The sequence below is a fragment of the Miscanthus floridulus genome, chromosome 5, assembly GCF_019320115.1.
Source record: "Miscanthus floridulus cultivar M001 chromosome 5, ASM1932011v1, whole genome shotgun sequence".
NCBI lineage: Eukaryota > Viridiplantae > Streptophyta > Magnoliopsida > Poales > Poaceae > Miscanthus > Miscanthus floridulus.
Window position 1 is genome coordinate 148,937,903 of NC_089584.1, and position 112,987 is coordinate 149,050,889.

Sequence of the window (112,987 nt, forward strand, 5' to 3'; positions counted from 1 at the left end):
CGCGGCCGCCGGCGGCGCGCCCAGATGCGGGCGGGCGCGGGCGACGATGGTGCGCGTGAGGCAGCGGCGCAGCCTGCTTTGGGCGTGCACGGGGGCAGGGTGGGCGTGATGGAGGCGCGGCCGGAAACACGGGAGCGAGCGGGATCTCGCGAAGGGGAGCACACGCGCGGGGGAGGGGGAGCGAGCGAGTTTGGTGTCGCAGGCGTGGGCACAAGAACCAAAACAAATATCCCGTCAAAACACTGGCAAACAATGTTTGCGATTACTGACTTTGGTTGGCTTTGCTCCTGCAATGGAATGGGATAGAGAAGCTTCTCTGGCCTTTGTAGCCTCCGTGACGCCGGAGCTCGCCATGACGGGGAGGACGACGCTGCAGGAAGCGCACGCGGCACTGCAGGGGCACGTAGACGAGGAGCGACGGGATGAGCCACCGCGCGTACGCGCCGGCCTTCGCGGCGATGCCTGGGTCCTGGCCGAGGAAGAACAGGATGATCTCGCCGGCGCACGCCCAGCCGAGCGCGATGGGGACGTAGGCGAGCCCCATCACGGGCATGGCGTGCTGCTTGTAGACGCCCGAGCAGGTGGTAGTGCCGCGCCCCGAACGCCTGGCCGCACGGCTTGTCCAGCGACGCCATGCCGGTCCGCCGCGGCGAGGCCCTGCTGCCGCCCGTCTGGCGTCCGCCGCCGCCGGGACAGGGTGGCACAACAGCGGCTCCTGGGCCTCCGCGTGTGGCTTGCCGGCCTTCGTCGACATGGATCGATCCTCCCCCATCCCCGTCGGGAGACGAGGACCAGATCGGGGAGTTGAATAGGTTGGGATCTGATTACATCGTATTCCGTTACGGAGTGACTTCAAACAAACACGATTTAATGCGAATACGTTACAAATTACAAAATGCTGAACCAAACACGTCCCAGCTTTACAGAAGAATAGTACAAACTACACAGCTTAACAGGAGCTTAACAGCCGCAGTACTTCTAGGGTGCATTTCTTACTTCTAACTGCAGTACTTCTAGGGTGCATTTCTTACTTCTAACTGTTTCATGTATAGAAAGCATCTACCCAACCACTAGGAAAAAAAAATATAAGGTACATGAGAGCTATTCAGCTTGTTCGTTTGGCTGTGATTTGTCGTAAACGATCATAAATTTTCAGCCGAAACAGTATTTTTCTCTCACACAAACCAGCCAACAGTACTTCTTCACGAACCAGCAACGATACGAACCAGTCAACCGAATAGGCTGATTACATGCCAACAGCGGGCAATTTTGAAAGTTGTCGGGCAGTTTCCGCCTTATCTTGTTCGGCAGCTCCTCCGGTCCGCCATATACATGAACGAAATATAGTCATTGCATATGAACAAATAGAGAAAGTTTGGGGTTCCCTTTTTGGAAAAATTAGGTGGTTGAATTACATTACTTTGTACTCCACCAAATAGTGCCAGAAACTTGTTCCGTTCCACTATTTTATCCGTTTGATGCCCTATATTTCTCCCACCACCTGTTATCTAGTTTCTTTTTCTTTTCTCACACAAGGACCACAAGCATATCGAACAGAAAAATAAAGGGGTACACGGAGCACGCCACGCCTCGCACACAGGCGCACGAGGCCGGATCTCCACGCGTATCATGGGCTCCGCCGCACCGGGACGCCTCATACGCACGAGGGCGGCAAGGGCGGGGAGCGCGAGGTCCGGCGTCCGGGACATCGGCCACCCCTGCCAGGGACCCTCGGGGCACCCTCCTCCGCCTATCCCCCACCCTGTTTTCCCTCTCCCTGCGCTGGCTCGAGCAGCTCAAAGCTCTTCCACGGCGGACGGCAGCACAGAACACGAACAACTCCTCTGTCTCGATTTCGGTGCTTTTACGTTTTTACCATTATAAAAATTGGCACTCATTCCAATATCATTCTTAAAATAACACTTACAATTTTACTAGATAAGAGAAGTTTAAGTTTTAGATTCATCACATTTGCACACGTGGCATGCCACGCCAGCTTGACACGCTGTCGCCTAATCAGCCTGAACATCGTTGCTACCCCTGCCTTGCTCCTCTCTCTCCATCCGGACAGCTGGGTCCCACAGCACCTGTCACTCCTAGGTGGACCCACTCCTCAGCTTCGTCTTCCAGCCCTCCCGCACTCCTCCGAGCTGCACCGTAGCATTGCCCAGTATAATAAACAGGTACAGTACTCCTCCGAGCTGCCCAATCGCGGCGCGGGTAGGTAGGAACGGCAGGCAGGCAGGCAGATTGTTAGCTGAAGCACGCCATGCAAGTGGCATCTGTATATATATAGATGAACCACTCCCTCGATAACCGTACGCTCAACGCTCAGTCCAACTCCAAGCGCGCCTCCCGTGACGGTCGACGGAGGCCGGGGAGGAAGCCAGGGAGTTCAAGGACATGGTGGTGGAGCTGATGCAGCTCGCCGGGGTCTTCAACGTCGGCGACTTCGTGCCGGCGCTGGCGTGGCTCGACCCGCAGGGCGTGGTCGGCAAGATGAAGCGGCTGCACCGCAGGTACGACGACATGATGAACGGGATCATCAGGGAGCGACCTCGTCCCTACCTCCCTGACTCACTCACTGGTTTGTTGGTTATCTAGCAACGGGTAGCATTGGAGAACGACGTCGGTGAAGTAAGGACCAGGACCAGGGGCTGGGCCTTGGGAGGCGACAACAACGCCGGACCGGAAAGACAGAGCACCATTGGCGTGCGGCGATCCAGGGAACGACAAAACCCACGGGGTCTTAGCATCTTACTACTTGACGATGTTAGGTTTTTGTGCATCATTTTTTCCATTGTTACAGGCTATCAAACAAACATCAAAGATGCACTAGATCTTCTACATCCCAACTTTCTAAAAGTCATCCAGATCAGCACCATTCAAATATCACCCCATCAACTTTACTTGCTAGCCATGTAAGATGGAGAAAAGTTGAGCACATATAGTCAGCCACAAGTCACAAAGTTCACTGCAGCATATTCTACTTTGAGATTTGCAGGGCCACAGGCAAAAGAAATAAAGAATCCATGGTTTGGCCGTAGGGTGATAATGACCGGATGGTTTGAGAGAAGGCAGGCAGCTCAGCAATCAGCATGGCACCCACATCAGAGTGTGTGACATGAGGAAGCTGGTTACTCTTCCACCAAGGCTCACTGTAGCGACATGGAACAAACCAGAATTGTTGTGTGACATGAGGCAGCTCAGAATTGTTGTGTTGTGCTGTGACAGTATACTATAGTGGAGTGACTATATTAGTTAGACGTTATAGTTACTTAGTTTCATGTGGTGTGGTGAAGGAATCGGGAAAACAACGGTTACATACTAAACATATTACATTACATCTATACAAGGTGTTCTTTTGGGGCAAATACTAGCATCCACGAAGTGTGCTGATGACCACCATTTACATGTCCATCCTAATCTCATATGGAGTGGTGAATTGGTGATTAATTATTCAACCCTATTTCCTGCATCAGTCTATGACTCCTGCTGCCCTCTGTGGGGCAGGAGACCGTACCGGCACGATTTCAGCATGATTGGGTCAGCAATTCTTTTCCCTTTTAATTTTGTTCTTTAGCTGGTAGGATTTATAAAAAAGCACCACTAAAATGTGAGTTAGTATATTCTTTGCTTGCAATGTGAAAGTAAGTTCTAGCAATAAATAAAAGATCTTCTGTCCAATGTCAAATCAATATATACAGCACCTGCTAAAGTCATGATCAAGATCCATCACCATCGTATATGTACGTGATCACCATCGAGCACACTTTCTGCATGCATGGGCAGATTGTGTCCAGTAGGTTAATGAGGGGGAGTGGTTATGTTATGTGAATAAGAAGTAGCATACTGTAAAATACTAATATATATATACTACAGCACAAGCAGTCTACTGCTGAACTCTGTTACTTTTCCTCTCTGTTGCAAAACAGCTCGATTATCAGCCTACCCAGCCTGTTCGCTTGCTCGTAAACGATCGTAAATTTCCAACCAAAAATAGTATTTTTCTCTCACACCAAACTAGTCAGCAGTAAATAATCCACGATCGTTCACGGTCTCCCGAAGAGTCCTACGAAGACAGGTGTGGGGTGAAGCATTTCCGTAGATCACATGATTGTGGCTCAGACAACGAAATACTTGAACAATCAGAATAGGATCTAGCATTGCATATCAATTATAGCCGGATTCTTGGATTGTTTTTGTACAGTATCCATGATAGATTATTTCGTACGACATGGAAAGTAACCCCAGTGCTCATATGCTACCAGTACCAGTAGCCTAGTAGTACGACTACCACTAGTAGTATGGTGCAATTTATGTAGCACTTCCTCCTACATGCATAGGAAACGCAATAAAATATGCACTGGTCACTTCAGTGTCCGAAGCTTCTAAATATACTCAACTCTAAAATTTAAACTTTTCTAAAATCGGGTGTATAATATCAGAGTGTCAGAGAAGAACGAATATCTCATCCAAAATTTGTGGCAGCCCATGTATAACTAGTATACTTCTTTGGGTCTTGTTTAGTTAGCGAATTTTTTTGGAGATGGTTAGCACTTTCGTTGTTATTTGACAATTAGTGTTCAATCATAGTCTAATTAGGCTTAAAAGATTTGTCTCGTGAATTTTGTCTAAACTGTGTAATTAGTTTTATTTTTTATTTATATTTAATGCTTCATGCATGTGTCCAAAGATTTGATGTGATGGAGAATCTTCCAAAATTTACAAAATTTTGGGAACTAAACACTACCTTGGTTTGGATAAAGGCCTTTGTTTATTTTCCTGCTCCGTTGCATCGTACATGCATATATAAATCTTTCATCTAGTTACTCCACTGAAGCTACCACTGCATATACTCGGATGCATGTGCGATTACTGATCAGTCTGCAGCTTGTTCGGCAGGCCGTAAACGATCGTGGATTATTTACTGCTGGTTGATTTGGTGTGAGAGAAAAATATTATTTCAACTTATAATTCATGATCGTATACGACCAAACGAACATGCTGCTGATCAGCACTTCTAATGCAACTCCAGCCAAATCTCGACAAAAAAAAATGTTGCCCGCCTCATAGAGGCCGGCACAAATTATTGTATGGATCATGGGATATCATACTACCAGCACACTTATTAACCTCTACGCAAGGACAGCTTACTTTTTTATCCTACCACTCAAGTCCCATGCTTGGTACAACTTGGACATGACACGGGCGCTAGAAATTTTACCACCTCGGAACATGTTCTTTACCAAGGCTTATCCTTCTATTTGCCGAGGCAGTCAAACTTCAACGCAGCAGGGTAAGATATCGCACTCGAGGGTTATATCATTCGTCACCTGATCTAAAGCCCATGCTGTCTTCAGTTTTTTTTTTAACTGCATTTCACACACCAGTGAAGAGATGATCGTACATCTCTTTCACGTACTCCAATTTGCAGTGAAGTGCAGTTGCGGTTGGTCAAGTCTTGCCTCGAGGCTCGAGTAAAAGCTTCCAGCCAGCCGGCTCTCCTCGTGCAGGCCACGTACTGATTGATGGATGCCCATATCCTTTCGCTCGCTTTGCCCCTGCGCTTTCGCCATGGATTTCACCGAGGCTTTACTGCTTTTCTTGCCTTGCTGATCTTGTTCCTACCACTCCTCTTTATTTTTCCTTGGTGTTTTATCTTTTCAGACCGTAAAGTTGTGGGCAAAGGTTGCTGCATGGTGCATATATGTGGCCCTGGCAGCTAGCTCATTTCTGACATGTGCATATCAAAGCATATTTGAGCTAGCGAGACATGATTCAGTTCGGATACCGAATGAAAAGCATAGCTCCCATGCGGTGCAGTGCAACGATGGCCAGAGTCACCACACTAAAAAGCACGCACCAACGCAGTCGCGCGGTTATTTTTTGCAGCACTGCACTGAAAGACAGCTTGTAAGGCCTGGTTCGGCTGACCTTGAATCCGGCTCCGCTTCTTTTTTTCATTCGAAATAGTATTTTTTTCTCATAAAATTTTAGCATAAACAGTGTCTTCAGCCGTGAACAGTGCAATACACTAGACAGTAATGCCTAAAACCGTTAAAAACTAGCAGCCTGTTCGTTTCAGCTGAATTGACTTATAAACTGGTGGCTGAAGTACTACTGGTTTATTTGGTGTAAGAGAAAATACTATTGACTGGTTGATAAACCGCCAGATATAGGCAGTTACATCCTGCTGAACAGGGCGTACATATGTTAATCGGATCACACACCTTTGAGGAAGTGGTCAAGATTTGCACCGGAGCCGATGCACAAGGACACGGCCAAATCACTCACCCCATGAACTTAACACCAAGATTTCCTCAAGCAAACATGGAGAGCCTTGTCCTTGTTAGAAAGCAGTTATCAGAGTGAACAATGTTCACTGAACATCCAGGTGGATATTGATGTGTTTTACAGCTTTCTTTTTCTTGTGCCCCTTGGCCCATGCATGTGTCATGTGTGGCCAACTATCAGGTCAATTCACTATGCATACGTTGCGGCCCTGCGACCAGCCTGTTCGGTTGGCTGATTCGTATCGTTGCTGGTTCGTTTATGTGAGAGAGAAGTATTGCTGGCTGGTTCATGTAAATAGTGTCCATGTGAGGGGGCTGGCCAGCCAGCCCAGCCAGCCCGCCCCAGCCGAACAAGCGGGACATGTCCTGAAGCCAATATTAGCACAGGAACCCTAAAGAAATTGAGCGCAGCCATACCGCTTCGTCTCTTCTGATCTGCATATTAGATAATATGCTGCTTCCCTAGGCGTGAACGTAGCAGGAGACAGGCGTCGAAAGGCACCCTACTGTGTCACTATAGCACTGCAGGGGCAGACGTCGAAAGGCTCACCTGCCGCTCTGTAGCCGCAGCAGGAACATGCGTTAAAGTCAGTCCTGCTGTCACATATAGTCAGTAGGATTAGATTTGTAGAGTTGTATATATAGTTTCCCACTGCAACTCAGTAAAGAGAGCGAGTTCAGTTTGCTATCTCATCTGTAGAGTTTCGGTCAACGCTGGTGCTTGTGCTGTGTGTACTCTGTTCTCCCTCCCGTCTTCTACCTCTATTCCATAGTGTGTGGTCGGCAGACCCAGTGCGTGGTCGGCCGAGCTAGTGTGTGCTCGGCAGCAATGCTAGTTAGTGGTCGGCTATCTCCTCACCGGAGATCTAGTGGGCTAATAAGTGGTATCAAAGTCGTACAAGCGCCGTCGTCGAACTAACTGCTGGCGATGACAGACGGTTTGGAGTTAGACACCAGCAGCGGTGCTGCTGAGGCGACCCAGTCACGATAGGAGGTCGTTGTACGTACGGTGCGGGAGGTCAGCGGCACCAATTGTCCGATGCTAAATCGCACCAACTATGATGAGTGGTCGGTGGCCATGAAGGTCAACTTAGAGCCCGACGGCTCTGGAATGTTGTTGACAAGGGCACCGAAAACAAAGAAGACGACATGTCAGCGTTGAAGGCTATCCTCGCTGTTGTACCACCGGAGTACAGGGAGCCGTTGGGGGCGAAAAGCTCTGCTAAGGAGGCATGGGAGGCCATTGCGTCGATGCGCGTTGGGTCTGACCACGCAAAGAGGACGACGGCCTAGCTGCTAAAGCTGGAGTACGCCCTCTTCAAGTTCAAGGATGGTGAACGATGGAGGACCTCTCCCTCCGCCTGCAGACGCTCATCAGCAAGCTGAAGAGCCACAGCGTCACCATCAACGAAGAAGAGGCGGTCTCCAAGTACCTCCACTCTATACCGGCGAAGTACATCTAGATCGCTCTCTCTATAGAGACGATGCTGGACCTATCCACACTCACCATTGAGGATGTGACTGGTCGGTTACGGGCGGTGGATGAGCGCCTAGAGCAAGCGGCAGCAACGAAGGACAGCAGCAAGCTCCTATTGACAGAGGAGGAGTGGGCTGCCCGAAGGAACTCCGGGAAAGCCTCCTCCAGCCGCGGTGGCGATGGCAAGCGCTGCAGCATGGCTTCTTCAGAGAAGAAGAAGAAGGTCGACCCCAACGCCTGTCGGCGCTATGGGAAGACAGGCCATTGGGCACGGGAGTGCCCAAACCACAAGCAGAAGAAGAAGGCTGAGGCTCATCTGGCGTAGGCCAATGATGAGGATGGAGCCACTATCCTGATGGCAACGTTCTGTGCACTGCACAACGTTGAGGCCGAGGAGAAGGAAGAGGTGATGGCAGTGGAAGGGTCTAGCAAGGCTCTAAAGGTTGTCCACCTTGACGAACCACGCACCTAAGCCCACCTCGGACGTGTGGGCGGTGGATAGGAGCAGCGGTGATACCTAGACTCTGGCGCCACCAACCACGTGACGGGCTCTAAGGAAGCCTTCTCTGAGCTCGACGACGATGTGACCGGCACAATGAAGTTTGGTGATGGCTCAAGGGTGGCGATCCGAGGGCGCGACACCATCGTCTTTAGGTGCCAGAATGGGGAGCACCTCGCGCCTAACGGATGTATATTATATCTCGCAGTTGTGTTCAAGCATCATCAGCATTGGCTAGCTGGATAAGCATGGTAGCGAGATCCTAATCAAGGACGGTGTCCTCAGGATTAGGGATCGAGAACATCGCCTTCTTGCCAGGGTGAAAAAGTTCTAGAACCGGCTGTACCTTCTTAACTTGAAGGTGGAGCGGCCAGTGTGCTTGGTGGCATGGCACACCAAGGAGCCGTGGATGTGGCATGCTCGGTTCGACCATTTTAGCTTCGACGTGCTCGGTTGACTGGAGAAGATGGTCCAAGGGGTGCCTCACATCAAGCACACAGACAAGCTGTGTGACAGCTGCCTGGCCGAGAAGTAGAGGAGGCTGTCATTCCCAAAGGCGGCCAAGTATCGCGCGGTGGAAGTTCTTGAGCTCATCCACGGCAACCTCTGTGGGCCAATCACGCCAGGCACAAACGGTGGTCGGCAGTACTTCCTCCTTCTCCTAGATGATTGCAGTCGCTACATGTGGCTGCAACTCCTAATGAGCAAGGACGAAGTGGCGGCGGCGATCAAGAAGTTCAAGATACGCGCGGAGGCAGAGAGCGGCAAGAAGCTGCGCGTGCTGAGGACTGATCGCGGTGGCGAATTCACTTCGGTGGAGTTCGCTGAGTACTGCGTGGAGCAGGGTGTGGTACGCCACCACACCGCGGCGTACTCACCACAGCAGAATGGCGTGGTGGAGTGGAGGAACTAGACGGTGGTCAACATGGCTCAGTCCATGATGAAGGCCAAGGGCATACCAGCAAGGTTCTGGGGTGAGGCGGTGACCACGACTGTGTTCATCCTCAACCGCACGCCCACCAAGGTCCTGAAGGGCAAGACGTCGTTCGAAGCTTGGTATAGGCGCAAGCTGAGCGTGTCCTTCCTCGGGACATTCGGCTGCATCGGCCACGTTAGGAAGATGAAGCCGGTCCTCACTAAGCTGGAGGACAGGAGCACACCGATGGTGTTCCTGGGCTACGCGGAGGGTACCAAGGCATACTGGCTCTACAACCCACACGGAGGCAAAGTCCTTGTCTCGCGCGACGTCGTGTTCGACAAGAAGGCGCCTTGGGACTGAAACAGTCCGAGCACGAGGGAAGTTGGCGGCTCCAGCAGCACCTTCGTCGTTGAGCACTTGGTCATCCACGGTGGTGGAGACGCTGGGGAAGAGGTGCCGAACACTCTGAGAGGAGTGCCGAGTACTCCAGCGATAGAGCCGAGCACTCCGGGAGGGATGTCGAGCACTCTAGGAGTGGAGCCAGGAGGTCCTGCAGTGGTGGAAACCACTCCAGGACGGATGCCGAGCACTCCTGTAGTGGAGCCAAGAGATCTTACAGTGGTGCTGACCACTCCAAGACTGAGGCTGAGCACTCCTACAGTGGTGCCGAGTGAAAGCATCTAGGCCCCTAGTTAGATTTCGGTGATTAATGTCAATACAAAATTACTATAACTAACGTGTGTTTTGCAGAGGCAATTAAGTTAGGTCATGGTAATGGAGATCGATTGGGCAATCGAGGTTGTCATGCCCCTACGATGGAAATCGTTTCGGTTTTCAAAGGATGGACGACAAGGTTAAGGATAACTAGTTCTAAGTGTCGATTGGAGTTGGAGAGACACTTAGAGTAGTTTAGGACTTTGTTTTTCCTTTGGCCGTACTATGAAGGGGGGTATGAACGGGTAGCTTGACCTAGTTGAGTCTAGTGAGTTAGGTGTGGTGCACACTTGTTAAAACTAGCTCTAGGTAGCTCCTATGAATGCCTAAGATCTTTTGGAGCAAACTTCATTCACATATGTTCGGAAGTTGGAAGTGAATGGAGGGTCAAACACTGACCGGACGCTGGCTCCGGTGCGACCGAACGCTGGCCGCAGGGTCCGGTCAGTTCATTTGACCAAGGGGATCAAGTCTGGTGTGACCAGACGCTGGGAGGTCATGTAACCGGACACTGAGGGCCAGCGTCCGGTCGACTCCAGTAAGGGTCCAGACTTGGGAAAGAGTGACCGGACGAGTCCGGTCAGTGTGACCGGACCCTGAGTATCCAGCGTCCGGTCGTTTATAATAAGCATCCAAGAGCGACCGGACGCGTCCGGTCGGTACTGACCGGACCCTGACAGCGTCCGGTCATCACTTGAAAACTGTTCGCGGGTTGAACTGACCGGAGCGTCCGGTCATAGCGATCGGAGCGTCCGGTCATCCCGCAGAAGCTCATAACGGTTCGTTTTTCAGGCTGGCTTATAAATAGAAGCTCCACTCATGAGTGGAGCATCTTTTGCTCATTCCAATAGCTGAGAAACATGTTTGTGAGTGCCAAGAAGAGCAAGGTCCTAGTGAGGTGTTTGTGATTTGAGAATCCAAGAGAGTAGCCTCACTAGCAAATCAAGAGTAGCAAAGTGTGCATCCATCTTCTCATTAGGCTTCGCGTGGTCAAGTGAGAGTTCGTACTTGTTACTCTTGGTGATCGCCATCACCTAGACGGCTTGGTGGTGATTGGGAGTTTGGTGTTCACCCGACGGAGCTTGTGGGTGACCCAACTCAAGTTGTGAGCGGCTTTGGGTGATTCGCCGGGACGGAGTGTCGAAGAATCAACCCGTAGAGAGCACTTGATCCTTGCGCGGATCAAGGGGGAGCTACACCCTTGCGTGGGTGCTCCAACGAGGACTAGTGGGGAGTGGCGACTCTCCGATACCTCGGCAAAACATCGCCGCGTTCTTTTCTCTCTCTACTTACTTTAAGCACTTACTTTGAGTATTTACTTTGAGCAATTCAATACTTATTTTACATCCATAGAATTGCTTGCTAGAGTAAGTTTGGAACATAGGTTGCGAGGTTGTTGTGCATTAGTTTGATATAAACACTTTTCTAGGCACAAGGGGTTAATTGGGCTATCCGTAGGATTTGATTATTGCAAGAGAATTTAGAATTAGCCCAATTCACCCCCCCCCCTCTTGGGCATCTTGATCCTTTCAATTGGTATCAGAGCCTCGTGCTCACGTTTTTTAAGCTTAATCGCTTAGAGCAAGATGTCTCACGGGGATGGATCTCCTCCTATCTTTGAGGGAGATGATTTTCCATATTGGAAAATCCACATGGAGGCATACTTAGAAGCTCTAGATGTTGGAATTCTAAGAGCCGCCTCTCAAGGGTTCCCAGCACCTAGGAATGCCGCACAACTTCAAGGTGATGAAGTGAATTATGAAAAATGGAATGCAAAGGCTCGCAACACCATCTTTAGAGGCCTTTGCAAAGATGTGTTCAATCGTGTAAGGAACCACAAAGACGCCCATGCACTATGGTCGGACGTTTGTGCGCTCCATGAGGAAACCAAGAGTGAGCGTGAGGAACGCTATCATCTTGTGATTAAAAAGCTAAATTCTTTTGAGATGTTTCCCAAAGAAAGTGCTAATAAGATGTATTCTCGATTAAATGTTCTTGTAGAGGAAGTCAATGGGCTTGGACTCACTCAAATGTCACCATCCGATGTTGTGAGAAAAATCTTGAGTGTCCTCCCCATTGACAAATATGGGCACATTGTGACCGTGCTACATCAAGGTGATCTTTCTGCCGCTACACCGACACAAATCTTGGGAAAGATCAATACTCATGAGATGTATATGCACATCACACCACAAGATGGCTCATCCTCTACAAAGAAGAAAGAGAAGGACTTAGCATTCAAAGCTAGCCAAGACAAGGGCAAAGCAAGACTTGAGTATGAGAGCTCAAGTGATGAAGATGATGAAGAAAGCCTTGCCCTCATGGTGAAGAAGACCACCAAGATGCTAAAAAGGCTAAACAAGAGTGACATTAAGTTTGATGGCAAGAAGAAGAAGTTCTTCACTAGCTCAAGAAGAAAGCCAATCTCCGAGATGGATTGCTACAATTGTGACGAACTTGGCCACCTAGCTCATCAATGCATAAAGCCCAAGAAAGACAAGTTCAAGAACAAGGGCAAGAAAGATGAGTCAAGCGATGAAGATGAAAAGAAAAAGAACAAGCCATACAAGAAGAGAGATGGCAAAAAGAGGGACTTCTACAAGAAGAAGAGTGGCAAGGCCTACATTATCGGTGATTGGCTTACGGCAATTGATTCATCAAGTGGATCATCCGATGATGATAGTGACGATGAAAAGGTGGCCGCCATTGCTATTGATCTTGCATCTTCACCACCACCATCGTCATCATCCTCTACACACCTATGCCTTATGGCCAAAGGTGAACGCAAGGTAACTAAGAGTGATGATAGTAGTGATGATGAACATGCTAGTGATGATGATAGTGATAGCGATGATGATGACTCACCTACTTATGATGATCTTGTCAAAATACTAAGAAAATATACTAAGATCATTAGAAAGAGTAGAGCTACAAATGAAAAACTTGATGCTAAAAATAATTCACTCTTAGCTAAGTGTGATACATTAGAAAAGGCTAATGATGAGCTCAAAGAAACAAATGATTCTATATCATCCAAACTCAAGGAGCTCAAATCTTCTAAGAAAGAGCTTAAAGATAAAAATGATAAACTTGAGTGGGTGCACAATGAGCTTATCACTAGTCACAATAAGCTAAAAGATGAATATGCAACTCTAAAGATCAATTATGATACCCTTATTATTGCACAAGAATTCTTACCAAATGAGCCACATGATGCTACTAACCATGTTGTTAAGATTGATATAGCTACCTCATGTGATGATTTAATTGATGAAAGCATTGAGCATGGATCTAGTAGCAAGGGCAAGCAAGTGGTTGAGTGCAATGACTATGATGAGTATGTCAAGCTTAAGAGTGAAAATGAGAAGCTCATGAAAGATCTTGAAGAGATGAAAAGTTACAACACCATTATGCTAGAAACTCTTGATCATGACAAAGAGGTGATCCTTGAGAATGAGAAGCTAAAAGAAGAAATCAAGAAACTCAAGGAGGAGAAGAACAATGATATTCTCAAGGAAGAGAACAAGAAGCTTAAGATGGAGAAAGAGCATCTCAAGGTGGAATTGAGCAAGTTTGCTAGAGGCAAGCATCTCCAAAGTGAGCTACTCATGAATACCGTCATGAAGATGGATAGAAGTGGCATTGGATATATGGCAAGTGTAGAGAAGAAGAAGGCTCAAGCTCAACACCAACAATCAAAGCCAAAGCCAAAGCTAAAGAGATGTTTTGAGTATGGACAAGAAGGCCACTTTGCTCATGAGTGTCAAACTCCACCACCACAACCCTTGCCCAAGCATGCTAGACCCTTTGCTTTCAATGCTCACTACATGCTTAGAAAAGATTTGAGTGGAAAGATAAAAGTCATGTTCTTAGGTCCCCCCAACAAGAGTAGGCCTAAGAAAATTTGGGTGGCTAAGTCACTTGTTGAGAAGGTGAAGGGCCCTCAACAAGCTTAGATCCCTAAAGCTTGAATCTCTTGTGTGTAGGTGAACTACAAGACCGGTGGAAGTCATTGGGTTATTGATAGTGGTTGCACTCAACATATGACCGGTGATCCTCGTATGTTCACCTCACTAGATGAAGAGGTAGATGGACAAGAGAAAATAACATTTGGAGATAATTCAAAGGGCAAGGTTAAAGGATTGGGCAAAGTGGTAATATCAAATGATCATTCCATCTCCAATGTGCTCTATGTTGCTTCATTGAGCTTCAACTTGCTATCCATTGGGCAATTGTGTGATCTTGGCTTTCAATGCCTATTCACCGAGAAGGAGGTTGTTGTATCCAAGTTAGATGACAATCAAGTGATATTTAATGGATTTAGATACAACAACTTATATCTAGTTGACTTCACCTCCGAAGATGCAAACTTGAAGACTTGCCTATTCACCAAAACAACACTTGGGTGGCTATGGCATAGAAGACTTGCTCATGTTGGGATGAGCTCACTCAAGAAGCTTATGAAGAATGATTTGGTGAGAGGGTTGAAGGATGTGAAGTTTGAGAAGGACAAGCTTTGTAGTACATGTCAAGCCGGTAAGCAAGTTGCAAACACTCATCCAACCAAAGCTTTCATGTCAACCACAAGAGTGCTAGAACTCCTACACATGGATTTATTTAGACCAACAACATATAAGAGTTTGGGAGGAAATCTCTATTGTCTTGTGATTGTGGATGACTATTCAAGATATACATGGGTGTTCTTCCTTCATGACAAATCCGAAGTTGTATCTTGTTTCAAGAAGTTTGCCAAGAGAGCTCAAAATGAATTTGAAGTGAAGCTCAAGAAGATAAGAAGTGACAATGGCAAAGAGTTTGATAACACAAACATAGAAGCTTATTGTGATGAAGTTGGAATCAAACATGAAGTCTCCGCAACCTATACTCCTCAACAAAATGGTGTAGTTGAGAGGAAGAATCGAACTTTGATCACTCTTGCAAGGACAATGCTAGATGAGTACAACACCCCCAAAGCTCTATGGGCGGAAGCAATCAACACCGCATGTTATGCATCCAACCGCCTATTTCTTCAAAAGTTCCTTGTCAAGACACCATATGAGTTGCTCAATGGGAAGAAGCCGGACGTCTCCTTCTTTAGGGTGTTTGGTTGTAAGTGCTACATCTACAAGAAGCGGCAACACCTAGGGAAGTTTCAAAGGCGTTGTGATATAGGTTTTCTTGTTGGTTACTCATTGAAGTCCAAAGCATATAGAGTATTTAATCATGCCACTGGCTTGGTTAAAGAAACATATGATGTGGAATTTGATGAATCTAACGGCTCCCAAGGAGCACATGAGAATCTTGATAATATAGGTGATGAACCATTGAGGGAGGCTATGAAGAATATTCCGGTGGGAGACATCAAGCCAAAAGATGATGAAGATGATGTATAAGTCATTAACCAACCCTCTTCATCAAATGTACCACAAGATGGTGAAAAAGTTGGGAGAGTAGAAAATGAAGATACTCATATCTCCCATAAGCAAATGGTGGTACAAGCACAAGATGTTGATGCTCCACAACCTCCTCCTCAAGTGGTCAATAGAAGAAATACACCTCTCCTACAAGATCATCCATAAGATCTCATCATAGGGAGTCCAACAAAGGGGGTGATGACTCGATCTCAAAAACTTACCTCATTTATTGCTCATCACTCTTTTATCTCTTGCTATGAGCCTACCAAGGTAGAAGAAGCTCTAAAAGATCCGGATTGGATCAATGCCATGCATGAAGAGTTGAACAACTTCACTCGCAATGAAGTTTAGAATCTTGAAGAGCGACCAAAAGGTGTAAGAGTAGTTGGAACAAAGTGGGTGTTCCACAACAAGCAAGATGATCAAGGTGTTATTGTGAGGAACAAGGCAAGACTAGTGGCAAAGGGGTTCTCTCAAGTTGAAGGTTTAGATTTTGGAGAAACCTTTGCACCGGTTGCAAGATTAGAAGCCATCCGTATCCTTCTTGCATATGCATCACATCATGAAATGAAACTATATTAAATGGATATGAAAAGTGCATTCTTAAATGGCTTTATTAATGAACTAGTCTATGTTGATCAACCTCCCAGATTTGAAGACCCTAGATATCCTAATCATGTTTATAGGTTGTCCAAGGCACTATATGGGCTTAAGCAAGCCCCAAGAGCTTGGTATGAGCGCCTTCGGGATTTCCTTATTGAGAAGGGCTTTACCATTGGGAAGGTCGACACCATACTATTCACCAAGAAGCTTGATGGGCATATCTTCATTTGTCAAGTATATGTTGATGATATCATCTTTGGATCATCAAATGAAGACTCATACAAAGAATTTGGTGAATTGATGTCTAAGGAGTTCGAGATGTCAATGATTAGTGAGCTTACATTCTTTCTTGGTTTTCAAGTCAAGCAAATGAAAGAAGACATCTTCATCTCTCAAGAGAAATACACAAAAGATCTTCTCAAGAGATTCAAGATGGATGAATGTAAGCCAATCATGACCCCAATGCCTACCAATGGACATCTCGACCTAGATGAGGGAGGTAACTCGGTTGATCAAACTCTCTACCGTTCTATGATTGGTAGCTTGTTATATTTAACCGCATCTAGGCCCGACATCATGTTTAGTGTGTGTATGTGTGCTAGGTTTCAAGCTAGTCCTAAGGAAACACATTTAATTGCCGTAAAAAGAATCCTTAGGTATCTTAAGCACACGCCAAGCATTGGCCTTTGGTATCCCAAAGGAGCTTTATTTGAATTAATTGACTATTTCGATTCGGATTACGCCGGATGCAAAGTTGATAGAAAGAGCACATTCGGAGGGTGCCATTTGCTTGGTAGATCACTTGTATCTTGGTCCTCCAAGAAACAAAATAGTATGGCTTTGTCCACCGCCGAAGCGGAATACATTGCCGTGGGTGCTTGTTGTGCACAAATATTATACATGAAACAGACTTTACTAGACCATGGAGTAGTTCTAGAGAAAGTACCTCTTTTGTGCGACAATGAAAGTGCGGTAAAACTTACAAATAATCTGGTTCAACACTCTCGCACCAAGCATATAGATATCCGCCATCACTTTCTAAGAGATCATGTAGCTAAAAATGATATATCACTAGAAGGTGTAAGATCCGAAGATTAATTAGCGGATATCTTCACTAAACCGCTAGATGAGGCTACATTTTGTAGATTGCAGAACGAGCTCAATGTACTTGATTTTAGTAACTTCACTAAAAATTGAGCTTGTGTTGTCCCTTGCATTCATTGTAATATACAACATGTTTAATTTGTGGCAATGCATATAGGGCTTGTCTAACATGGTTAAGATAACCGCCGAAAAGCGTGTGAAAAAGCTTAACCTTGGATCAAACTTGACAAGCAACTAGATTTACTTACAAGTATTACATATGCATGAATGTTGTTTTGTCGTTTTGTTCCATTTGCCCTCTTGTTGCCTATTTTCTTAAAAAGAATTATAACCTAAGGCAAAATATTTTGAAAAATATGAGGGTTTGAGAGAGGTCACTCACATCAGTCCCAATTAGTGTTTATTTGGATCTTATTCAAGTTGGGACTTGATTGGGAACAGGCAGCGCGAAGGAAGGTTGAAGGTTTGCTGGAAAAGGTGCACCGGACGCTGCTGTCCAGCGTCCAGTCAGTTCACAGGAGGTGAACTGCTACTGAAGGAGTGACCGGATGCTACGTCTGTGCGTCCGATCAGGAAGGGTTCAGCGTCCGGTCGATCGAAGGATGATCAAGTTGTACTGACCGAACCCTGCCTGCGTCCGGTCATGGACCACCGGACGCGTCCGATCCCGATTCCAGAGGATTTGGACCTCTCTGGAATCGACCGGACGCTGGGTGGTAGCGTCCGGTCACTACCACCGGAGCGTCCGGTCAGTGGATCTCGCGCGTCTTAAGGACTCATTTCCCCGTTTCCTTTTCTGTCATGATTTGGGGGATTACTTAACCTGCCCGCAACCTCTGTCTCCCGTCGTGCCCTAGCCCGAGCCGCCGCACTGTCGCGCCGCCGCCTCCTCGCGCCCAACCTCACGCATGCGCCGCCGTCTCGTAAGCCATCGCGCTCGGCTCCCTCGCCTGCCGCGCCTCTGCAGCGCCGCCGTGCTCCAGCCAAGCCCGCAGCCGAGCTACGCGCCGCCGTCCCACGCGCCACCGCGCCTGCTCAGCACCACGCCGGCCTCTTCGCGCCCAAGCTCGCCGCTCCGCCGTTGCCAAGGCTGCCGGTCTTCGCCAAGTGCTCTTGCCCTATCCTCCCATTGATTGGTAAGGCAAGTTTTGTGTTTCAATCTTGATCTCCAATTGTGACCTAGATCAAATTCTAAATACACTAATTCCCCATTGCATTCAGGGTGTTTGACCTAACCCTAGCCGATTCCGAGATCCCCCACGTGACATCTTATCTATTCTCGGATCGCTGATCGTCAGGTAGACAGCCACTCGATTCAAGTTCGCATCTAAAATTGCTTTCTCTATTAGGATTTCGTATCTATTAGATATATGGTATTTATTTATATATCCATCTATTCTATCGTGCAGCGAGTCGGTTCCGTTGTGTTTCGTCTGGCAGTTGGCAGTCAACTCGGAGCCAAGCTCGCGAGTAAGGATCGAGGCCAAGCCTCGAAAGCGGCACTTTGACAGTTGATCTTCATCAGCGATAGTTCACCATCTTGTCAGTTCAGATGGCTCGCACCAAGAATGTTGGTGGTGGCCCAGGTGATGATGATCGGAGGCCCCCGCCTCACCAGCCAGCCGGATCTAAGGGCAAGTCAACCAAGCAGTTGACATCCAAGAAGCGCAAGTACCCCGATGCAGAGACAGCGAGAGCAGCAGCTGTTGTAGAGGCCACAGAGCGTGCCAAGAGAGGTGGTACCCGTAGCGGAGTTGTCATTGTAGATCAGCCAGTTTCACCCGCAGTCAGAGCTGTAATTGAGGAGGTTGAGCGTCGTCACGGTAGTCCAGCTGGGACTACCACGTTTGCAGGACGACGGGTCACCATTAAGGAGGGTCCATCAGCACAGCAGCAGCCCCCACCAGCAGAGACTCAGGAGAGTCAGGAGACCGAGCCGGCACCTCAGCTACGCCGCTCGAGTCATACCAGTGCTGCAGTTCCACCGAGGCCAGTTACACAGCGCAAGGGTTCTCGCCCTCCGCCCAGACCACAGGGTCCACCTCCAGTGGCTCACCTCGACTTGAGGGCCGCTATAGCCAGGCAGGTTCAGCAGCTGCGGTTTATTGAGTTTGAGGTCTGGTTTCCTCCAAGGAGGGATGAGAGAGCAGCTGAGGGATTCTACACGCCACTACAAGAGGATTTCTACAATGCATATCTCAATAGTGGGGCAGTGTTCAGATCTCAGAGGGTCTGTTAGATAGAGTCTATTGTGGCAGCAGCCGGAGAGAGCATTCGGCCATACTTGTCATATTTGCCAGGACTGTCAGATCTGATTGGACGGACGGGGATATATGTACCTTCTTGGGTCCGTCAGTTTTATGCCTCACTCTTCATCGATCCACATCACAGATTCATTCACTTTGCTTTCAGAGGCAAAGACTATAGAGTGACGAGTAGCAGGGCTAGAGAGATACTGAGGCTACAGGAGCAGCCTATAAAGATGCATGAGGTCTGTTATGGACAGCAGGGACCTCCCAGGCGTCCCTATGGAGGGTTGGTGCCCCCTACAGATTTAGTGCGCCATTGCTTCAAGGAGCCCTTTGGTGAGGGGTCGAGCAGGAACCCCAGTGACTTGACTCCTACAGCGAGAGTACTAGAGGCCATTATCAGGAGGACACTGCTTCCCAGGTTGGGATACAGGGAGGGCCTGACTCGCTTACAGCTCTGGCTTCTCAATGCCATTATGCAGAGGATAGTATTTGACATCTAGGACCTCCTTCTTTTAGAGATGGAGGATACCATAGCTGAGGGATTCAAGGGTCACAGGCAGCTTCCCTATGCTCACTGGATCACGTTCCTCATCCACAGAATAGTGCTTGATAAGCCCCCTGGTATGATGGATGAGTATACAGGTGCCACCACAGAGTTCCCAGCTTACAACCTGTCACAGAGGATCAGACACGCCACTCCTCAGGCACCTAGTCAGCCTAGCCGTCGCCCCGACGTGCTAGAGTCTGCAGCTCAGCAGGATGAGATCATCAGAGGGATTGCAGCCACTGAGGAGGAGGAGCTAGAGGCACAGCAGGAGGTGAGTGAGTACAGTGACAGCTCTAACGACGACTACCAGCCTATACCTCAGATGCCTCCACGCAGACACGATGCAGAGGCAGGTAGCTCCAGTTCTGCTCCACCTGCTCCACAGACAGACCCCGCTCTCATTGCTATTCTTGAGCGAATGCAGCAGGATCAGACACGACAGGCACAGGAGACAGCTGCCAACTTCGCACAGTTTCAGGCTCGTCAGGACGAGTTTCAGCGGCAGCAGCAGCTTCTTCAGCACCAGCAGTTACTTATGCAGCAGCAGCTCATGGGATTCATGCAGCATGTAGTGACAGCCATTGGGATCCCACTGCCACAGACTTCGCCCCAGCTTGCACAGCCGCCTACCACTTTGACGACTCCAGTAGTACAGCCCGTCGGGCTTCAGAGTCAGGGACAGCCTCCAGCTCAGTTTCCTTCACCTCCTGTACAGGTGTCCCAGTGGTTAGCCTCACCTGGTGTAGCCCCACAGTTCACTTCTTATCACATGGGTTTCTCACCAGAGCAGACTTCCTCACTATTCGTGCCTGAGTCGTCAGTCTCCAGGAGTCTTGGAGCATCATTTAGCGAGTTGACCGACATGCCTACTCCGCCTCACATGCACACTGCCGGTCCGTCTACAGCAGCTCTAGCTATCATGACTACTCAGAGGCTCCCCTCGTCTATCACCTCGTCAGATCCTACGACAGACATACTTGTAGCTTCACAGGTAGCACCAGCCCCAGCTCAGACCTAGACCGCTTCAGCGACACTTCCTGCTTCAGAGGGTCAGTCAGTTCAGAGCTCAGGGTCAGATGATGATGGCGCCCAGTTCCATCTTGCTCCACGTACTTCAGCACCCGACTCGTCCGCTGCAGCCCCGCCGTCCGACCCTTAGGTTTTGGTGTTTGACGCCAAAGGGGGAGAGGGTTTGAGTATGTAGACTTAGGGGGAGCGAGTTTTTGGGGGAGCTAGTTATCTAGTATTAGCTTATTATATACATTTGAAGTCTTTATTTGTGTGATACACTATTACTTATGCATTCGTGTGTTTACTTTCATGCATACTATTATATATATATATGTGATAGTGCTATCTACGTGATTGTGATATTTGACATGTGTGACTTCTACGTTGCTTTATCTATATGTCATATCACTTGTGTAATGCTCATTTGTTTTTGCTTCCGCGTTTATACTTCGAAGCAAATGAGCTTTGTTATTTGTACTCATGCTTAATTCATATCCTTTGAGTACATTGTGTTGGCTTGGGTCATATAAGCTTGACTAACTCTTCTGTTCTTATTGACAAAAGCTTATATGAACCAAGCCCGTCAAAAACCTCACTCCATAACATACTCGAGGTGGTATTGTCATCAATCACCAAAAAGGGGGAGATTGAAAGCATCTAGGCCCCTAGTTGGATTTCGGTGATTAATGTCAATACAAGATTACTATGACTAACGTGTGTTTTGCAGAGGCAATTAAGTTAGGTCATGGTAATGGAGATCGATTGGGCAATCGAGGTTGTCATGCCCCTACGATGGAAATCGTTTCGGTTTTCAAAGGATGGACGACAAGGTTAAGGATAACTAGTTCTAAGTGTCGATTGGAGTTGGAGAGACACTTAGAGTAGTTTAGGACTTTGTTTTTCCTTTGGCCGTACTATGAAGGGGGGTATAAACGGGTAGCTTGACCTAGTTGAGTCTAGTGAGTTAGGTGTGGTGCACACTTGTTAAAACTAGCTCTAGGTAGCTCCTATGAATGCCTAAGATCTTTTGGAGTAAACTTCATTCACATATGTTCGGAAGTTGGAAGTGAATGGAGGGTCAAACACTGACCGGACGCTGGCTCCGGTGCGACCGGACGCTGGCCGCAGGGTCCGATCAGTTCATTTGACCAAGGGGATCAAGTCTGGTGTGACCGGACGCTGGGAGGTCATGTAATCGGACGCTGAGGGTCAGCGTCCGGTCGACTCTAGTAAGGGTCCAGACTTGGGAAAGAGTGACCGGACGCGTCCGGTCAGTGTGACCGGACCCTGAGTATCCAGCGTCCGATCGTTTACAGTAAGCATCCAAGAGCGATCGGACACGTCCGGTCGGTACTGACCGGACCCTAACAGCGTCCGGTCATCACTTGAAAATTGTTCGCGGGTTGAACTGACCGGAGCGTCCGGTCATAGCGATCGGAGCGTCTGGTCGTCCCGCAGAAGCTCATAACGGTTCGTTTTTCAGGCTGGCTTATAAATAGAAACTCCACTCGTGAGTGGAGCATCTTTTGCTCATTCCAACAGCTGAGAAACACGTTTGTGAGTGCCAAGAAGAGCAAGGTCCTAGTGAGGTGTTTGTGATTTGAGAATCCAAGAGAGTAGCCTCACTAGCAAATCAAGAGTAGTAAAGTGTGCATCCATCTTCTCATTAGGCTTCGCATGGTCAAGTGAGAGTTCGTACTTGTTACTCTTGGTGATCGCCATCACCTAGACGGCTTGGTGGTGATTGGGAGTTTGGTGTTCACCCGACGGAGCTTGTGGGTGACCCAACTCAAGTTGTGAGCGGCTTTGGGTGATTCGCCGCGATGGAGTGTCGAAGAATCAACCCGTAGAGAGCACTTAATCCTTGCGCGGATCAAGGGGGAGCTACACCCTTGTGCGGGTGCTCCAACGAGGACTAGTGGAGAGTGGCGACTCTCCGATACCTCGGCAAAACATCGCTGCGTTCTTTTCTCTCTCTACTTACTTTGAGCACTTACTTTGAGTATTTACTTTGAGCAATTCAATACTTGTTTTACATCCATAGAATTGCTTGCTAGAGTAAGTTTGGAACATAGGTTGCGAGGTTGTTGTGCATTAGTTTGATATAAACACTTTTCTAGGCACAAGGGGTTAATTGGGCTATCCGTGGGATTTGATTATTGCAAGAGAATTTAGAATTAGCCCAATTCACCCCCCCCTCTTGGGCATCTTGATCCTTTCACCGAGCACTGCAGGAGTTGTGATGAGATGTCTAAGAGAAGTTTCGAGCACTGCATTCGGGGTGCCAAGCACTCCAGGTGTTGTGCCGAGCACTGCGGCGGAACAGGGAACTCCATCAACGCTGATCGAGTTCGCCTCATCTCTAAGTGACATCACTAAGTTCGTGGATGCCTTCTACGACGGTGAGGAGGTGTGGTTCCGCAGGCTGGACGACCTCGTCGATAGCACAGGACCCTCTGGCCTGGTTGGTCGGCTGCTCAATGACCCTGAGCTGCTGCTCATCAGTGTAGAGGAACCACCCACGTTAGCGCTGGCCAATCGCGATGCAAATTGGCGATGGGCGATGCTGGAGGAGATGAAGTCGATCGAGAAAAATAAGACTTGGGAGCTCATCGATCCACCTCTAGGATGTCGTCCGATCGGTTTGAAGTGGGTGTACAAGGTCAAATAGGACGAGTATGGCGCCATTATCAAGCACAAGGCACGCCTCGTCGCCTGAGGCTTTGTCCAGCGCGAGGGCATCGACTTCGAGGAAGTCTTTACGCCGGTAGCGCGCATGGAGTCTGTCCGACTGCTATTGGCTTTGGCAGTAGCAAAGGACTGGCGCGTCCATCATCTGGACGTAAAATCGGCCTTCCTCAACGGTGAGCTAGCGAAGACGGTCTTCGTCAGGCAACCTCCGGGTTTCACCGTCAAGGGAGCGGAGCACAGGATGCTTCGACTGCGCAAGGCACTCTACAGGCTGCGGTAGGCCCCGAGAGCGTGGAACGCCAAGCTTGACGCTATGCTGGGCGAGCTTGGGTTCACACAATGCGTAACCGAGCACGCGTTCTATATGCGGCGACAGGGGAAGAAGGAGGAGCTTATCGTCGGCGTGTATATGGACAACTTGATCGTCATCGACGCGCATGCGGAGTACATCAACAGCTTCAAGTGCGAGATGGTAGCTCATTTTTGAATGAGCGATCTCGGTGCGCTCTCCTACTACCTTGGCATCGAGGTGAGACAGAGGAAGGAGGCACTCACACTCGGGCAGAGCGCGTACGCCTCCAAGCTGTTGGAGCGGAGCGGCATGGCTGAGTGCAAGCCATGCGTGACTCCGATGGAGGAGCGGCTGAAGCTGACGAAGGCCAGTACTGTGGCGAAGGTCGATGCAACACTCTACCGGAGTATCGTCGACGGTCTGCGCTACCTAGTCCACACCAGGCTGGACATCGTGTTCGTCGTGTGCTACGTCAGTCGCTTCATGGAGGATTCTCGAGAGGATCACTGGGCTACAGTGAAATGGCTACTGCGCTACGTCAAGAGGACGGTGGATCATGGGATCGTTTTCCCCAAGACCGACGGAAGTAGGCTGCAGCTCACTGTGTTCAGCGATGCAGACATGGCGGGGGACATCGACGGATGGTGGAGCACTTCTGGTGTGCTCGTCTTCCTCGTGTCTGCTCCAATTTCATGGCTGTTCCTGAAACAGGATGTGGTGGTGCTATCTACGTGCGAGGCAGAGTACGTAGCGGCGGCCACAGCGACGTGCCAAGTTGTATGGCTGCACCGGCTGCTGGGCGAGCTGACCGGTGTGGAAGCTCACCCACCAGCACTGATGGTGGACAACCAGCCCGTCATCGTCCTCGCAAAGAATCTGGTTCTGCACGACCAGAGCAAGCACATCGACGTGAAGTTCTACTTCCTCAGGGACTGTGTCGATGGATGACAGATCGTCATCGAGTTTGTCGAAACTGGTTGGCAGCTCGCGGACGTCCTCACCAAGCCACTCGGCCGTCTTTGACTCACGGAGCTGAAGAAGATGATCGGCATGGAGGAGGTTATGGGATAGCAACAGGATTATGAGAAGAATTATTAAATAATCTGCTACTTCCCTAGTTGTGTATATTGCATCTGACTCTGTGCTAGTGCTAGTATTATCAGTGCTCGCCAACTTTTCTATCTTGGAAAGCATCTCTGCCAGTTTTTTTTGTATATTGCATTGCTCTCTGGATGGGACTTGTCTCCGGCAACGAAAGAGTGAACCCCAGACCTAAGTTCAATCCAACTAAGACCAGGCTCTTTCTTCACGCCTCTCTCTTTCATCAGGTCTCGAGTTTTTGAAGCTAAGGACAGCTCACCAGCATCTAAATACATGTTGTAAAGAATTACATATGATGCTGAGGAAGTGGGTCCCAGATCCATTATCTGATCCGCCACAAGTTGGCCTCTCTCCATGTCTCCATGGATACGACATGAGGCCAGCAAAGACCGCCAAACCACAGCGTCATCATGGAAAGCTGAATCCCTTATAAATGCCTCGGCATCAGCTAGCCTCCCAGCTCGTCCAAGAAGATCAACAACACAAGTACAATGCTTTATGGTTGGGCTCAATCCATGTTCATTATTCATAATTTCATAATACCTGCATAAGATCATCAAATGAGGACGTATGAGGCATGTATTGTATAGCAAAGAAAGTTGCACTGGAAATTGATTGAATGTTCTGACCTGGAAGAAATGGCAAAGGCTTACCTGAGTCCCTCATCAACCAATCCTCCATGACTACATGCAGTAAGGACGCTGAGAAAAGTAATATCATTAGGTGCCACCTTTGCGTCCACCATTTCATTGAAAATGCGTAAAGCATCCCTTGCACAACCATGCTGTGCATGGCTTGATATCACTGCAGACCAGGAGACAACATCACGTGATTCCATTTCCTGAAACCTCTGAGTCGCAGCATCAACATCCCCTGACCTAGCACACATATGTATGAAGGAATTCCCCATGGCAGTGAACCGGTTAAAACCATATTTTATGGCAAGACACTGGATCTGCTCACCGGTCCTTGCAACAGCTAAACTGGCACATGCATTCATCACGCTCGACATCATGAAAAGATCGCCTGTTCGGTTGGCTGGTTTGTATCGTTGCTGGTTCGTGAAGAAGTACTGCTGGCTGGTTTGTGTGAGAGAAAAATACCGTTCCGGCTGGAAATTTACGATCATTTACGACAAGCCACAGTCAAACGAACAGGCTGGAACTGTAGAAGAACCAAACGAACAGGCTGGAACCTTCTCAAAAAGCCATAACGTATTGACTCTTGGAACAATCTCAGTGCCTTCTCAAAAAGCTCATTCTGAACACACCCAGAAATCATTGACGTCCAGGTGACAATGTCTTGCTTAGGCAGAGATCTGAAACACCTGTATCCATCTTCCATGCAACCAGAATCAGAGTACAAGTCAATGGGTGTGCTCCCAGTATAGTCATCGTCTTGGAAACTGTGTTTGAGTACTTGACCATGTATCTGTTTCCCAAATCCAAATTCACCAGCCAAGTTACACGCACGTAGAATACTTGAGAATGTGAACTCAGAAGGTTGCATCCCTCGGCTCTGCAGCTCTGAATACAGACTTAAAGCTTCTCTAGTGACTTCCTTACCAACAGAGGCTTCATCACGACAGAATCCTGCAATCATCGCATTGAAAACAATCACATTTGGGTCTGGCACCGACTTGAAAAGCGCAACAGCATTTGTCAAGGCGCCTCTCTTAGCGTACACGTCGATCATTGTGCTCGCAAGAAACAGGTCGGCGTCCAGTCCAGCCTTCACCACGCATCCATGAACTGCCTCTGCAATGTGCCCTCCGACATCACCGCCAGAAGCACAGCACTTGTTGATGCTCCCAAGCGCGAACGAGTTCCACCCCACGCCATGCCGGCACATCAGAGAGAACACCTTCAGTATCTCCTCACGTGCGCCGGCGCGGACGTACCCGGACAGCAGCGAGTTCCACGACACGTCGTCATGCTCATCGGCGGCATCAAACACGCGCCTGGCCTCGCCCATCTCGCCGCACCCGGCGTACATGCTGGCGAGCGAGTTGGACAGGAACACCCCGTTGCCGAGACCGTCCAGGACGGCCATCGCGTGCACGGCCTTCCCGGTCCTCACGTCGAGCGCCCGCGAGCACGCGGCGAGCGCGGCGGCGTACGTGAACCGGTCGACCCTGAACCCCGCGGCGGCCCGCGCCCGCGCGAACGTCGCCAGGGAGCGGCCCGGGAGGCCCGCACGGGTGTAGGCGGCGATGAGGAGGTTGTAGGAGACGGCGTTGCGGCGGGGCATTTCGTCAGGCGGGCGGCGTGGAGGGGCGCCCCGAGGCGGCAGTAGGCAGCGAGAAGGAAGTTGCGGAGGAAGAGAGAGGCGGTCGGGTGGGCGCGCGCGATGTGGGCGTGCACGGCTGCGACGTGCGGCAGCGCCGCGCAGGAGCGGAGCAGGTCGAGGTAGAAGGCCTCCATGATTGGAAGCCACAGCGGCGAGTAAACCGATCGTAATCTACATCAGCAAGGACACAAAGAACCAGATGTCCCGGCCGCCGCCGCCGCCCCTCGGCCCCTCCCAGCCTCCCGCGCGGGCCAGCCCCCGGCCCCGGCCTCGGTGTCGCACAAACAACCAGATGTCCAGAGTGCGGAGCCACCGACAGGCCGTGAGAGCGACCGAGCGCCTCGGCCCGCCGGCCGCCGGGGATTGCTCAAGAACGGAGGGAAGCGAACGGCGGCGGCGGCGGCATGTCGGCAGGGGAGAGGCGGGAGACGCTTGAACTGGCATTTGGGTGAGATGGGTACCCGTTGGATCAAAAACTTGCGGTTATGATCGAGTCAGTAGGGAAACTTTCCCTCCGTACATCATCTGAGTGCCCTGTCGGCGCACCAGATGCCTACTGGACTATCGACTTTCCATGGGCCGACTGGCCTCTCGGCCCTCCACCTAATGACCAGGCTGCTCTATGTCGAATTTTTGTACAACAGCTTCTATATTTACAATTAATCATTAAAAAAAATAATATTTAAAAAAACAGCTATAGGAACGGTTGATTGGCCCTGGCCATACAGAGAGACACCTGACCCCTCTCAGAATAGACAATCCGTCAGTTCCTCATGTCCCTCACCATGTGTATATAAACAGCAGAGATCAATGAGAAGTTTCTAGTTCTTACATTCTATTCTTCCATTTAATAGTCTTAACACGTTACTGTTAATGCTGCCACTCACTCGGAAGGGAGAAAACTTACATTTCTTCCGTTTACATTATTCAGGCCCCTTTAGGAACGCAGGATTTTCAAAACACTGGATTAGAGTTGCGTGTCACTTGCAATTCTACATAAATTGAAAACACATGAAATTCTCTAATGGAGCATTTTGATACAACACAAGAGAAACACTGGAATTAGAAGAGAGACACAAAGAAAAGTTTTGAAGTTAGACCGTTCTTCCAAAATTCCTATAGACCGAGCCATTCTATAGGAATTTTGTAGGATTTTAGGGGGGCCAATCCTTTGTTCCAAAGGTCAATATAGAAAATTTTCCTATAGGTCTAGAATTCTACAAAATTCCTCCATGAATCCTTTGTTCCAAAAGGGCCAAGTTTTAACACAAAACACACTCGTGTCCGCCCCAAAATAAACAAAGCACCTCGAAATCGTATGCGATACGCTACTATCTGTGAGACTGTTGTGTCTGGGCAACAGGCAGAGTGGGGAATGGCGAAATGACCCTTCCCTTTTTTCAGATTAAAAAACGAACTGGATATTGTTTACTTTACTGCACGGGTAAGCTGTGCGTGCGCCTGCGTCTCAACTACAGCGCTATAGTCGTATGTCACACTTTCACAAGTGTGACGTGCATATACAAATTACACGCATCAATTGGTTGATCAATGCAATCATACAATGGCAATGTTGAGAAACTCTTTCCAACAAAATAGATGAAAACTTTCGACACATTAAACGAAAGATCCAATAAACACTACAGACACCAATTAGCACAATGGTTTACCACATAAATTTTTAGATCCAGACTCCTGTGCGGAAACAAGTTCAGAACTTCAAAATACTTCAGTACAATCAAGTACATAAGCCAACATAGCAGATAACTTTGTCTCGGGTACAAATCACAAGCCAGAGTCCACCGGGCATGTTAAGTAGATCCATTAGAAGCATTGCCGTAGGGTTATCTTCTCCTCGAACCAACACTTGAGCTCACAGCAAGTCACAATCACAGGCAGACGATACACATAGAGTCAAGGGATAAAAGGCTTTACCTGCCGGATACACAATGCCACGGGTTCCTTCTACCTGCCACGTCTAGGGGAAGGTGAACTGCTGCTTCGGCTGTCACTAGATATGCTTCTTCCTCTAGGAGGCCTGCAAGCAGAGATATTTTCAGTTATGGAATACTCTTGGCATATGCAAAAACACCAGAAAAACTAACATTACAAAACAAATAGATATGTTACCTTCTAGGGCTGCGGCTCCTTGATACCCTTCTTGGACCCTATACAAGAAACACATTTAAGCACTTAGTCAATGTTACAATGCATGACCAGCAACAGAGGAAAAAAAAACAGCACAATGCATGACCAGCAACAGAGGCAAAAAAACAGCATTACTTTGTGTTTGATACTACAAATACCATATCAGTTGTAGCACTCACCTTTCTTGGCGGTGGAGTAGGTGATCGAGAATATGATGAGTCTGACCTACCACGCCTCAACGGAGGCCCTCGTCCCCTGCATTATACAAGACAATCAGAATTGTCAGGGTGCAAAAGAGGAACAGCATCAGCTAGTAGATTTCGGAAGATCCACTACCTTCTTGGAGAAATTGATCTGGAGCGGGAGCGAAAGGGTCGGCGAGGAGGAGAGCGACTATAGCGACGTGGAGGTGGTGGCCTTCTTGGTGGGCTCCTCAACCGCCTTGGAGGTGGCGAGCTAGAGGGGGGGAAAGAAGGAATGAGCACAGCAGTTAAGCAAGCAGAATAAGGTGGAGGACTAAAAAAATCGACAGAACTTTAATACGAACCCAAGACATGAAAAATAAAAGGGGCAAAACAAGTGTCCAAATACTAGAAGTGTAATGAGTACAGAGCTTAGAAACCAATCACAGGATCATGCCTAGAACAGCAATTAATTATAAACATGGGATACATATATCTAATCCACTTGTATTATCTAAAAAAGGTACATCTCATCCACAGCTATGAAATATAAAATAGAGAATACTTGATACATTTAGCAGGGATAGGCACATAGTCCACAGCTATGAAATATAAAATGGAGAATACTACATAGTTTTAGCACATCAGGGAAGTGCACCTTTGTATTAAAGGGCATTGCACAAAACTGGTAAATAGAGAAGCTCAAAGAAACTCACCGCCGCCTAAGAGGCCCAGGGGAGCGCCTGCGTGGTGATGGGCTGCCACGTCCCCTCCTAGGTGAAGGACTGTGGTTGAGAAAATAGCATTAGCAATTCCAGTGATCCATTCACAGATCTTATAGAATTATAGAAGTTATTTAAGCACTGATTACCGCATCGGTGACCTATGCCTCCTAGGTGGTGGAGAAGGAGAACGCCTTCTAACTGGAGATAGTGGTCTCCTGCGAGGAGGTGTGTCACCACGCCTGACAGGAGAAGGATCTGGTCGGCGACGAATAGGCGGAGAATCAGGACGACGCCTAGGTGATGGGTCAGGTGGACGCCTGGGTGATTCAGCCCTTCGATTTGGAGATCGTTTCCGTGGAGGCGAAGCTGGCTTCCTTTGTGGAGATGCTGCAGACAAGTATGTAAACAATTAAGTCATCATGAGCTGAACATGCACCTTCAGGGGGGGAGTTCCTTGATACGAGCAGAAGTAACAAGCAAAGAATAAGGAATAGTGATTATATAGTTCCAAAGCTTCAGAAGCTTACATTCCCTAGGACGCTGCTGGGCATCCTTTTCAGCACTGCTAACACCTTTTTCAATCTGGGGAGCATCTCTTTTTGGAGGAGGGGGCGGAGCTTTCATAGGTGATGCAGCCCTTTGGCGTGGTTGAAGAGTGAATCTCAACTTAACAACATTTCCATCAATTTGACCCTGGACAGATTTTTAGAAGAACTTGTTGGTCATTTGCTTTTCAACAAAAAAAGACAGAATAAGCATAGGGTAGAATGCATACACCATCCATGTAAAGAAGAGCCTTCTCAGCATCAGCTCTCTTCTTGAATTCAATATATCCATAGCCACGAGGAAGGTTAACCTAAGAAAACAAATAGTAGGTGTTAAGGAGAGCACAAGGCACAGATCCCAGAATAATAAGAGAATAAGAGAGCAACACATTCACTTACCATTCGGTCCATTGATAGCTCCACATTCACAACTTCGCCGAAGTTTCCTGAAAATACAGATAATTAGTCGAATATAGTGTTTGGATTCATTTGGCAACATGACGACTTTTCAAAAGCACTTGTTTATTTCTAATTTATAAGAGTTTGTTAAATGCACATTATGTCAGGAACAACAGTAAAATCCTACTAGAATCAGCAAGCCTTTTTGACCGATTACTATAGAAGCAGGATCATCCCCACTGCATGAGCCTACCAGTGGGAAGATCAGTGTGTTTAACCAACCTAACATGTGTACATCAAGGAACACATGATTGTTGGAGATAGATACAAATATATATATTGGCTCCAACCATAATGTAGACTGTAGAAATTTGAATACTAAAAATGCATATTATCAGCATTTTCCCTAAACGCTAAGAGGTCACTCAAGTGACAATCACACAAGGCATATTCACGTTAATGCAAATATAATTTCACTATCTTGGGTCTCTTCACTGTGACTACAATCATTACAATAGACTTCCGAGTTCTAACAGAATAAAGTGCATGAAAATATAAACACAAGCTCACCAAATATCTCTTTCAAGTGAGCCTCACTAACATTCCTTGATAAGTGATCAATGCAGAGAACAGCCGACTCGGCAGGAGGTGACGCTTTCCTGAAACCAATAACCATTTCTTCAATAATTTAGGGCTCAAGAGTTACATGTAGAGGTAGATATGAAAACAGGGAACACAAAACCATGCAAAGTTCCTGGGGAAACAGATGAAATCTACAGATTTAACAGTAAAAGCCCAACAGCATGTTATGCACATGATAGAAACTTGAGGCTTTTCCCTTTGTACCATTAAAAAAGATGGCCCTTTCCTACAGGCCACTAAAAAGTTCGGACTTACCTGGGTGCCATGACACTTTATTTCTTTGCCCCCCAAGCCATTCCGTCCATTTTCGCTGGTAACAGTGTGTAACTGGGAGGAGAAAAGACCGAAGTGCCCTCAGTCTAGGAGGATGAGTAAAATTACCGTTTGCCCTGTGTGCCACTCCCTGACCAGCCCTTTTTTTCCGGCCCGGGGGCTACCTGCTGGCCATCCATCATCCGCGGAGCCGATTCCGTGGCGTCCAGCCGAGCAGGGCGATGCGACTACGCGAGAAAACAGTGAGTGGCCCCTCTCATCATTCACGCGACGACCAAACATGAATACGAATGACCAGACCAACAGCAACAGGAGTGCACACTACTTCACTCAAAACTCTACACGTACTCCTCCGCCGTGCCCTTTCTTTGCCTTTCCTGATATCCGGCGCAGCATCTCGTTCGAACGCTAGCTTCAGCAGAAAGGACTTGCTCAGAAAAAGAATGCTTGCTACGACGTATGCCAAGATTCCAAGCATAAAAAGCGCAGGATTCCTCCTGAACTTGCTACACGTCGCTCATTTGCGGGGTATAGGTTTACTGCAATGCTACTACTCCTACTCCTCCAGCGGTAGTCGTTGGGCAAGCATTGGTTTTTGGCTGCGATGATGGCACGCAACGCGTTAATTTGGTGCAGTAATTAGGATTAATCGATTACCCTACCGTTCAGTTTTGTCCCATCCAATAAGTTCCAGATCCAAAAGGAAAGCTTCCCGACCTGAGCAGCCTCATCTCAAGTCGATGTAACAAGCAACGGCAACATGTAATTCTAGTATAGTACTATGTTTTAGTATATTATATCTTTAAACAGTTATAGATAAAAAACTTAAATTATGAAATATATTTTTATAATAGATTAATTTGGAGTTATAAATATGAATATGATTCACTAAAATTTTGATTTATTTGGCACGCTACCCAGAAGGAGTACCATCACCACACCACCAGCGACGCGAAACGAAAAGCTGTGATTTGGACTCACGCCGCCGAGCAAGCAGCGGTGCCCGACCTGTCGTGCGTGTCCATAAGCGAAACAGCGGTGCTATATGTGTAGGCATGCCGTACGCACAGCACTGGCAGACTATCTAGTGACTCCTACTGTACCTCACGCGTGAACGCCTGGCTGATGGATCGATCATGCAACAGTCAACAACAGCAAAAAATGCAACGTTTTTCTGGACGGAGGGAGTAGACAGCCAGCCTGTGTGTTGCGTTGCATTGCATTGTGTGGCCCTTCCAAGTCCCGACATCAGTACTTGCAACTCTGACACGACGCAGCAGGAGCCACTTGTGACATAGTACGGCCTGCAGCTGCCGCGTGACCCAGCACGAATTCGAGATGGCAGTGAGGAGCATGGAGCGAGAGCGCTGCAATTTGAGACTGACTCTGCCGGACATGGGATCAGTGGTTGTATAGATCGCAGCCATTCAGCCTCGCTGGCCACTTTGCGATCTGCGCCTCCACTTCCTGTGTGCCGCCGGGTCCGTGACTCACCGAACGGAACCTGCCAACCAATCAAACACACAGGAACACTGGAACAGGATGGCAGAGCTGCCTGCAAGGACAAAAAACAGTGGCATTCCGTTCCATTCCCGTGGCTGCACCTGCACGTCCAACAAGTGCCCGACCTGTCTGTCAGTCAACCCGTGGCGGATCACACTTCTCTCTGCCTCCACTTCCTGTACGTGCCAAAAGCCACGGCACCAGCCGACCGTTGCACCCAAAAATTCGGCAGTTCGGACGATGATGAAGCGTCCGATCACTCCGGCCACCAATCCACCAGAGTCCAGACCAGCACCAGGCAAACTAGCTGCCTGATTCGCTCCGCGGATGATGGATGGCCAGCAGGTAGCCCCCGGGCCGGAACAAAAAGGGCTGGTCAGGGAGTGGCACATGGCAAACGGCAATTTTACTCATCCTCCTAGACTGAGGGCACTTCGGTCTTTTCTCCTCCCAGTTACACACCGTTGCCAGCGAAAATGGACGGAATGGCTCGAGGGGCAAAAAAATAAAGTGTCATGGCATCTAGGTAAGTCCGAACTTTTTAGTGGCCTGTAGGAAAGGGCCATCTTTTTTAATGGTACACAGGAAAAAGCCTCTAGAAACTTCCCCAGAAAAATATAGGGCAAAAGAAGTCGATGGAGTTATGAACAGTAAGCAGCAACATCACAGCCACAAAGAAATTTATCAGATGCTGCTATGACATTTTCTTAGTAACATGTGGAGCTGTAGCATCCAATATAATAAGAATTGAAGATCCTTTGTATCATTAGCCCATATACAGCATCCTATTTGACAAACTACAATTACTTCATATATATACAAGACCAAAAATGATAGTCAAGTAACAAGTGAAACAGCACGCTATAAATATATATAATTATCAATAAACATAGCCAGAGAATTAAAGTAACATATGCAGTTTATATGCAAACTTGTATATACCTAGGGGGTGAAGCCTTTTTAGGTGGTGGTGATGGCGAACGGACTTTCTTTGAGGGTGAGCCCTTTTTGGGGGGCAGCGAAGGTGATCGGCCTTTTCGTGCTCCAGGCGAACTGGGCAGACAACAGTATCCAGAAGTAGCACCCAAGATAAAGAGAACCAGCATAAGAAACATTACAGTTCATGAGAAAAATACCAAACAACCATGTTCAAGCAGAATGCACGTCGTGTAACTACATGACTTCATATATGAGAAGACTTTAAATTAAATTGCCATGAGCCCATGACAGCAATAAAAACATGTTAACAGGGCGAAGCAAAAGCATGAGGCATGATGGATTCATCAATCAATAAAATGATGTCAAGAAATTGATTTGGGTACCAAATGCTGGTCAGTGCAGGCAGCTGCTATTACAGAAAATGCAAAAAGCACAGCTAAATAATAAGCCTACAGCAGGGAGTTGGAACCAATCAAAGGTGTCCATCTGAATTCTGAATGCAGGGTCACACAATTAACTTATGTTTCCAGTCTATCACGAGCATGATTGAAAAACCGAATTCAGCATTAGAAAACTGTTACCAAACTCTGGTTCTGTTCAATGCTGAATGACAGCATCCATACGTTGAGTGCCACAAGGACAAACTGTAATTGTATTCAACAGAAGTAGTCTGAACACGCAAGCCACGCCTGAAGTGTAAAATTATCTGAATCAAGCAGCCTCGTACTAAATACTCTAGTCCTCAAGGTTTATGATGAAGTTACTGAAGGCACTAGGGTTTAACGAAGCGACTCTCAAATAAGTATAAACGTTGAAACGGGGGATAACTCGCTACCCGGACGAACAAACAGCACACACACCCAAAAACAAACTCCGAACAAATGCAACAAAACCTAATAAATTAGCCTAGAAAACAGTGGATCTATAGGGTGTAGGGTCGAGCCTCACCTGCGCTTAGCCGGAGGAGGGGAGCGGCTCCGGGACTGGGAGGACGACGACGAGACGGAGCGGGAGCGCGACCGGGAACGGGACGAGACGGAGCCGGAGGAGACGGAGTGGGACGGCGAGCGGGAGGAAGAGCCCGAGGAGGAGCGAGACGCGGAGCGGCCGCGCCGAGGTTTCGCCATCGTCCCCGGCGGCGGCAGTGGCGGCGGCCGGGCGAGCGTCGGCGACCCTGCGGTGCTGGGCTAGGGTTTTGAGCGGGTTGGGAGAAGGAACAGATTGGGAGTCTATGGTTCCATCCCAGACTCCAGTTCAACCCACCCGTGTCGGGGTGAAAAGATCCCCTGCTGCTGTCCATGTCCACTCCTGTTTTTCGGCCCAACGGGCCCAATAGACGCCTCCGCAAAGATCTAAGCCCTGTTTCGCATAGCAGAATCCGTGGGAATTGATTCTATTGTTGAAAATGATTTTTTTATATTAGAATATAAACTATTTAACCCCTCAAAAAATAGAATAAACTATTTTCATAAAGTAATTATATGCATGGAGTGAGTAAGGAGAAGCCATTTTTTAGCTCCTATAGTCTGTTGATTCATTTCGGAAAATCACTTTACAAAATCAACGTAGAATCATTTGTTAGAAAAAAAAAATATTTAGCAGAACTCCTGGATCCAACTTCGAGCATCTATATCCCTTCATAAATGTTAGGAATAGAGATTTTGATGAAAAACTACCCTCCAACAGCTTCTTCTATTCTGGATTTTTCACTAGTAAAAAATAGAAGACAAGAATGACTCTATAGAGTGCGCATGAGATATAGAAAAACTATTGGAGAGTGAAAAAATATAGAAAACGAATTTTATGAAAATAGCTCTCTACATAATAATTTAGAGAGCGAGATTTAGAAAGGCTCTCGGAGATACTCTTACAAACTGATTTTGGAGCTCCGTCAAAACCTCAAAGAAGCCCTACCATGCGTTAGAGCAGGGGTATATGTTTAGACTGTGCTATAAAAATACCAACATTATAATTGTTTGGGGGCTTAAATAACCGTTTAGGAAAAAAAATTAAGGAGGGACGTATAAGCGAGTGGATGGGGGGGGGGGGGGGGGGGGGGGGATAATTAATCAAAGTGAGATCTATAACCAGATCATATTTATAGGTGTAGAAAAAAGAGATTCCATAACTGTACAAAAAAAAATATTCCACCAATTTGGAGGTCAGGATCAGGATGAATCCTCGGAGGCAAAGAGCACACGAGTTTGCGGCGGCATACGGCAGTTTACCGAGTGGAATTGAACAGGGCACCACCGTACATGTGGCAACAGGTTACAGCTTACTCTATTCAGAAGTGTCAGGTTACATGCGGCATTCAGAAGTACATCTGGGGTACGTACCTCTGAATGCTTGTCAGGCCAAACAGATTTATAGATCCATCAGATAACATAGGGAGATTGCAATTCAATGGACTACGATTGGACGTAATGCTTCTAGGGTCCTGTTCGCTTCTCTTATAATTCGTACTTTTCAGCTTATTTTTTCAGTTGGAACAGTATTTTTCTCTCGTAATAAATTAGTCAACGGTACTTAGTACTTTCAGCCATGGCTTACACTTGCAATGCCACTCCATTCACAGCTGTACCTTCTAGATTTTCCATGACCCTCCAGTCAGCTCTACATCGCGGGTCAAATTTCTGATTGGCATTTTAGGTCCATACCTTTTCAGAGCATCAGGACGACACCAGAATGGCAATGGCACAAACCAACTGTCATCGATAATATGGCCACAATACAACGTCATCCACAAATTTATACAAAACATTGAACTTATAATAACTGATGCACCAAATTACCGATTAATCATGACACTGTGATCTCCGTCTATAGTCCAGTCAAGCTTATTAGATGCATAATCATCATGGCCAGCTTCATCAACAGTCCTATTAAACATGCCAAAGAATATAGTAAATTGCTTATTATGCTTTGCTGACCCTGCTTCAATAAATAGTTCGATTGCTCGCACAACTCCTGTAAGTTATTGAAACCTGAATACACCGCATGACAAGCACCTGAATACCCAAACATACCTTTTTTTTTCTCAAAATGACCCAGGACGTGGAGAATCTCTTCCCATGTTAGGTACCAGGTTCCTCCTGCATGCTTGTCGTAGAAGTTCATGCCAACAAATTTCCCGTCAAAATCAAGAAGGGGCCCTCCAATGCCAGCCTAGACAGGTGACACAGAGAAGTTGTCATCAGTAATGTCAAAGAGATATGGTCATTATACAACCATGATCTTCAACTGTGTAATAATATACGAGAAGATAGCACACATACTTTACTGATTCTACACTTAGAAAAACGGAGATATCCACAATCATGTTCGCACACCATGCTAGCTTTGTGTCCTCTCGAAGCCATTAATTCGCCGGATTTGAAGATACGACCTACAGCTAGTACTTCACGATTGTCACACCGCCGATGTTGAATTTTTATTGGATGGCTAGGACTGTAATCGTTGACCCTAACTAGAGCAATATTGTAATGTAAATTATAATGTTGTAATATTCCGGCTGCTCGTTCTTTGCTTGGAAGGAACACTTCAATCTGCAAACGACACAATTAAGACTCCATAGATTCATAAAATGAACATGGATCACGTGATAGCTAGAAGCACAAACCCTCAAGTTTTTAAAAATCTCATCTGCACGACGGGAATGTCTAATCAAGCTCGCTGACGTTAGAATAGTGGTACCTCCATTCCATTCAATAAAGCAACCTGTGCATGCAAAAAACCTTTTTTCTCCTGAATACCGTAATTGATCATTGGTTAGTTGTGAACCTGTGGTTAGATACAGATATGAAATAGTAAACAGCACAATACTGCAAAATCACCATTGAATGAAGCAAGTGCAACGATATTTTCATCTATGTTGGTGGCAACTGTTTCCTTTAGTTCGCTCCAGACACCTTTATCACCTTTATCATGTGTGTCACCGAAAGGCTCTTCAAAACTACTAACCAAAATGCAATCTGGTTGAAAATACAATGTACAATACTTGTAAGTGGAACATCAAAAAAGGAAAAAAAAATACAATGCATGAGAAATCAATATTTATAGGCTTTTTTTTAAAACAAATATTTATAGGCATTGACTCACCAGTTAACATTGTTTCTGGACGTTCAGGATAACCCAAGGATTCTAGATCCCCAAAACGATCCCCATTAAACCCATCTCCATGTACTGGTGCAACAATATCAATAGGTCAAGTGTCTAGCACTAATGTAAGTTAATATTAGATACAATAAGTAACATTAACGTAAAATTGTGTGCAGAGGATCAGCGCACACGATGAACATATGATGACAACTTGAGCTGAGCCATACTAAGTGATTCTGCTTGAACATACCCATGAACAAAGTAAAATAAGGACCATCAGATAGGGCTGCAAGAAACATGAGCAGAGTAAAATAAGGACCATCAGACCTGAAATTGGTAACCCGGTTTTCTCTCCTTCATTGCAAATTGGTTTGTCCTTTGTTGACCTTCTTGTAGGATAAGATCTTTTATTCTTCTTTGAGCTTCTCGTGTGATTATCAATTGTTCTGTTCTTTGTTGAGCTTCTTGTGAGATAAGGTGTATTCTTCTTCGAGCTTCTTGTGAGATCACCAACTCTTTCATTCCTCTTCGAGCTTCTTGTGAGACCATCACCACCCCTATTACTTTTTACCATCTTCCATTCCAAGCACTGAAGCAGAAGTTAACAAAAAATAAGTGCAAAGTGTGAGTCAAAACAGTAAAATGAATAAATGATGCAGTAAAAGTAACCCAGATCTACTAATCCGAAGGTCGCACATACTGATTTTAAGTCAAGGCCAATGGCTCGTGACCAAACATAAGTTTTTGTGTAATACAATTCACTCGATGAGTTTGTTGGATAGCGCTCCAAACAATTACAAAAGCCCCATAGTGTCATAGGCGATCATTTCAATACCTTTTCCAGATCAGGCATACACAAACACAATTCACCAACTTTGATAATTTTGATAGGGGTCTCCAAAACTAGGTAGCTCCATATGCTCATTTCTTAGCTCAACTATGTCGTGGGAGACTAATCTAAAATACAATCCCGTGGTTGGAAGGATGGGCGGGTGATGCGACGGCGAGCTCAACGCGTCCGGATCTGGAGCTTCGGTACCTGGACCCGGCACTCTCTCGGAGGGCTGACGAGGGCGGTGGCTGGCCAAGGCGGAGGCGGCGGCGACAGCAAAGGGTGTCGGCACCAGAGCTCTACTGCCGGTTCTGACGCCGCTGGGCAGGGGGCGGCGTCCACGGGGGTGGGGCGCGTGTCTAGTGGTGGCTGACGTCGGATCGCAGCATCGGCAGCACGTGCCAAGAGCCGGCGACAGCGGCCGCCTGAGGCGTTGGTCGTGCGGCGGTGTTTTCGCGAGCAGCGGAGTAAGTCCGGCTCCGCGTTGCCCGGCCGGAGGGGTTACTGTGGAGTGGCAGGACAACGGTGAAGGCAGTGACGGATGGCGAGGGGCCTTGCTTCTTGGCCCGACGTTCGTGCTTGAGGACTCCTTGGGCGAAAGCCTTGCAACGGCGACACCTGTGGGTGCCGCTTTCCCTGTTGGGGGCGTCGTGTATCCCCTCTAGCACTATCATCCAAGGGTGAAAGCCCGGTCTACTTTGGACGTGCGACGGTGGCGCCATTAGCGTCGCTACCTTCCTGAAGGCGTCGCGGTTGGATTTCGTCGTGGCCTCGATGTCTCCTCGGTGATTGTTCTTCGCTTCTTGGCGCCTCGATGACGCGTGGAGGTGGGTCTTAGCTGCGAGAAGTCGAAGCTGTTGCGTTAGGGGACGTGGCTCGGCAACGATGACACGCGGCGAGCACCCTCCTTCATCGTTGGCTGGGGTCTGCTAGGGGTCGGCAAGCGCTGGAGGCGAGGCGGGTGGCCGTGATTGGAAGTCGGAGTTGCTCTTTGCGGGGTGCTAGAGCTTGGCAACGATGACCGGTCGCGGCCGCTTGCTTCGGGCTCGTTGGTGGGTGGCTTGTGTGTGGACTGCCATGAGAAGTCGGAGCTGCTGACATCTTCAGACATGCTCGGCAACGATAACCCATGGTAGTGTGCCGTGTTAGTGCTCAGCTGCGTCGTGTGGGTTGATTAGCCTTCGGGTGCCCTTTTGACACCCTGTTGGCTAGCCCTCTTGTACATAAATTCTTTCTGTCTTAATTGAGCGGCAGAGCTCCTGCCTTTGTTTAAAAAAAAAATCTAAAATACAATCATACTTTTTCATAAATGTGTAGTCTTCCATAACTAAAAAGAACAAATCACAGAAAACTTTTTACGACTGAAGAAATTTGTATGCTGCCTGAAGCCATCAATGTCCCTTGTAAATTCTATCATCCACAACAATTCTAGATTCCTTTACTCCATCAGATCATTCGTAATGAGTCATCTCACATTCCAGAGTGTAAGACAGCATACATATAAAACCATTCCAGGAGCAGCCCGCCAGCATTTAACAAGAAATAGGTACAGGTACCAGGTTATGCTTCATATACAATTACCCAAGGCAATGCAAACATTTATAAAAAGTTTTCTATGAACAATGAATGACTGCCTGCACCCAAAACGAATCAGGCGCGCGACGGCCGGACAGCGCGCCGCGCTCCCACAGCCACAATGCACGCGGAAGGCATTGCCTCCGCCCCCTACACCCCCGCACTCCACTAACTGACGCGGCTGCTCGCCCCCGACCTCCCCGCTGGACGTCCTCCGCCACGCCCGGCCATCCCTCTACATCCCAGAACCACTTCTTGTCCAACCCGGGCACTCCCAACGTCCTTCTGAAACACCCAGGCTGTGAGCCACAGCTCACCTCCAATCACACGGATAAGGTGGAGAGGGGGAGGAGAAGAAGGAGGGCGTGACCCCTCGTCGCCGGCCGTCGGCTTTACCTCCTCGTTTTCCTCGAAAGAGAAAATTGAAAATCAAAAGAGAAATAGAGAGTGGGGGATGCCCTGTTTTCCTTAGCCCAGAGCCCAACCTTGTATAATATCTTTTAGGATACTAATTGACTGTTATGGGGCTTGTGCGTATCCACTCTTTCCGATACTAATGGGCTTTACGGCAATTTTTATTTACGTATCGAGGTGAAAATTGGATTATCCGAAAATCGTTGAGAAGAGTCACCTTCACACACACCCACATGTACAAAAAGTAACATTCTAGTTAGTAAAAAAAAAGTAACATAAAATAACTAAATTCCATTCTAAAAAGTAACATTCTAGTTAGTAAAATAACATTCCCAAAAAAAGTCAATAAAATAACTAAATTCCATTCTAGTTAGTAAAAAAAAAAATTAATTTTCACCTCGGTTCACTTCAAAACACGTGAATTAAGTTGGCCAAACAAGCTCTTTGATCGGACATAAAGATAAATTATGTGAACTCAAGCTGGGGAAGGAGAGATGCGACAATTTTTAGTATGCCAACTTTGGAACACAGATTCTCAGACACACAGGAATAAGGGGAAAAAAGAGGATTAGAGTTGCACGAAACTTGCAACGTTGGCCTCTGTGCCTATGTGGTGCTCCTTCTTGACTCGTAGGTAGGGATGAAAACGGGATCAACTGTCCGAATCGGATATTGATAGTCCGTATTTGAATTCGGACATTTAATATCCGACCGTATATAAATCCAAATAGATATATGAGATAAATATCAATATCCGAATGATCCGTATCCGAAAGATCCAAGAAAAATATAGGACGGAATAAGGGATATGGGATAATACAAGGGCAACGTATCTAGTGCAAACCAACCTCTCCGTGCAAACCGTGCAAACCAACTGCAGGGGAGAGGTGGGAGGGGGGATTTGCAAAAGTGTGATTAGGAGCGGGCGTAATTACACTTTTGCAAATCCCCCCTCCCACCTCTCCCTCGCAGTTGGTTTGCACGGAGAGGTTGGTTTGCACTAGATATGTTCCCTAATACAAGATCACAGGCATATGTCTATATCCAATTCGGTTTCATCCCTACTCATAGGCAATCGGTACTTGCTCCTCCGGTAGCTAAAACATCTTATAATTTGTATTGGAGGGAGTAGTTATGTAGCATTTCCGTTTTTACTTCCATGAACATTTGATAGCATTTTTCTCCTGTTACAACTTACAACGCACGGACACGTTTACTAGTACATGAAAAAAAAAATGCAATATGATCTTGGGAGATGTATTTTATTTAAACTCCGAAGCCATACTGCTAATTTCAACAAGGTGCCGACACATCACAAACTCATATTGAATTGAGCCATCAAACAAGAGGATACTGAAACTGACAGTACATGCGAATTTGCTTAGGGTACGCTTCCAATTTCATTAGTTAATCTGTCTACTACTAAAAAAACGTTTATGTTTTGTCAAAAAAGAACATTTACGATGCCACAAGTACAAAATTATATACAGCACAAAATGTTTCATTGGAGTGTTCCTTCGGCTTCTTGTAAGTTGTTACTTGTGTTGTGTGAGCTAACATCTCTCAAAAATCTTGTAAAGTTTCTCCAGAGAAGCAATCTGCACACACAGTTCAGAAAAATAAATAGAAAGATGTTAGCAACCATTGTTATTATCATCGACAGAGGCGAGTCATACAAGTAACATTATTTCAAAGCTTGGCTACATGATGACATGAGAAAGGAAGACAATCTACTCAAAACAATGCAACCCACCGGTGGCCTGGTGATGATACTATGATTTGTCTAAGATAATTTGCAGCTTTTTACTGGCAATTTAAAGAAAATGCAAGACCACTTGTACACGTACTACCTTGTTAAAAGATTATGCCAAGGACATTGCAACGATTAGAAGATGGGATGGTGGTTGTTTCAGTTTCAGAAGTATGCATCAGTCTGGAGGCACATTTGACGGTACCAATAGTACAAGTACATGCATTTCTAAATAGGACTCCGTATTGGCAATTTGTTGAACAATTCAATGCCAACCTGGTGAGAAATATAAGAACATGTATGTAAAGCATGCCAATGAATTAGGTGCAGCAACTAAACCATCCATAGATCAAAGTACAATGTCAGGGGTTTGGGCGTTTGGCCATATCTAATATCTAATGGTTTCTATACACACTCAAAGGTGTACATGTCAAAGCTTTGAAACAAGGGAACAAACCTGAACAAAGGTTCCATCTGTTGCCATTGACTTTGGGGGCTTGAGGAAAAGTCGCATGGATGGAAACAAGACATGCTGAATGGTCCACTCGCGTTGGGACCATGCTGTCTCTGCTTCCGCAAGTAGTTCGTGATCAATGTCATCTTCATCTGTGGCACAATTCACCTTTTAGTGCCAATAGCAAATAATGATGATGAAAATACATGTATTCAGCGCTAGAATTGAGCCTACGAAATATGTAGCCCTAGCATCATATATCATAATTATTAGTGTTTTCTTTATTTTTTCATCTCATGTTATAGGAGTGGTTTCAGGGTTGTCAACTGGGATAGAATCCAGCTTCAGTAATATTGATGATGTCTACTAAGGTGTACACCTTGCAACTCTTGATAATGTCCTAGCACTAGTAGCACCTCACTGAGCAATGGCTGCAAAGTACGTATACCAATCCGCTCACCTGTACTATCAAAATGTTCGCCACTCGCCATGCAATCTTTATTTTTCTTGTACAACTGAATGCCACTCCCTGATGGATTTGGAAGGATGGGCGGATGGAGTGCGTAGAAGTTCCCAACAGCAGCAGCTGCCGTTCTGAAGCACTCTTTCTCATCATCCCAGGTAACCTATTTTAAGATTGAAATTGCTAAAAAAATCAGGGTTGCCAGAACTAGGAGGACTGCATCATCCAAAAAAATGCCATGAGGCAACATATATCAGGGCTCAGACTAAGAAACAAGTTAAATAAGAAGTTATGTTCAGATACTTATATGAAAAGCTAATTAAATTTCAAACACTGAAACAGTTCTGCTAATGAATTACTTGCCATCTCGATAGGGAGTGTATAGTCTAGCACTATAGTTTCACGCTCCAATTTTAAATTAGCACACATAATGAACTTGATGACTTAATAAGAGAAAACCTACATCATTCCCCATAGTCAACACAAATTCTGGGAGACGATCCATATCAGGGGTGTACTGATCAAGTACAACTGGAAGCCTGGTCAAGTTCCCATCTTGATCAACATGAATAGAGAAGTACTCATTAATCATCTCAGAGTTTTCTTTCAGTATCTTTGAGTTTACCTGCAACAATTAGATAATGTTCGTTTAAAGGGCTATGTAACAAGAAGTTGGTGGACTCAAACTGAAATAAACAAACTTATCAATATTATACATCACCTTAGGAACCTATCACATTAACCAAGATTTTGGGCAATTCAGAAAACAACTTACCTCTGCAATCTCCAGTTTCTCCTCATCATTTTCATCACCAATTAATTCATCGTCTTTCAGTGCCATCAGCAACAGCTCCTGAAGAGGAGCTGGTTCACTAAGCTGTATAGCATTGAAGTTTCCAAAACGGCGCAGAGCTTGCTGGTACATGAGTTCTTTACTGCACCGTAAATTGAATAATTAACATACCACATGAAATTAAATACTAAAATGTCCCTGGAAATAAATAATATCAATGCAATATGTCGAATTGGCAGCAGTAGTTGCAATGCAGGTGGTAGCAGGGTGATGGTCTGGCATGGCATCATGAGTCCTGAACAACTTTATGTGGGCATGCATGCATCTTATCTGTATGGTTAGACCATTACAGTGGAATTGGGTTTCTAGTGCCATCTGCGAATCATGTAAGAATTTTTTGTTTTTGCTCAGATAAGGCACTGGTCACATGTGGAAAGGACGAGAGATAATTCACTGCGTTGGAGTTACCTAACATTTACAACATTGACAAGGTATAAGTGAGTATTGCACTGTATCAAAGCTAAAACTTCATCAGCCAGGCCAACATATGTGCAATTCTTAATAACCTCTAAAAGACCTGCAGCAGTAGATAAAACATCAGGCTAAAAGAATAGAGGCACTCCTTTCAGTCATCAAAGGATAAGATGAACTCACCAGGATGGCAGTGAGAATCTATTTCCATAAGAAGCTCATGACGGCTAGATAGATCACCAGCATCCTTTGGATTCCTCCTTGATCTTACAACATTTCTTGTAGAATCATGTAAACATTGAGAAATAAAATCAGCCTCAGCAAAAATAAATGATAGCAATCACAGTTTTCACTTCTTAAAATAGATTGTTTGAATTAGCAACCAGCATAGAAAAAGGAAAGGACAGCACTCCCAATAAAACGAGATCCAGCATGCAAGCAAAAAAAACATAACAAGGATAGGATATCAACTTTGTAAACAAAAAATAAAGGGTGCATGTGAGGGGGTGAAGTGGTTCAATGACACAAATACAAGATCAAATCAAATGATGAGGAAAATCTGAAAGGAACGCTCAGTGGTTGCTAGCTTGATAATTAAGAGCCTACCTTACAGAAACAAGGTCAGATTTCTTTTCAAGATTTGAAGATTGCCCATGCCAGTAAGTGTGCAACCTTCCAGATGGATTGCGTGGATCAGTTCTGACCATTTGGCTCACAGGAGTCTTTTGAGATTTCATTCCTACAGTACAAATGGTTACAATGAGATGATTCGCTGGGCGGGATTCAGACACTACTGATCAGGTAGCAAATAGTAATAAGCAATTAACTCATACGCCAAGGCAGCATAGGGCACTACTGGAAAACATTTAAGCTTAAAAAGTTATGATCCATTATATGTGTTGATTGACATTGTACATACCAGAGGCCATTTTGACATCAGTACCCTTGTCCTTCTGTGTGCAAACTTGAGTAAATGCTGAGGAGTTTACTGCCTGCAACTTACATGGAACAACATCATCAATGGTACAGAATTCACATCAAAGTTCAATTACATGTGCACTAAAGGATGGGCAGTGCGCTGAAGCCAATGCGAATGGAAAAGATAAGATGTCACTATCTTTTCTTTTTTTATTTTTTTGAGAAATCATGTATGCCGATAAGGAGAGCAGGCATCTAGGCCAGTCCGCAGCCCACTTAGCTGCGTCGGCATGGAACGGACGCCTATAGTGGAGCAGTAGCGTTTATTTTAGCGTTGCCAATGTGGATTTGTGGATTATTTAAGCTAACTGGCTCTGATTGTAAAAACCGGCGATTAATTGCCATCGCTCCTAGTGAATGTGTTACCGCGCCTTTCATCGGTTCCGGTCCGTACTCCAACCTTCAATTAGAAGCTAGGGCATTGTGAGAACGTTCCATGGACCTTCATGGTCTAGCTGTTCATGTCCCTGTACCTTCGATGTGACAAGATATCCTGCAAGGATACAAATCATCAGGAAGAATGAGGAAAGGGTCAACTACTGCATCGATTTCCAAATAAGTGTTATTCTTACTTTTTGATAAGTCAAACATTTCTAACTTTAACCAACTATGTATAAGACAAACACCATGTTCGTTTGTTGGTTTCAGCCAACCAGCCAATAGTGTTTTTCTCTCACAACAAATCAGCACCGGCCAATCCAAACCAACCCAGAAACCAACCAGCGAACACGCCGAAAGAAAATATTAATATTTATGGTGCATAATTAGTGTCATTAGTTGAATATTTTCATCTCACAACAAATCAGCATAAGTTAAATTTCAACATAAGCGATTGCTAATATTTTTTACAAACCTAGTCAAAGTGAGAAAATTTGATCAGCACGAATACCGTAATGACATATTGACATTTATTTTAGGACAAAGAAAATATGAAATAACAGTGATCAAGTTGCAGGTACTTATAGACTTCGTAGCAGATTAGATCGCCGAAAGAGAACCAGGCTTGGCTGCCCAGGCTCCAATCCTAGCCAAGCTTCAACTAAGAAACCAAACACATCCTATGTGTCATGCAGCCCACCGGGAATAAAATTAAGATTGCAGAGAGATTGAAATTCTCATGAAATAACAAGCTCACATAATACGAATCCATACTCTTTGGGTCTTCCTGAAATCAGAGCACTCGGAGCTCAGAGGTTCATCATCAAATCGGATACCCAGATGAACACAGGGCCTGTAGAAAAAGAATATATGGCAAGGGAGCCAGAACTCGCAACAAGGCATACTTACTTGTACACAGGATACGAACAAACAATATAATTTTTGATCCATCTCATATATATACAAATAATTTGATCTATCTAATGCTGATGGCTATGCGCCACGTTACAAAGAAATGTTACAACAAATTTTCTCGCTCCATTCAGAACAGAGAACTCATTTATGCTATTACATTTAAAAAAAAAATAACACAAAGCATACAACATCAGACAAATGCACAAATTCTATGGAAATCTTAGATTCTTCATCTGTATCCTCAACGTTAGCTACACAGTTTTCTTTTGTTCCAGGTTCTAAAATTCTTCATCATCAAGTGACTCATCATCTGGCATCATAGCTGTCAACAGTGAGTATTTCACCCGCAATGATATCTTACCCCTCTCAAGGTTCAGCTTTGCGCCTGAAACCACCCAATAGCCCGGTGAGTCCTGCGGCCCGCGCATCATCTCTGTTGGATCAACAAACTTGAGCAGCTTTGGGGTCTGCACTGGAACAGGTGGGCCACCAGGGTACACTGCCGAGTTTATGTTCACATCGGCTGGCCGCGGTGGGGGCTTCTGAGCTACTGAGGAGAAATGTGTGCTGATGAGTGTTGAGATAAGGCCTGATTTCTGAGCTAGGTTGGGAGAATTCTCCCATTCCGAGTTCCTTACAACGGCATTGCAGGCTTTGGAGAAATGCAGGCGAAGGAACAGAATTTTCTTGAGGCCATGGTTAACCACATCTAATTGTGCCCCTGTGACAATGGACAAATCATCTGACTCGACTGGTGCTGTGCAGACATGACAGAAACGCTTCCACGGTCCAATTGGTTCGTAGTATTTGCGGTCATATTCTGGAATTTGGTGATTGTAAGGGTCATCTTCAAGCTGAATAATTTGAGGAAGAGAGCATAGATGTTGGAGATGTATAGCTAATTTGTTGCTCTTCCTTCCTTCAAGGAACAACCGGAGTCCTGTAACTGGTCTTTTACCCACACCAACCTGCAGCGAATTTGATATTGGGTTCAAAATATGAATGGGGGAAACACATGAATCAAAAATCAAACCATCATCTTAGTGAAAAAAAAACAACTAAAATAATACTATAGTTTTTTTTTTCAAAAAAAAGGTACAGAAAATGAAACAGAGAAAGAAAACTGTCGATTATGACAATAGCAGAAGCTGTCCATACCATGTTAGTGCAAATATAAAGCTTTGGACCGATTATATTTACTGGCAACGATGTACTGCTTTGTCTTTTCCTCTGAGGGCCCAGAGCGAGACATCATAGGACGTTTCAAGTATAAGAATCTGTTATTATAAATAATGAAAAACATGCTTGACCATCGCCAAATCATATGCCATAAAAAACACATATGACATATCAAATAAAGTTCTCAGGTCAATGCTTGTGTTTATAGGCAGGGTCACCCAGTGAAGAGTCATGTTTCCAAGAAAGATTTTATGAACATGGTGCCCAAGTATGTAATCAAAAGTTGTCAAACAGATATATGGCAACCGGTAAGTAAAGTATAGTAGCGGAATAAAGGTTATGACCCAGAACTACCATGTAATATCAATGTTCACAATACACATACAATCCAAGGGTAAGTAACTAAGTATCACGTATTTGTATGGGACTAAGTAATATAAGCAGGTTTGCAGATACACAGTGCTAAATAGCCAATTAATTACCTGAGTTTGGAATATCCTTGTGGTATTAGAATTCCTCAGCTTTTCCTCAATGGTATTTTTTATAGTTTCAATAATACGCTCTTGATTCAAGAGGCTAACCTGAAAGTCAAAGTATTCACAAAAGTGTCCAATCATTTGTTCTATAATTGGAAAAAATAAAAGAAAGAAAAATGCTTGAACATCAGAAGCAGAACAGCATACCTCTTTTTTGGTTGGGTGTATATTGACATCCACATGTTCTGACGGAAGATTGATGGACATGTATATGAAGGGTTTGGATGCTTGAGGCAACGTTGCAGAGTACACAAATTCAATTGCCCTTTTTAAAGCGGTACAGTCTACAAGCCTATCTGAAGAGTAAATATGAAGATACATAAATGATAAAGCAGAGAAATAATGCATATAGTAGAAAACAAAAAGGAGCGGCTAACTTGACTAATTCTGACCAGAATGGCAATGGTGGATTATCTACATGATCATTCATTTGTAGAGAAAAAGTTTCCAAATCTAAATAAACCAGCAGATGTTATTTACACAGGAATGGAGAAATATTGGCTCCCTAAAAAAGTCACTAGTACTATTCTCATATGTTTCTACCATTTATGAAAAGGATCATCATGATCTTCTTTGCCACATAATTTGCATTTGATATATAACCATCCATCTTGAAGACTGCATCTCCAGCATCCTCATCTGAAACTTCTATTTCAATCAGATCACGAACAACAGAAGCCCCATAAACATTCCTTATAGCATCCAGTCTAGAAGATGTGCTCGAACTATGAACATCTGCTCTATTGGCTCCATGCTGTGACATAAGAAACAAATGATACCCTATTAAATCTGATGAGTGATGATATAAAGGGTGCCTTATTAAATCAGACGATGATATAATGGTGGAAAAGGGCAGGGATATTTACCTTTCTGCAGGAAAAGTTCACATTGATGTGATGGACTGCAAAACGACTAATGAAATCTACAATCTTGGGGTAGTCGTCATTGGAGTTCTGCAATGTTTTTCTACGAGCTACCATATTGTAAAATAAATTTTCAACCTGCAGAGAATTATGTTGTTGTAAACCTTACAGAAATATCCAATATCCAACAGTATTAAGCAGACAAGGAAGTAGGTACTTCATGTAAACTGACCATGACTTGAGTTCCTTTAACTGCAGCACAGGGTTTTGGCTCATTCTCCATTACTCCATCTTTATAACAAACACTGACGGGAAAATATGACATAACTTATATCAGCAGCAAATATAGAATATAGCAGAATCATAAAATTTTGAACTGTTCATGAACTAACCGATAGCCGTGAAGTTGGCCCTCTGTTATTGTTGTCACAGTAACATGGCCGACATAAGTCATACTGGCCAGGGCCTCCCCTCTAAAGCCCATAGATTTTATGGTCTGCAAATCCTCATACGCAGATAACTTTGAGGTAGTATGCCTTTCGCACAATATTGGCAAATCCTCAAACTGTGAAATGAAAACAAATTAGTTACATAGGTGCTTTTTCAGTGGGACACTTAGGGTGAGACTGCGAAATATGAACAGAACATGCATTGAATGCAGTTATCCTATAATTGAGAGGAGGCCCCTCAAAATACAAAGAACCTCGGAAGTCTTAACAGATCACTTAGTGAATGTGCTTATCCTATGATAGGGAGCAGGCCCCTCGAAATGCAACAAACCTCTTGTGGTCACACTCACACATCACATATAGCCATATAGGACTAGGAGTAGCATCCAAAATCGTACCTGTAATTTATTAGCATTCACATTCCTGGACTGCTTAATAGGGAAAACTATATCCTGATAGTTTTGTTCTCGTAATATTGTTTGCAATGTGTAACATTTCAAACATATCAAAGCACAGAACCAAATGTCCCTAATGGTTCGTTCATCATCCACATGCTTGGCAATTCGTTGAATCCACCAATCGCAGAACCGCTCCAAAACGAACTCGGTCCTCCAACTACTCGACACTAGAAAAGTGGGGTCCCTATCAAAAAAAAAAAAAAGTGGGGTCGATTTCAGGGGTTTAGGGTTTAGCGAGCATACCCGGATGCCGTGGCCGTCGTCGGAAACCTGTATGAGCTTGAGCCCTCCGTCCTTTACGGTGACGGAGACCGTGGACGCGCCGGCGTCGAGGCTGTTCTCGACGAGCTCCTTGACCGCCGACGACGGGCGCTGGATCACCTCCCCCGCCGCGATGCGGTTCACCACCGATTCCTCCAGCCGCCGGATGCGGGGCGGGTCCGCGCCGCTGCCTCCGCCGACGCGCGGCGACGGGTGTGATCGACGTCCATGGCCGCCGCGGAGGCGCGGAGGCAGAGAAATTGGAAGCTGCTGCCCTGAGGCGAGGTGGGTTTGGGCTTTGGAGTTGGAGTTCGCGCCTTGCGCGTGATATCCTCCCTGTATGCGGTTTGGAACAATTTCCTTTCGCAAATTAAAAGCAAGCAAAGAAAAGTTTGGTTTACGGCAGTTTTGAGACAAAAGGTTATATTACATTTACATTAGTTTCAAATTTCAAAATTATAGGATGTATGTAAAACGAGTAATGCTACGGCTACAAATAGAACTCTAAGCTCGGCTTACATACTGACATGGACGGCCACACGTGGTAATTCGAAGCAAGCAGGCAATTAAAAGGCTTCATTCATGTGGTGTTGGTTCTTGTCCATCTAGGAGAAAATAAAGGGAGTTTTGATTTTTTTTTTCTAAAGAAAGGCAATATTAACATTAAACTTAACTGCTTGGTGGAGCATGGATTTTTTTTTTCTTTCAGTTCTCTTTTTTCTATGCCCATGACAAACATCGTTAACGATTTGTTACGAGAGAAAAATACTATTCGTTGGTAAAAAAAAAATATGGCTTATAAACCGAGCGACCAGGGCACTAGCTTTTGCATCCATCTCGGTTGTGATTTTCCCCCTGTACGACAATGAAGTACACGAATTCCACAAAATAACGTTCAAATCCATTATTTTCATAGGAATAATAAAAAAGTTTATTTCTCACAAATTCATTCACATGGCTTGGTCGATGACGTTGCACACCACCGCTCGTGGTGGGCCCAGAATACCCGATTCTCACCTGTCCGACCTGTGACTGGGTGACCAGTAGGCACTCTTGTTCGTCTCCACTCTCCGGCGCGCGCCGCACCCGCGAATCCCCCACCCAGCTCCTCCTCCTCGTCGTCCACGATCCATCTGCAATCGGATGGGTAAGCATCTCCGCCCCTCGGGCACGAGCAGCTGCCAGCGGCCAGCCTCTTTCTCCCGTAATCAACCGCCTCCTTCCTAGTAGTTCCTACCGACTAACGCGCTCCGCTCCTCGTCCTCCGCCCCTCGTCCTCCGCCAGTCTTGCTCCGGTGCGCCGGTGATCTCTGCAGCAGCGCTCAGGTTGGTTCGACCTACCGTTCTTCTAATCCCCACCGTATCGCGGTTTCGTCCGTGCCTGATGTCTCCTCGCGCGGTTAGCGCTGCAGGTGGTTTAGATCGGCGTGCGGCGCGACGCCAGGGCCGGGTCGAAGCACGGGATCCATGGAGAGAGTCAGGCTCACGCCGTTCCCGCCAAGGGAGCAGGCCACGACCAGGCTATGCAAGGTGTCGAGGTACTAGTACTACCGCAACTTACACTACACGGACAGACGACCCTACACTGGTGTTTGAGCTGACGAATTGCTGAATCTGGATGGTTTATAAGCTGTTCTTCAGTTCTAACCACACGCGCTCGCCGCGATTCCCTGCAGCTTTGCTACAGAATTGCTCGAGATAAGGTCCAAGGAGCCGTCCCTCCACGTGCTGCTTATTCCTGGGAATCCAGGTCGGTGTGCTGCGCTGCGCGTATGGTTCAAGCAAGAGAGAGGATTCGAAATGTTGAAATGCTCTTGAATGTAACCAGTTTCTGTTTTGTTTTGGTAGGCATAGCTGCGTTTTATAAGGACTTTGTCGAAGCGCTCTATGAAAACCTCGGTGGCCAAGCATCTGTTACAGGTAACTGCATAATGCATTTTTCGTTGTGTAGTATGGGCTAGTATCTGTGTGACTTGCTGTTTGCTGATGAACCTTGCCTGTTTTCAGCAATAGGGCACATTTCACATAGCCAGAAGGTAACTTATACAACTTACCTGATGTTTGTTTCACATGCAACTATGGGTGCCAACAACCCTGCAGCAAACCTTGTAATGCACATATATTAGAGATCCTTAAATGTTTGGGCTACAATTTAACTCTGTTTAGATTCCTTATTCAGCATATTAGTATTGCCAGCAGGACTGATTTTGATACATCTTATGGCAGGACTGTGAGCATGGACGATTGTTTTCATTGTATGAACAAATTGACCACAAGGTGCAGTTTACATGCTCCATCAGTTTGAAACTTCTCTTTACTATTTTCTGTCCAATTGTGTTTCTGCTGCAACAGCTTTTTCTGCAACTTCTGTCATGAAAGAAAATAGCAAAATAGAGAGGAAAGCCTCATATTTGTTTCATCTGCCATTGTCTTAATATGTTCTGTTTCATGTACTGATTTACTTTTTAATCAGTTTGTTCCGGAGAAGATTTAACTCCTTTATTTGCATGGCCAACAGGCCAAGACTGCCCTGTGGTTTTATCCCATGTTTATCCCGTTTAATCGGTGTTCATGCATGCAGGTTGATTTCATTGAGCAAGAGCTTCAGCATTCTGAACAACCAATAGTTTTGGTAAACTTTCGCCTTCACCACTACAAGCCTTCATTCAAGTTGTTCTATGTTAACTGAAAACTCTAGTATGTTTCTTTACATACTAGCATACAAATATATGTAATCTAAATGGGTATTACAGATATCAGAGCTTAGGTGCTTACTCTTGTTTGGAAGTGGAAAGTCGTAGTTTCCAAATAACATCCGGATATTTATACAACCTAGAGGAGTATGCATCACAGATTTGACTGCTTTAACATCTGGCCCAAGTTCCCATTTGCCTTTTGTAATGTGAAATCAAAGTATTATAGAACCTTTGTCACTGTAATGTTCACAGCATTGTTATGGCATTACACAGGGTTTTATTAATATAGATTAACATAACATGTTATGTTCAGTAACTCTGGAACATTCAGATCTATTCCTTATTTAAATACCCAATATGGAACCTGTGCCTTTTCTCACCATCTCTTTATTCGTTCCCAAAAGAATTGCATTTGTTTGTTTAAATGAAGGTTGGTCATTCAATTGGCGCATACATAGGCCTGGAAGTCTTCAAAAGATTTCAGAATAAGGTCTGGATTCTTGCCCATGTCTGCCAGTCCTCTCCCACAATCCGCCCATAGCGTTTACTATTGTCTTCGCTTCTCCTGGACAGATAATTTTTTTTGTAGGACTGTATCCATTTATAAAGATGAACAAGAGTTCTGTAACACAATCAGCAATTGGATATATCGCAAGGTACTGAAATGCTCTGATCAAGTTTTTATAATTGTCATCATAGCATGTTGCTTCTTTTGCCAAAGTTTTGATAATCTAACTTGGTGGCATGATTGCATCAACACTGAATATATTGCGGTGAGCAACTGATTTGTAGTCAAGTAAAATAGTATAGGATGATGCAATATAAGATTATTTTCCCATTTGAACAAGCAATGCAACATGGGAAGCTGGATATGAGTGGCATGTAGCTGACTATAACTTTTAAGTTAGTAGTGATTTTCATCTGTTCAGAAGTAAATTTTAAGGTCTTTTTGGTCACTTCCCTTTCTATTTTCGGGCGCAAATGTAATTTCTGAGTTATGTGGGGTTGTGTGTGGCATGTGTTGTAGGGCTCTAGCCCCTTGCTTTCTTCTTAATATAATGAAGCAGCTCCCCTGCGTTTTCGAGAAAAAAAAAAAAAGACCTTACTTTGACTTGTGTTTCAAATATGCTCCCAAATCTTTACTAATCATTTTGCTGAAGTGGGTCTTCTCAATTTGGATCAGGTCATCACTCCTAAGTAAATTGGTTAGTTTATCTGCATCTTTCATCGGGTCACTCCGACCTTCAATTACAAGGGGCATTGTGAGAAGGTTCCTTGGACCTTCATGGTCTGTAACAGCTGTTGATGCTGTATGCTGCCATCTCTTAAGGGTTAGTTCTGAACTTTTAGTAACCAACTTGGTGTGTTGTTTCATATGCTTCAACTGTCACAAAATGTTGAGACATGTGCCCCTTCTCCATGCCCATTGCAGTACAATACAGTGCGCAATGTTCTTTTCATGGCAATGACAGAGTTCCAAAAGGTTACAATGCTGACTACTTGATGTTCTACTTCTACTTCTACATACATACGCATGGACCATTATAACAGCACATCTATTTGAGTAACTAGAGCCCCTCCATCTTTACTTGCATAGTGGCTATGATTATTTCTTTCTCGTTGTGCTCCAGCTTACTGAAGAACCAGACTGGACTTTCATCAGAGCACAAGAGGAGAAAATGGCCTTTTTGTTTGGTGTGGATGATCACTGGGGTCCACTATCTCACTTAGAAGAGGTGAGGTGATGATATGCTATTTGACAGCATTCTATTCTGATAGCTGGTGTTGGGGAACTGGGCTGCTAGATGCTAACTATCTTCAGTTAATTTGGAGGATTTGCAGATTTCAAAGCAGGCACCCAGGGTCACCCTGTCGGTTGAAATAGAAGGTCACACACACGGTTACTGCTGCACTGAGGCTGGATCCGTTTGGGTTGCAGACTACAACGCAAATTTGATTAAAAACCAAATGCTCCTTAGAAACAACTGATGTTCATTTGGCAAATGTATCATATGACTCTTTTCTTTGAAAGAAGTGAATAGCTGGAGTGTGGTGGAACTTATTGAGGTTCCGGTTATGATATATAGTCCACATTGTTTGGCTTACTGGTTCTCTTTCAATGCCACCAATGCTTCGAGACTGTTACTGGATAATGCTACATCGGTAGTTTGGTACCTCTTATAACATTTTTCACAGTACAATCTGGGATGGTGAATACGATATATGGCGTGTTTTATTTACGGAACGTATAGCGCGTGGACGTTCGGACGGACACCTGCGCCTACTGTGCCAGTTTCATGTGGGGGCCTGTGCCACCCCGTGTTCCACCATGCGTATGCAAGCGGGCAGGTCGCTGCTGCAGAACATCAAGATCTAAACAGTTTCAACATACGTCTAAAACAATAGAAGCACTTGCAACATGCGTCTGAAATACTAGGAAACACACGTTTGTAGCTATTGCAAAACATACGCTACATCCAGATAAAACACTTGCAATATACGCTTAAAACACTTTGCAACATACGCTTGCAACATGCATGTGTATGCAACATCCAAATCTACTTTTGTAGCATCCAGATGAAACACTTGCAACATATGTCTAAAACAGATTAAACATTTGGGGCATACACTTGACAACACCATTGCAATATGTGCAACATCCCGATTTACTTTTTCAACATCGATATAAAACACTTGCAACATACCTCTGAAATATTTGAACACTTGAAATAGATGCTTGCAACATGCAGTTTCAACGCAACATCTCCTTGCTGCTTGGGAGAATGGGTCCTCATCAGCGTGTGGAGTTCTATCCCGACCGTCACGGTCTACACGCGGGCGAGTTCCGCCCCATCCATGGCAAACTGGGTAGGCAGGCGCGAGATGTGCGTGGGCGGGCTCCACCCGGGCTGCCGTGAGCTGTACGCGAGCGAGCTCCACACCCGGGCGCAGCGAGCTGGGCTAGCGGAGGCGGAGGTCTTCTTGGCCGCCGGCCAGGTGTTTGACTCCCCGTGGTCGAGGCGAAAGCGGTCTCCCTCACCACGGGCGGGCGGCACAGCGTGGTCGGTGGAGCTCGTGCGTACGCGGCTAGCGGCGTGCGTATGCGGACGGCGGCGGCTCTCATGCGGATGCGGGCGCTAGCGGAGCTCGGGCGTACGCGACCGAAGGGCTGGCAGTGAGGTAGAACCGATGCTAATGGGGAAGATAAGATGCCGCTCTCTTTTTTTTTTTTGAGAAATCATGTATGCCGATAAGGAGAGCAGGCATCTAGGCCAGTCCGCAGCCCACTTAGCTGCGTCGGCATGGAACGGACGCCTATAGTGGAGCAGTAGCGTTTATTTTAGCGTTGCCAATGTGGATTTGTGGATTATTTAAGCTAACTGGCTCTGATTGTAAAAACCGGCGATTAATTGCCATCGCTCCTAGTGAATGTGTTACCGCGCCTTTCATCGGTTCCGGTCCGTACTCCAACCTTCAATTAGAAGCTAGGGCATTGTGAGAACGTTCCATGGACCTTCATGGTCTAGCTGTTCATGTCCCTGTACCTTCGATGTGACAAGATATCCTGCAAGGATACAAATCATCAGGAAGAATGAGGAAAGGGTCAACTACTGCATCGATTTCCAAATAAGTGTTATTCTTACTTTTTGATAAGTCAAACATTTCTAACTTTAACCAACTATGTATAAGACAAACACCATGTTCGTTTGTTGGTTTCAGCCAACCAGCCAATAGTGTTTTTCTCTCACAACAAATCAGCACCGGCCAATCCAAACCAACCCAGAAACCAACCAGCGAACACGCCGAAAGAAAATATTAATATTTATGGTGCATAATTAGTGTCATTAGTTGAATATTTTCATCTCACAACAAATCAGCATAAGTTAAATTTCAACATAAGCGATTGCTAATATTTTTTACAAACCTAGTCAAAGTGAGAAAATTTGATCAGCACGAATACCGTAATGACATATTGACATTTATTTTAGGACAAAGAAAATATGAAATAACAGTGATCAAGTTGCAGGTACTTATAGACTTCGTAGCAGATTAGATCGCCGAAAGAGAACCAGGCTTGGCTGCCCAGGCTCCAATCCTAGCCAAGCTTCAACTAAGAAACCAAACACATCCTATGTGTCATGCAGCCCACCGGGAATAAAATTAAGATTGCAGAGAGATTGAAATTCTCATGAAATAACAAGCTCACATAATACGAATCCATACTCTTTGGGTCTTCCTGAAATCAGAGCACTCGGAGCTCAGAGGTTCATCATCAAATCGGATACCCAGATGAACACAGGGCCTGTAGAAAAAGAATATATGGCAAGGGAGCCAGAACTCGCAACAAGGCATACTTACTTGTACACAGGATACGAACAAACAATATAATTTTTGATCCATCTCATATATATACAAATAATTTGATCTATCTAATGCTGATGGCTATGCGCCACGTTACAAAGAAATGTTACAACAAATTTTCTCGCTCCATTCAGAACAGAGAACTCATTTATGCTATTACATTTAAAAAAAAAATAACACAAAGCATACAACATCAGACAAATGCACAAATTCTATGGAAATCTTAGATTCTTCATCTGTATCCTCAACGTTAGCTACACAGTTTTCTTTTGTTCCAGGTTCTAAAATTCTTCATCATCAAGTGACTCATCATCTGGCATCATAGCTGTCAACAGTGAGTATTTCACCCGCAATGATATCTTACCCCTCTCAAGGTTCAGCTTTGCGCCTGAAACCACCCAATAGCCCGGTGAGTCCTGCGGCCCGCGCATCATCTCTGTTGGATCAACAAACTTGAGCAGCTTTGGGGTCTGCACTGGAACAGGTGGGCCACCAGGGTACACTGCCGAGTTTATGTTCACATCGGCTGGCCGCGGTGGGGGCTTCTGAGCTACTGAGGAGAAATGTGTGCTGATGAGTGTTGAGATAAGGCCTGATTTCTGAGCTAGGTTGGGAGAATTCTCCCATTCCGAGTTCCTTACAACGGCATTGCAGGCTTTGGAGAAATGCAGGCGAAGGAACAGAATTTTCTTGAGGCCATGGTTAACCACATCTAATTGTGCCCCTGTGACAATGGACAAATCATCTGACTCGACTGGTGCTGTGCAGACATGACAGAAACGCTTCCACGGTCCAATTGGTTCGTAGTATTTGCGGTCATATTCTGGAATTTGGTGATTGTAAGGGTCATCTTCAAGCTGAATAATTTGAGGAAGAGAGCATAGATGTTGGAGATGTATAGCTAATTTGTTGCTCTTCCTTCCTTCAAGGAACAACCGGAGTCCTGTAACTGGTCTTTTACCCACACCAACCTGCAGCGAATTTGATATTGGGTTCAAAATATGAATGGGGGAAACACATGAATCAAAAATCAAACCATCATCTTAGTGAAAAAAAAACAACTAAAATAATACTATAGTTTTTTTTTTCAAAAAAAAGGTACAGAAAATGAAACAGAGAAAGAAAACTGTCGATTATGACAATAGCAGAAGCTGTCCATACCATGTTAGTGCAAATATAAAGCTTTGGACCGATTATATTTACTGGCAACGATGTACTGCTTTGTCTTTTCCTCTGAGGGCCCAGAGCGAGATCACTGTAAACAGGTGCCCACTGCCTTGGTAGCTGGAACTCCAGAAACTGATGTAATTCCTCGACTGGGGGTTTATCTGCACCAAATTTCAATATATCACCAAATTGTTGCAGTTGGACTTGCGGCCGAATATTAATTTTGCTAGATTGTGTGCTTTGCAAGTTGCAACCAGAAGTATTATGGCACATATAGGATTTCTTCCCCGTAAAAATTTGCACCACCTATTTTTCTACATTTGCATGTTATTAGCAGAGCAGGAGCACAACCATTGTGTTGCGGATGCCTTTGTTGGCAAATACTAACGCAGAAACAAAAAGGCTGTGGCGTCCACAAGTGGTTAGGATAGAATTTGTTGCTCTGGCAAGTCAGTTTTGGTTGGCACTTGAGATTAGGAATTTGTTAGCGTCGGCTCTACTTAAGGAGAATGGCAGAACTTTGTTTGGTTAAGCAGTAATTGAGTTAATCTGTTCAGAGATTCCTAGGAAGGGTGAACAAACTCCATTCCCTGCCATTGTTACCCTTCTAGTCAGATTAATAAAGCCAATCATCCAGCCATAACACATTGTCTAACTAAAATTCTCCAGCCATGCATTCAATTGTGAAACTCCTTAAGAAAAGGAACTGTTTGTTTCTCTTGAGAAAAAATGAATAAATCCAGCTCCCTTTTATTTTCAACCATCGATTTTCCCAGGTGGCAGGGTATCTCAACCCTAACAATCGAGAACCTCACACCAAAAGCATATTAGAAAACAGTCCCTTTCAAATGTTAAACCAGAAGCATCCTATTCCTGGCTATGGCTAGGGCAAAAACTGTAACCAAATTTCAAAAGTGTCAACGCCGACATTGTGCTGTAATATACTGTGGCTGTATATCCAGATTTCTCCTAGCATCATTCATATATACAGAGTACAGAACAGGGTTTTTTTTGTGTCAACCTAAATACAGCACAGCAGCTTAAAAGAGGGTGAAATGACACTTACGTCGGAGATACAGATTAATTGCATGGTTCAAAAATCCACTTCCAGGAACTCCATTCAATAGTGAAGTGATTGGTATAAAGGACATTGAGATAACATCAGGCTCTGTTTGAACAGTATTAAGCCACTCGCTATGAGATATAAATTCTTTATCCCTCCCACCTCTTCGCTTAGGCATCATCACCAAATCCTGAGATAGGGCGAACAAAAATGTGTATCATGCTAAGACATCCAGCTAAGCTAATATAAATATGATTCTTTGCTTGAGCAATGATGAGCGATTGAACATTATAACACAAAGCTCCGTACCTCAGTTGACGGGTAAGAATTCAATGGACTGGACTGTACAAATCTCAGCTGTTGCTCTCTGATATCACTCTGTACAGTGTGCAACAATGTTAAATCAGAAAATGTGGAAGAAAAATGTAAGCTGAGAACATATTACGTCCAGCCAGCATCCTTTCATGATAAAATATACATGACAGTACCCAAAAAAAGTAAAACCTAAGATTGAAATCAGAATTCAGAGCAAGTAAGCAGTTTAGATCTATGGGCATGGTATATCAAGAAATTAAATATTTTTGTCAATGTATATTTCTCTTTGCCATCTAAATATTTCTCAACCAGAACAGTCATACCAGCCACAATTTGAGGCTATGGTCGCATGCCCATAGAACCAGTGTGTATGTAATTATGTATCATGTCACAGAAAAGGGGAAACTACCTATTGAAAAAAAAACAATATAGGCCAGCTGCTTGTCCCAACTTCCCCACGAATTCAATGAAATAAATTGGAGGGAATCTATTATTTTAATGTTTGTTGGACTAGTAATCGAGGTGATAAACACAAATTCCACTGATCAAAAGCTGCAGTTTTTAAGGCTCACAGAAGTAAACGTTACATGTTGTGGGGTGTTCAACAAAACAATCATTAAATCTTAAATAAGTTATACTGTACAGGTACCACTTTAACAGTAATCATTGATGTTAAATGGAAGAAATCCTGGGAAAAGAAGAAGAAACAAAGGCTCAGAAAGCACCTTATTGTTCCCATATGTGTCCTTGAAACCCATGTCAGATTGCCCATTTGCATCAAAAAATCTCCTGTCTGACATCTCCTTCAATCGTTTTTGAACATCAGCAGCTTGCAAGGTCGATGAATGCTGTTGCTTCAAATAAATTACATCTTTCCCGCCCATCTTTAGACCAACAACTATATGAGTGCCAAATTTTTTAATGAACCTGAAGAGTAAAGCAACTAAACTTTAAGATTTATATTGATGAACTCAGAATGATTCAGTGAAAATGGTAAGCTGACATCATTCACATGTATTCAATTAGTAAGGATAGGAAATGGCAATAGATGACAAGTTATGAGGTGTGGGGTGACACACATTTGCCAGGAGGCCAATGATAAAATCAGGGGAGCTATGAAAAATGGAGAGTTAAAAAACTGAAGGTAAAGACTAATATGAACTGAAGGAGAAACACAGAGTTTCATCCTACGTGCCAAAACTGTAGATTCAGATGTGGATCTAACCTTGCCAAGGCAGCAGGTTCCCAGGTTGATGGAACAGCCTGTTTAACATGATCTCGGAGTACAATTTGCCCTTTTGAGAGTGCGACACTGTATAGTGTGACATACCAACCATCAAAAGCAAGTGTTTTGGTATTAGCAGCATCTTTCTGCCAGCTGCCAGAAAACTCAAACATAGTATTGAAGAAGCCAGATGGAATTTTCCCAGACAAAGATAGCTCCTGGTTGAATTGCTCAGACATCTGCAAAGTGTTTCATAATTTGAGGAAGGTGGCTAACTGGCTTTTCTCAGCATTGTAAACACAAGATATGAGCAGTAATAGTTTCCATGGATGTAGATGTACTCTAGTATTTAAAACAACAACACTTGAAGAGGAAAAGTGCATGATATGACCATATAACAGCATCTACCTAAAAGGACTCAAACGTCTCAAGATTGTCCTTGTGTTTCTATCACTCAAAACGTTTAAATGTTTCCAACCGATTCGGATCCTATTTTCTATTGAATGGCAGGACTTTGCAGCAGCTCCGGATATCGTCTAACTATACGGTATACATGCACAACAGCATTACTACTTAGTAGTTGAAAGTAGCAACAGTTAAACATGGCTTTTTCTTTGCTTAGTCTGTTTGATCGGTAGATTATTTGCAGAGGACGCCATGCATCACTGCAATACCCAGTTCAGTTGCTATACTCTATCATATAGATATAAGTAATAGGAAACTAACACTCCTATATGTCACTACGTATAAGAATAAGTGAAATGGGTATACAAACAAAACCACACCTGCTTAAAGTAGCAATAGTTTAGCATGACTTTCTATTTGCTTATTTCGTTTGGTGCGGTAGACTATTTACAGTTACAGAGCACGTCGTTCAACCCTATAATACCCAGTTCGGTTGCTATTCTCTGTTATGCTGGTACAATCAGTATGAACTAATATAGGGATCCATAAGAAGAGAAATGGATATACAAACAAAACAGGAACAGAACCAGAACCAGAAGCACACCTGCTGGAACGACAGGACATCGGAGCGGAACCTCATCCGCTCCCCTTTGTCGCACTTAACCGATTTTGTGACGCCAGCAACGGTGACGCCGCCGGGCAGCACGATATCCTGGACCTCCCCATGGTCGAGCTCGATGAGCCAGGGATCGGGCGCGCCGCGCTGCTTGCAGTACTTGAGGCGGACGTCGCGGACGACGTCGAAGCCGAGGCCGACGGAGCGTATGGCGGCCTCCTGCGGCGTGGCTCTGCGCGCTGCCATCGTCGTCCTCAGCCGCTCATCCCGCCTCCGGGGTCCCTCCCGTGCGCGGAGGGAGGGATCGCGGGACCTCGATCCCCCGGCGCGGAGAGGCCGATCTGACGCGGGGAGAGAGGAGAAAGGGGAGGAGCGGCGGGCGACGGGAGCGGGGGCGGCGCCGGGGAAGCACAGGTTGGAGAAAGGCGAAGTGGCAGGGGAGGTAAATTTGGCTCCTGCCTGTCTCTCCGGTAGTCCGGTCTCCTTTCGTTTTTTTTTTCTCTCTTGTTGATTCAAAAAAGGCAGGTCGTTTTGTGTTTTTGGTGGGCCCGGTTATGTCTGGTCAAACTGAGGTGGTTGCCGAGCGAGTCCCACTAGCAGTAGAGATCTCTTGCTCCGTGTATATGTGGTACACCTCCTCTTCGTTTTTGCAATTCGTTGGTTTGGTATTTAAAATTGGTTGGATGGCTGTGTACTAGATTTGAATGCAACATTTTGAAGTTCCTATTGCTCGAATTTATTGTGGGAGAAAAACGTGATTGTGGGGTATGGCCCCCGGTATCCACAAGACAAGACATGGGCCATATCATCAGAGGTGACCTAGCTCACAAGATCAAGGCGTGCACGGCGCTGCTCGACGTGCACCGCAAGTTATTGTATAGTACCAAATATAATACTTTCCTTATAACCCTACCCCTCCAGAATATATAAGAAGAGGCAGGGGTCCAATAGTGGACATGGATCTACATACATCTCAATACAATACACCAAAGACACAGGACATAGGGTATTACGTCGATCAGACGGTCCGAATCTGTCTAAATCGCTGTCTCTGCACTTTGTGTCACCATCCGGTTCCTGATCACGCGCATCCCCACCGACAAATCTACCATCGCGCGATATCCCTCGGTGGACTGCCGACGATATTCTGTCGACAGTTGGCGCGCCAGATAGGGGTTGTGTGTGTTGTTTCCTTGTCGAACAAGGTGGCTTTTTCCGCAGGTTCTTCGTTCCTTCTGCAGCCCGGCCAGATCTTCACGGTCGGATCCATCTCGTGGGTCATCAACGCTGACGGAGTCGAAGAGCTCCTCGAGCCGGTGCAGATCGTTTCTGCGCCGACCACCCCTGCTCCTGTAACTGCAGATCCGATCTTGGAACCACTTCCGAGGTCGTCTTCATCAACGACCCGCCGCCCGCTTCCTCGCTACCAGAGGGGACAGATCAATAATGATGATATGATCGAATCCATCGATCGGGCCGGTCTGAAGCTCACGGATTATCTCTCCGTCGCCGAATCGGCCCTGGATACTTTGGTTCAGCACCGACCACCCTCCGATCTAGATCTATCGGAGGCTGCTCGGAAAACTCCAGAAGTTGCGGCTCTGCCCTTCAGGTTCACCAACGCCGCCGCCGCTTACCAACATGCCCTGAGGGGCAGATTCGCCAACTAGGTTGAAGACGTCTATCCTCTCACCGACCAGATAACGCCATATGTCACCGACCAGACTTTCTGTCTAAAGTTAAGTCACGCTTTAATATTCTTCTAAATATTCTCCAATCTCCGTATATCGCCATAATGTTTCTCCGAACTGTTTTCTCCATGTTTGCTCTCCAAACGATTTTCCGAACCCCCAAACAGTCGCGTTGATGCTCGGACGCCTCCAGAGATGGCCCTGTCTCCGGCTCCTCCCTACACGTGCTACGGGCTCCACGCTCTACGTTATGGGTGGTCGGCAGCAGCTCCTTGGTCACGCCTGTTCCTCATACACGTGCACGGGCTCCGCGCTCCGCGTTATGGTTAACAGGCTAGCTAGGGCTGGAGACTCAACTACACACTAACTGTTTGGGCGGTTTATATTAAACGCATCTTCGCTCCAACTAATCGCCAAGCTACATACGCTATTTTTTCTCTAGAGTTCATATATTTTTTCATCATGTACTACCCGTTCTACATGTTTGTATTGCAGGGTCATCGTCTAGGTGATCGGACCACCTGGTGCTCGAACTTTTTCACCGATCAACTGGTCGAACCGCTTGGTTCATCGACTTCGTCGCCGACCAGTTGATCGGACTGTTCACCGGTCGTTTCTAGTCAATGCTCACTTCGCCGCCGACCAGTTGACCAGAATGTTCGTCGCTCGTGCTTCATCGCCAGCTACGTCGGTTACTCCTCGGCCCTTCAGATTTTTCGTGCTCGAGGACTAAGTGGGCACACTTCACCGCACGGACGTCGCCAGCTACGCCGGTGCTCAGACCTCGCCAGATTCACCAGGAATACCTCGGTGCTCGGACATCGCCAGCTACGCGGGGTACTCCTCGATGCTTGGACATCGCCAGTGATGCCGGGGACTCCTCGCTCCTCGGTGCTCGGTCATCGCCAGCGACGCCGGGGACTCCTCGCTCCTCGGTGCTCGGTCATCGCCAGCGACGTCGGGGACTCCTCGCTCCTCGGTGCTCGGTCATCGCCAGCGACGCCGGGGGCTCCTCGCTCCTCGGTGCTAGGTCATTACCGGGGACTCCTCGTTCCTCGGTGCTCGGTCATCGCCATTGATGCCGGGGACTCCTCATTCCTCGATGCTCGATCATCGCCAGCGATGTCGGGGACTCCTCGCTCCTTGGTGCTCAGACATCGCCAGCTACACCAGGGACTCCTCGGTGCTCGGACATCACCAACTACGCCAGAGACTCCTCGGTGGTCGAACATCGCCAGCGACGCCGGGGACTCCTCGCTCCTCGGTGCTCGGACATCGCCAACGACGTCGGGGACTCCTCGCTCTTTGGTGCTCGGTCATCGCCAGCGACGCCGGGGACTCCTCGCTCCTCGGTGCTTGGACATCGCCAGCGACACCGCGAACTCCTCGCTGCTCAGACATCGCCAGCTACGCCGGGTACTCCTCGGTGCTCGGACATTGCCAGCGACGCCAGGGACTCCTCGCTCCTCTTTGCTCGGTCATCGCCAGCGACTGGGGCTCCTCGCTCCTCGATGCTCGATCATCGCTAGCGACGCCGGGGGCTCCTCGCTCCTCGGTGCTCGGTCATCGTCGGGGACTCCTCGCTCTTCGGTGCTTGGTCATCGCCAGCGACGTCGGGGACTCCTCGATGCTCGGTCATCGCCAGCAACGTTGGGGACTCCTCTCTCCTTGGTGCTCGAACATCGCCATCTACGCTGGAGACTCCTCGCTCCTCGGTGCTCGGTCATCGCCAGCGATGCCGGGGGCTCCTCGCTCCTCGGTGCTCGGTCATCACCAGCGACGCCGGGGACTCCTCGCTCCTCGGTGCTCGGACATCGCTGCCTACGTCGGGGACTCCTTGGTGCTCGGTCATCGCCGACGACGTCGGGGACTCCTCGCTCCTCGGTGCTCGGTCATCGTCAGTGAGGCCCGGGACTCCTCACTCCTCGGTGCTCGATCATCGCCAGCGACGTCAGGGACTCCTCGCTCCTTGGTGCTCGGTCATCGCCAGCGATGCCAAGGACTCCTCGCTCCTTGGTGCTTGGACATCGCCGCCTACGCCGGGGACTCCTCGGTGCTCGGTCATCACCGGCGACGCCAGGGACTCCTCGCTCATCGGTGCTCGGACATCGCCAGCGATGCCAGGGGCTCATTGCTCCTCGATGCTCGGTCATCGCCAGCGACGCTGGGGACTCCTCTCTCCTTGGTGCTCGGACATCGCCATCTACGCTGGAGACTCCTCGCTCCTCGGTGCTCGATCATCGCCAGCGATGCTGGGGGCACCTCGCTCCTCGGTGCTCGATCATCGCCAGCGACGCCGGGGACTCCTCGCTCCTCGGTGCTCGGACATCGCCGTCTATGTTGGGGACTCCTCGGTGCTCGGTCATCGCCGGCGATGTCGGGGACTCCTCGCTCCTCGGTGCTTGGTCATCGCCAGCGATGTCGGAGACTCCTCGCTCCTCGGTGCTCGATCATCGCCAGTGATGCCGGGGGCTCCTCGCTCCTCGGTCATCACTAGCGATGCCGAGAACTCCTCGCTCCTTGGTGCTCGAACATCACCGCCTATGCCGGGGACTCCTCGGTGTTCGGTCATTTCGGTGATGCTAGGGACTCCTCGCTCATCGGTGCTCGGACATCGCCAGCGATGCCGAGGGCTCATCGCTCCTCGGTGCTCGGTCATCGCCAGTGAAAGGACCTAGGATGTCGCCTAGAGGGGGGTGAATAGGCGTTTCTGAAAAATCAACACCTTTAAAAGCGGAAACGATTAGTAATAGGAGTTTCCAAAATGGAAACTCCAAATCAGAGTAATACCACCCCTCACAAGTTAGCCACAAAGTATATAAAAGATACTAGATAAACCTAGGGAGCCAAACAGCGGCAACCAAAGAGTTGAATCAAAATGCACTAGTCTGTTAATGTCGGAAGTCCCGACAGTTTGGGTCAGAACTTCCGACGTGTCAGAAGTCCCGACGTTTGGGTCAGAACTTCCGACGTGTCAGAAGTCCTGATAGATTGGGTCAGAACTTCCAACGCGAACTGTCAGCACTTCCGACCCCTACGGGAAATGAACTACAAGTGCTAAAATAAACTTTGTGATGCCGATAACTTACAAACCCACTTCCTAGTGGTAAGGTAAGGTGTTGGGCCACTCTCTTGACGTTGATAAGCCACCACTCCGTAGATCGAGGCCCAAACCCTAAGAAATAGCTAGAGAGAGGAAGATAGCCAAATACATGTAATTTGAGCAAATCACAACAACAACAAGCACGCGGGAGACAAGAATTTATCCCGAGGTTCGGCAGCCCCACAAAGGAGCTCCTACGTCCTCGTTGTTGAGGTGACCACTTAGGTCGGAGTCTCTTCCACCTCCTTGCCTCACTCAAGGATACCACAAAGGTCACTTGAGTTTCTTCACTAGAAAACAAGGGTAATACAAACTTCCCAAGGCTCTTCCACAAGATGGAAGCTCTTGGGCGATGCCTAGCCGGCTAGGGGAAAATCCCCAAGAGTAACAAATGCAAATCAAACCGGCTTGACGAAGAAATCAAGTGCTCAAGCTTGCTCCAAGTGTTTTTCTCACTCAATCCACTCTCCAATCACTCAAACCCTCTAGGAATCGAAGTTGGAAGTAAGGGAGTGAAGAGAGGGGAGCCTAGAATGCTTGGGGGCTGTTTGGCCGAGTGTTTGTCGCAATGAAATGAGTGGGCAACGGTTAGAAGTGAGGAGAGGGGTATTTATACCCCAAGTGAAAATCAAACCGTTCAGATCTACGTCGGAAGTTCCGACGCAGATCTCGGGACTTCCGACGTATGAAGAAAACACTGTTCACAACAGGTCAGAAGTCCGTGTGTGCAAGTCAGTGTCGGAACTTCTGACAAACGTCGGGACTTCCGACGGTCATCACTTCCGACGTACGTCGGGACTTCCGACGGTCATCACTTCCGACGTACGTCGGGACTTCCGACGGGCACAGTTAAACAAACAGCCAACACCGCTGAGGCCGGGACTTCTGACTGTCGGGACTTCCGACACACGTCGGGACTTCCGACTGTCGGGAGTTCCGACACACGTTGGGACTTCCGACGTCCACAGTCACCGCGCAGGCTGTGACTGAGAGTCAGCACTTCCGGCAAGAGTCATGACTTCCGACTGTCGGGAGTTCCGGCTTACGTCGGGACTTCCGACACCGACAGTCACAGAAAATTATTCTATGTGCTCGTGAAGTGCTAGAGTGTCTCATTATTGATTTAGTTATTATGCTTGAGCACTCTATCTTCCTCAGACCACCTAAACTTGCATCCCTCTTAATAGTACGGCATTCCTATTAACTCAAATTTAAAAGTACAAGGAAATTAAACCTTTTGAGTTGATCTCTTTGAACCGAAGCCGTGTTTTCCAATCTTCATCAAGTGAGGGTGCCAATCATGTTGATATTGATCTTTTCACTTGAGCATAGCCATCTTGAGCACGTGACTTGATTCCATTCATCAAATATGAATAACTCCAAATGCATCAAGTCACTTCCAACGCTTTGTCTAATATAGGTTTGATCCTCCACATCAATATGACTATCGCAGCTTGATTAGTACCTCAACTAAATGCAAGTACTTCCTTCTTCACCCTAGCTAGGTTCTTCGGCCGCCAAGCCGTCGCTTGCCCTTCACCCTTGCTTAGTACCTCAAAGCCTTTCCTTGCTATCTTCACCATCTCAAGCCATCAAGTCACATCTTGTGTTGAATCATCCATTCATTTGTATTGTTGTCTTTTTCTTTTCAATTTAGCAAGCTTCAAATATGAGACCATTCCATATGCAATCCCTCATGTCTCATTAATTAACTTTTATCGTGCTTGCTTTCACATAGATCATTGAAATCCCACAATAAATAAGCCTTCACATGAATTCCATTTGCATTGTTGTCTTATGCTTGAACTAGATTGTTTATACAACAATACATCATTTTTGGCTTTATACAATTTCATCAAGTATCTGTGAGATAATCAATTTCCTGTCTACACTTAGCAAACGGGTTAGTCCTTTAATCACGTTGTCATTCAATCATCCAAAACCCACTAAAGGGCTAGATGCACTTTCAATCTCCCCCTTTTTGGTGATTGATGACAACTTGATTAAAGCTTACAAAATGATATAAACATTTAAACTTTTGGGTTCAATGATTTATGAGAGGCTCCCCCTTAATATGTGCTTATGATTAGAATTCACAAACTGACCTCAAATGTCAATTGCACATATTAAAACAAATAGGAGACTCCCCCTAAATCATTGCATCCGTGGGGTGCATGTGTGTGTGACAAAGAGAAACTGTGATGCATATGACAAGATATATCATACAAGAATAAATATAAAGGCATCACATCAAATATTTTCATTCTAGCATGCATAGTCCTTATGAAAATAAATATGACACATGTAATTCACACATAGCACTCATTACAAATTTTCTCAGGTCCAGAAACCACTGATATATATAGATAAAGATCATGTCTCAAGAGATATATAGATAAAGCATAAGTAAGTCTCATCTCTCACATGATACAATCTATCTCAAATCCAAGATACATCAATGAAGCTCAAAAACAAGAAACGACAGCCTGCAGTACATATCTTCAGGTACAAAGATAAGCAAATGAGACTATCCTGAAGCTTTAAGCATATCTCTCCCATATCTCTCCCCCTTAAGCTTTCATCTCTCTCTCCTCCTTAAGATTTAATCATATCTCTCCCCCTTTGTCATCTATCGCCAAAAAGGGTCACACAAAGCATAAAGGGTGTTTAAGGTACAAACTTTGTACTAATCTCTCCCTCTTTGTATTAACCTCTCCCCCTTTGTCATCTTAAAGAGGTTGTACTTGACACTTGTTTGCAATTTAAAATAGATCAAGTACATGGGTTTACTAGCTCATGAACAAACTCATACACTAACCACTAGATTATATAACCATTCAAGCAACAGTGGTAGTCTATGAATCTAAAAAATTTTCATTTGTAATGCATGATCCTATAAGCATGTACTATATGCACTAACCGCATACTAGTAAGGGATGAAAAATGATCATGCACAATACAATGATACCTTTGCTATATTGGAGAGGAAGATAGTCATATAGATTTCAATTCATTTCTCCAATAGCACCATGAAGTCCAATTATAAGCTTGGTGAAGACCAATAGATACCAATTCTTTAAATTCCTATTCTTCACCCTTATGAATTGAGAATCACTAATGATCAAGTGCACTCTTCTTGTTGTGGTTGGCTTGCTTCTTCTTTGATCATTGCTTGCTTGAGAGAACTAAAAGATGCACCACTTGTAATACCACTTGAAATTTCATGACTTGTTCTCTTTTGGGTGTTGCTTGCTTTCTAGACCAATCTCTTGATTTTCTTCAACCAAGTACCTCAAATATTCCTTTAGATTACCACTTCGATTTTAGCCATCCAAGCCTAGGGTGAAGTGACCTCTCTCCAAAGAACCATCCTTGATGCTCACTTGAAATAACTTGAAAGAAAATCACTTGATCCACTTGAAGGATTTTGTTTGATTGATCCATATTGTTGGACTTAATTTGATGAATAACTTTGAATCCTTTTTTAAGTCATTTTCTTTCTACTTGTTTAAGTTCTTTTCTTTCTATCAAAAGATCTCCAATTATCACTAGAACTTAAACTTCATCTTCATCTTGATCTTGGTCTTGATCTCTAGCTTGAGTACCAAATGTGTACCAGATATACTCTTCAAACAAATTGTCTTGTACTCATCATTTGTCATGCTTCTATCTCAAACCAAAACCAAAATATAGGTACCTCAATCACTTATAGATATGATTCTAATTTGAGGACCTTTGAATCTAAGTGACTTTTGATCAATCCAATAATTGTCACTTTCCTGGCAGATTCTGTACTCTTCAAAGAATAAATCATATCTCCCAAAGTACATATCCAAAAACCACAAAATTTGGTGAAGATGTGACACACTAAGCCTTCTAGTAGCTGTAAAAATTTTAGCTTCTTTTGACTTCTATATTGCTACCAGATTTCATATTTTTCCACACTGCTACATGCTGAAAACTGCTGCACTATAGCTGACAAGATCTACTCCAAATCCGAAGTATCACTTATCCAAATCTTATGAAATTTGCACAGCAACTAATACCATAAGTGTAGAGCATGCAGACCAAGTTTCAAGCCAATACAAATAGATTTGGTTGCTCAAACATGTTAATGATCACTGCTAGCTCAGATTTTCAATATTAGACAGATTTCAATAATTGAGCTATTTTTCTCCAAATTGAACCAAACTTGAAATCAACTTGTTTGAATACTCTCACAAGATATATGTCCATTCAAACCACTTACTAGAAGAAATCTTATGAACATATTCAATCAAACCAACTTCAAACTTGATTACTTAAGCATTTAATCCATTCAAACATCTCATAGCAAGCAACATATGCATATATATCCAATTCAATTAACTCATATGCACCCAAATAAACTTTGATCAACAAGAGATATACCTTGATAGCTTATGATCATCTTTGCAAGCTTCAACTCCACTTATTTGCATGCCTTCAAATATATCAATAAATTCCCACAACTTGAATATGACACTTGTATGTTGATAGCATATGGACTTCACTCAATTTTGACTTGGCATTGGGATAGAATTGCACTAGGCTTCAATACTTGACTCAACATAAGATGAACAATAATAATTCCATTGAATCAAGTCTCCAATGTCATGGTACCTACAAACGATCATCCACTTTTCGATGGTACCCAAACTAGTTTGGGTCCTCTCATGTTAGACGCAACATACTTAGGCATAGCCTTAGTATGAATAGCGGAATATTTTTGCAATACTAACCAATAGGGTACCATAACAAACCTTCCTAGGCATAATATTTGCATCAATTGAAATAGGCTTAGGATTCTCACTTAGGGGACATAAATTAGCCAAGAATTGATTTTCTCTTTTTTTTGAATATTTGTCAAATTTATGTTTTTCAAAACTTGAGAGAGATTTTAGTGGGACATAGGGATATTTGTAGACTTGAGAGAACCATGTCACATGTGATTAGGCAAATAATCAACCAAGGGTAGCAACAATCACAATATGACATGACTAGGTCACAAAGACCCAAAAACCACATGATTTTCAAAAACCACACCACCTACACATGCTAGTTAGGGATTTTGTAAAACATCTATCCTATATCACACAAATGCACACACTAGCATATAAAGGGCCTTAGATGCACTTACAATGCACGTATGTAACTACATACCTTTGCCTTGAGCCCACAATATCACCATTGAGATAATACATGGCATGACAACATTATGTTGACCTCACTTGTCAAATAATCATACCATATATGAAATCAATTTTCATCCAAAGGACTACAAATAATGCTAGATAAATTTGTTAGTCCACAATATCATCACTGAGATAATACATGGCATTACAACATCATGTTGACCTCACTTGTCAAATAATCATACCATATATGAAATCAATTTTCATCTAAAGGACTACAAATAATGCTAGATAAATTTATTAGTCCACAATGGTGCAAAATAGAAACTGAGCTCCCCCTAAATAAGTACCACAAGTAATTTGAATGACTTTCAACAAGCACTTTATTCTTTTAAGAATTTGGGAGTCAATTTTCTATTTTGACCAACACAAAGTAATTTGCCATATTTAAATTTCGTTGAGACATACTCACAACCCACTTAGGTTTGATAGATCACAAGCTTCTGAGCAAATTAAGGATATATGAAATCATATGGATCAAACCTCAATTGCATCCCAATTAGTGCTCTGGTTCCTGCCATACCGGACACGTCCGGTAGGTGCAGGACAGAAACAATTGAAGCGCTGCTTGTGATTCTTCGTTTTAGCTCTAGTACTTCTTGTATGCCTGCATCTGAACAAATGCATTGCTCTACTAGAGAGCCATTAAAAGCATCACATGGCAAACATGATAATTATTAAATGAAACTAATTAGCCACTTCCAATTATTTCACAAATATGCTTATTTGTGAGCCATTGAGCACTAAACACAAAGTGGCTATCCTATAAGGTTTTTAGGTACTTGTTATTAATGGTAGAGATGAAGTAAATGATATGGTCATTGATTTATCTTCGGGTCAACCATATATGAGATTATGATAAGAATTGATTGATAGATTGAGTGAATATTGTCAAATTGTTTGCTCAACCACCCCGAAGCTTTCATCTCACCACCAAGTACCTACATTATCAACCTAAGCACATTTTGGTACCCAACTCTTGTTGGGTCCTTTTGGGTTAGTCAACAAGTGCTTAGGCACCCAAATGGCCTTAGTACTAGTTTGTGGTGAACACATCACCTTGCTAGTGCTAACTCCATTTGAGGTCTTCCTAAGCATATTATTATAAACAAATGTGTTCGGCTTAGGGATGTTACCTTTTGGGCAATCATAGCTTAGATGCCCCTTTCTTCCACAAGCATAGCATATGCGACCTTTGTTTGCTCTATGCTTGTTTTGCTTGTATGGACATCCATCAACCTTGTGGCCCATCTCATTGCATCCATAGCATCTTCTTGTTGCAACTTGGGCTTCCTTTCTTGACTCTTGATATATAGGGCATTTCTTGGTAGGATGCCCCAATTTCTTGCTCATGAGACAAGCGCTTTGTCCATCACTCTTCACTTGCTTGGCCTCCTTGATTGAAACCTTTTGAGTGGCGGCTTCAACCTTGTCGGCCCAATTCTTATGTGGACACGTAGCCCACTCATGTCCATACAATCCACAACCATAGCACATCCTTTTTTCATATTTCTTGCTCTTGGTTGTGTTGGCCTTGCTTGAAATGTGATTCTTTTGTTGGGTTTTGGAGGAAGCAAGGTTTGAACCCTTCTCAAGCTTCTTCACCATGTTATCACGGTTATCTTGAGAAGGTTGTGCTTTCTCCTTACCCTTCAATCGAATCACATCTTTCTTTAATCTTTTCACCTCTTCTTTGAGCTCTATGTTTTCTATAAATTTTTGCTCAATCGAAGATTGGCTTGCTTGAGAAGCACACTCATTAGCACAAGAAATATTCAATTGAGATTGTGTACAAGTGAGTGTGTGAGTAGGAGGTTGAGATGATTTTACCGTTGTAATCACAACCTCATGAGCCACCTCAAGCATGATGCTTGATTCTACTAATTCTTCATGAGAGCACTTGAGATGAACATAGTTTGCTTGTAGCACATTATATTTGCTTGAGAGTTCATCTAATTTTGCCTTGAGCTCAAAGTTTTCCTTCTCTAGTTGTGAAACACTAGAAGAGGAGTTAGTAACTAAAGCATGCTCAATTGATAATTTTTCATACCTCTCATTTATGCCCTTTAGCTCTTGCAATTTGGAGATGAGAAACTTTTCTTGATTTTGAAGAGATTGCTCTTGTTTCTCATTCTCTTCCTCTAGCTCATCATTCTTCTCAACTAGCTTCATGAGAATGAGCTTGTCTTTGTTGCTTAGATGACCAAGAGTGTAGCTATCTTCAATTTCAATATCACTCTCTTCTTGATCATCTACTCGTGCTATCTCCTTGGCTTGATCTTTCTTGCTAGCCTTCTTCTTGCTTTTCTTGGCCATGAGACACAAGTGATGAGTATCATGAGATACTAAGGTTGACTCATCACTTGGCCGCCACCGGGCTTGAGCCTCATCATCATAGACTGCCTGCTGTCCGGCTGCCTCAGCCATACCGAACGCATCTGGTAGGGATACCGGACACGTCCGGCATGCGCTTGCAGACAGCGCAGTCACCTCGGCTTGCACCTCTTGCTCCGGCTCGGCGCTCTTGAGATCTTGTGAGGCTTCTTCGCTGCATGAAGACATAATGGACATATTTTCCATTGAATCGACCTCAAGTGCATCATCGCATTTGGATTTTCCATATAACTCAATGAGTTTGTTCCAAATGAGATGAGCACTCTCTGGAGGTGGTTGTCCATTGAATATTGCCTCATCTTGAACCTCTGCACTCAATGTACTCAAAATGATATTAATAGCATGAGCATTGAGTTGCACGCATATCTCTTCCTCTTTTGATAAATTCTTATAGTTGCTCCAATCAACTATAGGAAGTGGTATGCTTGCAAACACAATATGCTCAACAAGAGGACTAATATCTCTAAAAGCATTGAGTACATGAATTGACCAAGGTAGAAAGTTTGAACCATCATTTTGGAGAAGCATCGGCTCCAACTCGATAGGCGTCGACATCCTTTTCTCACGGCGGTGAAGCTTTAGGTGAGAACCTGGCTCTGATACCAATTGAAAGGACCTAGGATGTCGCCTAGAGGGGGGTGAATAGGCGTTTCTGAAAAATCAACACCTTTAAAAGCGGAAACGATTAGTAATAGGAGTTTCCAAAATGGAAACTCCAAATCAGAGTAATACCACCCCTCACAAGTTAGCCACAAAGTATATAAAAGATACTAGATAAACCTAGGGAGCCAAACAGCGGCAACCAAAGAGTTGAATCAAAATGCACTAGTCTGTTAATGTCGGAAGTCCCGACAGTTTGGGTCAGAACTTCCGACGTGTCAGAAGTCCCGACGTTTGGGTCAGAACTTCCGACGTGTCAGAAGTCCTGATAGATTGGGTCAGAACTTCCAACGCGAACTGTCAGCACTTCCGACCCCTACGGGAAATGAACTACAAGTGCTAAAATAAACTTTGTGATGCCGATAACTTACAAACCCACTTCCTAGTGGTAAGGTAAGGTGTTGGGCCACTCTCTTGACGTTGATAAGCCACCACTCCGTAGATCGAGGCCCAAACCCTAAGAAATAGCTAGAGAGAGGAAGATAGCCAAATACATGTAAATTTGAGCAAATCACAACAACAACAAGCACGCGGGAGACAAGAATTTATCCCGAGGTTCGGCAGCCCCACAAAGGAGCTCCTACGTCCTCGTTGTTGAGGTGACCACTTAGGTCGGAGTCTCTTCCACCTCCTTGCCTCACTCAAGGATACCACAAAGGTCACTTGAGTTTCTTCACTAGAAAACAAGGGTAATACAAACTTCCCAAGGCTCTTCCACAAGATGGAAGCTCTTGGGCGATGCCTAGCCGGCTAGGGGAAAATCCCCAAGAGTAACAAATGCAAATCAAACCGGCTTGACGAAGAAATCAAGTGCTCAAGCTTGCTCCAAGTGTTTTTCTCACTCAATCCACTCTCCAATCACTCAAACCCTCTAGGAATCGAAGTTGGAAGTAAGGGAGTGAAGAGAGGGGAGCCTAGAATGCTTGGGGGCTGTTTGGCCGAGTGTTTGTCGCAATGAAATGAGTGGGCAACGGTTAGAAGTGAGGAGAGGGGTATTTATACCCCAAGTGAAAATCAAACCGTTCAGATCTACGTCGGAAGTTCCGACGCAGATCTCGGGACTTCCGACGTATGAAGAAAACACTGTTCACAACAGGTCAGAAGTCCGTGTGTGCAAGTCAGTGTCGGAACTTCTGACAAACGTCGGGACTTCCGACGGTCATCACTTCCGACGTACGTCGGGACTTCCGACGGTCATCACTTCCGACGTACGTCGGGACTTCCGACGGGCACAGTTAAACAAACAGCCAACACCGCTGAGGCCGGGACTTCTGACTGTCGGGACTTCCGACACACGTCGGGACTTCCGACTGTCGGGAGTTCCGACACACGTTGGGACTTCCGACGTCCACAGTCACCGCGCAGGCTGTGACTGAGAGTCAGCACTTCCGGCAAGAGTCATGACTTCCGACTGTCGGGAGTTCCGGCTTACGTCGGGACTTCCGACACCGACAGTCACAGAAAATTATTCTATGTGCTCGTGAAGTGCTAGAGTGTCTCATTATTGATTTAGTTATTATGCTTGAGCACTCTATCTTCCTCAGACCACCTAAACTTGCATCCCTCTTAATAGTACGGCATTCCTATTAACTCAAATTTAAAAGTACAAGGAAATTAAACCTTTTGAGTTGATCTCTTTGAACCGAAGCCGTGTTTTCCAATCTTCATCAAGTGAGGGTGCCAATCATGTTGATATTGATCTTTTCACTTGAGCATAGCCATCTTGAGCACGTGACTTGATTCCATTCATCAAATATGAATAACTCCAAATGCATCAAGTCACTTCCAACGCTTTGTCTAATATAGGTTTGATCCTCCACATCAATATGACTATCGCAGCTTGATTAGTACCTCAACTAAATGCAAGTACTTCCTTCTTCACCCTAGCTAGGTTCTTCGGCCGCCAAGCCGTCGCTTGCCCTTCACCCTTGCTTAGTACCTCAAAGCCTTTCCTTGCTATCTTCACCATCTCAAGCCATCAAGTCACATCTTGTGTTGAATCATCCATTCATTTGTATTGTTGTCTTTTTCTTTTCAATTTAGCAAGCTTCAAATATGAGACCATTCCATATGCAATCCCTCATGTCTCATTAATTAACTTTTATCGTGCTTGCTTTCACATAGATCATTGAAATCCCACAATAAATAAGCCTTCACATGAATTCCATTTGCATTGTTGTCTTATGCTTGAACTAGATTGTTTATACAACAATACATCATTTTTGGCTTTATACAATTTCATCAAGTATCTGTGAGATAATCAATTTCCTGTCTACACTTAGCAAACGGGTTAGTCCTTTAATCACGTTGTCATTCAATCATCCAAAACCCACTAAAGGGCTAGATGCACTTTCAGCCAGCGACGCTGGGGACTCCTCGCTCCTCGGTGCTTGGACATCGCCAGCGACGCCGAGAACTCCTCGCTGCCCGGACATCGCCGGCTACACCGGGTACTCCTCGGTGCTCGGACATCGCCAGCGACGCCGGGGACTCCTCGCCCTCGGTGCTCGGTCATCACCAGCGACTGGGGCTCCTCGCTCCTCGGTGCTCGGTCATCACCAGCGATACCAGGGGCTCCTCGCTCCTCAGTGCTCGGTCATCGCCGGGAACTCCTTGCTCTTCGGTGCTCGATCATCGCCAGCGATGCCGGGGACTCCTCGTTCCTCGGTGCTCGGTCATCGCTAGCCACGCTGGGGACTCCCCGCTCCTTGGTGCTCGGACATCGCCAGCTACGTCGGAGACTCCTCGCTCCTCGGTGCTCGGTCATCGCCAGCGATGCCGAGGGCTCCTCGCTCCTCGGTGCTCGGTCATCGCCAGCGATGCCGGGGACTCCTCACTCCTCGATGGTTGGACATCGCCGCCTACGTCGGGGACTCCTCGCTCCTCGGTGCTCGGTCATCGCCTGTGACGCCGGAGACTCTTCGCTCCTCGGTGCTCGGTCATCGCCAGCGACGCCGGGGACTCCTCGCTCCTCGGTGCTTGGACATCGCCAGCGACGTCGAGAACTCCTCGCTGCTCGGACATCGCTGGCTATGCCGGGTATTCCTCGGTGCTCGAACATCGCCAACGACGTCGGGGACACCTCGTTCCTCGGTGCTCGGTCATCGCCAGCGACGCTGGGGACTCCTCGCTCCTTGGTGCTCGGACATCGCCAGCTACGTCGGAGACTCCTCGCTGCTCGGTGCTCGATCATCGCTAGTGATGCCGGGGGCTTCTCGCTCCTCGGTGCTCGGTCATCGCCAGTGACGCTAGGGACTCCTCGCTCCTCGGTGCTCGGACATCGCCGCCTATGTCGGGGACTCTTCGGTGCTCGGTCATCGCCAGCGACGCCGGGGACTCCTCGCTCCTCGGTACTCGGTCATCGCCAGCGACGCCGGGGACTCTTCGCTCCTCGGTGCTCGGTCATCGCCAGCGACGCTGGGGACTCCTCGGTGCTGGATCATCGCCAGCGATGCCGGGGGCTCCTCACTCCTCGGTGCTCGGTCATCGCCAGCGACATCGGGGACTCCTCGCTCCTCGGTGCTCGGACATCGCCGCCTACGCTGGGGACTCCTCGGTGCTCGGTCATCGCCGGCGACGCCAGGGACTCCTCGCTCCTCGGTGCTCGGACATCGCCGCCTACGCCGAGGACTCCTCGGTGCTCGGTCATCGCCGGCGACGCCGGGGACTCCTCGCTCCTCGGTGCTCAGACATCGCCAGCGACGTCGGGGACTCCTTGCTCCTCGGTGCTCGGTCATCGCCAGCGACGTCAGGAACTCTCTTGCTCGGATCTTGCTACGTCTCGTCGGTGTGCTATCAAGCTGCTCCATGCTATTCGGATCAGGGCGCTGATCTTGGGCAGCACGTCTGGGGTCTTGATACGTGCTTGTCAGACGACGTCAGTAAGATTTCAGACTTTTTTTTCTTTGACCCTGCTACAAGATTTATTCTTCATCTTTCAGCAGGCTCGGGGACTAAGTGGGCACACTTCACCTTGCGGTGAATGTGCTTGTTCTCATCTCGAGGCTACGCCCGGGGACTGGCTGCCTGCTCGGCTGATCTTCTACTTTCTAACCCTGGCACCACGTGACTACGTTGCCTACTGTCAGGCTCGGGGACTAGCTGTGGGGGTATGGCCCCCGGTATCCACAAGACAAGACATGGGCCGCACCATCAGAGGTGGCCCAACCCACAAGATCAAGGCATGCACAGCGCTGCTCGGCGTGCACCGCAAGTTATTGTATAGTACCAAATATGATACTTTCCTTATAACTCTACCCCTCCAGAGTATATAAGCAGCCTGTTCGTTTGTTGGTTTCAACCAGCCTAAACCAGCCAACCAACAGTGTTTTCCTCTCACAGCAAACCAGCAACAGCCAGTCCAAACCAGCCCAGAAACCAACCAGCGAACAGACCGAAGGAGAGGCAGGGGTCCTCTAGTGGACATGGATGTACATACATCTCAATACAATATTCCAAAGACACAGGACGTAGGGTATTACGTCGATCAGACGGTCTGAACCTGTCTAAATCGTTGTCTCTGCGTTTTGTGTCACCATCCGGTTCCTGATCACGCACATCTCTACCGACAAATCTTGATTTCCTGTCGACAGTGATGTTCTAGAAAGAAAACAACAAATACAGTTGACGAAGGTGCAGGTGTGAGGGGGAAAAATTGAGTAGGATTTACCTCACCTGGGCTATAAAGATCTTTCACGGTCACGACACATGTCTATATAATAAAGGCGTTTTTTTATTTGCTCAAAAAAATATAAAGGCGTTTTTTTTAATTGATGTGATAATTTTTTTCTACCCCCTTGAGTTTACGTGGCAGTTTATGCATGCAGAGTGAATCTGCGGTAGATCCTCACAATCACAACGTCAGCAGTCCCGGGCGTGTCAACGTCGCAGGCAGTGATTAGGCCAGTGGGGCGGAGATTAGACAGACAAAGGTTGAGACCAATCAGGTTAATTAATTAATGATTTGGTGAAGGGGTGGCACTGTGGCAGGCACAGCATGACAGCAGCGTGACCGGGTGGACCCCACGTGCGCGAGAGACTCTTCAGCAGCAGACAGCACAGCAGCGGGCACTTGTCAATTCGGTACCTGGTGGACCAAGCCAAGCAAGCGACCCAGAAAAGTGAACATTTCAAAGGCACGTGCGGCGCCACGTAATAATGTATAATACTGGCAGCGGATCGAGGATTTAAACATAATACGATCAATTTGCTTCGTATCCACAAATAAGGTTGGCGAAAGAGCCGGTAGCCTAGAGTGTTTGTGGTGACTTTGCGTGCATAGCGAGCGTTTGTGTTATATTGTGTACTTTGCGGGAAAAAAAACAAATACGAATGGAGATAGATTGAAAAAAGAAGAAGATATTATCTGTGCTATCAACTGAAAAAAATCATATTAAAAAAACTGAAAAAAATCATAGCATCTATAGTCATCCAGACTTAAGACTTGTGATGTGTGATTGGATTGAAAATAAAAACAAAAACAAAAACGGTTGAAGATAGATTATTTGGTGTTGGCATAAAAAAATTATCGATATAGTGGCAAATAAATGCTAATGAAAAAAAAGAAAGATATTATCTATGGTATCAACTGAAAAAAAAATCACATCTAGTCATCCAGACTTACTTGTGATGTGATTGGATTGTAAATTAGCTTACCTTAGGGAGAGACTAGATCACTTGCGTGTATGTAGCCCTTCGGATCATGCCTCCTCGATTGGGTTGTAGGACTACGGCAGCGATGCCGCCCTTGCAGCTTGACGGTGGTGGTGTCGCGTCGGAGGCGTGTCCATCCGCGAGGTAGGCTGATGAGCCAATAAGCGCGCATGACGACTGAGATTTCAAGAATTGGCATGAAGATGGAATGAGCGTCGTGGAGATACACGATGAGAACAACACCAAATCGCCCAAATCACGGAGATGGAATGGCTGCAGCATGCCCCTTTGCCGCGTTAGCTACCTGTTGGGTAAATTGGGCCTTAAGCTTATGAATCGAGGGCATGTATATATGAACTAGTGATTAACAAGGTATTAATTAAGGTTCAAGTATAACCCTTGAGATTGAGATGATACAATAAACACCGGGGAGGCAGAGTTGATAAAAGAGAGACAAGAATGGATATGCAATAGCCATAGAAGTAGGTTTTAGGTCCAAGTTTTTATTAAGGGCACGTTTGGCGCAGCTATGAAGGGCTCCGGCTCCCTGCGTTCACCACTGTGCAACACTGTATGTGACCGTAGTAGCTAGGAAATAGCTCCGGCTCTGCCCCAACCCAAGACATGAGCTGACGGAGCTGCAGTTTTGGTGCTCCGGCCGGCTCCGCCTTAGTGGTGCTATAGTAGCAAAGCCGGTCGGAGCCGCACCAAACACTACCTAATGACCGGTGGATTGAACCGATGGTGAAATGAATCCCTATGATTTTCACTATCGGTCCCAATCCAGTCATCATACACCTGCCTGGGAACCGATGGTGATAATTTATCACAAGAGGTTATGATGATTTTTAAGTAGTGTTTACTCCCTTTACACGGAATTTCACCATTTAATCTGATTAAAGAAATTGCAACCTTAATTGTTCAAATATTAACGCCTGGCTTTTTTTTATGGATCATTTCTGGCTCTTTAGTTTTGGGACAACAAGGAATGGGAAGACCCATATCTCCAAATTTAGCAATGATAATGATAATACAGTTCGATATTGTATTTTCTTGAGAGAGGTAGCACTGAGCAGCTCGCTGCTCGCGTACGTAGCATACAGTATGTAGCAGCGCAGGCGCAGGCAGCAGGGCACACCGAGACGTACGTAACGTAACGTAGCGGCCAGGAAGCCTGCATCGCCACTGCAGACCGAGCTAGATGGGCCGTCGAGGTGAGGCAGCGCTGCTGCTGCTGCTCGTCGGGGCGGCGGGCAGAGTGCGTGACGTGGCGGCGGCGCTGTTCGTGTTGGGCGACTCGCTGGTGGACGACGGCAACAACGACGCGCTCGCCAGGGCCGACTACTACCCCTACGGCGTCGACTTCCCGCCGCTGGGCGCCGCCACCGGCAGGTTCTGCAACGGCAAGACCGTCGCCGACGCCTTGTGTCAGTGTCTGTCGACCTGTCGTCTCCATCACATTCTTCAACTCTGCCACCGGCCTGCAACTTGACCCATCCGTTCCGTTGTTTCTTCCCATCAATTCCAGGCGATCTTCTGGGTCGCCGGTACGTGCCGCCGTACACGAGCACCCGCGGCCTGAACGGGACGGCGGCGATGCAGGTGCTCGGCGGCGGGGGGCATCGTGGACGAGACAGGGCAGCACCTGGTGTGTGAGTGTGCGGTGCACGCCTGCACGCGCTAACGCACGACCAAAAGCTTCAGTTTTTCTGACACTAAGCTGAGCAGAAACCTGCGACTGGCTTTGCTTGCACTCGCAGGGCGAGAGGTTCAGCCTGAGCCAGCAGGTGCTGAACCTGGAGGCGGCCGCTCCGCATCGGCTACGACTCCGGCGACCGGTACCGCCCCGACGAGTACGCCGCGCTCCTGCTCGACCACTACGCCCGCCAGATACTGATACGGTCACTTAGTCAGTCAGAGTGAGTGATTGTAGCTAGAGAACAGTGACACGCGATCGATCGAGCTCAGCTGCTGCAACCAATTCCTGAGTCCTGACACTTGTATGCACTGCACTGTTGCAGGCTATGTACAGCCTTGGGCTGAGGAAGTTTCTACTGGCCGATGTGGGCCCGCTGGGCTGCACCCCGGGCCTGCGGGCCTCGGCAGAGACGGGCCGACAAGGCCAGTGCGAGGAGCATGGTGGGGCTGTTCAACCAGGGGCTCAGATAGCTCGTCGACCAGCTCAACGCCGACCACCACCCTGCCGCCGCCTTCGTCTATACGGCAACACCTACGCCGGCGTCCAGGACATGATCCACAACCCCGGCAAATATGGTTTTATGCATATTATTATAATTATAATGAAGAGCCCATCTCTCAGGCTTCGCTCCAGGTCTATAAATTGACAGGACCGAGCCTGCAGATCACCACCACCTGCGGCCTCTGCGTGCCGTTGGTGGCGCCGTGCGGCGAGCGGGAGCGGTACGTGTTCTGGGACGCCTACCACCCGACGCAGGCGGCCAACCTGGTGATGGCGCAGATGGCTTTCGATGGCACGCCGGAGCACGTCTACCCTCTCAATCTCCGGCAACTGGCTGAGCTGTAGACGAACATATATATGCATGCGTGTGCGTCGTACTTCATCAGACAAACTTGTGCATGAATGCATATGAATATATATGATACGTGTACGGTGTACCGTTGCACGACCGCAAAGAGGTTCAGAGATCTATCCATGCATGTCCTTAGTTCGTAATTCTAATAGACTAAGCATGGTTATGAGCAAAACAAGATCGTCTGAAGACTAAGCAAAGAAGCATGATTATCATTGGCGCCTTATACTTAAGGTATAGGGCTGTATAGGCACATATATATGCAGCAAAGTGATGGGTACATACATGTAGAGTTCCCCAATTAATATTGCTATGCAAATACATATATAGTTGATGATGAGTTCATGCATGTAAACTAATTAAATGTGTCTTCAAGAGATAGATATGCATGGCACATTAGCCTCTCAGAAGGAAGCTTAATACACTTCATAGTGTCTATTACATAAATCGTTGACGAACAATGTAATGATAATATATATGTCTGTCATCATAATAAGGGGTTTTAGTACGTAATCATTCATCTAATGATGATGAAGGATCAGAAGCTTGGCTTGGCCTAACCATGTCTGGCTTGCTTGGTACGGTGAAGAGGACGACAGATCAGTGTGATGATGATCAATGCATGATGATATGGGAGAGGAAGGGAAGGACCAAAACAGAGATTAAAATGAGCAAGGGCTCCTAGCTATCCTAGCTAGTTAATTATTAGTTGCATTGGTTCATGAAGATGTATATGTATTATATATGACTAGCACAAATTGACCGGTAATTCAGTAAACCTTCTGTATGCGTCTACACAAACTTCTGTGGACTCACACATGGCTTTGTACGTGAAAATGTCATCTTGAGAGATGATGACAGCAGGATTAGTTGAGTAACGCTGCACATGAAAAACCAGCAGCGACTCATCTCAGTTCAGTTCGTCCTTGCACCCTTCCTTAAGAGTGCAATGAACAGTTAGCAGCAAATTAAAGCTCCATCTGCCTAGCTACAAAGTTTATGATGTATATGAAACTACATGGAGACTAACAAAAACAGGTGCTGATGACTGGTGACCTTTATATGCATGCATGGCGACTACAAAGTAATATTATATTTCTATTACTAGACTGATCACTGATGAGCTAGACATTATGGATTCATCAGAGGATTTTATATTATAGCACAAATAAAGGATGATGGAAAATTGGACCTGCCATGGTCCTTTTTTCATTGGTTAGTCAGACGAATGCAGCACCCATCTCAGAGTGAGCATCGGCGTCAACAAGTTAGTCAAGTCTCTCATCAAGTGTAGGTACGTGCAGGCGAGCAGATGCATGTGTGCATGCATGGTGAGTACCTAGCTATCACACACGTACATCTGAATGCCTGCACTATCATTTGAAGCCATCCAAGACTTGCTGTGTTAAGGGAGGTAGCAGAGATGCAAGATATGCGTTGACTGTCTGTGTATACTGACTGATCATGTACCGAAGGAAAGGAATTGAAGAAGATAGGTGCGTGCATGCATGGTTGAGAGACGGGTAGTTGTCTAGCAGCCATGGTGGTTGTCTAGGCCAAGCTGGGCTTCTGATCCGGTGCTGCAGCAGCCATGGGAGAAGGAACCAGCCTGCTGTACTGGTACTGCTGCGCTGTCGGTGCTGCCAGAGTTGGAGATGTCAGAGACATTGTCATGCCTGAAAAATCACGCTCTGTTAGTTAACTTTTACTTATGAAAAAATGTGACAGAAGTAGTGCGCATGTATACAGTGCCGGTCCTATGATTTTAAGGGCCCTCCGGCGATCTTGTCGTAACAGCCCCTCTTGACTATGTATAAAATCTTATAATATATAGACGCTAATTTTACTTGCAAAACGAAAGCAAATTTAATAACATATTTTTAATTTAACATGTCTGATAATTATTGATGAACAATATAGATTAAGGAATATATTTGTAGATATATGATAATTATCGAGGAATAATATAGATTAAAAAATAATATATTCGTTTTCTTTTCTCACCCATGACAAATGCTTCTTAGGTAATATTATAAAATTCTAACATGTAAATTATAAGAAAAATATGACTATATGGGTACAAAGTACTATAAGTCTGGAATACTATACAAATAATTAATTTGGATTAAAAATAAAAAGGAAAAAAAATACCTTGGACCTAAACAACTAATCGGTGATCGCAATTCATAAGTAGCAAAGAATCAAGATGTCGTCATCGTGGAGCCCTGTTTGGTCGCCGTCCTCGTGCGCCGTGTCCGCATCTCTGTTAGTCTAGCTCTTCGAGGCGGCGTGGCTCGCCAGCTCCGCACGTGTAAGGCGCACATCCCGAAGTCACGATCAGAGTGTGTTGTGTGCAGTGTGACTCCTTGCCTCCTCTCTACCCGAGGGCCATGGGGAAAGGAAACTAGGAAAGAAATGTCAATGTTGTCTTTTTGTACCGCCTAGCCAGATCTATGTCTCTCTTCTTATTAGTTTGCTAATGCCTAATGGACTATAGGACCTGAGGGTTTGTATACCTAGGCTTGGGCCCCTCCTCTGCTTGGGCCCTCGGCCGTCGCACCTCGTGGCCTACCCTTAGGGCCGGCACTGCATGTATATAATAATCTCGATCATTTGGTACGACTCCTGCACCGGCTTCTCCCTCGATGCATCGGCTCCAGCATCAGAGCGGGCGAAGCTATACCAAATGCCATTATGAGGAGCTTCTCTACCCACTAAAACAGGAGCCAGAGCGCTTTTCACATTCGAGGACGAGCCATGAAAAGTGGCTTCATCAGTAGTTCAGTTCAATACACCGGAGGCTCCGGTTTCGGCAGCGGAGTGCGTGCGGAGAAGCCGAGCTAGCTAGCTAATTGAAATATAATTGACGAGTGAAAACAAAAGGATGAAATCTGTCGTGAAAAAGCTATACCTGCTTGGGCAATGGAATTAGGAGTAAATGCCACTGCGCCACCGTATTGCTGGAGGCCGCTGGCAACGGCGGCCAGGGTGGTCGCCGCCGTCGTGGCACCCATCGCAGCCGCAGCGGCGTACTGGTACAGCTGGGGGTACTGCACCATGCTGTACCCACCAGTGGCCGCCGCGCTCGCCGGACCGTACTGGAAGTAGGGGTACAGTGCGGAGGGGTTGGCCGCCGCCATTGTTAGCCCCGCCGGCGCCGCGGTCACTGCTCCTCCGCCGCCGCCCAAGACGGCGTACTGCTGTAGCTGGGCTCCCTGCTGCAGACCAGTGTAGGGCTGATAGTAGCTCTGCAAAAATTTGCATGCATGCATGCGTAGACGATGCATGATCAGTACGTATACGACATATATATGTCAAAATACATATACTACTCCTAGGCAATGCAAGGGAATCTTTGTGACAAAGCAAAACTCTAAAAAAGTCTTTGACAAAATGAATATGTGTACCAGCGGATAGCCGTAGTCCGAGAAATAGGGAGAGTACCTGAAATTACAAATAAGTCTTAGTCACTGAAACTAGCACCATATATCAGATTACTACCAAGAAAAAACAAGACTGTAATCAGGTTAAACATGCACGCGAGATCGTTTCATAAATCATAATGTGTGATGTCAAATACAGACGTTGGAACAACTTCTTTCACTACCGATCGATCGTTGATCATTCTATCATGCCATGCCATGTACGTATATGAAAAGGACATGAAGGAATTTGGACGGTGCATGCATGGATCCATGCATGCTTGCATGGGTCAAGAAGCAAGGCCAGCTTGGTCCTTGACCGTGCACGCAGACCAAAGCAGGACCGGAGGAAGCGTGCATGCACGCGGCATGCGAGCCTGGCGCCCTGGCCGCATGCAGCTAGTATGCAAGAAAGCTAGGAGGGGCCAGCCAGCAGCGCAGCTTTTTCCAAAGCGATCTGCCCCCACATGGTAGCCAGGCCCGGCCCTGGGGGTTCGAGCTGTGCCCACGCACAGAGCCCTTGAAGCCTAGGGGCCCAATCTTATGTAAGCTAGTTGGCAATACTCTGGTCTAATAGAATCTTATGTAAGCTAGTTGGAAATACTAGATGCGTAAGAAAGAGTCTATCGATTTCCCTTCCGTCGCGGCCGCTCTCCTTCGTGGTTTTATCACGGCGTGCCTTCGCGTCTGCCGTCCGGCGTCACCGTCGTCGATCGGCCGTGCGCAGCGCACTGGCTACTCCGCTTGCTCGCTCCATAACTCCGTTCCCAGCCAAACGAGTACAACACTACGGCTATACGAGACGTCCTTGTGTCCAGACGTGTTCAGGTAAAGTGCCGTGCCCAATTGCCCCTGTTCCCTAAGCCCCTTTGTTGATTGTTTAATCAATGTTTAATTTGCCTAATTGCCTTTGCCCCCTGTCGTTATTTTTTAGAATATAAGACTCGGATCTAATTTGGGATTGGAGAATTCCTAATGGTGCAGAGCAGTGAATAATTATTATTCCTGTTCTCCACTTGTCTCTCACCAAAAAAATACTTGGTAATTTACTGACACTCATTTTTATTTTAACGTTAAACTGAATCTAGTATTTCTAAAATTTTTTATTTTAACGTTAAACTGAATCTAGTATTTCTAAAATTCCAGTGCACTCGTGTTGACAAAAGGCTCACATTTATATAGAAGTGAAAAAAGAAAAAATAGAGATGGATATAATTTTTATGCATATTATTATAATTATAATGAAGGGCCCATCTTTCGGGCTTCACTCCAGGTCTATAAATTGACAGGACCGGGCCTGATCACTACTGGAGGCGGGCTCTTTGCCGAGTGCAACAGTGCCTGTTGCACTCGACAAAGGTAGCTTTGCACTCGGCAAAGCCTTTGCCGAGTGCAACACTCGGCAAAGAGCCTCCGTCGAATCCCCTTCCGGTAAAGGCTGCTTTGCCGAGTGCCAAATTTCGGGCACTCGGCAAAGATTTGACGCCGTCGGCCGACGGCCGACGCCGTCTATTTTTTTTTTAAGAAAAACTCTTTGCCGAGTGCCATAGCTCTGGCACTCGGCAAAGAAATCTATTTTTTTAAAACCTCTTTGCCGAGTGCCACCCGGTCCGGCACTCGGCAAAGAGTGGCTTTGCCGAGTGTCCGATTTTTGGCACTCGGCAAATCTGCGTTCTCCCGTAGTGGATGGTAGCCCCACATAATATATGCATACGAGACCTGTGTACTTGCTGTATAAAAATGCCGCATGCTCTCAGTCTCAGTCACACATGATGATGAGGTGCTCACGCGCTCTTACACTTACACACCTACTAGGTCTCTGCTGCATACAGTATCTGGTGGACTGGTGCGAGCTAACTAATAGAAGCAACCTAAGTAATCTACGGATACTCCGAAACCTTCGACTACATAGACATAATTAATACATCTTTAAAGATTGGGGTTGGTATTAAAGCCAGCTGAAGTTGTTTTGTTGTGAGAGAAAAATACTGTAGATTATAGCTGATAAGCCGGTTGATAAGTTCAAGCGAATAGGCCTAATGTATCTATAATTAAAAGCTAGAACGACTTATAGTTTGAAACGGGGGAGCAGTAGTTGCTAGTTGTGCACTAAGCAGCCTAGCAAGCATAAACACTAAGCAAGCTAGCAAGCATATAAATAAGGAGCGTATATATGCACGCAGCAATGTACAGTGGCCGGAACAGGGAGTGCATGATCTGATCTCTGTAGTAGCGTCTGCTGCATAAGCTAGCTGTGGCCCATGGGCACATGAAGGAAGATGAGAGGCACATGCCTGGGTGATGGACGGTGCAGTGGCTGGCCCCTCCTACCATTAACGACCGAGCAGGCAGAGGCTGGCATGCAAGCAGGAGGCCGGCGCTGCCTTTAACCGAAACCCATGTCTTTACAGCTAGCGCAGCAGTGCAGATCGGGAGACACACAGATGGATGGATCGATAGACTGGCCGGCCGGCCGGCCGGCCGGCATGCATGCATCAGAAGCTAGTAGCTGTGATGGTGGCCACTGGCCATTGTGCCCATTGGCCAATGCATGCAAGGTGCAGGATAGAAGTAGGACTCACCCGGCGTACACACTGTAAGTAGGGATCCCTTGCTGGATGCCATGATCGGCCGCCGGAACGAAGCTCATCAGGCTGGCACCACCAACACCAGCTGCCTGAAAGGACTTCATTGTTGCCCGCATGTTGTTGCTGCCTCCCCCGTAAACATGAGCTGCCGCATGCATATCCATCCATATCAACACACAGTTACACAGGTATTCATTAAGTGAAAGACGTTAGTGTTAGTCAAAATTGTTAGGTTACATTATTAATTAATCATTGGAGAATTCGATTTGCAAAAGTCAGTAAATGACACAGTAATAAGAGAGAGAGAGAGAGAGAGAGAGAGAGAGAGAGAGAGAGAGAGAGAGAGAGAGTTGTTGAATACACATGCATGCCCACGGTTATATCAATTCGGTCTAGCAGTAAGATTCATGTAGGAACAATGCGGCGCCATGATTTTATGCATGCACTCAATGGATGATAATCTAGATAAACTACTGAAAGTGATTTCGTAGCAATGCATCTGCTACTAGTACTAGTATTCAATTTGCAATGTCATGACCAAGAATGCAGTAGTAGACAGTGGCATAGTTCAGGCTGGCTGTTTGCCGGCTGGCTGGCTGGCCAGTTGCACTCACGAAATCACTGTTCACGTCATGCCAGAACAGTATTTTCCTCTCACAACAATCAGCCGGAACAGTATTTTTCGGTCCTGCCGAACTAGGGCCAGTACTATTAAACATGGCCGGCCGGGCAGCAGCAGCTAATAAGAAAGATTTGTACTCGCAGCAGATACAGTACGTTCTATGGTTAGTTAGTTAGTTAGAGAAGGGTGTACGGAAAGAAGATAATTTTGTAGAGGACAAGGACATCAAAGCACACTGAAGGGTTGGAAGAAGCAACTAGCAAGGCAAGCTAGCCTGGAAGGAACAACCCCCAAGAATAACTAACCACGCTTGCTTTTAGTGCTTTGCAGAAAGCTGGAGGTGATGCAGCTTTTTTCATCTTGGGGAAATACTGTCGGGAAAACTATACCTGGATACTATATGTTCTTTGTTTTGACCCTTTTTATTTGCACGATACCATATATACTTCTGCATAGCATCTTGCCTTTAATGGAAGATATATATGCAATGCAACATTAATACAATTGATCTTGCAAAATAGCTAGCACCACATCATATACCCAATATATATATATATATATATATATATATTGACAAAATTAAACTTTAACTAATTATTACTAGTTAGTTATTCAGTTGATTCATTCTAAACAAAAAGGCATCATGCATTCCCTGCTTCAGACAATATTTGATTTGATTCTAAAAGTGCAGTGGTGCCTGAAATATTCTCTTGACTAGTTTAAGGCAGCACTAATGTAAGAAGCTATAGAAAACACAGCTTAATTAGCAGCAGCAACGTAGTTTATGCGCAAGGCATATATACATCAGCATAAAATGATGCAAAGAGATGCAAAGGCAAAAGCCTTAGCCTTTGAACTACATGATGCATGTATATATCAACTGTCCTTATTAATGAGCAAAGAGTCAACAGTATATATATATATATATATATATATATATGGCATGAATTAAGAAGCTCAATAAGGCTCTATATTACTTAGAAATTCTTTTGATGAACATTAATTAATCTGTTGATGAAACGATTTATTAGTTTATTCGCTAAAGAGTGAAGATAAATCCAATGAACAATATAAATTACCATATGGTTGCAGATACGGCGGCAGCAGTGCTGTCTTGGACTTGTTGACCCCGAGATAGGCAAGATTGCAGTTGGCCCTCCTTCCATCAATCACCGGGTACGGATCGATGCAAGCTCTAAGCGCCGCCTCTGGCTCACGGAAAGTTACCTGCAATTATACAAGCTTATAACCATCAACAACTATTTCAATACCGTATATATTAAGCTCTTGATCAGTTCAATGGTTCATGTGTGCAACTTGTTAATTATTGGACACTAATTAAACTCTTTGTTATATTCAACTGAATTGATGAGGGTATATACAAAATTAACGAAGAACTTAAAAAAGTTAGGATTAAAGAAGAAATAGTAAATCATATGTTAACAAACCAGGAAATTATATAGGATGGTTCTGAATGAAGAGAAAAAAAAAGAGGAAGGGTTTGGAACTCACAAATCCGTATCCCTTGGATCTGCCGGTGTTCTTGTCGGTGATGACGACGGCCTCAAGGATGTCGCCGAACTGCTGGAAGTAGGCCCGCATGCCCTCCTTGTGCGTCTCCCACGCAAGGCCCCCCACGAACACCTTGGTGAACGTCGTGTCGCCGAACTGCCCCGCACCGCCGCCGCCGCCACCACCGCCGGACATCGCCTGAGACATATCTGTACAGTATCCTCGGCCGGCCCTCACTCGCTATGTATATATCCAACAGCTACGTACTGCCAGGCCCCTGATCTCCTCCTTGTTCCTCTTCTGGCTGATGATCCTCTCTCTCTTTCTGCACCGCTAGCTCCCCTCCTTGATCTGTCTACCTCTGTGGCGGTATCCACTATCCACCAACCGAGAGGACTATGTGTTTGGGGTCAGAAAGGCGAGGCCTGATCTCAAGGCTTGATATGCAAGGGAGGAAAGGCTACACCTCTCTCCCTCCAAGCACCAACCCTAGCTAGCTAGCCTAGCTACAGCTGCCTGGCCTGATCTCTCTAACTTGCAGAGGAGGGGGTAGGAACTAGGAAGAGAGAAGAGGGGAGAGAGAAAGATATCTGAGAGAGAGAGAGAGAGAGAGAGAGAGAGAGAAGCTAAAGTTGGCTGCAGGCAAAGGGGAAAGAAAGAAGAGGAGAGAAGGTAGGACCTGGCACCGTTATATAGCTAGTCCACCAGTACCCCCTCTCTCAGTATCTCTACGCCACATTTGCTGCTTGGCCGTCCTGCTTCCTTGAAAAATGTAGGCTCCACATATTATTATCATACATTTATATATACATTCAATTTAATTAAGAAAGCTAACAAAAAAAAGATGTGGAACTAGTAGCAGGTCTACAGGTTTTACAGATACATGAAACAAATTTTGGTAATGATAATGAGTTTGCCTATCTCTGCTGCCTTTCCACTGTGTGGATATGAAGTAGGAACTGGCAAGGTGCAATATTGCACGCTAATGCCCCAGTTGTCGTAGCTCGCTAGGATAGTGATTATTATTGATGAGCAAACCTGTAATACGATGGAACGAAAGCGACAGATCAAGTTCTATCTCATCAGTGTTATTAACTATCCAGATTGCAATATATAATTTATTGCCTGTAGAAGCAGTACTGCGGATGATTATCTTTTTTATTTTGGCTCATCAATAGTGAGCAACTATATAACCAGGCCCCAACATATATATTAAGGTTCCTTTAGTAACATTTTTTTGCTAAATCATATATGCCCTAAGACTGCATCATTTATCAACAATTATGGCTGATACTGCTATTTCATTCTATCCCATCAAATTGTACTATTGTTGTCTCTATTAGCTATGTACGTATTGTTAGAAATACACACAATGATATTTGTGTGGTCCAAACTTTTAACAGAAGCAAGTGACCATCTATACTGAATTGTTCTTGCGTAATGAGAACAGAGAGTGACCGTACCATAGCCAGTTATGAAAATGACACCAAGGAAAAGGCGTACCGACAGAAAATTCAGCAACCAAATAACCCCACACCAGAGAAAAAGAGAAGATCGAATATGTGAATCTTGTCACAGAAAGGTCTCCATGATATTGTTGAGTGGGAGACCAGTACATGAATCTTCTTTGAGATGACAGCTAGACACATTAACAATAACTTATCTAATGCTTAGCGTGATGATATGTTTAAGTACTGCTCTGCTCAGCAGTTGACCTACCTCGTGAAGTAGTGGAAGAACACATTCGATGCTAGCCTCACTGGCTAGGGTGCTGGTGGATATATACGTAGAGCCTATATGCTAGTGTCAGCTATGTACAGCTCTGGTCACCACAACACACACGTCATATATACAGCTAAGAATGTCGTACATAATAATTATATTATCATAATTTTATTTGTTAGAAAGCATCACAGAGATTGGAAGGCACAATATATATCCAAAATGTGTTATTGAAAATTGGAATAGTATACCACTTCTGCTTCGTGTGTCTTGCGTGTATGGAGATATATATGTGGTCAAAACCGTGTTGGCGTTGGTACATGTTTCTGACCAAGCTTTATGCATACATGTGTTGACTTCTGTGAGTTTTGGTTGAGTTTGGTTTCAGTATATGATTCCTTGTAGAACGTACAGTATTATGTTCGCTTGAACTGCTTTAGGTCTTTAGCAATACTTTTAAGCGAACAAAATGTGTTTTCCTCCTACAACAAATTAGCATAAGCATTAGCATAAACATCTCCTGACTCTACGTCTATATATAGAAGAGGAGGAATATCTGTATATGAATGCAAAAGTTGGTGGCTTGTGTTTTGTAGCTCGTACCTGCAAATGTTTCCATACGCCAGCATGGTCCATAGGAACAGAATAAATTTTGAGGGCTTCATGCATCTTTTATCTCACCGACTCACAAGTGGCTTTCTGGTGGAATAGTTATGGTTCTCCATTTGCAATTTTGAATGAAGACTTGCGTCACAAGGGAACCCACGCAAATATTCTTGTATGCATGCTTCTCCCCAAAGTCAATTGATTCACACACTTTTCTCTAGTTGGTCTCTGGAAGAACCCTTCTCAGAGATAAAGTTTCAAATCCACAAACAACGGCAGTGGCAGAATCATGCAAAAATGCAGTGACAGAACTTTTTTTTTTACGAAACAGTGACAGAACTTTGCAAGCATTTTGTTAAATTCAGGAGGAGAGCGACAGATTATCCAAATATTTGACTTACAGTGGGTTCCTCTTTTGTCCAGCTACTATTCATTCACCCATGAACTGTCAGCCACTGTTCAGAAATAATATATATGCTACCCAGCAACATCATTGATCGTTGTGGGAAGAAAAGGAGAGCCTCCAGAAAGTGACGCACGGCCCGTGCAATTCTCCAAGGATGCTGTGATAAAAAGAGGTGGGAGTATCGTGCGAGTTACTCCCCGTGACCACTCCAATCACCTCAGGAGAAAGACTTGGATTTCAAAGGTTGTTATTCATATAATCAGAAATCACCTCACTGCTTAATCAGGTGTTGGTGGCCAAGTAGTGAGGCCAACTCAGAGGATACTTTCTTGAGCAGTACAATATAGTATCTCTTCGCAGTAGCTGGTAATGTATACTTTTCCACAGATGTCATATGGGTCCCAGCTCCCAAACTGACTTAACTTTTGACAGCAAGGAGAGAGCACTTTTAGACGGATATGCAAGATACACCACCGCATTTGGTGACAGATGACAGATAAGGCTGAATTTGTTGCACTGGCATACATCAAGCCTTTCAAGATAAACGACCACAAAAATAAGCTTAATTATAGCTGACAACAGAAGGGACAGAAAGCTGTAACCTCTAATCAGCATAATATGACGATTCGGTACAGCAAAATCTTACATTGATATCATTCAAACTGAGTGATGACTGATGAGGAACACCCATGTTATAATAAGGTGGCTCGGGGTAAGGCAAATTTCTAGCCAACAATGTAATTATGTGAGACAAGGTAATCACACTTCGCCCCAGTTGGCTAAACCGCCATGATCAGAAACACTGGCGTCTTCAGAAATGCTGGTCATGCTTTCAGTCTCATTGTTATTAACATCATATTCACTACCGGAACTATCTTCTTCATCAGATTCAGAAACATCACTGATGTGAAGATCAGAAAACTGATTGGTAGCCAAATGAGGCTCTTGGTCCTTCCCTTGATCCAATCCCCCCATTTTAAGCAAAGAAGCTTCTCTATCATCACCACAAACAAGATCAGCTTTGTGGGATTGTGGAATTCCATAAAGTGCAACATGCCGATAATAAAGTTCAAGCTCCTTTTCAGATATTGCAATGAAACGCCGAACTGTCTCCAGCGACTGTTCATATTTTGATTTTTCAAGTGCCTGATGATCAAAGAAGGGCAGATGTAAGGGCATTTAAAAGATGTATGTAGATCTAGAATCGGCATGATGGCTAATTATCAAGACAAGAGGATTGCAAGAACCTGAGCTGTGCATTAGGTTACACGAACTGGGAATACGGGAGGTATGATGCATACATGAATTTAAATCAATGAAAAGGTTTAACAAGTTTTACTAGTTTATTGTTCTGTGCATATCTGTTGTGTTATAAAACATAAAGGGAGCAGAGAGCCATTGCATTTTCATAGCATGCATCAATCTATCTACAGCAACAGCAAAACCTTTAAGTGTCAAGCGAGTTGGGTTACACTAAAGGGGGAAACCAACAAGAATAAACAAACAATTTGCCAGCTCTGAACGAGAGCTACTAGTGAAGAGGTATAAAGACAAAAGAGTTTTGGAAACAAAATCATTTGCAGCATCCATAAACAAAGATTTGTTGTTTCCATAGCAACAAAAATAAACTAGAAACATCCTAATTACCTTTTTCTTTGACAGCGTATCAACAGGTGACATAACTTCTGGCTGAACATAGTTCTTTCCTCGGTAGAAGACTATGGTGTCATCTCCAATGATGTTGACAGGGATACCACCACTCAGTCGGGCTATCTCATTTGCATATTCCTGGATCTGCCCTGGTTTGCAGGGCTTACATATGACCTTCACAGTTTCATGTTTTTTCCAATGCAAATGCATGTTCAGAATTACGCCTCCAAACACTCCTCGCCTTCCAACAGGGACATAATTTGATTTTTTCTGTGAAACCTTCTTCAAGTAAAATCTTTCCTCGCCACTAAGATCATCTGGTTTAGCCATAGGGCCTTGAGCTTTGGCAATCTCATACTTCTTTAGTTTTTCGACCAACCTAGCTTCCTTTAGTTTGGCCTGAAAGAGAAAAAGGCTCATTTCAATTTATTTTCTCCTAAGAAACCAAAGAAATAAAAGGGACAAATGACACTGTCTTCATTAAATAATATAGTTTTCAATTAGGGTTCAAAGAAATTAAATGGACTTTAATACAAAGAACTACACTACATTATATCATAGAAACCAGAGCAGAGAAAACAATTTGGACATGTTCTGTAAGAAAACTGACTGTAAGGATAGAACAACAATGGTGATTCAGATGCTGCATAATAACTAGGAATCTTATTTTGATAATGTTATTGACAGATACATCAAGCAATATGCATGAAGAAATGGATCAGCAAGACATGAGCCAAGCAAACCAGACCAATCCATATAATATGGTATATGTACACTACCTTCTCGATCTTATATTTGAGCCTAGCTTCAGGTGTGGGAAATTTTTGTTTTATCTTCTTTCCCTTGGGCCTGATGCGCCGTGGATCATTTTTATTTGCCTCCTTCCTCTTCTTCTTTTCCTTCTTCCTCTGAACCTTCAAGCGCTTCTTTGTCAAGTACCTTCTCTTTGTGGAGGGCTCCACCTCCTCAATTTGAAACTTGGGCTTTCCATCATCAGACAGAACTAGATTCACTGATCCATAGGTTACCCATCTCACAGCCAATGAATGCCCAGACAGGTAAAGGGGGGTGAGGAATTTGCTGGGAGAAGCAATAGTAGATCTGTAATAAACAGAAGGAAAATACAAGGAGAACTAAATGAAACCGTCATGCATGAAAAAGGAATCAAAACCATTATGACACCCTTGCTCACATCTTGGATTAGTAAGCTTCAGACAATAATTTGATTGACTAGGTGGGTAACACTTAATCAGTGAACTCTCGTGATATATGTTCCAGAACTCAGCAGAAGAGACTACTTGCTACTTACAGAATAACTGGAGTAATAGCTTTGTGGTTTCATATTGCAAAATCAGTTGCAACCTCTATGTCTAATCGAAAAGGGTAAAAAACATGTTGCGGCCTGAAAAGCCCCAGGACGTTGGGATCATGCAATTAGGCATAAATTTTGCTTATGTGGTGTTTCTCTTTCTCCTTTGGCGTATATGCATACAACTGAGGACTCAAAATCAGTAAGAATTGAAACTGTTTCATTACCTGAGAGCTGGAGGGTAAGGTGAAATTAGTTGCCTCTGGGATATATTCTGGAGAGTGAATGAAGCCAGCTTTCTCAGATTTTGACGCGACAGGATACGGGTTGCCATAGCCTACAACTCGTTTGCCAAAGCATTATGAAATTTTGTCCTGCCGTGACATGTACTTCGTAAAGTCAACTTCACCTGAATGAAAAATGACAGCATTAAGTCCTTTTAGCCTCGATGTCAGAGTCCAAAGGTCATATGTTTTGTTCGGTTTTGATAGAACAAAAATCAGATATGCATGCTACAGCAAGGAAAGGAAGCAGAAAACAATTGTGGCTCATTGCAATCGAGCATCACTGCAAGATACAATCGTCTATGCATGATGTCATGAACTAGATTGCTACGAGATGCAAGATTCTGCACAGGCAATGACGGACTTAAGTTTTTCAGCAGCTTGGCAGTGCAAGACAGTCTTTCCGCTCAGCTGTGTTCTGCAGCAATTTTGGAATATTACTAATGCTATAGGTATATCAAGGTAGCCTTCATCCCATCCCGAAATTATCATTTATCAAGGTAGCGTTCATCTCAGTTAAGGCTAGTAAATAAAATCCCCATATAGCACAAGCTACAGACGTGCATTTGAATGAACAGAGGCGGACGGGATTTACAGATGAAAAACACACACACCAAGACTGGGGATAGAGGGTAAAATCCCATCGGCCCGCGCGCGGGGGCAGACGCACATGAGAGGAGAAAGGGAAACAGAGGCGGCGCAATCTCACCGGAGCAGAGGTCAGTGACGGTGAGCATCCGCTGTCGGCGTCTGCCCACCTTTCTTCTCCTCCACGGCGTCCTGGCGTCGGCCCGGCACTCCCTTTCCTCCGGCGCGGCGGGAGGGAGAGCACGGATCCACACGGCGTTGGATCCGAGTTGGAAAGCCCTCGTCAGTTGCGGCTCCCGCGCTGCCTCAGCCCAGCGACCTGGCCGCCTCCGCCCTCAACCGCCCTGCTGGCTGCTGCAGCGCCCTGCGTCTACGTTGGGATTTTGTTTGGGAATAGAAAGGCCCAAGCGAGGGATGTGGGCTTGTTTCACAGGTGGGCTATGTGGGCCTGGTACACGAAGCAAGTAAGCAGGTGGGCTAATGAGATCACACTGGAAATGCTGGCTTCCATTTCAATTTGTCAGTCACAGTTGCTGCTGGCATTTGAATTTTGATGCACATTTCTGCACGTTGTCAATTTCAACTCGCACTAAGAATATAATAATAGCTCCAGGAAAAAAAAACGACTTTATTCTGTCATATCTCGATCACAAGTCTTGTATTGGACTGGAAACGTATGTAATGTAATCCAAGGCAAAAGCAGTCCATTCCACTCGAGCTAAAATCCGGCTGACTGGACGACGCGTGGCCCGCACCTTGAGATGCATGGTGGAGTTGTAGTGCACCACCTCCGGCCGCGACGTCTCCATCGACAGCACCTCCGACTGCAGGTAGCAGAAGCCGTCGCCGGCGTCGCCCCCGTACACGAACTGCGCCGCCGCGCACCTGCACTCGTCCAGGCACGCCTTCCTGCACGCGGCGTCGCTCACCCTCTCCAGCGCCCTTAGGCTGGTGGCCGGGTCGTTGAAGTAGGCCAGCCCGGGCAGCGACACCAGCCTTGCCGACGGCCCGCCGCATGCAGCCAGCGCCGGCGCCGTCGGGACACAGCCGCGGTTGGGCCTCCGGAAGTCCACCGCCCTGGAAGTTGGCCGCGTCGGGGCAGCTGCACTGCATGTCCGTGCACACGCCGTACGCGCCGCACACCATCGGGAACGCGCAGTCGTCCGGGAAGAGGCGCAGGACGTCGAACACCGGCGCCCACCCCGCGGGATTCCACTCGTACAGCCGGAGGTGCCCGTCGTGCTCCAGCCGCATGTACTGCACCGCCCCGCCGCCGACAGCGGGGAGCTGGATGGTTGCCAGCGGCGTGGAAGCAGCAGGCGCCGCCGCCGGATCGAACACCGCGAGGCTGCCGTTGGCGTACGTCGCGTAGGCGCCGGTGACCTTGCTGAATCCCAGGTGGTAGTATCGCTGCGGCGGCTTGGCGTCGACGTAGGCGCTGAGGCTGTCGTCGGCGACGGTCAGGTAGAGCCGGCTCGCGGACCAGTCAGCGGTGGAGGAGTTGGCGACGAGGTGCGCGCCGGGGCGCAGCGACTGCCCGACGAGCAGCGCGTCGGTGGGGTGGTCGAACGACTGCCACACCGTGGCGTTCCGCGCGTCGATCAGCACCAGATTGCCGTCGCGGGCGACGGCCATCCCGGCCACGGACCGCCCCGCGGTGCCCGCGGACCACACGACAGGCGCCACCAGGGGCGGAGCGGAGCACGAGGTCGCCCGTGGCCGTGAGCTCCACGGACGCGCCCTCCCCGACGGGGCGGCCGCGGTTGGCGGACCAGACCACCTGCGGGATGCCCGCCACGACGGAGGTCATGAGCCCGCCGCTGTTGCAGTAGACGACGGCCACGCCGAGGAGGAACTCGGTGCAGGGCGGCGCCTGGTGGTTGGTGCAGAAGAAGCCGAAGGCGTAGGAGGGCCCGTACCCCGCCGGGTTGAGGCGCAGCAGCGCCGCGCGCGCCACGGAGCCGTCTGCGTACGTGACGTGGTGCGGGAGGGACGCGTCCGTGTTGGCCCACGTCGTCGAGGGCTTTGCCGTCGGGTAGTCGAACGGCTGCGCGCGGACGACAACGCCGCCGACGAGGAGGAGGGCGAGGGCGAGGGCCATGGCGAGGTGCATCGTCGTCGCGCGCCGCGTCGCGGACCGGGTGGCCGGGGTTGGTCAGGAGTTTGGACGTGAGGATAATCGTGGCGATGGGACGCGTTTTATAGCAGAGGCAGAGCATGCAGGAGCACCGCGTGCGGCTGCGATCGGCGCGCACACCGAGAAGGGGGAAGCTGGCCGCTGGTTTCAGTCTGCAGATCGAGCGCGTGGCGCCGACGTGGCCGTTGGTTGGTTACTTGGTTTGGTTGGCACCGTCGTCGTGGATCGGGGGAGGACGCGGGCGGGAAGGAAGCATGAGCTTTTGGCGCAGCGGTGCACGTGACGGCGTCTGCTGAGTGCTGACTACTAGGCTACTAGCTCATGCGTCAACGAAATGAAGCGATCCAGATCCAGCTGCCGGCAGCCGGCAGCCGGCGGCCGTGCAGAACAGCGGACTGCAGCATGCTGTTTCTAGGGAGACTGGTAGAGTAGCTGAGATCGCCTTCCGTGTCTTTGACCGTTTTGTATGCGTACAAAGTGGCCGGGTGCTGGCCAGCAAATCTCTCGCCAGATAAATTTCCGTTCTGAGTAGTAACTCGATGTGCACTCCCTCCCAAAGAAAAATGTCATTAACAAATTCTTTTTGGGACAGAGAATGTACAAATTCGACCCTTTGGGAAACACTGTCCGGGCTGGCAAGCGCTTTTGAGGATGCAAAAATAAACGCGCCACGTGTACTAAGAAGCAATTAGCTAGACGCCAGCCAGCGATTTTTTTTTTGAACTTAAACAGGCTCTCACGCCCTTATATTTAAAGACGATTGCTTAGCCAAATCGCGAGCAACAAGAATATTTACAAACTCTTGGTGTGCTATAGATGGCTTAACGAGCCAGGTCCGATGAACCAGCATGAGCGCAGCCCTAAAAAGAACGCCGAGTCCAGCATAGCACGATGTTCATAGTGCTGGTGCGAGCACTGGGCACCGGTATAGCGCCGTGTCTAGACCGTGACTCTGGCCCACATGTGCGGTACGGGCACGACATCACTAATGGGCTGGTACGATGGCAGCCAAATTATCCCCGATCATTGGATTGACTTACAACATTTTTTACCGTTGGATGTAGCTTTTGACTGAAAACCTAGATATAAAACCAACTTCCTCCTCATATTCTCCCATTCTCCTCCTTCCTGGCCGTGAATTTCTCTCGGTTGCCTCTAGCTTCCGACCACAATACCCTCTCTCTCCCTAGTCCAACGGCCGCCGGTCTCATGACACTCCCTCTCCCTATATCATCTTCTCCTCTAGGTCACTTCATGCCTCTCTCTCTCTCGAGACGGCGGCCTTGCGCGAGGCGTGACTATGACGATGGCGGCACGATGACATGCACGATGCGCGGCTGCAGCCTGTAGCGATGGTGACAGTGCCCATCGACATGACTTAGTCCCTATAAGGTCATCAGCCTGTTCGTTTCGACTTATACAATCGTAGATTATAAGCTAAAATAGTATTTTTTTTTTCACACCAAATCAATCAATAGTACTTCTGGCTTATAATCCACAGTCGTTTTTAGCTGAAACGAACAAGCTACATGCATGGCCCGAAGGTTGCGTATACGACGACTCAACACGACACGTCATGAGCAAGTTACAGTGCATAATAGTAGAACGCCTAATAGTGTCAGGTCAGGCCACTTGTTCGGCCATCTATAATGTTTACACTTAAAATATCGCATTGTTTGGACCGTACAATCCTCTCGCTCCCTAGGCTAGCGGACGCCAGTCCTAGGACACTCCTTCCCTGCTCCCAACGTCATCTTCTCGTCTAGGTCGCTTCCTGCCTCTCTCTCTCAGTGGCAGTGACCTTGCACGAGGCGCAACTATGACGACGACGATGCGACATGTGATGGGGTGGCTGCGTCCTGCGGCGAAGTGACAGTGCGCCGCTGACTCGGGTCGTCGTGCGCATCGACGCTCTTTAGGGTGTGTTTAATTGGGGAGATAAAAAATTTTAGGTGTCACATCGAATATGTTGGAAGAATATTGAGAGGGATTTTTTTTATACCAATAAAAAACAAATTACAAAACCCATCAGAAAACTACGAACAGAATCTAATGATACTAATTAATCGGTCATTAGCACATGTGGGGTTACTGTAGCACTTCAAGCTTTTCATAGACTAATTAGGTTTAAAAGATTCGTCTCGTGATTTTATCGAGAATTGTGCAATTAGTTTTTTTTAGGAAAATGGTGTTCTTGCCCCTGTCCAGCGATCCAATTGTGATTTTGCCCTTGTTTTTTCAACTTTGTGAATTTGCCCCTGTTATTTTAAAACGAACCATCCGTTTGTCCCTGGTTTGGATGTCTGTTAGATGGACATTGAATAAATGAATTAAAAAAAAATCAAAATCCCTATAAACAGAGGCAAAAAGACCATGTTGCCCCTCATCTTATCTTCAACTTCCTGCTCGTCTGTCACACCTAATTTTAAGGATAAAATTGAATGCACAAAACTCATGTGTGCCCAGGAATCAATCACACACACAAGCTGATAAATTACATATAGTATCATCACAGTGTCATCATACATCAGAGTTATAGTAAAACTTAGTCTTATACATCACAGCGGAATAGTAAAAAGATAATAAACCCTCGTGGCCATCATCATAGGGAAGGTCAACTGGTTGACCACAAGCCTAATAATCCTCCGGGAAATCCTCATACCCGTTGTCATCTGTTACCCATCCGGGATTTTTATCCAAGTAAAAAAAATAAACAAGTGTAAGTACATTCCGTACTTAGCAAGCTAACATGGGATTATGAAGCTCAAAAAGGATAGACTCTGGTTTACTGCAGTTAGCATTTTAATAGGTTAAACTTTTATTCTCAAGTATTATCAAGTTATGCTTAAGCTCCCATTTAATTCCCATAAGAACATATATCAAGGTCAGGTTTATCATATTTCATCATAGAACAACTTAAATGATCAACATCAAGTAACCAGTTATTCTGTGAGTTTTCCGGGCCGCTCGTAACCGTGAGCACGGCTGTTATAACAGTTTGTTACCCTCTATAGAGGTGGTGCACATTCACCGCGAGTCGTGATCCCCATATGCCCGGGTTAATTACTCTCATATCACTACCAAGGTGAGCAGGCAGGGTACACTATGAAGCTATTTCATAGGTTTCCCTAACAAGTTAGGGCCGCTAGGTTTTCTTGGCAGGCAGATGTAGGGACCCCCCTTTCCTATGGCACAAATCCATCGCGGCTATACTCATAGGAACAGAGGCAGCCCTATACCCAAAGTGGCAAGCCCCATTTGTGCCAAAAAGGTAACCTCTAACCAGCTAGGAAAGGTCCTATTACTAAGCTAAAGTCAGAGCCATATGACTCTCCCGGTTGCACTGTCAGTCCCAGCTTTTGCCGACAGATAAGTCCTTATGGAGGGCCGGGAGCAACATGAACAAAGGTCATTTGCACTTTCGCCCTATGGAACAGTTGTTATAATTCATGTTACTCACTTTGTTCCATAGTATCATTCATCAACATGTATGTCAAATTCAGTTAGAGCACTAGCAATCTACCCATATGCATTTAACCCATAGGAGACAAGGAACAGGATAACAATCACTAGGATGTCCTTACGGGTATCAAAATTAGACACATGCAAATGAGTAATTGCTTAAAGTGAAATAGAACATCAAGGAAGGCCCATGTTATACTTGCCTTGGTTCACAAACTCGTGCTGGTCCTGCTGGTCGTCGAAGAGTTCTTGGTCTCCAACGTTTTCCTCACCGTCTGAACGCGACCAATACGGCAACATACAACATTCCAAAAGCATTCATGCAAAGCAAACATTCCTATCATTAGAACAGTACACCAACAATATTGAAATCAAGATAAAATGTTTGTAAAACTAATCTACGTTTCGCTACGACCACGTCAACGCGAAGTTCACAAAAAACAGAGCTAAAATACGAAAGTTATGATTAAAACGGGTTTTCCTATAGCCCTATATTTAATTAAATCTAATCATGAAATTAAAAAGTTCCAAACTTGACTAACAGTAGCTCCAACATGTAGCTTATGAAATTACGAAGCTAACGCGATTTGAATGGATCAATTTGGAGTTAAAACGACAATTCTATAAGCGAAACAGTTCGAATGGCATTTCTATAAATACTGAAATCGTACTTTTGACTTAAACAGTGAAGTTTACGCTTTCCAAACGGGATTGCGCATTCGGGGAATTACGCCTTGGACTGCGGGTTCTATTCTCTGAAAACTGAGGGGCTCTTTAGCATAATCACCCGCGAAGGGGTATCTTCTAACGTGAGCCGTCGAATTTGAAAAGAACGTCCAGAAATCAATCCGGGGAGAGAGAAGAAGAGATGGCCGGCCGGAACAGTGACTCCGGCGAGGCTTAGCCATGGCCGGCGGCAAAGAACACACCGGCGAGCTCGGTTAGGGGGGCTAGGGTTCGCCAAACGGGAAACCGAGGGCACCCAAGAGCTCGGGGGAAGAAGGGGGTCACGGCTATGCCGTTTTGGCGGCCGGGAACGGCGGCAATCATGGTGGCCGCCATGGCCGGCGACCATGGCCCGCGGAGCTTGCGGCCAAGGCGCGGGAAGCCAACAAAACGAGAAAAGAAGAGCATGGGAGGAGAGGGAAGAGTACGGCGAGTCTCACCGCGGTGAAAACCGGAGCGGAGGCGGCTCGGTGACGGAGTTTCGCGCGGAGGCGGACGGCGGAGCTCAGAGATCCCGGCAGCGGTGGCTGTGGGTTCCTCGGTGCTTGGCGAGCGAGCAAACGAGAGCGGGGAGGGCAGCCGGGTGCACGCGGGGGGTCCGGCTCCCTTTAAAACGAGGCCGAGGAGCGGGCGATGCTCCCACGTCGCGAGGAGCGGGCGTGGAGCAGTTGCGGCCTCGCGACATGGCCGGGCGGTTTCGAGGGCGTGGGGCAGAGGTGGGGGACGCGCTGACGGGCGGGGTCGGGCTGTCAGCGGCTGGGCGCGGGAAATAGGCGCACGGTGCTGGGCCGGCGGTTGCTTGGCCGAGCTGGGCCAGAGCACGGGCGGTTGCCTGGCGCGGGCGTAGGCGTGGCTGGGCTGTGGCTGCTGGGCTGGCGACGCCGAGGCACGCGGCTGCTGGGCCGAGAGCAGCGGCTGGGCTGGGCTGAGTGGCTGGCGGGCCGAGCGGGGAAGAGGGAGAGGAGAGTGAGCGGGCCGCGAAAGAACGGCCTGCAGGCCAAAACCGAGGAAGGGAGGAGATATTCATTTTCCTTTTTATTTCCAACAAATTTTCCCAAAAGCATTTTCAAATTATTTTTGAACTCATTTGAACACTAATTTAAGAACAATCATCACATGAATAAATAATGCAACAGCATGTATGCATTCAAAAGTTTCAAATCTTATAATTGATTTTAATTCACCAAAAATTATTAATTTCCTATAATTGAATGCACACTTAATAACATAATAAATCAAATTTACTTATTTAAAAGAATGAAAAAGTTTGGGTGTTACAATTCTACCCCCCTTAAGATGAATCTCGTCCTCGAGATTCGGGTGATTGCTTACTCAAACAGTTGGGGATAAGTCTTTCTCAGATCCTCTTCTCTTTCCCAAGTAGCCTCATCCTCTGTATAACGATTCCACTGTACCTTGCACATCTTTACTATTCAACTTCTCGTAACTCTTTCGGTAGTTTCCAAGATCTTTATCGGATACTCTTCATAAGTAAGATCTTCCTTGACAACAAGTTCTTCCAAAGGAATTTATTCTTCTGGTACCCTCAGACACTTTTTCAACTGGGAAACATGAAACACATCGTGCACACCGGACAAGCTCATGCAATTCCAACTGATAAGCTACTTCTCCACGTCTCTCTAGGATCTTAAAAGGTCCTATATACCTTGGGGCTAACTTTTCCTTCATATTGAATCTTCTCACACTTCTCATTGGTGACACTTTCAGGTACACATAATCACCAATCTCGAAAGTCAGCTCTCTTCTACGGGTATCAGCATAACTCTTCTGTCGAGACTGAGCCACTCTCAAATTGTCTCTAATCATTCTTACTTGTTCTTCCGCATCTCTAAGGACATCGGGATCAAACACTTGGGTTTCTCCAGTCTGATTCTAGAACAAAGGCGTTCTACACTTACGTCCATACAACGCCTCGAAAGGTGCCATCTTGAGGCTCTTTTGATAACTGTTGTTGTATGAGAACTCTGCGTAAGGCAGACTCTTATCCCAACTATCACCATACTAGAGTGCACAGGCTCTCAACATATCTTACAAAATCTGGTTGATCCTTTCAGTCTGTCCATCGGTTTGTGGGTGGTAAGCAGAACTGAAGTTCAACTTTATTCCCAAAGATCTATGTACTTTATGCCAGAATTGCGATGTAAATTGGGTGCCTCTATCCAACACAATTTTCTTAGGAACACCATGTGAGCACACTATTCGTTCCATGTATAACTCTGCTAATCTTGCACCATTATAAGTAGTCTTGACTGGTAAAAAGTGAGCGACCTTGGTGAGTTGATCCACTATTACCCATATAGAATCATAACCTCTTTGAGTGCGGGGCAATCCTACAATAAAATTCATACCAACTTCTTCCCATTTCCATTCAGGGATCTTCATTGGTTGTAGTAACCCTGCAGGTCTTTGATGCTCAGCTTTCACTCTTTGACAAGTGTCACACAAAGCCACATATTCTGCCACATCTCTCTTCAAACCATACCACCAATACTTTTCTTTGAGATCCAAGTACATCTTGGTACTTCCGGGATGTATAGAATAAGCAGACTCATGGGCCTCTTGCAGAATTGCATCACGGATAGCTTTCACTTCTGGTACACATATCCGTTTTCTGAACCAAAGAGTTCCATTCTCATCCATTCTGAATCCGGGTGCCTTTCCAAGCACTACATTCTCTGCTATCTCTTTAAGTTTTTCATCCTCCAATTGTCCTTTGCGTATCTCCTGCTCCAATATAGGCTCTATCACCAATTCCATTGCATTAGTGACCAGGCTCAAGTTGAGATACTCCATTTCAGCACACAACTCTGCTGACATAGATGTTGTCTAAATTCCATTGGCATACCCCTTTCTACTAAGTACATCAGCTACGACGTTTGCCTTTCCCGGGTGATAATGCACTTCCAAATCATAGTCTTTGATTAATTCCAACCAACGACGTTGTCTTAAATTCAGATCTGATTGGGTAAAGATATACTTCAAACTCATATGATCAGTATAGATATCACTCTTATGTCCAATCAGATAATGTCTCTAGATCTTCAAAGCATGAACCACAGCTGCCAATTCCAAGTCATGAGTAGGATAATTCAACTCATGCTTCCTTAGTTGTCTGGATGCATATGCAACCACTCTTCCTTCTTGCATAAGCACACATCCAAGACCTAAATAGGATGCATCACAATATATAGAGAAGTTCTTGTTTAAATCGGGCAAAATTAATACTGGAGCTATAGTCAATCTCTTCTTTAGCTCTTCAAAGTTTGCCTGGCATTTATCCGACCATACATACTTAGCATTCTTTTCCAACAAAGCTGTTATAGGCTTGGCTAGCTTGGAAAAGCCTTCAATGAACCTTCGGTAATAACCAGCCAATCCTAAAAAGCTACGAATCTCACTTACAGTAGTTGGTGGTTTCCAATTCAGTACATCTTGCACTTTGCCTGGATCCACTGTTATCCCACCATTGGAGACAACATGACCCAGAAAAGAGACTTCCTTTAACCAAAACTCACACTTGCTCCGCTTAGCGTACAACTTATGCTCTCTAAGCTTTTGCAAGACCATCCTTATGTGTTCCGCATGTTCTTCTTTAGTCTTGGAGAATATTAGTATGTCATCTATGAATACTACCACAAATTTATCCAGAAACTCCATGAACACCTTGTTCATCAAATACATGAAGTATGCAGGTGCATTGGTCAATCCAAAAGACATAACGGTGTACTCATATAATCCATACCGTGTAGTGAATGTTGTCTTGGGTATATCCGAGTTCCAAATCTTAAGCTGATGATAACCAGATCGGAGATCAATCTTGGAGAACACATGAGCTCCTCTCAACTGATCAAACAAATCATCTATCCTAGGCAAAGGGTATTTATTCTTGATGGTAACCTTATTAAGTGAGCGGTAATCCACACACATCCGTTGACTACCATCCTTCTTATCCACAAAGATCACAGGTGCCCCCACGGGGAAGAACTAGGGCGTATGAAACCTTTTTCTTGCAACTCTTTTAGTTGTTTCTTAAGCTCTTCTAATTCATTAACTCCCATTCTATATGGGCGTTTAGCTATTGGTGCAGTTCCAGGTAATAATTCAATAATGAATTCAATGTCTCGGTCAGGTGGCATACCTGGCAAGTCATCGGGAAAGACATCCAGGAATTCCTCCACGACATGATCTTGTTCATTGATTTCACCATCTAGCTGATTCACTGTGGCTGTAGGCTGAGCTTGCACTACTACTTCTACATAGATTCTATCCCCATTGAGTGATGTCACAACCACAGATTTCTCCTGACACTGAATCACTGCCCGGTGTTGTTTCATCCAATCCATTCCCAGGATAAGGTCGATTCCCGCTGTTCTTAACACAATAGGCTTCACCTTGAAGTCTACCCCCCTTAAGGAAATGCTAGTTGAGGGGCTCCAATAAGAAGCGGGCATACTACCTCCCAGGGAATTCCCTAGTATTGGGTTTTTCATGGCACACAAAGGTATGCTATGCATTCTAACAAAAGCTTGGGAGATAAAAGAATGTGAAGCACCAGAATCAAAAAGTATGGTAGCAGAAATAGAGTTGACACTGAACGTACCCAACATGACCTCAGGCATCTCCTGAGCTGCATCAGATGACACATAGTTCACCTTTGCTGTGAGAGGTGGTCGAGCGTTGAACTTCTGATTGTTGGCCTAGTTCTGAGGTGCTTGTTGGTTCTGCTTCTTAGGACACTGATGAGCATAGTGCCCTACTTCTCCACATCGGTAACAGGCATTGGAATTGTTGGGTGCACCACTCTTCACAGGAGCATTGTTAGGCACTCCCTGGTGTGTTGCTGGATTGCTAGTCTATTGCGGGGGACGCTGATTTCCAAACTGTTGCTGATACTGAGGGCGTTGCTGGAACTGATTCTGCTTAGGATACTGACCACGGTTTCCCTGATGAGTTGGTCCTTGATTCCTCTGCTGGAAACCTTGCTGGGGATAAGCACGTGGGCGAGTGTTGCTTCTAGAAGCTTGCCCTTGGAGCCTTCTCTTCTTAGCTTCCATCTCCTTGCGCTTATCATCAATCATGATTGCGCGATTCACCAAAGACTGGAAATTAGGATAAGTATTAGACATTAGCTGGAGCTGTAGTCCATCATAGAGTCCCTTGAGGAAACGGCGTTGCTTATCCTTGTCATCTACCACATCATTAGGATCGTAGCGAGATAGTTGTGCGAACTTGTCCCGATATTCCACCACAGTCATTGATCCTTGCTTGAGAGATCTGAATTCTTCCTGCTTCAGTTCCACTAGTCCATCAGGAATATGGTATGATCGGAAACTGTCCTTAAATTCCTGCCAAGTGATATCAGGAGCATTGTTGGGACATCCAAACTGGAATAATTCCCACCAATCCTGAGCAGCTCCTTGGAGTTGCCCGGAAGCGTACAACACCTTCTCCAGATCGTTGCATTGTGCTATGTTCAGTTGTTTCTCCACAGCACGCAACCAATCATCAGCCTCCATAGGGTCTGTGGCATGCGTGAACACCGGTGGACGACCTTTCATAAACTCTCCACGCTTATCTCTAACCTGGACAGGCGGTGGACCTCTTGCAGGTTCATTGTCCAAGCGCTGCATCATAGCTTGCATCAGTTGCGCTTGCATTCCCAATATCTGCTCCATGGTCACAGGTGGCGGTGGTGGATTCATAAGGGCATCACGCCCACGACCACGGCCTCTGCCTCTTCCTCCTCTTGCGGCCATCTATTTTCCAACAAATGTGCAAAATTTAGAGATTTTTTTTCCAATTATAGAGAGCTTACAAAAGATAAGAAACAATGCTGAAAATTTTCTGGGCAAGATTCAAATTCAGCAGTTCAGTAAAACTGTTGTAACTCGAGTTTCAGAGATCCAACAGAGGTGCACCAAGATTCGTTAGAAAGCTTAGGACATCAGCTACAACTTTTATTAAGACCACTTTTACAGATTCAAACTTGCACATAGTCAAAAATAGAGCTAAACCGAAACTGTTCTGAGTTCCAGACAGCGCAGGAACATCAACTCGTACCAGCTAGATCTCCCAAACCTGAATAGCTATTGATGTGATTCCAAAGACACTTGAAAGATACAGAGGTCTAGTTATCTCTACAAAAAATTCAGAATTTTTATCATCCCAGATTTCGAGTTACCAGATAAAGAACATAGGCTGCTCTAGAAATCAGCACAGCAAAGATAAGATAAAATGATACTTCTGCATTAAGATTTCATTCTAAATTTAAAGTTCCAATCTAAGAAAGTTGTGGACATGCCCACAAACTTCCAGCAATCAAGCAAAATACCAAATCAACCAAGTTCACAAATCAAACATCTAATCAACCAAGTTCACAAGACCAACATGACTAAATAAGGACACGAACTAACGACGTGATAATCTAGATCAAGGCACCTAACACCTATGGAGCGGTATCAATCATGGTGAAGGAACGGCGCTTCTTCTTGTAGATGGGTGGCTGTCCCAGCTGCGCTCGAAGTTCATCCACTTGTTTCTGAAGACGTCTCTGCGCCCTCTGAGATGCACGCAGTTCTCCTTTGACCTCATCATCCACTCTCTGCATAGCGTGGACATGCTGCACCGTTGCCTCCAGAGTTGGGTCATTCTCTGGTGGAGCCAAAACTTGCCAAACACCCTCATAATCATTTCGAGGAAGGAACCTGAAATGATCCTCCCTCATGGCCTCGAAACGATGACCATGGTAGTGGATGTAGGCATTCTGTGCTGCATCCTCCATGCCATCCAAAGCATGGGCTCTCCTAGCAGGGGCACTGTGGACAGTCTCCACCTCATGTCCATTAATGATATCATTCCATGCGGTGACCACCAGCTCTACCTTCCAGAAGGTAGCCTCTAGTGGGTGCTTGTACTCGGCGCAGTGGTAGCTGATGGAGGCGTGCAAGTCGGGGAAGTAGTCGTCCAGCACGTGGGTGAGGAGAGTGTAGTAGTAGGCTGTCTCTGGAGCTGGCTTGAAGTAGTACTTGCACTTCCAGCCAATCTCATCGTCCTCCACAGGGGCAGCTGGGGAGGGTGCAGGTGTAGGGGAAGTAGCCGTCGACTCCTCAGGTGTAGCTACCACAGGGTAGACGGGCACGGCGACTGGTGTAGGAGTAGGTGTAGGTGTCGGTGTAGCCATCTCCTCGTCGTCGGAGATGATCACAATCTCCCTCTCCACCGGTGGGGCACGCGGGGTGAACATGGCACGATAGTCGGCGGTGCTGAGTCGAGCAGTCTTCGGATTATGAGACATCTATAGATTTAAAGTGAGATGAAATTAGAATCAACAATTTTAAATAATAGATTAAGGTATGAAAAGCATAAATGTTTTAATAAAATAAC

At 46.0% G+C, this 112,987-nt stretch overlaps 8 protein-coding genes and 3 pseudogenes across 11 annotated transcripts; 2 read left to right on the plus strand and 9 right to left on the minus strand.

Moving 5' to 3' along the window:
* Positions 1–24,917: 24,917 nt before the first annotated feature.
* On the minus strand, positions 24,918–27,615 carry LOC136455608 (pentatricopeptide repeat-containing protein At3g13880-like; annotated as a pseudogene).
* A 1,201-nt stretch (positions 27,616–28,816) lies between these two features.
* LOC136454115 (serine/arginine-rich splicing factor SR45-like) lies at positions 28,817–35,820 on the minus strand. Of its 2 annotated transcripts, XM_066454660.1 has the most exons (13): positions 35,514–35,820; positions 34,569–34,679; positions 31,779–31,867; positions 31,209–31,255; positions 31,040–31,120; positions 30,792–30,957; positions 30,411–30,651; positions 30,256–30,324; positions 29,694–29,813; positions 29,537–29,612; positions 29,340–29,377; positions 29,145–29,247; positions 28,817–29,075 (listed from the first exon to the last, which is right to left on the minus strand). In XM_066454660.1, exons 1-12 carry the CDS (start codon positions 35,690–35,692, stop codon positions 29,175–29,177), a joined length of 1,290 nt encoding a protein of 429 aa, XP_066310757.1. In that variant the 5' UTR covers positions 35,693–35,820; the 3' UTR covers positions 28,817–29,075; positions 29,145–29,174. The 2 variants fall into 2 exon arrangements, with proteins under 2 accessions (XP_066310757.1, XP_066310756.1); XM_066454659.1 differs by having other exon boundaries at positions 28,817–29,247.
* A 1,684-nt stretch (positions 35,821–37,504) lies between these two features.
* Positions 37,505–41,459, minus strand: LOC136455609 (uncharacterized; annotated as a pseudogene).
* Positions 41,460–42,846: 1,387 nt separating this feature from the next.
* On the minus strand, positions 42,847–51,636 carry LOC136454116 (DNA mismatch repair protein MLH1-like). The gene is made up of 16 exons (XM_066454661.1): positions 51,418–51,636; positions 50,660–50,832; positions 50,500–50,572; positions 50,271–50,405; positions 49,948–50,158; positions 49,552–49,700; positions 49,351–49,449; positions 46,338–46,410; positions 46,025–46,157; positions 45,602–45,696; positions 45,416–45,524; positions 44,930–45,089; positions 44,618–44,779; positions 44,152–44,317; positions 43,695–43,843; positions 42,847–43,085 (listed from the first exon to the last, which is right to left on the minus strand). The coding sequence occupies exons 2-16, from the start codon at positions 50,749–50,751 to the stop codon at positions 43,041–43,043; spliced, it is 1,851 nt and encodes a 616-aa protein (XP_066310758.1). The 5' UTR covers positions 50,752–50,832; positions 51,418–51,636; the 3' UTR covers positions 42,847–43,040.
* Positions 47,696–48,934, minus strand: LOC136451222 (MACPF domain-containing protein At4g24290-like; the record flags this gene model as incomplete). Its single annotated transcript, XM_066451949.1, has 2 exons — positions 47,696–48,657; positions 48,848–48,934. Coding segments are annotated over 2 exons (777 nt in total), but the record flags the coding sequence as incomplete, so codon positions are not given.
* Positions 51,637–52,457: 821 nt separating the features above from the next.
* On the plus strand, positions 52,458–56,291 carry LOC136454117 (uncharacterized). Of its 2 annotated transcripts, none has more exons than XM_066454662.1 (14): positions 52,458–52,582; positions 52,721–52,761; positions 52,840–52,973; positions 53,112–53,185; positions 53,284–53,355; positions 53,443–53,543; positions 53,662–53,712; positions 54,017–54,067; positions 54,562–54,621; positions 54,705–54,787; positions 55,315–55,462; positions 55,564–55,614; positions 55,763–55,867; positions 55,974–56,291. In XM_066454662.1, exons 1-14 carry the CDS (start codon positions 52,579–52,581, stop codon positions 56,118–56,120), a joined length of 1,122 nt encoding a protein of 373 aa, XP_066310759.1. In that variant the 5' UTR covers positions 52,458–52,578; the 3' UTR covers positions 56,121–56,291. The 2 variants fall into 2 exon arrangements, with proteins under 2 accessions (XP_066310759.1, XP_066310760.1); XM_066454663.1 differs by having other exon boundaries at positions 53,443–53,471; positions 55,974–56,288.
* A 2,211-nt stretch (positions 56,292–58,502) lies between these two features.
* Positions 58,503–63,748, minus strand: LOC136454118 (MACPF domain-containing protein At4g24290-like). Its single transcript, XM_066454664.1, has 7 exons — positions 63,273–63,748; positions 62,264–62,502; positions 61,764–61,965; positions 61,033–61,101; positions 60,727–60,913; positions 59,655–59,821; positions 58,503–59,464 (listed from the first exon to the last, which is right to left on the minus strand). Exons 1-7 carry the CDS (start codon positions 63,528–63,530, stop codon positions 58,775–58,777), a joined length of 1,812 nt encoding a protein of 603 aa, XP_066310761.1. The 5' UTR covers positions 63,531–63,748; the 3' UTR covers positions 58,503–58,774.
* Positions 63,749–83,198: 19,450 nt separating this feature from the next.
* LOC136455610 (GDSL esterase/lipase At5g08460-like) lies at positions 83,199–84,542 on the plus strand. Its single transcript, XM_066455558.1, has 5 exons — positions 83,199–83,424; positions 83,526–83,599; positions 83,758–83,835; positions 84,019–84,262; positions 84,346–84,542. The coding sequence occupies exons 1-5, from the start codon at positions 83,199–83,201 to the stop codon at positions 84,540–84,542; spliced, it is 819 nt and encodes a 272-aa protein (XP_066311655.1).
* A 295-nt stretch (positions 84,543–84,837) lies between these two features.
* LOC136454119 (uncharacterized) lies at positions 84,838–93,041 on the minus strand. The gene is made up of 6 exons (XM_066454665.1): positions 92,694–93,041; positions 92,261–92,408; positions 90,554–90,704; positions 87,957–87,993; positions 87,461–87,797; positions 84,838–86,225 (listed from the first exon to the last, which is right to left on the minus strand). Exons 1-6 carry the CDS (start codon positions 92,898–92,900, stop codon positions 86,101–86,103), a joined length of 1,005 nt encoding a protein of 334 aa, XP_066310762.1. The 5' UTR covers positions 92,901–93,041; the 3' UTR covers positions 84,838–86,100.
* A 951-nt stretch (positions 93,042–93,992) lies between these two features.
* LOC136454122 (uncharacterized CRM domain-containing protein At3g25440, chloroplastic-like) lies at positions 93,993–99,624 on the minus strand. Of its 2 annotated transcripts, XM_066454667.1 has the most exons (7): positions 99,380–99,624; positions 98,614–98,795; positions 97,857–98,178; positions 97,075–97,476; positions 96,074–96,573; positions 95,019–95,959; positions 93,993–94,897 (listed from the first exon to the last, which is right to left on the minus strand). In XM_066454667.1, exons 2-5 carry the CDS (start codon positions 98,718–98,720, stop codon positions 96,187–96,189), a joined length of 1,218 nt encoding a protein of 405 aa, XP_066310764.1. In that variant the 5' UTR covers positions 98,721–98,795; positions 99,380–99,624; the 3' UTR covers positions 93,993–94,897; positions 95,019–95,959; positions 96,074–96,186. The 2 variants fall into 2 exon arrangements, with proteins under 2 accessions (XP_066310764.1, XP_066310763.1); XM_066454666.1 differs by having other exon boundaries at positions 95,019–96,573.
* Positions 99,625–99,638: 14 nt separating this feature from the next.
* On the minus strand, positions 99,639–101,412 carry LOC136454120 (epidermis-specific secreted glycoprotein EP1-like; annotated as a pseudogene).
* Positions 101,413–112,987: the final 11,575 nt, after the last annotated feature.

Coding starts and splice junctions, on each gene's coding strand:
- LOC136455610 (XM_066455558.1), top strand. CDS start 83,199: ATGGGCCGTCGAGGTGAGGCAGCGCTGCTGCTGCTGCTCGTCGGGGCG. Junction 83,600..83,757: donor ACGGGACGGCGGCGATGCAG/GTGCTCGGCGGC, acceptor TTGCACTCGCAG/GGCGAGAGGTTCAGCCTGAG. Junction 83,836..84,018: donor GGCTACGACTCCGGCGACCG/GTACCGCCCCGA, acceptor GCACTGTTGCAG/GCTATGTACAGCCTTGGGCT.
- LOC136454116 (XM_066454661.1), bottom strand. CDS start 50,751: ATGGGCTTTAGAGGGGAGGCCCTGGCCAGTATGACTTATGTCGGCCAT. Junction 49,701..49,947: donor GATGATCCTTTTCATAAATG/GTAGAAACATAT, acceptor TTTACTCTTCAG/ATAGGCTTGTAGACTGTACC. Junction 49,450..49,551: donor TACACCCAACCAAAAAAGAG/GTATGCTGTTCT, acceptor TTTGACTTTCAG/GTTAGCCTCTTGAATCAAGA.
- LOC136454119 (XM_066454665.1), bottom strand. CDS start 92,900: ATGTCTCAGGCGATGTCCGGCGGTGGTGGCGGCGGCGGCGGTGCGGGG. Junction 92,409..92,693: donor GATCCAAGGGATACGGATTT/GTGAGTTCCAAA, acceptor GTATAATTGCAG/GTAACTTTCCGTGAGCCAGA. Junction 90,705..92,260: donor GCCGTATCTGCAACCATATG/GTAATTTATATT, acceptor TGCATGCGGCAG/CTCATGTTTACGGGGGAGGC.
- LOC136454118 (XM_066454664.1), bottom strand. CDS start 63,530: ATGGCAGCGCGCAGAGCCACGCCGCAGGAGGCCGCCATACGCTCCGTC. Junction 60,914..61,032: donor ATTCTTACCCGTCAACTGAG/GTACGGAGCTTT, acceptor GCCCTATCTCAG/GATTTGGTGATGATGCCTAA. Junction 59,822..60,726: donor AATTAATCTGTATCTCCGAC/GTAAGTGTCATT, acceptor AATTTGGTGCAG/ATAAACCCCCAGTCGAGGAA.
- LOC136454115 (XM_066454660.1), bottom strand. CDS start 35,692: ATGGCGAAACCTCGGCGCGGCCGCTCCGCGTCTCGCTCCTCCTCGGGC. Junction 31,256..31,778: donor TCACTTGAAAGAGATATTTG/GTGAGCTTGTGT, acceptor CTGTATTTTCAG/GAAACTTCGGCGAAGTTGTG. Junction 29,248..29,339: donor AGGAGCCGCAGCCCTAGAAG/GTAACATATCTA, acceptor CTCTGCTTGCAG/GCCTCCTAGAGGAAGAAGCA.
- LOC136454117 (XM_066454662.1), top strand. Junction 53,186..53,283: donor GCTTATTCCTGGGAATCCAG/GTCGGTGTGCTG, acceptor TTGTTTTGGTAG/GCATAGCTGCGTTTTATAAG. Junction 55,615..55,762: donor CAATGACAGAGTTCCAAAAG/GTTACAATGCTG, acceptor GTTGTGCTCCAG/CTTACTGAAGAACCAGACTG.
- LOC136454122 (XM_066454667.1), bottom strand. CDS start 98,720: ATGGCAACCCGTATCCTGTCGCGTCAAAATCTGAGAAAGCTGGCTTCA. Junction 98,179..98,613: donor CCTTACCCTCCAGCTCTCAG/GTAATGAAACAG, acceptor TGTTTATTACAG/ATCTACTATTGCTTCTCCCA. Junction 96,574..97,074: donor ATACGCTGTCAAAGAAAAAG/GTAATTAGGATG, acceptor TTTGATCATCAG/GCACTTGAAAAATCAAAATA.